The following is a 144,179-nucleotide window of genomic DNA, read 5'->3' on the forward strand; positions in this document are numbered from 1 at the left end:
GTCCCTCGACTTGGTGGACGTCTGGCGTAATCTCCATCCCGACTCCAGCGCCTTCACCTTTGTGAGGTCTGGGGGAGGAGCGTCCAGGATCGACCGCCTCTACATTTCCCGGGCGTACGTCTCCTGCGTTCCGACGGCTTCCGTGCGGCCGGTGCCGTGCACGGACCACCACCTGGTGTGGGCGGAGCTCGTGCCGCCGCGCGCCGGGGGGCGGTCCGCGTACTGGCACTTTAACAACCTGCTGCTGGAGGACGCGCGGTTCCGGGATTCGTTCGGTCGGTTCTGGGCCGGCTGGAGAAGGAAGCAGGGGGGCTTCCCCTCCTTGAGGCTATGGTGGGATGTGGGCAAGGCTCACATCCGTCTCTTCTGTCAGGAGTACGCGAAGGGGTCGACCAAGAGGCGGGAGGCCAGGGTCGGGCAGTTGGAGAAGGAGGTGCTCGACCTGGAGTCCCGTCTCGGTCAAGTCGCCGAGGACCCGGCCCTGCGGCTGGCGTACGAAGAGAAGAGGGGCGCGCTGAAGGACCTGCAGCTCGTCGGGTCCCGAGGCGCGTACGTGAGGTCGCGGATCCAGTTCCTGCGGGACCTGGACCGCGGCTCCCCCTTCTTCTACTCGCTGGAAAAAAGACGGGGGGTCCGTAAGCAGCTTTTGGAGCTGCTGGCCGACGACGGATCTCCGGTCTCGGATCCGGAGGGAATCCGCGCGGAGACCCGCGCCTATTACGGGGCTCTGTTCTCTCCGGATCCGTCCAGCGAGGACGCGCGCGGAGTTTTGTGGGAGGACCTGCCGAAGGTCGGCCTGGAGGGCGCCGAAAAATTGGACGCTCCTCTGAGTTTGGAGGAGCTGTCCGGCGCCCTCCGCCAGCTCTCTAGGGGGAAGTCCCCGGGGCTGGACGGGCTGACCGTGGAGTTCCACAGGGCGTTCTGGGGCGTCCTGGGGGGCGACTACGTGCGGGTCCTGGGGGAATGTTTGGCGACCGGGGAGATGCCCCTCTCGTGGCGCAGGGCGGTGATCGTCCTGCTGCCTAAGAGGGGTGATCTCCGCCTCCTTAAGAACTGGCGCCCGGTCTCCCTCCTCAGCACGGATTATAAAATCTTTGCCAGGGCCATGTCTGTTCGCCTTGGCACCGTGCTGGCCCGCATGATCCATCCCGACCAGTCCTACACGGTCCCGGGCCGGACCATTCACGATAATATCCATCTGGTCCGGGACCTGGTCCACCATTCCCAGAGGGCTGGTCTGTCGGTCGCCTTCCTTTCCCTGGATCAGGAGAAGGCGTTCGACAGGGTGGATCACGAGTATCTTTTCGGGACTCTGCGCGCTTTCGGGTTCGGGACGCATTTCGTCGCCCGGATCCGACTTCTGTACGCTGCCGCGGAGTGTCTGATTAAAGTTAACGGGTCCTTGACGGCGCCCCTTCGCTTCGGGAGGGGGGTGCGTCAGGGATGCCCCATGTCCGGCCAGTTATACGCCATTTGCGTGGAGCCTTTCCTGCGCCTCTTGCGGAAGAGGTTGGCGGGATTGGCTCTGCAAGGGCCGGGCGTGGAGGTGGTCCTCTCGGCTTACGCCGATGACGTGCTCCTCGTGGTCACGGATCCCGTTGACTTGCGGAGGATGCGGGAATGCCAGCAGATTTACTCGGACGCATCCTCCGCCAGGATCAACTGGGGGAAATGTTCCGGACTCCTGGTGGGTCAGTGGCAGGTGGACTCTCTGCCGGAGGAGTTCAGGCCCTTCGCCTGGAGTACTACGCACCTCCTCTACTTGGGAGTCTACCTCAGCCCGGCCGAGGACGCCTGGCCGGCGAACTGGCACGAGCTGGAGGCCAAAGTCACCGCTCGCTTAGGACGCTGGACAGGATTGCTCCGAGTGTTGTCCTACAGGGGTCGGGCGTTGGTCATAAACCAACTGGTGGCCGCCATGTTGTGGTACCGGTTGGTTACTCTGACCCCCCCCCCTGCGTTTGTCGCCAGGATACAGAAGAAGCTCGTCGACTTCTTCTGGAACAACAGGATGCACTGGGTCGCTGCCGCGGTTCTGAGTCTCCCGCTTAGGGAGGGCGGTCAGGCGTTGGTGTGCCTCCGCACCCAGATTGCGACTTTCCGTCTTCGGACGCTGCAGAGATACCTGTACGTCGAGAATCCTCCAAGATGGTGTGCGCTGGCGACGTATTTTTTCCGCCAGCTGCACGGCCTCAATTACGACACGCAGCTCCTGTTTTTGGAGGGGAGCGGCAGGCGTGAGAGCCTGCGGGAGCTGCCTGTCTTTTACCAGGAACTACTATGGGTTTGGAATCACGTCGCCTCCAGGCGGAGCTCTCCCCCGTCAGGAGCGGCGGCTGTCCTCCGGGAGCCGCTGTTCAGGAATCCGCACCTCCACGTCCGCGAGTTCGGGTGGCTGGCGGAACGGAGGGCTGTGCCTGCCAGGGTGACTAGAGTCGGGGACCTACTCGATGGCGGAGGAGCGGGCTGGATGGCGCCAGAGGAGCTGGCGAGGCGCATGTCGTGGGACGACGTCCGGCTCGCGGTCAATGCCATCGGGGCGGTGAAAGCGATGCTGCCCCCCGGCGCCACGAGGTGCGTCGAGGCGGCTCGGGCACGTGGGGAGATCCCGTCCGAGCTTACTCCCGTTCGGATGGAATTCCTTATCGGCGCCTTCCCCGAGACTCCCCTCGGAGATCGGCGCCTCACAACTTGAGCCGTCTCGAGGAAATACCCTCCGTGCTTTTTCATTCTGCGCGGAGGGGTTTCCTGTACGGGCTGCTCTTGCACACCTTCCACTTTGCCATCTTCGCCTGCCGTCCGGACACGCCGTGGCGTGCCGTTTTACCTCCGGACGGAGGCGGAGGTCCCCAATGGGGGGCTCTCTATGCGGGAGTCCTCCCTTGTTCTATCGGGGATTTGGCCTGGAGGGTGTTGCACAGAGCAGTTCCGTGCAATAGATTTTTAAATAGGTTTACGGACTCCCAGACCGCCTGTTTGTTTTGCGGTCTGGAGGTGTCCGTCTTTCACGTCTACACGGGGTGTGAGAGGTTGCAGCCCCTCTTCCATTTTTTGAGGGGGCTGCTCCTCAAATTTTGGTTGCACTTCAGTCCCACGCTCCTGATCTACGGTCACCCCGTGCGGAGGGGGGCGGGCGGGTCGGAGGACCTCCTCGTGGGCCTGCTCCTGGGCCTGGCCAAGAAAGCCATCAATTGGTCCTGGCAGCGGGCGGGCGAGGGGGTCGTCCGACCGGATTGCCTCCCCCTCTTCCGTGGCCATGTTCGCGCCCGGGTGGCCCTAGAGATGGAGCACGCGGTGTCCGCCGGCACGCTCGAGCTCTTTCGTGACCGGTGGGCGCCGCGGGGACTGGAGTGCATTGTTAATCGGGACAACCAAATTTTAATTTGATTGGTGGAGGGTTATTTAAAAGGGTAATTGGGTTGTTGTCACCTTATTTGTGAAATTGTTTCTTTTTTTGGGTCCAATGAAAAGAGAGGGGTAACCACTCATGACCGGTGGGCGCTGCGGGGACTGGAGTGCATTGTTAATCGGGACAACCAAATTTTAATTTGATTGGTGGAGGGTTATTTAAAAGGGTAATTGGGTTTTTGTCACCTTATTTGTGAAATTGTTTCTTTTTTTTGGGTCGAATTAAAAGAGAGGGGTAACCACTCATGAAGGTGCCACCTCGGGGTTACGAGGAGAACTAACCGGCACCCTGACACCAGCTCAGTCTGCTCCTTGCAATCAGAGGAGCAGGTTGTGTGGCTGAGCTGCTCCTGCGGGGAGAGAGTGTGTGTCCCACACCAACCCATCGACAGAGGTGCCTGGAGAGGAAGGAGTGGAGGACAGAGGAGGAGGCCTTTTCCAGCACTGCCTCCCAATTCGGCCTCCAGCCCAGGAGAGGGAGAGAGGGAGAGAGGATACAAACAGCTCCACTTGGAAGGAGGGGAGGAGCTGCAACTCCAACATCTGCAGGTGGGTGTCCCTGTGTATTCCCCCTAAAGACTTTTGCATTCTAGGCGGGGGGAGGAAAAGAAGACGGTTCGAAAGCCTGGCCTGGGTTGGCTGGAGCCTGCCCAGGTGAAGCTGCTTCCCTCATCAAAAAGACCTGGTGTGGGCTGAACCTGGGCTGTCTCCAGTCTGCCCAGGCGAAGACATCTTCTCCCCCTGCCCGAAGACCACCAGAAAAGACTTTGCTTTGACCATCGGGGGAGTACACCCTGCCGACACCCACCCACCGCCTATCATCGTCGAGTGGGGACCCTGCCTTTGCGGCCCCCCCCCTCCTTCCCACCCCCCTCTCTCTCTCTCTTTGTCCTCTCTCTGCCTCTCCGATAGGCACCTCCCTTATTAATTTCCCAATTGAGCAGAGGGAAGAAAGGGCCCCCTCCCAATTCATACCATCAAGGGGAGAGGTGGCCCAGTACATTTACGCTCCCTCTGCTCAGGAAAGACCTTGTTACACCGAGGCCATTTTTTACACCTTCGGGCCTGTGACTTTTGGGGTGTGTGTAGCTCTTTTTTAAAATCCACCCCACGATGGCATCTACATCTGCGGCGGCGACGGGGCCGGCGAGAACTTATGCGGCAGTGGCGGCCAAAGCTGCGGCCGCTGCCGCTTCCGCTGCTGCCCCGTCGCCGTTCCGATTGCTGACTGAAAAACTTGGGGTGAAGAGCTACACCCACCCCAACATGACTATTGAGGCGTGCGTAAAGGCTATGGCCGGGGTTGTCGGCCCTCCGGCCATAGTCGCCGCCTCAAAAATGTATGGGAAGGCTGTCTTTTTCCTGGAGTCCGAGCGGGCGGTGGCCCTGGCCATCGCTCAGGGGCTCACCGTGGGCGGGACTTTCCTGCCGGTGGACCCGCTGGAGGCCACCGCGCAGAGGGTGGTTTTGTCAAACGTCCCGCCCTATATCACCTGTGAGCTCCTCCTCCCCCACCTACGCCAACTCGGGGAGGTGAGGTCAGGGATTTCCCCGATCCCGCTCGGGCTCCGGGAGAGCAGCCTTCGCCATGTCTTCTCCTTCCGGCGCCAGGCCTTTATCCAGCTGGCGCGGGAGGGGGAGACGGACGGGGCTTTCACGGTCCTCCACGGGGGGACCTCGTACCGCGTCTTCTGGACGACGGACGGCGTGCGGTGCCACGCCTGTAGGGAGGTGGGGCACGTGCGCAAAAACTGCCCCGCCTCCAAGGCCGCCAAGTCATCTGCCGTGGCCAAGGCTGGCGCCGCCGCCGCTCCTCTCTCCGGGTCTAGCCGCGCCCCCGCTCGATCCAACGCTACCGGGGCGCGGTCGTCGTCGGAGGTCGATGCCATCCTGGCCTCCGGCGGGGGGGAGGAGGGAGGTCCCGTCCGAAAGAAGGCGCGGGACAAGACGCGAAACCGTGGGGTGGGTCCCCCCGCGGAGGGCGTCCCCCACAACATGGAGCCCCTGACGCCGGAGAGCGTCGCCGCGCTAATCGCGGAGTGCGGAGGGGGGGGGGGCCCTCGTGGCCGAGCCTGTGGCCGCAACCGCCGAGGCGGTAATGCCAGAACCTGCGGCCGGGCTCGGGCCCGGGGGACCCAAAGAACTCGCTCCTCCTGAAGGAGCAGGGGAGGCCCCTGAAGAAATGGAGGCCTCCCTTTACCCCTCCGCGCTAAAAAGAAGGCGCGACCCCCTGGATGAGGAGGAGGACCGGGAGGAGGAAGGTCCCTCCGGTCAGGGGGAGTCGTCGCCCGCCGCGGGCGCTGCGCCCCACCCCACCGCTAACACCATTACGGGCGAACGGCAGGGGTCGCCTGTCCCTGAGGAGGCTGAGGCAGAAGCGTCTGCCCAGCTCGTGCCTCCCGGGGATGGGGACGAGACCCTGCCCGTGGGGGGGGTCGCGGAACAACCCGCGGCGGGTATTCATCCAGTACTGGTGGCATTGCCCCTCGACGGGTCGGGCGGCCAGGGGACCGGGTCGGGCGGGTCGTCTGAGGACGAGCCCGCCCAGAGCGACCCGGATTTTTCCCAGGTGCTGCTCGACCTCGTCGAGGTGTGTCAAAAATTCACCCCGTCTGCTGGGTCGGAGGCCGGTGGCGTCGCTGAGCGGGGCCCTCGGTCTGTGTCTCCGGCGCCGGGCGGCTTGGAGGAGGTCCGGTTTTTGTATTCTCCGGTCTCTCCGGCCTCTCCGGTCGTTCCGGCGCCTGGGGCGGAGGGGGTCTCCGAACCGCCGCCGCCTGCTGGCCCGGCCCCCCTAGAGGAGCCCGGGGGGGAATCCTCCGCTACCGATCCTGGGGGTGGGATCCGGGCGGAGGCGGGGCCGGCTGTCGCGGCCGGGCCGCCCGATGCGCATTGCGTGGTGGACGGTTCGGCCGCCGGTGGCGACCCCCCGGAGGAGGACGGGGACTCGGTGGTGGGGGCGGAGGAGGACTTAGAGTCCGTCGCCGACGAGGCGATGGATGACCTCGCGCCCCTCGCCGGGACCCCCCTCGTTCTTATTCCCATCAGGGAGCTCCGGGAATTTGTGGCCACGAGCCAGGGTCGCCGCAGGACCCAGCAGGCCCTCGACAGATGGTCGGGGCTGGCGCTGCTCGTCGGGTCGGCCCGCGTCGCCTACAAGACCATGGGTGCGGACGCGGGCGTGAGCCCGTCCGAGCTGTGTCGGTTCCGGGCATTCCTCACCGGGCTGCTAAGGGAGTGGCGGTCGGCTAGCGGCCGCCCTCCCTTCCCCCGTTAGGTTTAAGTAGGGGTTGGTTGTGCTTCTGAAATGAAGATAACCATAGCCAGCCTCAACGTCAACGGCAGCAGGGAGGCTAGCCGCAGATTTAATAACTTTTCGGTCCTTCGGGACGGGAAGTATGCGGTGTGCTTCCTGCAAGAAACCCACACCGTTCCGGGAGACGAGGCCACGTGGCTCCTGGAGTGGCAAGGAGGGGTCAACATGAGTCACCTCCAATGTTTCCAGTGGGGTGGCTATCTTGTTGGCCCCGCATTTTCAGCCGGAGATCTTGGGGGTCAAGGAGCTCGTGCCGGGCCGCTTGCTCCAGGTCACTGTTCGCCTGGGGGGCGTGCCGTTCCATCTAGTGAACGTGTACGCCCCCGGGGCCGGTGCGCAGCAAGCGCGCTTCTTTGAAGAAGTGTCCACTCTTTTGGGCTCCATCGACGCGGGCGACTGCGTCGTCCTCGGGGGGGATTTTAATTGTACCCTCGAGGCGAGGGACCGCACGGGTACCCAGCCGAGCCCGGCGTCGGTGGGGAAGTTGAGGGACCTGGTCGGGTCCCTCGACTTGGTGGACGTCTGGCGTAATCTCCATCCCGACTCCAGCGCCTTCACCTTTGTGAGGTCTGGGGGAGGAGCGTCCAGGATCGACCGCCTCTACATTTCCCGGGCGTACGTCTCCTGCGTTCCGACGGCTTCCGTGCGGCCGGTGCCGTGCACGGACCACCACCTGGTGTGGGCGGAGCTCGTGCCGCCGCGCGCCGGGGGGCGGTCCGCGTACTGGCACTTTAACAACCTGCTGCTGGAGGACGCGCGGTTCCGGGATTCGTTCGGTCGGTTCTGGGCCGGCTGGAGAAGGAAGCAGGGGGGCTTCCCCTCCTTGAGGCTATGGTGGGATGTGGGCAAGGCTCACATCCGTCTCTTCTGTCAGGAGTACGCGAAGGGGTCGACCAAGAGGCGGGAGGCCAGGGTCGGGCAGTTGGAGAAGGAGGTGCTCGACCTGGAGTCCCGTCTCGGTCAAGTCGCCGAGGACCCGGCCCTGCGGCTGGCGTACGAAGAGAAGAGGGGCGCGCTGAAGGACCTGCAGCTCGTCGGGTCCCGAGGCGCGTACGTGAGGTCGCGGATCCAGTTCCTGCGGGACCTGGACCGCGGCTCCCCCTTCTTCTACTCGCTGGAAAAAAGACGGGGGGTCCGTAAGCAGCTTTTGGAGCTGCTGGCCGACGACGGATCTCCGGTCTCGGATCCGGAGGGAATCCGCGCGGAGACCCGCGCCTATTACGGGGCTCTGTTCTCTCCGGATCCGTCCAGCGAGGACGCGCGCGGAGTTTTGTGGGAGGACCTGCCGAAGGTCGGCCTGGAGGGCGCCGAAAAATTGGACGCTCCTCTGAGTTTGGAGGAGCTGTCCGGCGCCCTCCGCCAGCTCTCTAGGGGGAAGTCCCCGGGGCTGGACGGGCTGACCGTGGAGTTCCACAGGGCGTTCTGGGGCGTCCTGGGGGGCGACTACGTGCGGGTCCTGGGGGAATGTTTGGCGACCGGGGAGATGCCCCTCTCGTGGCGCAGGGCGGTGATCGTCCTGCTGCCTAAGAGGGGTGATCTCCGCCTCCTTAAGAACTGGCGCCCGGTCTCCCTCCTCAGCACGGATTATAAAATCTTTGCCAGGGCCATGTCTGTTCGCCTTGGCACCGTGCTGGCCCGCATGATCCATCCCGACCAGTCCTACACGGTCCCGGGCCGGACCATTCACGATAATATCCATCTGGTCCGGGACCTGGTCCACCATTCCCAGAGGGCTGGTCTGTCGGTCGCCTTCCTTTCCCTGGATCAGGAGAAGGCGTTCGACAGGGTGGATCACGAGTATCTTTTCGGGACTCTGCGCGCTTTCGGGTTCGGGACGCATTTCGTCGCCCGGATCCGACTTCTGTACGCTGCCGCGGAGTGTCTGATTAAAGTTAACGGGTCCTTGACGGCGCCCCTTCGCTTCGGGAGGGGGGTGCGTCAGGGATGCCCCATGTCCGGCCAGTTATATGCCATTTGCGTGGAGCCTTTCCTGCGCCTCTTGCGGAAGAGGTTGACGGGATTGGCTCTGCAAGGGCCGGGCGTGGAGGTGGTCCTCTCGGCTTACGCCGATGACGTGCTCCTCATGGTCACGGATCCCGTTGACTTGCGGAGGATGCGGGAATGCCAGCAGATTTACTCGGACGCATCCTCCGCCAGGATCAACTGGGGGAAATGTTCTGGACTCCTGGTGGGTCAGTGGCAGGTGGACTCTCTGCCGGAGGAGTTCAGGCCCTTCGCCTGGAGTACTACGCACCTCCTCTACTTGGGAGTCTACCTCAGCCCGGCCGAGGACGCCTGGCCGGCGAACTGGCACGAGCTGGAGGCCAAAGTCACCGCTCGCTTAGGACGCTGGACAGGATTGCTCCGAGTGTTGTCCTACAGGGGTCGGGCGTTGGTCATAAACCAACTGGTGGCCGCCATGTTGTGGTACCGGTTGGTTACTCTGACCCCCCCCCCTGCGTTTGTCGCCAGGATACAGAAGAAGCTCGTCGACTTCTTCTGGAACAACAGGATGCACTGGGTCGCTGCCGCGGTTCTGAGTCTCCCGCTTAGGGAGGGCGGTCAGGCGTTGGTGTGCCTCCGCACCCAGGTTGCGACTTTCCGTCTTCGGACGCTGCAGAGATACCTGTACGTCGAGAATCCTCCAAGATGGTGTGCGCTGGCGACGTATTTTTTCCGCCAGCTGCACGGCCTCAATTACGACACGCAGCTCCTGTTTTTGGAGGGGAGCGGCAGGCGTGAGAGCCTGTGGGAGCTGCCTGTCTTTTACCAGGAACTACTATGGGTTTGGAATCACGTCGCCTCCAGGCGGAGCTCTCCCCCGTCAGGAGCGGCGGCTGTCCTCCGGGAGCCGCTGTTCAGGAATCCGCACCTCCACGTCCGCGAGTTCGGGTGGCTGGCGGAACGCAGGGCTGTGCCTGGCAGGGTGACTAGAGTCGGGGACCTACTCGATGGCGGAGGAGCGGGCTGGATGGCGCCAGAGGAGCTGGCGCGGCGCATGTCGTGGGACGACGTCCGGCTCGCGGTCAATGCCATCGGGGCGGTGAAAGCGATGCTGCCCCCCGGCGCCACGAGGTGCGTCGAGGCGGCTCGGGCACGTGGGGAGATCCCGTCCGAGCTTACTCCCGTTCGGATGGAATTCCTTATCAGCGCCTTGCCCCGAGACTCCCCTCGGGGATCGGCGCCTCACAACTTGAGCCGTCTCGAGGAAATACCCTCCGTGCTTTTTCATTCTGCGCGGAGGGGTTTCCTGTACGGGCTGCTCTTGCACACCTTCCACTTTGCCATCTTCGCCTGCCGTCCGGACATGCCGTGGCGTGCCGTTTTACCTCCGGACGGAGGCGGAGGTCCCCAATGGGGGGCTCTCTATGCGGGAGTCCTCCCTTGTTCTATCGGGGATTTGGCCTGGAGGGTGTTGCACAGAGCAGTTCCGTGCAATAGATTTTTAAATAGGTTTACGGACTCCCAGACCGCCTGTTTGTTTTGCGGTCTGGAGGAGTCCGTCTTTCACGTTTACACGGGGTGTGAGAGGTTGCAGCCCCTCTTCCATTTTTTGAGGGGGCTGCTCCTCAAATTTTGGTTGCACTTCAGTCCCACACTCCTGATCTACGGTCACCCCGTGCGGAGGGGAGCGGGCGGGTCGGAGGACCTCCTCGTGGGCCTGCTCCTGGGCCTGGCCAAGAAAGCCATTAATTGGTCCTGGCAGCGGGCGAGCGAGGGGGTCGTCCGACCGGATTGCCTCCCCGTCTTCCGTGGCCATGTTCGCGCCCGGGTGGCCCTAGAGATGGAGCACGCAGTGTCCGCCGGCACGCTTGAGCTTTTTCGTGACCGGTGGGCGCCGCGGGGACTGGAGTGCATAGTTAATCTGGACAACCAAATTTTAATTTGATTGGTGGAGGGCTATTTAAAAAGGGTTATTGGGTTTTGTTAGTTAATTTGTGAACTTGTTTTTTTTTTTTGGTCCAATGAAAAGAGAGGGGTAACCACTCATGAAGGTGCCACCTCGGGGTTACTAGGAGAACTAACCGGCACCCTCACAATATAAACCCTGAGTGGTGCTCTGTACAGTAAGTTGCAGTTTGAACCCTCATTCAGTAAACACCTATTGATCGTTCCCTGCAGTCTTTGTCTGATTATTGAAGGACACCACATTAAGATACCCGGATCTAACATTGGTGACGAGAAGATTCGAACCTACCTGCATCTCTGCATCACCTCCCAGGGATTCGCTCCTGGAGAACAGTGGAAGGAGGTCGAGTCCAGAAGCACGGGCATCGCAGGGGAGGCTGTCGAGAGCCAGGCTTGGCCTTCCAGCCACGGTGGTACAGCGAAACGGGCTGGCAACAGGTACGGCGCAGACTCTTCCTGGACAGCGGCGGCTAGAGCCGACCGAGCGGCACAGAAGGGGCCGAGCAGCATCGACGGGGAAGAGAGAGAGGGCAGAGCGCATGGGGCGCAGCCGGTGTTCAAGGGCCGAGTGGCGTCGGCGAGAGAGAGCAGAGCGCAGCCGGTGTTTGGGACCGAGTGGCGTCAACGGGGGAGAGAGGCAAGAGAGAGCAGAGCGCAGCCGGTGTTCAGGGGCCGAGCAGCGTCAACGGGGGAGAGAGGCGCGCAGGAAAACGCGAGTCTCTGCCATTGCCACGAGGACCGCAGAGAACGGCATTGGCAGCAGCGCAGGAGCAGCGCGCGAGGCCCACAGGGCATTGCCATTTGCCAGGAGGACCGCCGAGAGCGGCGTTGGCAGCAGCGCGGGAGACGCCATTGTAAGCCACTGCGGGGAAGAAAGGAAAGCGCGGGAGACGCCATTTTAAGTCAGTCTAACCACACCCAAAAATGCCGAAGAGTGGCAGTATCACAGCGTTCGACAATGAAGTCGAAGATTGGACGACATATGTCGAACACATAGAAGTACACTGCAAGGCGAATGAAGTGCCAGATGACAAGAAAGCGCTGGTATTGTTGAATTCAATGGGTGCAAAAATGTATGGCTTACTACAAAACCTAGTAACCCCAGAGAAGCCAGTAGGAAAGGGTTTTGAAAACATAGTGTCAATCCTACAGGACCACTTAAACCCCACACCGCTGCTGATAGCAGAAAGATTTAAGTTTCACAAAAGGAACCAGCGTAAAGATGAAAGTAATGCTGAGTATTTAACGGAACTGCGCAAGCTATCGAAACACTGCCAGTTTGGAACGGGACTAGCAGATACTTTAAGGGACAAGTTGTGTGTGGGCTTCAAAGTGAAGGAACCCAGAAGCGGCTTCTATCAGAAAAGGATCTTACGCTGGACAAGGCTTTCAGCATGGCAGTATCACATGAAGCAGCCGCACGGGGCGCTGCAGAGATACAATGGAGACCGCAAGAATATGGCACAAATGAAATGTCATACGGAACAGTGAAGTGCTATCGCTGCGGCAGAACAACACACGACCATAATGATTGCTGGTTCAAGGACAAAGTGTGCAGACAGTGTGGAAAAGTAGGACACATAGCAAGAGTCTGCAGGTCAGGAAAGAAAACCAGCAGCAAGAAATCTCCACAGGAGAAGTACAAGAAGGCACATAAGGTGACGGAGAGTAGTTCAGACGAACAGAAGAGTGATACAGACTCCGGAAGCAAGGAGCTGGGTTGTCTGAAACTACATAATGTGATCAAAATGGAGGATCACCAAACTATCTGGGTCACGCTCAAGATAGCAGGAGTCCAAGTGAAAATGGAATTGGACACAGGATCAGCCCTAACAGTCATAAACCGAAGGGACTACAAGCGGCTATTCTCACATATACCCTTGAGAGATACAAAGATTGTCTTGAAGACGTACACGTGGCAAAAAGTCTACCCCAAAGGAAAAATAAGGGTGAACGTTATATATAACGGCAAGGAAACACCAAAAATGGACCTATATGTATTGCCAGATGGAGGACCACCACTACTAGGACGTGAATGGATCCGGACGATACAGCTAGATTGGCATTCCATACAAGCACTGACTGTAGATGCCAAAAAGGATGACGACGTCACACCTGGATGACTGTCAAAAATGCTAACTGATGCACAAGAAGTGTTCCAGTAGGGACTCGGAACACTAAAAGGCATAACAGCGACGATCAAAATAGAGGAAAATGCAAGCCCAAAGTTTTTTAAGGCCAGACCGGTACCTTATGCCATCCGCCCAGCCGTCGAAGCAGAGCTGGAAGGTTTGGAACGTTCAGGAGTACTGTCCAAAGTGGACTGGAGCGAGTGGGCTACACCCATCGTTCCTGTAATGAAGAGGTCGTTGAGTAATACGCCTGGGGAACCAAAGAAGGTTTGCATCTGTGGGGACTTTAAGGTGACAGTGAACCCAGTCCTTCACACTGTACAATATCCGCTTCCGCGGATTGAAGATATTTTCGCATCGCTATCTGGAGGGAAACGCTTCACTAAAATTGATCTGGCCCAGGCGTACCTGCAAATGGAGGTAGAAGAAGCCTTGAAACAGTACCTCACGATCAACACTCATAAAGGTCTCTACCAATACAACCGGCTGGTGTTCGGGGTAGCATCAGCTCCGGCTATTTGGCAAAGGGCAATGGAACAAGTCCTGCAAGGGATTCCAGGGACCCAGTGTTATTTGGACGACATCCTGGTCACGGGCAAAAATGACAGTGATCACCTCGCCAATCTGGAGCAGGTGCTCACTAGATTGAAGGAATATGGGCTCCGAGCTAATCGCCACAAATGCGAGTTTTTCCAGGAGCAGATCTCGTATTGTGGCCACGTTATTGATAAAGAGGGGTTACATAAGTCCCCTGAAAAGATTGAGGCAGTAGTCAAGGCTCCAGCACCGGAAAATGTGTCAAACTGAGGTCGTTCCTCGGGCTGGTGAACTACTACCATAAGTTCTTGCCGAATTTGTCTACCGTACTACACCCACTGAACACCCTACTGCACACGGGGGTACCATGGAAGTGGAGTGACGAATGTAAGCGAGCTTTCCAGAAGAGCAAAGCATTGATCACATCGAAAGAGGTGTTGGCTCATTTCAACCCAGCATTACCAATTCGGTTGGTGTGTGGTGCATCACGCTATGGCATTGGAGCGGTGCTGTCGCACAAATTCCCGGACAGCTCGGAGAGGCCAGTAGCCTTTGCATCTTGGTCACTGACTTCAGCCGAGCGTAACTACGCCCAGATTGACAGGGAGGCCCTCAGCCTAGTGTGGGGAGTGAAAAAGTTCAATCACTATCTGCACGGGCAGAAGTTCACCTTGCTGACTGACCACCAACCACTTGTCTCCATCTTTAATCCAAAGAAGGGCGTTCCGGTGATGACTGCGCAACGGCTACAAAGATGGTCCCTTTTTCTAGGGGCGCACCAATATGATATCGAGTATAAGGGTACGAAACAGCATGGAAACGCTGATGGGCTATCACACCTGCCACTGCCTACTGCGGAGGAAGCACCAGCAGTGGATCCTGTCGAAATATTTCATTCGACTATAATTGAATGCTTGCCAGTAACTAACGCTGGTATAGAGAAGGAGACCCGAAATGACCCGACACTGTCTCGGGTATCTGATTTGACGGTGAAGGGATGGCCAGCACATGGCGACTCACTGTTGCCAGCATTCTCATCCAGAAGAGAACAGCTGTCAGTATGCCAGGGGACCTTGACGTGTGGATCCCGAGTGGTAATTCCACCCAAGTTAAGGGAGAGAGTGCTCAATGAGCTTCACGAAGGTCATCTGGGAGGGGTGAAAATGAAAAGCCTTGCTAGGGCTTATGTGTGGTGGCCGGGGATCGATCAGCAAATCGAGGACCTGACAAAGAGCTGCTCAGGATGCCAGAAGGTCCAAAATGCACCACCACATGCCCCTCTACACCCATGGGAGTGGCCCTCATCTCCATGGCAACGGGTGCATATTGATTTTGCTGGTCCATTCATGGACTCAATGTTTTTAATAGCCGTGGATGCGCACTCGAAATGGCCTGAGGTGATCAAAATGTCCTCCACCACCACGGAGAAAACTATTGCAGTCCTACGGACCATTTTTGCCAGGAACGGCTTGCCAGAGCAGATTTGCTCTGATAACGGGCCACAGTTTGTGTCCGAAGAGTTTCGAAGATTTATGAAAAGGAATGGGGTAAGGCATTACACATCCGCCCCGTATCATCCAGCCACAAATGGATTGGCTGAGAGGTTCGTACAAACCTTTAAAAAAAGCAGTAAAGGCCATGTGCGATGACGACATTCCACTGCAGCATAAGAACATAACATAAGAACATAAGAAATAGGAGCAGGAGTAGGCCAATCGGCCCCTCGAGCCTGCTCCGCCATTCAATAAGATCATGGCTGATCTGATCCTAACCGCCAATCCACTATCACAGAACCATCTCCTGAATCTAACAGAATTAGACACACGAAATAGGAGCAGGATCAGGCTACACGGCCCCTGGGCCCGCTCCGCTACTCACAGGGCCATGACCGATCCGAACCTAGACTCATGTCCAAATTCCTGCCCGCTCCCCGTAACCCTTAATTCCCTTTACTTCTAGGAAACTGTCTATTTCTGTTTTAAATTTATGTAATGATGTAGCTTCTACAGCTTTTTGGGGCAGCATATTCCATGGACCTACCACCCTCTGAGTGAAGTAGTTCCTCCTCATCTCAGTTTTGAAAGAGCAGCCCCTTATTCCAAGACTATGCCCCCTAGTTCTAGTTTCACCCATCATCGGGAACATCTTCCCTGCATCCACCCGATCCAACCCCTTCACAATCTTATATGTTTCAATAAGATCGCCTCTCATTCTTCTGAACTCCAATGAGTAGAGTCCCAATCTACTCAACCTCTCCTCATATGTCCATCCCCTCATCCCCGGGATTAACCGAGTGAACCTTCTTTGTACTGACTCGAGAGCAAGTATGTCCTTTCTTAAGTATGGACACCAAAACTGTACGCAGTATTCCAGGTGCGGTCTCACCAATACCTTGTACAACTGAAGCAATGGGCCAGAAATTCGCGGCCAGAAGCGTGAGTACGGTCGGGGTACTCACGCATCTGGCCGTTGGAAATGCCGGCGTTCAGCAGGAACAGCGCATGCGGGGAACGCCGGCATTTCCAGACCTGAGGTCTATTCACAGCGCGTGCGACTGCACAGGCAGCGCTTGCGCAGTGAACTTTGTGGATTTCAATGATGGATTCAGTGAGGGCAAGTCCTTAGAAGTTACACTTGAAAAAAGCAAGTGTAAAGTTGTTCATTGGCTGCGGAGGAAGATATATTTTATCGTGGAGCTTCTGAAATGCAATATTTTTGTTTGGGAAAGGGAGGGAAGTTATTTTAAGAAATTTTAAGTAAGTTTTAAAGTTAAAAAAATTTTTTTTTAAAGGGTTTTCAGAACGGTAGGTAGAAGGAGCAATTGTGGCTGTGTGAATGGAATGTGAGAATGAGTTATGTATGTATGTCCACATATATTCCTTTACGCATATGTATGTATGTTTTATATTCCTTTACTAATGTGTATGAATGTATGTTTTTAATTATGATTTTCCAATAAGTTACTTTCTCTGAAAGTCATAATTAAATAATACATTCATACACATAAGTAAAGGAATATATACATAAGACGCAAAGGAATATATACAGACATACATACTTTCAGAAGCTCCACGATAATAAATATCTTCCTCCGCAGCCTCTGGAGCAACTGTACCCATGCTTTTTTCATGTGTAAGTTGTAATGACTTGACCTCACTGAAAGCATTAATGAAAGCGGCGAATTATACTGCGCACGCGTTCTGCCTCTGAACCCCTTCGTTCAGAGGACAGGAAATGCCGGTTTTCCCCACATGCACTGTGCATGCTGAAAACCGGCATTTCATCCGGCCAGATGCGTAAGTACCCCGACCGTACTCGTGCATTTGGAAGGGAATTACTGGGCCAACATTTTACATGTCAATAAAATGAAAAATTTAACAATTGCACGACTTGCCCCCTCGCATCTGCGACTGAGGGTCCAAGGAGGTGCATTGCGCAAGAGGTCATCATCGTACGTATCCTCACACTGTTCCCTTTGGGGAACTGTATGAAGTGGTGGAAGGATTTATGGCTGTGATTAACGCTCATTCCGTGACCGTAACCATCTTTGAACCAGCCATTAGGGTGGTTAGTCCTATGGCGGGAGGGTTTTACGGGCTCCCACAACCCATCTGAGGGGGGGGGGCCACCAACACCCACGGACGCAAGTATCCCGCTGGATGTCCACCCAGAATTTAAAGTTGGAGCTCCGACTCCACTTGCCGGGACTGTCTGGAGTGGGGTTCAAAACCCTACTCCTTCTGGCCCAGCGGCGGGGATGCTTACTGCTACGCAAAAGGCCCACTCCGCACAAAAGGTGACACCCATACGTTTCCTGCGCCTTTTCCCTCCCCGTGACTGGAGCCCTATGCTGCCATTTCACGTTGCTAATCGGATTGGGCCTTTGTCATAGCGGTAGGATCCCCGCCGCTGGGCCAGATCAGGGTAGGGTTTCGAACCCCGCTCCAGACAGTCCCGGCAAGTGGAGTCGGAGCTCCGGCTCTAAATTCTGGGTTGACATCCAGTGGGATATTTGCGTCCGTGGGTGTGGGTGGCCCCCCCTCCTTGTATAGCTTGTGGGAGCCCGTAAAACCCTCCCGCCATAGGACTAACCGCCCTAATGGCTGGTTCAAAGATGGTTACGGTCACGGAATGAGCGTTAATCATGGCCATAAATCCTTCCACCACTTCATACAGTTCCCCAAAGGGAACAGTGTGAAGACACGTGTGACGACGACATTGCTAAATAAATAAATGGAATTAAAAAAATTCTTTTTGGGCTTTTAAAAGTCTTTAAATTGCTTTAATTCTCTTTAAAACTACTTCAGATTACTCAAAATAATGTAAACATTTTAAAAAGTTTATAAAAGTTACCAAAATCTTCAAAAAACTTCCAAAAACCTATTTAAACTGCTGCTTTGCATGTAAAAATGCTTAGCAGCTTGACAGAAACATTGGGGGTGTGTCCAGTGAAACTGAGACCTCAAGGGGCGTGTCTCACTTACACTGCACGCTCCTGGCTTCGCGCTGGCTGCACTCCTGGGCGGCGTGACATCATACGCTGCCCGGGATTCTTCTTTTTCAAACACCAAGTCCAGGCGTCCCTGGAGCTGATCGGCAGTAGCGCGGGGTAAGTGCATATACGGGGCTTGCATGCGCGGCAAGCCCCGTTCACCAATTTCTGGCCCATTACCTCCCTATTTTTATATTCTATCCCCCTAGCAATGAAAGCCAACATTCCATTAGCCTTCTTAATCACTTGCTGCACCTGCATACTAACCTTTTGAGTTTCGTGCACCAGGACCCCCAGATCCCTTTGTACTTCAGTACTTTCCAGTTTCTTGCCATTAAGATAATAACTTGCTCTACGATTTTTCCTGCCAAAGTGCATAACCTCACACTTTCCAGTATTGTATTCCATCTGCCAAATCTCTGCCCACTTACTTAGCCTGTCTATGTCCCCTTGAAGGTTTTTTTTATGTCCTCCTCACTCACTACTTTCCCCCCCATCTTAGTATCATCTGCAAACTTTGATATGTTACACTTGGTCCCCTCCTCCAAATCGTTAATATAGATTGTAAAGAGTTGGGGACCCAGCACTGACCCCTGCGGAACACCACTAGTTACTGATTGCCAGTCTGAGAATGAACCATTTATCCCAACTCTCTGCCTTCTGCTAGATAGCCAATCCTCTATCCATGCCAGAATATTACCCCCAATCCCGTGATTTTTTATCTTAAGCAATAATCTTTTGTGTGGTACCTTGTCAAATGCCTTTTGGAAGTCTAAATACACTACGTCCACTGGTTCCCCTTTATCCACCCTATACGTTACTTCCTCAAAGAACTCCAGCAAATTTGTCAAACATGACTTCCCCTTCATAAAACCATGCTCCGGCCATGATGTTCTTTAACCGAAGGTTGAGATCTCGTCTGGATTTGCTCAGACCAAAAATATGAAGAGATGTTGAGAATAAGCAATTCCAGCACATCAATGAGAAGCCGACAAGGAGCTTCCGTGTAGGGCAACCAGTCTTGGCTCGCGACTACCGAACAGAGAAATGGCAACCAGGAACGATATGCACACAGCAGGGGCCACTAATGTACACAGTGGATGTTGGGGAGAACATTGTGAGACGCCATGCTGACCAGATCCTAGAGTCACAGGAACGAGTCAACCCCATGTCTCGGCCATACGTATCTGGGGAGGAACCCGACGTACAGGTCGCATCTACCTCAGAAACAATAGCATTGGAAGCTGATGAATCAACTGACGACAGGGTGTTAGAATCGCCTCCGCACCAAGAGCGAGACACTCGGGAAAGGCCTTATCCAGAAAGAATCAGGAAGCCTCCCCAAAGACTGAATTTATAAATAGACTATTTCCAGTTAATGTTGCATGTTAAAAGTGTTAATTGTAATTAGTTTGATATTCAATTGTTAAATGAGTGTTATGGTACTGTTAATCTAAAAGGGGAGGAATTGTAATGTATGTACCTTTAAGGCGGAGAACTACTTTTTACAGTTCCTGTATCCTGTAGTACCGGCAGTGACCACACCTGTATATAAACCCTGAGTGGTGCTCTGTTCAGTCAGTTACAGTTTGAACCCTCATTCAGTAAACACCTGTTGATCGTTCCCTGCAGTCTTTGTCTCATTATTGAAGGACACATTAAGATACCCGGATCTAACAGAACCGTCTTCTTCTTCAAACGCCACGATGGCTATCTGGGCGCTCAATTCTTCAACCACCCACCGTGTCTTTCCCCGGGATCCCCAATTATACTTCTCAATCGAAGCCTTATCTCCCGCCTAATCAAGGTTGGTCTTTGTTTAACTTTTGGCGGGCTTATAGCACAGCGGGGTAGTTATTATATTTAAACTGCTTTCGGGGTGGCTGGTGATGGCCATCTCTGGTCTGGAATGACCTGGTAATGTTTTAATGTTTTCTTGATGTCTTTAACGGGTCCTTGATGCGTTCTGTATGAATATGGAACTGTTCCCCTTTGTCTGGGTAAACATTTAGATGGCCTTTATCTACAGGCCGATCTGACTGGATCTGCATCCAATCTTTATGTATGTGTTAAAGTCTGGTTTCGTTTTCTCAGAGACGGCTTCCAGAACTTACTGTGGGTTGAATCCACAAAGGCTGTCTGGGGACTGCAGGAACCATTTTAAAGTGTCCCAATAAGTCGGTCACGGGATCTGGCAGCCATTTTATGTGTCCCTTTTCTGGGCTTCTTTTAAAACAGTCTTTTAAAAATCACGGCCTCTTCTGCCAGAGGACCCTTATAATACAATATTAATTTTGCGAATTCTACAGGGAGGGTGCCGGGAAGGCAGAAATGCATGCATACAGCATGATTAGCTTGAAAGTGAGAAATTTTGGTGGGCTGAGGGGGAAGTGGGACGAAGGATTTGGAATGAACATACTGTTTGTTATAAATCTCATCATTCATCAAGAAATTACTCGTGAAATAACGCTGGACGGCCAGCTGGTGGCGCCATCCAAGGAGTATAAAGGCGTCGGCCCCAGCTTTCCAGGGACATTTTGTAAGACAAGGAACTAGTGAAGTACAACTAGACCTCCATGTTCTGAAACAAATTGATTAAAGCCTTGCTTTATGCTCAAACCAAGTGCGTAGTGAGTTTTATTACATCACCGTTGTTGTCCTCAAGGGGGTCAACGTTGCCGGTGGCCACGGTGCCCACGACCTGGTGCCCAATGATCTGCAGCACTCGAGTCTCCAGCTGGCTCAGCTCTTCAATGTTGACTTGGCCCCCACCTGTCTGGTCCTGCTCCCGTCGGTTGTGAGTGAACTTAGCCTGCAAGAGCAAGGGAAGTGTGTTAGTGAGTGTGGTGTGAGATGTGGGTGTGAGTGTTGATAGGTAGAGATTGTTGGTGGGTGAGTGCTGGGGGTGTGGTGCATTGAGCAGTGTGTGAAGATTGTGGTACAGATGGTGGTAGCATTTGTTGAAGCTTTCACTCACCCTGACCACACGTGTGAGGTCGTTAAACTTCTTGCTGCACTGGGTGTGGGTCCTGGGGACCACAGTGCTGCCCGTGACGTGGTCTACCATCTCCCTCCACATAGTACGGCAGACTTGTGGCGAGGGCCTCCTGCCAGTTGGTGGGTACAGGACCGCCCGCCTTCTTTCCACCGTGAAAACCTATGCCCTCCAGAGCATCATCCAAGAACCTAGGGGCCCTCTTCCTCCGTCTCCAGTCTGCCATGGTTCCTACGGATGTCTTTTAACTAGTGTTTGGTTTGCTATTTGGGCAGCTGCACACCCAACAATCCTGAGAATAAGGTGCTGCAGCATCAATGAACCTCCCCTTTAAGTGGTGGGAAAAGCCTGTGGCAATCATGACTAGCAATTAGACTGCCCCCGATATTGGTCCAGCTTTTCACTGTACTGTTTTTGGTGTGAACAATAAACAAATAACTGTAAATTAACAAAAAAAAATTAAAGGAAACTTAACAACTTAAATTAAAATTTGGTTGCCGGGGGTGATGATGCACTCCAGTACCTCCGGTGTCCACCAGTCATGGAAGGCCTCGAGTGGACACCACGTGCTCCATCTCCAGGCCCACCTGGGCGCGAACATGGCCGCGGAAGAGAGGCAGGCAGTTGGGCCGAACGACCCCCTGGACCTATTAATGGCCACTTTGGCCAGGCCTAGGAGCAGTCCTACGAGGAGGTCCCCCGACCTGCCCGCTCCCCTCCGCACCGGGTGACCAAAGATCAGGCGCATGGGACTGAAGTGCAGCCAAAAATCGAGGAGCAGCCCCTTCAAATAATGGAAGAGGGCTGCAACCTCTCACACTCTGTATATACATGGAACACGGACTCCCAGCTTTTCAGTGTACTCTTCTGGTTTTGGGTGGTTAAACAAATAATCTGTAACTAATAAAACTTTAAATAAATTTTAACAACTTAAATTAAAATTTGATTGGCCGGGGTGATGTTGCACTCCAGTCCCCGTGGCGCCCACCGGTCGCGGAAGGCCTCAAGTGTGCCGGCGGACACCGCGTGCTCCATCTCCAGGGCCACCTGGGCGTGAAAATGGCCTCGGAAGTGTAAGCGGTTTTGATGCTAGCCCAATTGCTAGACGGACGGTTCAGATCGCCCCCGCCTTACGAAACTTCTACACCCGGGAATTATTATTCAGAGTGTAAATGGAATAAGTCACGGACAGGAATGCTTCGGTGAAAAATCATGCTTATATTTATTTGGTCTAACATACACTGGCTAAAACATGCATTCTAAATGAAATCACTGTCTCTGTGGAGAATAAAATCCAGGTTACAAACATACATACAGTACGATAGCAAAATACTGCAGATGTTGGAAATCCGAAATAACAACAGAAAATGCTGGAAAAACTCAGCAAGTCAGGCAACATCCGTGGAGAGAAATTTGAGTTGACGTTTCGGGTTTGACCCTTCTTCAAAACTGGAGAGAAAAGGAATACATACAGTACACAACTGGGGCCTATAACATGCAGTAATTTCCTTGTTGCTATGGTGGACTCTAACTCCACCCCTACCAACGAATTACCCAGTCACATAAACCCCTTCGCCTGGCTGAGCCAAATGAAGCTTCCACCCCGGAATAGCCCAAAAAAACTTCACTTCTGAGAAAAACCCTGAGCCCTTACAGCTCACGGGTTACCGGCTTGGGACACTCGAGACCATGCTTACCACCACACACAGTCGGTCTCGATCGCTCCGCTCAGCTGTGGGAAGTCACTGCCCGGAGGCCGTTCCCTGTGAGGGGTATGCGGTTCTCAGTCTCAGGGGCTTCTTCCACTGGTACTTCCTCTTGTTAGGTCGATCTTCGTGGAGCGAGAGCGAGAGAGAGAGAATGGTGGACAAGGATCTATCTTTATAGGAGTCTTGCTACCCCATCTTTCCCGTAAATCTTTAAAATCCTTTTGTTTCTAAGCACTCCGGTGCTTAGTCAGCGATGGGCCATCATCAGACCCATGAGTATTCCGTGATTGGACTAATGGCCCTAAGTCTGGGACATCTCTCGGTCTTTGTGTTGGGAAAAACTGGCTCCTCTTTGGCTGGCTAGACTAGTGGGTTCATTGTTCTGCTTCTCTTCTGAGATGGAGGTGAGAAGTACTTTTGCATATTAGAGTGGCTTTCTAATAGGTTAAAGTTTAACGGGTGCCTCAGGGTCCTCAGCCCCTTCGTCAATGGCCCCCCCCTTCCTTTTTCCAGGACTGTCGGGCGAACCCATACATTCCGGATGACTGACAGTTCTTTTGTCACAGCCAACTGCCATGCGTTCTCTGGAGTTTTAACAAACCAGTTTTTCACGTATCTGCACAGGGTGATCCCATCACAAGGAAAATACCCTCAGAAAAATCCCATAAAGTCCACAAAATATTCTCGACTGAGTCCATTCTTCAAACAGAGACTTCGCGATCTCTTCAGAAGAGAGGCAGGCAATCGGGCCAAACGACCCCCTCGACCACCCGCTGCCTGGACCTATTAATGGCCACTTTGGCCAGGCCCAGGAGCAGTCCTACGAGGAGGTCCTCCGATCTGCTCGCTCTCCTCTGCACCGGGTGACCAAAGATCAGGAGCGTGGGACTGAAGTGCAGCCAAAAATCGAGGAGCAGCCCCTTCAAATAATGAAAAAGGAGCTGCAACCTCTCACACTCTGTATATACATGGAACACGGACTCCCAGCTTTTCAGTGTACTCTTTTAATTGGGTGCTTAAACAAATTGTCTGTAAATTAATAAAACTTTAAAGAAAACTTAACAAATTAAATTAAAATTTGGTTCCCGGTGGTGATAATGCACTCCAGTCCCCGCGGCGCCCACCAGTCGCGAAATGCCTCAAGCGTGCTGGCGGACACCGCGTGCTCCATCTCCAGGGCCACCCGGGCGCGAACATGGCCGCGGAAGAGAGGCAGGCAATCGGGCCGAACGACCCCCTCGACCGCCCGCTGCCTGGACCAATTGATGGCTTTTTTAGCCAGGCCCAGGAGCAGTCCCACGAGGAGGTCCTCAGATCTGCCCACTCCCCTCCGCACCGGGTGACCAAAGATCAGGAGCGTGGGACTGAAGTGCAGCCAAAAATCGAGGAGCAGCCCCTTCAAGTAGTGAAAGAGGGGCTGCAACCTCTCACACTCTGTATATACATGGAACACGGACTCCCAGCTTTTCAGTGTACTCTTTTGAATTGGGTACGTTAACAAATTTGACTGTAAATTAAACAAACTTCAAATGAAACTTAAACAAATCAAATTAAAATTGTGTTGTACGGGTTGATGATGCATTCCAGTCCCCGCGGCGCCCACCAGTCGCGGAAATACTCAAGCGTGCCGGTGGACACCGCATGCTCCATCTCCAGGGCCACCCGGGCGCGAACATGGCCGCGGAAGAGAGGCAGGCAATCTGGCTGAACGACCCCCTCGACCGCCCGCTGCCTGGACCAATTGATGGCTTTTTTAGCCAGGCCCAGGAGCAGACCCACGAGGAGGTCCTCCGATCTGCCCGCTCCCCTCCGCACCGGGTGACCGTAGATCAGGAGCGTGGGACTGAAGTGCAACCAAAAATCAAGGAGCAGCCCCTTCAAGTAGTGAAAGAGGGGCTGCAACCTCTCACACTCTGTATATACATGGAACACGGACTCCCAGCTTTTCAGTGTAACGTCAATGAGCTTGAGTTTTTAGACTAGAATCGTGACTGCAATCATGTTAATGAGGAGTCAGCATGAATTTTGCGTGCATCCTAGACGATTTTCAGGTGGCGCAGCTTAACCTTTTTTAGGCTAAACATTGCCCATTTCTTGGCTATAATGAATTTCTAGCCCCAAGTGTTTAGCCGTGATGGTCTGGTCATCATTAGTGTGGGGGAGACTTGATGGACCAGCTTGTATTTTGCTGCTTGTCATTCAGTATGTTCATATGACCTCAGTCTCTGAGATTCTCTGAAATTTTGGAGATTTGGAGTAACTTGGCAGCATTCCATTTGTGAGTGAAGTTTCAATGGAATTCTCAGTGGCCCGTGAAAAGGAGTTTGGAGTAAACCATCCAACTCGTCTCTCTCCCTACCATGGACCTGCTATAGATCCTTATTCAGACCATTTTCGCATCCCCTCCTTGTTTGCACCAAGCACAAATTCCTTTACTTCCTGTTGAACTGGAATCACTGAGGGGGTGCAGAACATTTTGAGGGGGGAACATTTTGAGCCAGAAGTCATGGTCCATGTGGGAACGTGGACTTGGGCATACTGGGCAAAATTTCAAAGTTTGCAGATGATACGAAACTCGGAAATATAGTAACCAACGAAGAGACGTCAGGAGGACAGGCCGACTGGTTAAATGGGCAGACACATGGCAGATTATATTTAACGCAGAGAAGTGTGAAGTGATACATTTTGGTAGGAAGAATGAGGAGAGGTGATATGAACTAAATAGTACAATTTTAAAGGGGGTGCAGGAACAGAGAGACCTGGGGTGTCTGTACACGAATTTTTGAAGGTGGCAGGCCAAGTTGAGAAGGCTGTTAAAAAGGCATACGGGATCCTTGGCTTTATTAATAGAGGAATAGTGTAGAAAAGCAAGGAAGTTATGCTAAACCTTTATAAAACACTGGTTAGGCCTCAGCTGGAGTATTGTGTTCAATTCTAGGCACCGCACTTTAGGAAGGATATCTAGAATTTGGAGCGGGTGCAGAAGAGATTTACAGGAAACTCTCATTTAAACGGCGCCTAAATGTCCGGAATTCTCTATTAACCGGCAAAATTCATACTCCGAAAACAACACCTCAATAACCGGAAATGTTGTCAAGTCCAAGTCCGAGTCTCCCGCGGTGGCCAAGTTAGTCAGTGGCGGTAGTTCTCCAAACTGCCACTACTCGGCTTCTTGGCGCTGTCGGAAGTCATTAAAGAGTTATGGATTACCCTCAACTGGCAGTACTGTACTTAATCAAGCATCACGGTGGCATAGTGGTTAGCACAGTTGCCTCACAGCGCCAGGGACCCGGGTTCAAATCCGGCCTTGGGTGGCTGTCTGTGTGGAGTTTGCACATTCTCCCCGTGTTTGCGTGGGTTTCCTCCGGGTGCTCCGGTTTCCTCCCACAGTCCAAAGATGTGCGGGTTAGGTTGATTGGCCATGATAAAAAAAATTGGCCCTTAGTGTTAGGGGGGATTAAATACGTGGGGTTACGGGGATAGGGCTTGGGTGGGATGGCTGTCAGTGTAGGGACCGGGTGCTAGGGTTTGGATGATCAGCCATGATCTCGTTGAATGGCGGAGCAGGCTCGAAGGGCCGAATGGCCTACTCCTGCTCCTAGTTTCTATGTTTCTATCTTCCACCATCCATTTAACACAACATTCTGTAGGTGAGTACCCAATTACTGTATACTGCACATTTCTTGATTTTTTTATTTTTGTTTGTTAAAAATAGCCTTGGTAGATAACCCTCTCCGTCATCCGGAATTTTTAATCAACCGGCACCATCCCGGTCCCGTCTGTGCCAGATACCAAAGGGTTTCCTGTACTAGAATGGTACCAGGGATGAGGGACTTCAGTTATGTGGAGAGACAGGAGAAGCTGGGGTTGTTCTCCTTAGAGCAGAGGAGGTTAAAAGGAGATTTGATAGAGGTGTTAAAATCATGAGTGGTTTTGAGAGAATAAATAAGGAGAAACAGATTCCAGTGGCAGAAGGGTCCGTGACCGGAGGACACAGATTTAAGGTGATTGACAAAGGAACCAGAGGTGACATGAGGAAATATTTTTTTACTCTGCGAGTTGTGATCTGCAATGCAAGGACGTTATGCTAAACTTGCCTGAGAAGGTGGTGGAAGCAGATTCAATAATAACATTCAAAAGGGAATTGGATAAATACTCGAAGGGATAACATTTACAGGGCTCTGGGGAAAGAGCAGGGGAGTGGGATTAATTGGATAGCTCTACCAAAGAGCTGGCGCAGGCAGGATGGGCCGAATGGCCTCCTTCTGTGCTGTATCATTTCTATGATTCTATATCCCTGCCCTCTCTGTGGGGAATGTCTCCAGCTCCATTGCCAGCGCTGACTAGTCGGAAGAATCAGATCATTGTAAGCATTGTACTGTACTGTGCGATGCTCTAAATTTGAGACTGTGGCGTACCGATCACTGAAAGGACACAATCCGCTTTTCGGTCCGTAGACTATAAATCAGGCGTCATGCCTTTAAGAAGGATCACACCTTTAAGAAACTCGATCTGCAACATAGTTAAGCCCAGAGGAGCAGTCGAAGCTGTGGACTGATGAAAGGCAGTCGGACTTGGTGTAGGCTCTGACGCCATTTTGTGTTCAACATGCAGCCTCAACAATTAAACCTTTTCTGTTGAACCTCTCCGAGTTCAGTATTTTTTGCTAGGAGTACGTAGACTCCTACATTGGTGACCCCGACGCTCAGGACGACTCCTAACCGTAACCATGGCTGACACAAACGCAGTTTCTGTGAAGCTGCCGGAGTTCTGGGAGAACCTAGCCACCGCCTGGTTCCTTCAAGCCGAATCGCAATTCCGACTCCGCAGCATCACCGCCGACGCAACGATGTACGACTACCTCCTCGCCTCCCTGGGCAGCTCCACAATCACGAAAGTCTGGACATCACTACAAAACCCTCCGGAGGGAGGCAAGTACGCACATCTCAAGGCCGCACTCCTTAAAAAATTCACAGCCTCCCAATTTTTGCGCAACTACCACCTCCTCGACCTCCCGGGCCTTGGTGACTCCACGCCGTCAGACTTGCTCTCACACATGCTTGCTCTGACCGACGAGAAACCGCCCGGCTCCCTCTTCCGCACGCTCTTTATCCGCCAACTACCTCCCAGCATCCGCCCGGCGATCGTGGCGTCCAGCCTCACGGACCTTGAGGCCCTGGCCGACGAAGCCGATAATCTCCTGTCCGCCAGCTCCAACCACGCCGTCACCCCCGACCTGGCCTCCGCAGCATCGGCGCGCGCTCCACCCTCTATCGCGCGGCCACACAGCTCGGCCACGAGGCCCCCACGTCCCCCAAGCCCTCCGACCCAGGGCTACTGCTACTTCCATACCCGGTTCGGCGCACGGGCACACCGCTGCAGCCATCCCTGCACGTTTCCAACCACCCCCACACCGGCCTACACGATGGCCATGGGGCAAGCAGGCGCGCTGCTGTATGTTACAGACAGCGCCTCTGGACGCCGTTTACTATGCGACACGGGCGCGCAGCGCAGCATCATCCCCGCGCCCGCCCTCGAGATCCAGCAAGGCGGCCGCGGGCCTGCGCTGGCTGCCGCCAACGGCACCGACATCCGGACGTACGGCACCCGCACCGTCACCATCGACCTCGCAGGCCGCCGCTACCACTGGGAGTTTATCACCGCCAAGGTGCTCTCCCCACTCCTCGGTGCAGATTTCCTGTGCGCTCATGGCCTGTTGGTCGACATGCCTCGGCGCCGCCTCGTGGACATGAACACCATGTCACCTATCCCGGGTGCCATGGCCCCCCCCCCAACCCACCGAAGTGGCGTGGCAGTGCCGCGCCCGCTCAACGGACGACTACTCAGCACTCCTGGCTGAGTTCCCAGACCTCACCAACCCGACCTTCTCCGCGAAAGTTGCTAAGCACGGGGTAGAACACTTCATCCCCACCACAGGCCCACCGGTGTATGCCCATGCCCGCAGGCTGGACCCGGCCAAGCTGGAGATCGCGCGGGCCGAGTTCGCCACAATGGAACAGCTCGGCATCATCCAGCGCTCCAACAGCCCCTGGGCCTCCCCACTCCACATCGTCACCAAACCCGACGGGGGATGGCGCCCCTGCGGGGACTACCGGCGCCTAAACGACGCCACCACGCCGGATCGGTACCCCATACCGCACATTCAAGACTTCTCGGCTAGACTGGCCGGCCGCTCAGTCTTCTCCAAAGTCGACCTGGTGCGCGGTTACCATCAGGTGCCAGTCCACCCCACGGACGTTCCCAAGACGGCCATAATCACCCCTTTTGGGCTATTCGAGTTCCTCCGAATGCCCTTCGGCCTCAAAAACGCGGCCCAGGCCTTCCAGCGGCTCATGGACTCGGTCCTCCGGGACCTGAAGTTCCTCTTTGTCTACCTGGATGACATCCTGGTAGCTAGTTCCTCCAAGCAGGAACACATCGAGCACCTCCGCACCCTGTTCCAGCGGCTCAGTGAGCACGGGCTCATCATCAGCCCAGCCAAGTGCCAATTCGGCCTCAACAGGATCGAATTACTCGGCCACCACATCACGCAGGACGGAGCCATTCCCCTGCCCGCCAAGGTGCAAGCCGTCCAGCAGTTCCCCCGGCCTACCACCATCAAAGGCCTCCAGGAGTTCTTGGGGATGATCAACTTTTACAACCGCTTCATTCCCGGAGCGGCCTCCCTCATGCAGCCCCTATACGAAGCCCTCCGGGCTAAGAAAGACAGAATGGCGATCGAGTGGTCGGCGGATATGTCGACCGCTTTCGACTCGACCAAAAAGGCGCTCGCCGACGCCACCATGCTCGCTCACCCACAGCCCAACGCCAGGGTGGCCCTCACCACGGACGCCTCCGACCATGCGGTCGGCGCCGTGTACAAACAGTGGGTCGACGGGGCCTGGCAACCGCTGGCCTTTTTCAGCCGCCAACTGCGCCCCCCGGAGGCCAAATACAGCGCCTTTGACCGCGAGCTCCTCGCACTGTACCTGGCAGTCCGCCATTTTAGATTTCTTCTGGAGGGCCGCCCCTTCACCGTGTTTGTCGACCACAAACCCCTGACATTCGCGATGGCGAAATCTGCGGACCCGTGGTCAGCCAGGCAACAACGCCAGCTCGCCGCGGTGTCCAAATTCACCATGGACATCCGGCACGTCTCCGGTCAAGACAACGTGGTGGCCGACTGCCTATCCCGCCCCGCCGTCCACCTGGCAGTGGACTATGCTCAACTGGCAGCGGAGCAATGCACTGACCCCGATATGCTCTCCGCGCCCACAACCCTCCCAGGGCTGCGACTGACCAACGTCGCCTGCGGCCCGTCCGCCGTCGCAGTCAAATGCGACACCTCCTTGGCGCAACCCCGCCCCGTAGTCCCGGCGTCCTGGCGAAAACGGGTGTTCGACATCGTCCACGGCCTCTCACACCCCGGCACACGCGTGTCCATTAGACTGGTGGCCAACCGATTTGTCTGGCGCGGCCTGCGCAAAGATGTGCGCGTCTGGTCCAGATCCTGCATAGCTTGCCAGCGTGCCAAAATCCACCAGCATGTCAAAGCCCCACTCGAGGAGTTCACCGTGCCAGAAAGAAGGTTTGACCACGTCCACATCGACCTCGTCGGCCCCCTGCCGCCATCACAAGGTCACACGCACCTGCTGACAATCGTGGACCATACCACCCGCTGGCCCGAGGCCATTCCACTGACGTCCACCACCACCGCCGAATTCGCGAGGGCGTTCATCGGTACCTGGGTCGCTCGGTTCGGTGTCCCCTCCGACATGACGTCGGATAGAGGCCTGCAGTTCACCTCTGATCTGTGGGCCGCCATCGCCCGAAACCTCGGGGTGGCCGTTCACCGCACCACGGCTTACCACCCCCAAGCCAACGGACTGTGCGAGCGATTCCACAGGTCCATGAAGGCGTCCCTCCGCGCCAGCCTCGAGGACGAGGCTTGGATCGACCGCCTCCCGTGGGTGCTACTTGGCCTACGCTCCGCGGTCAAGGAAGACCTGCAAGCCTCGGCGGCGGAACTCGTGTACGGCCAGCCGCTGTGCGTACCCGGAGAGTTCCTGCCCACCGCCACGACCCCCTGGTCGGCTGACCAGCAATGCCGCGCTTTCGCCAACCGAGCACAACAGTTCGTTCCGGTACCCACCGGCCGGCACGGCGAACCAGCAACCTGCGTACCACCTAGCCTGCACATGGCCAAATTTGTTTTCGTGCGCCATGACGCCCACCGAGGACCTCTACGGCCCCTACAAGGTACTCCAGACGGGGAACAAGTTCTTCCTCCTCGAAGTGGGCGGCAGAACTGACAAGGTGTCGGTCGACCGGCTCAAGCTGGCGCACCTAGAGCCCGACGAACCCGTTCAAGTGGGCCAACCCCCACCGCGGGGCAGACCGCCTAAGAGCCCGACGCGTCCGACCGCCCCGCTCCCGACACCAACCGCCAAGAGCCGTTCCGGCCGTGCCATCAAGCCGCCACGCCGGTTCGTATACTCCCTACTAGCGGATTCTGGGGAGAGCTGTGTGGCGTACCGATCACAGAAAGGACACATTCTGCTTTTCGGTCCATAGACTATAAATCAGGCGTCATGCCTTTAAGAAGGATCACACCTTTAAGAAACTCGATCTGCAACATAGTTAAGCCCAGAGCGGGGGAGGAGCAGTCGAAGCTGTGGACTGATGAAAGGCAGTCAGACTTGGTGTAGGCTCTGACGCCATTTTGTGTTCAACATGCAGCCTCAACAATTAAACCTTTTCTGTTGAACCTCTCCGAGTTCAGTATTTTTTGCTAGGAGTACATAGACTCCTACAAGACTCTCTATTTTGGAAAAGGGGGTGCCACCTTGAGCAGTAAGTACACAGTTGTCTGTCGGGTTAATGCACTTGTGCAGCTGATATACTGTACACAGTAACATGTAGCTGTTTCTGGCTTGTATATTATTAGAATGACATTAGGTGGATCACATGACATTCAGAGAGGGAGAACCAAGGCTGGTATTTGGGAGAAGGTTCAACTCAGCTCTGTAGAAAATGACTGACTCAGCTTCTAGCTATTAAAAACACTTTCTGCGATCTCCTTTGGTGCACAGCTCACCAGAAGGTGAAAAGAGTGAAGCTTTGAATGTGGACTGACAAGGGTTTCTAACTGACCCACTTGGGAATATCAGCTTATTCTGGAACAACACAACAACTCTTTTTATCTCTGGATCAGCTATAACTGTAAGTGAATCTTACAATTCAAGGTGATTTTAAAACAACTTGTGAGTCTGTATGAATGATTTGATCAGACCTAAAATAGGTTCAATTAAACAAAACACTTGTTGAATACATATTGTTAGAAATTGTTTCGCTGCTTTCTAAAAAAAAATGTTCTCTCCACAGTTTGTGGAAAAATTGTGAACTATTTTGTTTTATAGAGATCAGAGTGATTAAGTTATTTGAAAGAAAAGATGTCCAGTATCATACTTTGATATTGCAATTGGGCACCTTTTCCCCAGTGACGCAGAACACATTTATGTTGCATATATCACACAGAGGAAATCGGATAAAGAAAGAGCTTGCATTTATATAGCACCTTTCACGACCTCAGGATATCCCAAAGCGATTTTCAGTCAATTAAGTAATTATGAAGTCTAGTCACTGTTGCAATGTAGGGAAAATTGGCAACCAAATTGTGCACAGCAAGATCTCACAGACAGCAATGAAATAAACAACCAGATAATCTCTTTTAGTGGTGTTAATTGAGGGCTAAATATTAGGCAGGACACCGGGAGATCTCCCCTACTCTTCTTTGAATAGTGTGATGGGATCTTTTACGTCCACCTGAGAGGGCAGATGAGGCCTCAGTTTAACATCTCCTCATCCTCATTCTGGAATTCGAGTTTAGTTCAGTTGGTATCATTCTTGCCTCGAATATAGAAGTTTGAGGGTTCAAGCCTCATTCAGAACTTCAGCATATAACCTACGTTGATGCTCCATTGCAGGATTAAAGGAGTTCTGCATAGTTGGACATGCTGTCCATCAGATGTTAAACTTAGGTCCCATTCAGATCCCGTGGCATTATTCAAGGAAGAGCCAGGAGGTGTTAATAGTGTTCTGGGCAATCTTCCTCCCACAACCAACACCACTGAAACAGATTAAATGGTCATTCTGTTTGTGGGATCTTGATGTATGCAAAATGGTTGCCCTTGATTGCCTACATGCAACTGTTGCCACACTGCAAGTTAACTCATCGCGTGAATGATGTGCTATTTATATGCAAATCCTTATTCTTTTATAATTGAGAACAGCTGGTACTACAAAAAAAGCTCTCTAATAACATGATCTAGCGTAACTACAATCTGTGCACCTATTTAGTTCCCATTTAAACTTCAGTGAAGCCATGTTATTTTGAATTAACTGGGCTACTGGTGCCACAGATGTGACCTTTTTGGGCTAGTATTTGCACTTGAGTGTTCATTGTGGAAAAACTTGGGTTAAAGATTGGCTGATTGATGCAAATAGGGTAATTTTTAGTGCCTTTATTGACTGATAATACAGACTTGGTAGCTGATTCTCTGCCTATCCCAAGCCAATTTGCTGGATGCCACTTTCACCTCAAATGGCCAATAGGATCCAGGAGCTGTGAAGCAACTTTAAAATGTTTGTTTTTGAGAAAAAGAGATGTAGAATAGCGTGAGTTTGGTTCAGTTGGTAGCATTCTTGTTATGCACCTCCATATAATTCACCGGGTGTAAAGCACTCTGAGACATTTCTGAGGGGCAATGGTGCTATATAACTGCACACCTATCTTTTAGAATAGGTATTAGAAAGAAAGAAGAACGTGCATTTATATAGTGCCTTTCATGACCTCAGGATGTCCCAAACGCTTTATAGCCAATGAAGTACTTTTTGAAAATGGGGTCACTGTTGTAATTGTGGGAAAATAATTAGGTAGTAAAATGTGACTAGAATAATTCACTATGGATACGAATACAAAAAATAAAAGTAGAAGAGAGAAGAAAATGCGAAGTGAGCAGGAGGAAAATGGTGAATTCTTTTCATAAATTTATATTTATTATTGAAATGCTTATCTTAATTACAGAGGTTATTGCTACAGTAAAAAATGTACTTCTGAAATTTGGAGAAATGTAATATTACTGTACTATTAGGCAATGTCCCCTGCACCGCCTCCTGCGCGGCATGGCTTCCCCCAATGCGCGCCCCATTCAAATTTTTGCGCATGCGGGCTATCTACAATATAAAAGCCGGTGAGCGGCCTGCGCGGGACCTTGCAGATGACTGCGCGGCCGCGCAGCTTAGTGGGAAGATTGCTATCAGGGTATGTTTCGTGTCACAGTGTGCGAGACAAAAACTTTAGAAAATGGCAAACTCGGGTGGCTTGGAATTTCTCTGGACCTGCTGGCAATCTAAGGGTCTGTGGCAAAATGTAACTTCTATCATTTCAGTTACTCAGCAGGGCAAGCAGTGTGAGCAGAATACATGACGTGGAGCTGAGGCATGCCATGTTTATGCCACTCTCCGTGATTAAATATAATTCATTTATGGGTTCTTCACTCTTGAGTTACCAGTGAAATATGCATCCCGTGTGGCTTCTCGCTGTGTGTGTGAAAGAGTTTGCGGGCTTTCACAAAATGTTTCAGATTTCTTGTTGGCATAGAGTTGTATTTTTGTAAGTTATTTATTATTTTCTTCTTTTCCCGGCCTACAGTCCCGATACCCCACCCAGCTGAGAAGGTGAGCGGATAACCTGCTCCCAGGTCTTTCTTCATGTTACTCTATTACTGAGCAGGAAAGTGGTGAGCAAAGAAGATCCAGGACCGGCAACACAGTGAAAAGCAACCTGAAGTGCTGCAGCTCTTTGGGTGTTGGCTTCCTGTAATTTTGGGTGGGTTGGCCTTGGGCCTTGCTGCATGCTCAATGCATTCAGTGGAGGGCAATGCATCCGGGAAGCACCTAGTGTGCGAGCAGCCTGTGCACTAACTGTGTAAGGCTCACCAAGGCTATCGACTCCCGTGTCCTCTCCATCAGCAAGACTGCCTACTTCCACCTAATATCGCCCGTGCCTCAGCTCACCTGCTGCTGAAACCCTCATCCATGTTTTAGTTACCTGCAGGCTTGACTACTCCAATGCTCTCCTGGCCGGACTCCTATCCTCCACCCTCCATAAACTTGAGTGCATCCAAAACTCGCACCAAGTCCCGTTCACCCACCACCCCTGTGCTCGCTGAACTACATTGACTCCTGGTCCACCAATGCCTCAATTTAAAAATTCTCATTCTCATGTTCAAATCCCTCCACGGCCTCGCCCCTCCGTATCTCTGTAACATACTCCAGCCCTACAACCCTCTGAGAACTCTGCGTTCCTCCAACTCTGACCTCTTGTGCATCCCCTCTATTCCTTCACCCCACCATTGCCGACCATGCATTCAGCCGTCTAAGCCCTGGAATTCCCTCCCTAAACCTCTGCGCCTCTCCACCTCTCTCTCCTCCTTAAAGCCTACTTCTTTGACCAAGCTTGTGGTCACCTGCCCCAATGTCTTCTTCTTTGGCTCGGTGTCAAATTTTGTTCGATTCTCGCTATAGAAATGCAAGTTGTTGTGTTGTTGACTTTTATTCTAATAGGGCTGAAGCACCATACCCTGACTTGAGAGCTGAAACATCAGTCCAGATGCTCAGTGCTTGTTAACAAAGGATACTGAAAGGGAGACCTGATTTTAAAATCAATGTTTTTCTGCTGGTTGGCCTTTTCTTGTAACAGGGCCACTCTTTTTTTGTGCCTGCATGTTCTTATCCTCCAGTAACCATTCTCATGCTGCCACCTGAGTTGAAGTATGACATAAAGTGAGAGTCTATGAATGTGTAACTTTGTTGGTTCATTATGAAGTTATAGGGAAAAATTCAGTCACGCCCCCTTTGGGGCGCTACTTTTAACGCCCCGAAAAAGTTAGCGCCCCCGCGCTGTAAATTGAGTGGTAGCGCCCTAAGCAGGGGGCGGGGCGCTACTGGAAGCGCTCCCCCTCCCTCCTGGGGCGCTACCATTCAATATCATGGTGCTACGTGCAACAGCACCATGTGCGGCGGCACATATTATAAACCTCCCTCCCCTGATTAAAAGGGAGGGGCCTAACGCAACGCGCACCGGGGCCCTGCCGGACCACCGGGGAGCGGGGTGCCGGGAAAAGAGCGATCGCAGCCGGTACTCTGCATGAGTAGGCGAAAGGGGACAGGTGCTGGCAGGCGGACCCCCAAAAAATGGCCGCCCGGCATCTGCCGTTTATTTAGTGCCGTCACGGACGCAAAAACGGCACCCTGACCCTGTCGTACATATTGTCCGGCGGCAGGTCAGAGGGCATGACCGAAGTTTGCGGCCGGGGTGCGAGCGGGGCGATGCACACGGCGATGACGTCATCGCCGCAGGACGCTACTGCCACTGCTAGCCTCCTGCTGAATTTCACGGGAGGTGTTAGTGGCGCCGGGCCCGGGCACTAGGTGCTTTGCGTCCCATTAGCGCCCCCTTCCCCGGGGCGCTAACGGGAGGCGCAAAACAACCCAATTTTTCCCCCTATAAGTCTCTCATAAGAACCTATAAGATGGAATAGACCAAGTTTCTGCATTCTTTGCTCAGAACTCAGTCCTATGATGCTAGGGATCAGTCCTGTAGCTCTGTTTTGGGTTGACTCCAGGATTGAATGTCTCCATTAGTACTCGGTGTCAGCCACTGCTCAGTTGGTAGCACTCATACCTCTGAGAAGGTTGTGGGTTTAAATCCCACTGCAGAGACTTGAGCACAATATCCAGGCCGACACTCCAGTGTAGTGCTGAGGGAGTGCTGCATTGTCGGAGGTGCCATCTTTCAGATGAGACGTTAAACCGAGGCTTTGTCTGCCCGAAGTGGACATAAAAGATCCTATGGCATTATTTTGAAGAAGAGCAGGGAAGTCCTGGCCAATATTTATCCCTCAACCAAAACAGCTCTCTGGTTATCTGGTCCTTCACATTGCTGTTTGTGGGAGCTTGCTGCACCCAAATTGGCTGCTGTGTTTCCTACATTACAACAGTGACTACACTTAAAAAGTAATTTATTGTCTATAAAGCACTTTGCGACATCCTGAGGTCGAGAAAGTTGCTACAGAAATGTTAGTCTTTCTTTCAAGGAGGACTCACTGTGCTATCTGTGAAGGAGCATTTCCTTGATCCAGAGAATAATGTTAAAAGTCACTTTCAATCCACAGGCAGTCTTTGCTGACATATTCAAAAGTGGATACCTAATTTTTTTTAAGCTGAGAAACTTAGTTAAAGTGTCAATGTCTGTGGTTCAGGACACCGCCAACAATGAGAAAAGCATAGAGAAGACAAGATAATCAGAACGTAGTGATTAGGTGATGTCAAGCCTAGGTTTTAAAAGCAGGGTGATTGTAAGAGGAAGGGAGGACTGAGGGAGGTAAGGAATTCCATAGATTTGAGTTTCTGGCAAAGAATGAATAGAGTGGGTGTCAATAAGTTGGAGTAGAAAACAGCTCTGGGCCTAGTCGGCCCGGCTTCAGACTGCACCAACTCAGCAAGGGCTGCAGCCGTGTGGGCTGACAGGCAACAGCAAGGGCACTGGCAGGGGTGGGAGCATGGGATGATGTCATCCTGAGAGAGGAAAGCAGGTCGTGCTCCACTGACCCACTGCCACTCTTCCGGGGTGGTGCCTCAGCAATCCTACTGATCTGTTGGAGAACAGATTGATGGACTGCTGTGATGCCCTGGAAGCCCCTTTGAACACTGGTATCCAGAGCCATGATGGCAGCGGTCTGAGCTTCCACTGCAGCACAAACAGCTTCCATCAGAGTTCTGAGTGAAAGTAGTGACATTGGCCGACAGATGCTGCCCGACGGAAACCCAGCGTAAGCTCGAGGAACAGCACCTCATCTTCCAATTAGGCACTTTACAGCCTTCCAGACTCAATATCGAGTTCAACAATTTCAGATCATAACCTCGGCCCCTATTACATTTTTACATATATTTTTTTATCCACACCTTTGTTTTGTGCCCTTCCCCCTTTTTTTCCTCTCCCACATGGCAGCTGTCTCTCATTCTGCCAACGCATTTCACACCTAATCTAGAGCCGTCTTTTGTCTCTTTACTAGTCCTATCACCATCTCGTCTCGCTTTGAATACCTCTTAATGTCTCTTCACTTCTCTTTTGTTCTTTCATCCCCATTTCCCAGCCCCCAAACTGGCCTTTTAATCGGTTTCATTTCCTGTGTTTTTTCAGTCCTGACGAAGGGTTTCGACCTGAAACGTTGACTCTATTTCTCTCTCCACGGATGTTGCCTGGCCTGCTGAGTTTTTCCAGCATTTTCTGTTGTTATTTCGGATTTTCAGCATCCGCAGTATTTTGCTATCATGAGATGCTGCATCATGGTGGGTTCCACAGGTGTGCTGATGGAGGTGACCACCCGTTCTATGGTGGAAAGAATGGACTCCAAACTTTCCGCAAAGCCCTGTGCCAAGTTGGTGCTGGGCTCAATGCTCCTTGACACTGAGCGCAGGCTTTCTAGTGCACCAAGCATTTGGTTATGTACACCCATCAACCTTCTTCTGTAGTCTGGCCCATCAAAGTCCTCATCTGTGTCCTCTGCAGCAGAACTAGTGTGTGACCTCGCCCTCCGGCGAGCTGGCACCTGCGCTATCCTTTCCTCCGCCCTGGCTCCTGTGCACTTGTGCCCGGTGTCTCAACACATGCAGATCCCTCCTCTATTTTAGCCTATAAAATATGCGCAGTATCAATCTCTGAGCTGGTGGCTGCCAGTGTAAGATCGAGTGACGGTGTCTCTTCATCGTCACTGTCTTCTTCCTCTTCCTCCACCGACTTGGGAAGGTTCCAGTTCTTGGGTATCTAAAATGAAAAAGGGTCAAGGGTTGGGTTCTGGTGAGGGAAGAGGAGAAAGTAAGAAGTGCGTGCTTACACCATCTGCAGCTTTTGAGTCTGAAGGGATTGTGGGGTGAGGGAGAAGTGGGATGAGAGGAGGAGGATTAGGTAAGCAGATACCCTCATCATCGATCCTTTCAGCCCCGCCAGTGGCTACAGCCTCAGCAATGCCCCTTCCCATGATGGCCAGCACTGCCTCCTCCATGGGGCTTAAAACATGCAGGCACTTGTCCACCTCCAGTTCTTTGCTGCTACTTGCTGTTATGCGCCACCTTCTCCTGCAAGAAAGAGTGAAGTGTGTCAGTGCGTGTCGTGCAATATGTGTGGGTGATATGGCTGTCATGGTTGAATAGCTGCCAATGTGTGCGAGCTGTGAGTTGTGGGTGTGAGGCTTGCAACAGTGTGTGAGGGTGAGGTAAAGCATATGAATGGTAGGGTTGAGTCCTGATGAATAAAGATTGTTGGGAGGTGAGTGATGGGGTGTAGTGAATTGAGCAGTGGATGAGGCTAGTGGTGCAGTTGGTAGGATATGGCATTTGAAGATTGAACTCACTGACAACTCGTGTGAGATCATTAAATTTCTTCCTGCACTGCATCCATGTTCTTGGAGCAACACTCCTGCCATTGACCTCTGCTGCTGCTGCTACTTTGGATACAGGATGTCCCTCCTTCTTTCCACCAAGACCTCCAGCGCAGTGTCTGAAAACTAGTGCTGCACGTTATCTCACATGTTCACCCATTACTCAAAGTATAATAGCGGACCCCCCCCCCCCCCCCAATGCCTGCAGCCAATGACCAGCGCGGGTATCGCTGGCTGCCCACTGCAACCATGTACAGCAGCAGGCAGCACGAGTTTACTGTGCCACCCGCAACACAATGAACGGGTGCGGGTTAATCGCGTACCCGCGTTGCCCACGCTTGTTTTCAGGGGTTAGCTCATTTCTCCCCCCATGATGTTTTGAAGTAAAGATCACTATTTCTTGTTGCAACTATCAGTGTGTTTGTAGTACTGATCAAAATTTTAGTTATCCTGATCACTTTTTTCTGGTACTAATCACTGTGCTTGTAGTATTGATCACTGTATTTTTGTAGTACCAATCACCCTGTTGTGTAGCACTGATCGCTATATATTTGTAAAAGTACTGATCACTATTTATTGTAGTACCGATTATTGCTTTTTGTAGTACTGGTAACTGTTTTTATTATACTGATTACTACCTTTTATAGTACTGATCACTGTTTTTGTAGCATCAATTATGTGGCACTGATCACTGTGTTTTTGCTAATTGCAGAGAGATGGGTGCTCTGGCTTTATTGATTCTCCCTTTATTGGTGGCTGGGATTGCTGGCATTGCTTACATTTACAAAAGAATAATGCGACTGATGTCCAAATCAGCTGTGCGGAACAAAGTGATCGTGATAACCGATGCTATATCAGGACTTGGGAAAGGTGAGAAATCCAGTATTCTTTGTGAATAGTTCCTGCATTTATTTGGACTTTTGCCATATAAAAAAGGTTACCATATAACAACTTGCATTTATATAGAGTAAAACATCCCAAGGTGCTTCACAATAGCGTTATCAGACAAAATTTGACACTGAGCCACATAAGCAGATATTAGGACACGTTACCAAAAGTGTGGTCAAAGAGGTAGGTTTTAAGGAGCATCTTAAAGGAGGAAAGAGAGAGAGAGAGAGCTGTAAAGGTTTAGGGAGGGAATTTCAGAGCTTGGGGCCTAGACAGCTGAAGGCACGGCTGCCAATGGTGGAGCGATTAAAATAGGGGATGCGCAAGAGGCCAGAATTGGAAGAGTGCAGAGATGTAGGTTGTAGGACTGGTCAGAGGCCACTTCATCTGTGGGTTCTCTTCTATGTATCTCTTTTTAAACATTTTCTTCCAATTTTCTTTCCTTAAAATGCTGACCCTTGCCAGTGTGGTACCAACCTTCTGGTGCTTTACCCAAGTGACCACTATTGCTTTGGAACCTCTGACAGGGAATCTCGGCGGGCTACTCGCTATGGATAGTAGCACAGTTAAGCTCAATTCTGCCATCAACCAACATTCACACTAGTGATCTTTCTAGTAGGGGTCATCAAACAATGATCAGGACCAAAATTCCTGGTGGATTTTTCACCGCCTTAGCTCGGGAGCACTGAAATAATTGCTCTCTCAGCTGGGAACAGCTAAAAATGTAGATTGGGAATCAAACCCAAGATCTGTTTTCCATATGACTACACTGGCAGGTGCCTTTACTTACAAGGCAATCGAGGCAGCTTTCTATTTATCTCTGGGCCTCCATTTAGTGTCTGCCTGTGGCAGTTTAGCTCAGTTGGTAGCACTCTCACCCCACACCAGGACTTGAGCACAAAATCTAGTCTGACGCTTTAGTGCAGTACTGAGGAAGTGCTGCATTGTCAGAGGTGCCGTCTTTCGGATGAAACGTTAAACCAAAGCTGTCTGTTCAAGGTGGACTTTAAAGATCCCATGGCAATATTCGGAGAAGAGCAGCAAGTTCTCCCAGTATTGTGGTCAACATTTATCCCTCAACCAACATCACCAAAAACAGATTATCTGGTCATTTATCTCATTTGCTGTTTGTGGAACTTGCTGTGTGCAAGTTGCCTGCAGTATTTGTGAACGAAACAAGTAATTCATTGGTCATGAAACTGAAGATATCAAAGACAATTTCTATCTTTCTTGCCCAGTCATGAGATTCAATACCAATTCCCTCCTTTTCTGTTAGCCAGTGAATAAAAGTAAGGAAAAGCTAATTAGAACATGAGAAATAGGAGCAGGAGTCGGCCCTTTGAGCCTGCTCTGCCATTCAATAAAATCATGGCTGATCTTCTACCTCAACTCCACTTTCCTGCACTAGCCCCATATCCACTGATTCCTTTAGTATCCAAAAATCTAGCGACCTCTGTCTTGAATATACTCAACGACTGAGCAGCCACAGCTCTCTGGGATAGAGAATTCCAAAGATTCACAACCCTCTGAGTGAAGAAATTTCTCCTCGTCTCAGTCCTAAATGGCCGACCCCTTATTCTGAGACTGTGACCCCTGGTTCTAGACTCCTCAGCCAGGGGAAACATCCTCCCTGCATCTACACGGTCAAGCCCTGTAAGAATTTTATATGTTTCAATGCGATCACCTCTCATTCTTCTAAACTCTAGAGAATATAGGCCTAGTCTACTCAACTAGAAATGGGCTTATCCCAGATCCTTGGTCTGTGCTATTGTTGGAGGCACTGTCATTGGCCTCTGCACCACTGGACGAGGGAGGGAAAAAGTCAGGCAGGGTTCCAGCTATGATGGTTGATATATTAGGGTTCTGTTAGAATCCACTCAGGAATGTGATCAAACAACAACCCTTTATTCCCAAGTACATCTCTCACACTTTCTGCCTCTCTCCACAGTCGAGTGTGTTCTTCCCATAGCCAATGCTCACTGATCAACACTGATTTTCTTCTATTCACCCAGCAAAACCCCCCACAACTGGCTTTCTTTTTTAACGTTACACATAACTTACTTATAATCTTATATCATAACCAGACAACCCTACTACAACAGCTGTCCAGCGAACATGAGCGGGCTTCGGGGGAAGGAGACGAAAAGGCTCGGCTGTAATACCTCAATCTGAAATGGCTTGCCAACACATACTGTTGTTTAGGCTTGCACACGAAGAATCGGGGTGATGTACTGGACTGGTGTGGCTGGAGCCTGCGGAACCTTACCCAACAAGAGTCCGCACTTTTGGGGGGTGGGGTGGCTGGGAGGGGAGAAATCTGAAGGGAAAAAATACAAAAAAGGTGAAAATGTTCATGCCACAGTTTCTTTCACATAATTTACCAAAACTTAAAGAAAAAAGGATTTTGATGGTCTTAACTTACTGAAACCCTTCATGTTGTCATTACTTATATTTTTTATCCACACCTTTGTTTTGTGCCCTTCCCCCTGTTTTTCTCTCCCACATGGCAGCTGTCTCATTCTGCCAGTGCATTTCACACCTAATCTAGAGCCGTCTTTTGTCTCTTTACTAGTCCTATCACCACCTCGTCTCATTTTGAATACCTCTTAATGTCTCTTCACTTCTCTTTTGTTCTTTCATCCCCATTTCCCAGCCCCCAAACTGGCCTTTTAATCTGTTTCATTTCCTGCGTTTTTTCAGTCCTGACGAAGGGTTTTGACCTGAAACGTTGACTCTATTTCTCTCTCCACGGATGTTGCCTGGCCTGCTGAGTTTTTCCAGCATTTTCTGTTGTTATTTCAGATGTTGTCGTGCCTACAGTTCTATTCTTTTTTGTAGCTTCCTCTAGGACTTGAGCACATGATCTGGGCAGCCAGTTCAGTGCAAGATTGAGGGGCAGGCCATTAAACTGTCTGCCTGTTTGGGTGGATGTAAAAGATACCAGGGCAATATCTAATACCAAGAAAGGACAAACTGGTCATCAGATCATTTGCTATTCGTGGGACCTTGCTGTGTGTAAATCGGCTGCTGTGTTTGCCTTGAAAACAACAGTGACTGCACAGTAACAGAACCCGTTGGATCTTACTTCCATTTAATTTAATAGTTTTAGAGGATGGGTGTTCTTGCATATAAGTTGATAAGTTACTCCTCAAAATAATAGGGTTCAAAAGCACTTATTGTTGATGTGCATAGAGTACAGGAAACTTTTTTTTATCCAGCACCGACGGGACCGACGTGGTGCCGGTTCATCAAAAATTCCGGATAACCGAAAGCTATAGTAAAAGATATGGAGCTGAGCTCCGTATAAAGCAACAGCTTCAGAACAATGGCCACAAGTTACAAGCGTCTCTGTAGCTTAGCAACAGCTGCAGCCACACCCTTGCACAGCAACAAATGGAGGAAGGCAAGTAATAAAAGTTACCTGAACCTACTCCTGAATTTTGCCGGTTAACCGAGATTTCCGGTTATTTAGGTGCCGGTAAATCGAAAGTTTCCTGTATTAAGCATACAGTGATAACTATTCTTCATAATAATTACACACACACTTATGGCGATACCTTGTGAGTTCACTGGAGATTTCACACGTTAAAGTTCTCGAGCTCGAGGGGACGAGTTCACAGCTAATCAGGTCTCATTGACTTCTGAGATCTCTCTCCTAACCCCCCTCCTTTTAAACCTTTTTTTTCAACTCGGCTACGTGAGAATCCACGTGCTTCATAGCATTACCTCATTCAATTACAAAAGCAAAATACTGCGGATGCTGGAAATCTGAACTAAAAACAGAAAATGCTGGAAATACTCAGCAGGTCAGGCAGCATCTGTGGAGAGAGAAACAGAGTTAACGTTTCAGGTCGATGACCCTTCGTCAGAACTGAAAGGTTAACTCTGTTTCTCTCTCCACAGATGCTGCCTGACCTGCTGAGTATTTCCAGCATTTTCTGTTTTTACCTCATCCAATTAGCTGTTCACCCTTACCAATAGGGTGTTTTAACAGGAATAACTCCCCAACTTTGTTCCAGCTTTCCCTTGACCAAACTGTCAATCAGATCATTTAACCGGAGAGAGTTACAGAGACATTAATGAACAAAGGCTCCCCCCTACAGGCGACGTTATCACTTGCCTTGCACAAATGTGACCTTGTTCTGGGAGGACAGCGGAGAGATCTATAGGACCAGAATTTTCATGCAGCCGTGCGTGCGGGATTGGAGGCAGGTCGGGAATAAAAGTCGCAAAAAATGGGAGCGCGTCGGATCCCGCCTCCTCATAGCTTTAACTCGGGTGCGTTTGCCAGCGTGGCACGGACCCGAACGGCAGAGGTGGGCAACCTAATTTAGCTCATTAATACCTTGCTGTCAGACCCTTAACAGCGTTTTTAACCAGACCTTTTGAATTTCACTGCGTGACCACGGGAATCACGCAGCTCGCGAACCACGTCTGTCAAGCTGAGGCGGAAGCTCAGTGGCCATTGATCGAGGTCATTAATGGAGAGCATGGAAAGCGCAATAAATACTCCCACATGACACCTCATTACTTGCCTAAGGGAAAGGTTCTTGTTGAGTGCATTTTGAGCATAGATTTCAGTGTCTAGATTTTGCAAGTCTTTTCTGCAAATTCGAAAGACACTATCTTCTCATTGATACTATCACACCATTGACAGATTGCTCCTCTGATCTCTACTTGACCTGCCATCTATTACATCAGCACGGGTGCCATTTATACTGTCCCACCTTGGTCCTCAGAATTGGACTAGGATGAGCCCCAACACCAGCAGCAACAACAACATTCTCCTCAATGACCTGATGCTGCACAGGGCAGATGGCACCAGCGCAGGGCTGCACCGCGCCGGAGACAATACCCCCAACACAGGGGATACAGGCAGAGGATGAGCTTCCTCAACATGACTGAGCAGCAATGTCAAAGGAGGCTCAGGCTATCGTGCCAGGTCGTCGCAGACATTTGCAGTTTGCTGGAGCAAGACCTGCAGCCCAGAGGACCGGGTGGATATGCCTTATCAGTGGCTGTCGAAGTCACCAGCGCCCTCAACTTCTTCGCCTCAGACTCCTTCCAGGGATCTACAGCAGACTTTTGCAGCATCTCGCAGTCGGCCACCCACAGATGCATCACACAGGTCACCAATGCCATTTTTGACAAGTCAGCCAATTTGATCAACTTTGCTACTGATGATGCCAGTGTTGCTGGGCAGCGCTTGACTTTGCCACTCTGCCTGGCTTCCCACGGGTGCAGGGCATCATCGACTGCACACATGTGGCCATTAGGCCACCCCATTATCACCCAGGAGTGTTTGTGAACCACAAGGTCTTCCACTCCCTCAATGTGCAGCTGGTCTGCAATCAGAGGAAGATCATCATGCATGTGTGTGCCAAATTCCCTGGCAGTTGTCATGACTCTCTCGTCTTGTGCCAGTCCACCCTCCCTCAGCTCTTCACACCACCAAACACACTTGCTGGCTGCTTGGAGACAAGGGCTATCCACTGAAGACGTGGCTCATGACACCCTTGAGGCCAAGTACTGAGGCCGAGGAGAGATATAATGAAAGCCACATGTCCACCAGATGTGTCATAGAGGAAACAATAGGCATGTTGAAAATGTGCTTCAGATGCCTTGACAGATCTAGAGGAGCCCTTCCTTATGCACCAGCCAGAGTCACCAGAATCATCGTGGTCTGCTGCGTGCTGCACAACATAGCACAGCAGCGAGGATTTGTGCTGCATGAGGAGCAAGGTGCAGAGTGCACAGCCTCTTCAAAGGAGGAGGAGGATGATGAGCATCAGCTGGAAGACAATGAGGAGGAGCAGCAGGAATCTGAGGTCCAGATGCCAGCAGCACCCGAGCACATTGCTGCCCAGGAGGCCAGTGGTGGCCTCATCATGGCCAGATTTACTTAACTTCCTGCATTACACCCATATGGCTGCCACATGCTGGGCCAGGTTCCCTCGACCCCCCCCACCCACCCCCCACAACACCATAAAGCATCCCTACAATGACCAAGCCATTTCTTTCACACTGACTCCCATTGCTGGAGGTAACGTTATGTCTCACCATTCGCTCCAACTCACAAAGTCACTTCCAAAGTAGCATAGAAAAATGGGCATGTCTGGAAAGTGGTGAAAATAAATAGTTTTATATGTGACATAACAGTAATGGAACCTTAACAATATCACTTCTTTAAACGCCCATGTGCTTACCCTTGTGCATCTACTTCTGTGTCATTTTTCATTTTTGCGTGCTTCTACGAGGTGCAACCCCTGTGGCTTCAGCAGAGGGAGAGGCAGCCTGCTAACTTCCCTGCTGCGACTGTGTCGCCACTTTGACAGATGTCCTCTAAATCTTGGAGCCTGTGATGGCCCCGCCAAAGTCTGCTCCTCCTGCGACTGTGCAGGGGAAGTCTCGGCCATCGCGATTCGAGGAGGCATCTGGGGCTCTGACTGAGGGAGAGGCAACGGGGGAGAAGTGTGAGAGGAGCCCCCACTTCCATGTCCCCTCTCACCATCATCCCTCGCATGGGCCATCTGCACTTCCCTGCTAGCAAGGATGAGAGAGAGCACTTTGCTGCACAGCAGTGGGGCCATGAGGACCCAAGTCTATGTTGACATCCCTCCTAGAGAGGAGGTCTATAAGCCTCTGCCATCTGTTCCCCATAGATAGCATATGCTCATGTGAGTGGCGCATTAGCTGCTCCATGCAGGTGGCCTTCCTTTTCATGGAAGAGCTTACAGTCGTCATCACCTGTGACATAGTGGTGCTCATGGAGATGGGCTCCGCCATTCTCTGCACATTTGCAGACATCACGGCCGCAAAAACTGTCAGATCCTCCTGCACTTCTTCCTGCACCTCCAGGATCGCCCTCTTTCTCAATGGCCCCCCAGGCAGAGCGTTTGCATGCAGCTGAGCAGAGCTGGGAGTGTTCTGTGCCCTCCGGCGAGGAGTCTCTACTGCTGTCCCCGTCTCCACCATCTCCTCTTGCTCACTTGTGACTTGTGAGACACCAGGTGACAACACTACTCTATCTCACGTAGGACCCACCGACGTGTGTGTATCTGCACTGGTGCTGGGTGTGCTTACGTCTTGTGATGGTGCCTGCTATATGCCATATGGCTGTATGAGATGTAATTCTGTCACCAGGTTGCCGAGAGGTCCCCCTCTCTCCGTCACCCACCGCCAGCTGCTCCGCAACTCCTGAAACCTCCAGGGCGACCTCCTCTGCTGCTGTCAGTGGTGAAGGATGGAGGGCCACCTCTGATTCTCTCCCTCTCCCTGTTATTGTGTGCTCGTTTCTCCTGCAAGGAGGGAAAGAAGAGAAGTTTGAGTGAGTGAATGGCATGAGTGTAAGGAATGTGTGGGTTACATCTTTAGAGGGTGACTATGAGGGAGTGTGGTGCCAGTGCCAAATGGCCTCATTGTGTGCTGTTAGTTGGTATGATTGCATTAGGATGAGGGTGAGTGTGAGGGATGGTTAGTCAGATGGGGATGTGAGTATGTAGAGAGAGAGGGGTGAATGTGCAAGGTTTGTTAGTGTGAGTAATGATGTGCAGGAGCAGGCTTGGGAAGGCAGAGTGATGGGGATGTGATGACAGGCACAGCAGGATGAAGTTGAGTGTGGTTTTGCACTCACCTTCCCTGATCTCATGAGATCATTGAAGCGCTTCCGGCACTGCACCCAGGTCCTCCTCAGCACATCCCTGCTGTTCACCTCCTCTGCAATTTGGAGCCAGGCTCTTTTAGTCTCCTGGGGAGGTCTCTTGCACCCATCAGCAGGGAAGGGGACCTTCCTGCGTGCTCTGACTCCCTCCACAAGAATATGTAGGGAGTCATCGGAAAACCTGGGTGCAGCCCTCTGTCTCTGTGAGGCCATCTCTGCAAGGCTGAGCAATAACCAGATGGTGATGTGTATTCCCTGCACACTCCTAGATGAATCTTCAAATGCAATGTGGCCAAGGCTGCTTTAAATATCCCTGCTGGAAATGAGTCATCGATGACATCATCAGACCTGCACCATTTAAGAGGGCCGGGAAACGCACAGGCCTGCCTTAATAGGCGCCATTAACGGAAAGCTGCTCTGAGGAGCGGGATGATAAGAACGCAGTTCCGACCTGCCACGCCGACCGCCCGCACCGGCCAGAGTGTCTATTGACACCACCGGAGTGTCAGCCAATGAGTTGGATACAGGGCGCAATTTACAGCCGGCAGGGCTTACAGCCAAACAATGCATTTTTCAGCAAACAGCAAAGCAACAAAGTCTATTTAAAAAGGTCCTCTACAAACTACAACAAACAGAACTCGTGCGTACAATCAATCCCAGCCACTTACAGCAGTGTGGTCTCCAGGCGTGACCAGGTCCCAATCATCTCCATTCTGGCCGAGAATAGTGGTGTCACTATATGCAGCCAACTTTTATTTGCCACAGACTAACTGAACATTACTGAAACACAACATTTGAAAAGCTAAAAGTTAATATAAAGACCTCAAGACAATTTGATTAACCTTTACAATGAGAGGAGAATCCAGTGGGTTCTGTAAGGATGTGCGAACCTCCCCACTAGACTTACCTTTCTGTACTCCACCCAGATAATGCTCAACAGCTAAGCAGTAAAACCTGGCCCATTGTGACCCGACCAGCGTAGCTGTACACGTATCAGAATGGCCTCAATGCCAGTGGTCTTGGTAGACTCAATGGTCTCGCAAAATGGTCATTTTGTTCTGCCACTCCATGTGTGTGATGGACCCTGGGTATTGGAGGTGGAAACTGTCAAGCTGCCGAATTTGACGGGAGTAACGTGCAGGGCTCAAGCCAAGCAGAAAGATGGTAATAAGAGCACTTTAAGCTTTGATTGAAGCTTGACCTCCTGTTAGCTGGAAACGCTTTATTTCAGTGCTCCAAATGCAGAACTGGCTCTTTGAATATAAGACAGTGCTTTATTATCTATATTAGTGCATCCTTTGATGACATACTACCCAGATAAGTGAATCAGTTGACATTTAACTAAGTACCACCAATGGTTTGGATGGCACATGACCCCTGTTTTCTTAAGGCCACATTTGTTTCCTACAGTGACAAACTGGTTGGCAATTAGCTGCAGATCCTCCTGATTATGTGCCTCTAGAGCACAGTCATCTGCAAACAAAAGCTCACGTGTCACCTCCTCTTGTGGTCCCTACTTCTGCAGTTGGAGGTTGTGTCTTCTAGTGATAGAAATTAACTACTCTAACAGTATATTAGTATCAACCTTGGCTCAGTGGTAGCGCTCTCACCTCTGAATTAGAAGGTTGTGGGTTCCATTCCCACTCCAGAGACTTGAGCACATAATCCAGGCTGCGCTCCACTGCAGTGCTGAGGGAGTGCTGCACTGTCAGAGGCGCCGTCTTTCTGGTCAGACGTTAAACCGATGCCCCGTCTGCCCTATCATCAGATGAACATAAAAGATTCGAAGAAGAGCAGGGGAGCGCTCCCAATGTCCTGGCCAATATTTATCCCTCAACCAACCCATAAAAACAGATTATCTGGCCATTATCACATTGCTGTTTGTGGGACCTTACTGTGTGCAAATTGGCTGCCGCGTTTCCTGCATTACAACAGTGACTATACTTCAAAAAGTAATTCATTGGCTGTAAAGCGCTTTGGGATATCCTGAGGTCATGAAAGTTGCTATATAAATGCAAGTTCTTTCTTTCATTCTTTTATATAGTGAATGTTCAGCATTGGCACTAAAAACCTTGGGGTAGATTGTTGCAGATTCTACTGCTAGTATGGATCACAAAATCATTAACTTAAATTATCAAAAACTCACGGGTACCACAAATTGGGCATTCTGACCTGCACGTCCAATTCTCCAACCAACTCTTGCATCAAGTGAGATTCAGCACTGGGTGCAGAGATTCGGAAAGTATAGCGAATTGGACAAGGCAATTCAGAGAACAAAATGACAGAGAAAATATTCTACACATGTTTTGTGTGTGTGTAATTTCATTCAAACCTTAAGCAAATTAATTAGCGATGATGTAAAATATGCAAAAAAAGAAACAAGAAACTAGTACAGTAAATGGTAAATTAGTGCTCGTTCTGAGATGTAGGCTCCCGGCAACTAAGAAATGGTTTAAGACTACCCCAAGTCATTTCACCTAGAACTATTACCATAAGGAGACAGAGGAGACTTTAATCCATTCAATCCAAGCTAGGTTCAAACCCAGGTCCAGAGGTGGGAGGCCAGTGTGTAACACAATTCACCACCCAGTCCCCCAGTAGGTTTTTGCAAATAAACACAGCAGTTTTTAAAAAAATGTACCTTGCCAGACTCTGAAGATTCACATCAGAGGAACAGCGTGCAAATTAGTGGGAATACTATAGCATTCAATGAACTTTATCTTGGGGATTGAACATTTTGACAGTGCCAAGGTTTGACCCAGTACTATACACCCAGAAAAAAAAATTGCTTCAACTCCACGTGTAGACACAGCGAAGGTCCATTTGATGAACGTCTGTTCCCTTATATACACCGTATACACAACAAAATGGGAAAATGCCCTTGGAAGTGATATCACTGACAGTTGATATCAGAGTCAGCTATACAGCCTTTCATCAGCATAAATGGTTTAAAGCTATATATAGGGGTGATCAAAATGCCTTTAGGACAGTTGTAAAGCCTATATTTAGGCAAGCAGTCCTCTCTTCCTGGTCTTGAATTAACCTGTGACATTCCGTGAATAAAGGATACAGAAGTCCTGTTTAACCAGCAGAGCAAATTTTACTGAAAACTCTGATGTATATGTGCATCTTTGTTTGTTTTCATGCGGTGGTGGTTTAGGGGGACGTGACTTATCTTTAGGGGTGTAGAACAAGGGGTAATAGATACAAGATTAAATGTAAAACACTTAGTACAGAGTAAGCCGATCTACCACAGGATTATGAGGTTGTGGAGATAGAGGAACAGATATGTAGGCAAATCTCAGAGAAATGTGCAAATAATAGGGTAATAATAATGGGGGATTTCAACTTCCCCAATATTAACTGGGATAATCAGAGTGTGAAAGGCACAGAGGGTGTAGAATTCGTAAAGTGCATCCAGGAGAGCTTTTTGAGCCAGCATGTAGAAGGTCCCACAAGAGAGGGGGCGGTACTGGACCTAATTCTAGGGAATGTGGCCGGCCAAGTGGAAGAAGTGCTAGTAGGTGAGCACTTTGGTGACAGTGACCATAATATGGTGAGATTTAAGGTGGTCATGGAAAAGGACAGGGATGGGCCGGAAATAAAGGTTCTAAATTGGGGGAAGGCCGATTTTAATAGGATAAGGCAGGATCTGGCCAAAATGGACTGGGATCAGCTACTGGTAGGAAAATCCGCATCGGAGCAATGGGAGGCTTTCAGAAGGGAGATTGAGATCATACAATGGCAACATGTTCCCGTAAAGGTCAAGGGTGGTTCCAAAAACCACAGGGAACCGTGGATGTCAGGGGATATACGAGAATGGATTAGAAAAAAAAGGAGGGCTTTTGGCAGATACAAAAGGCTAAAGACGGAGGAAGCCCTAGAGGAGTACAAAAAGTGCAGGGGGATACTTAAAAGAAATTAGGAGATCAAGGAGGGGCCATGAAATAACACTGGCGAGCAAAATAAAGGAAAATCCTAAGATGTTTTATAAGTATATTAAGGGTAAGAGGATAACTAGGGAAAAAATAGGGCCCATTAGGGACAAAAGTGGCAATCTGTGTGTGGAGCCGGAAGATGTAGGAGGGGTTCTAAATGAATTTTTTGCATCTGTTTTCACTATGGAGAGGGACGATGTAGACATAGAAATAGGGCGGGGGGACTGTGATATGCTCGAACACATTAACATTGAGAGGGAGGAGGTATTGGCGGTTTTAGCAGGCCTAAAAATGGATAAATCCCCAGGCCCGGACGAAATGTATCCCAGGCTGCTGTGTGAGGCAAAGGAAGAGATTGCGGGGGCTCTAACACACATATTCAGAACCTCTCTGGCCACAGGGGATGTGCCAGAGGACTGGAGAACCGCTAATGTAGTTCCATTATTCAAGAAGGGGAGTAGGGAAAAACCGGGGAACTACAGGCCAGTGAGCCTAACATCAGTGGTGGGAAAATTATTGGAAAAAATTCTGAGGGACAAAATCAGTCTCCACTTGGAGAGGCAAAGATTAATCAGGGATAGTCAACATGGCTTTGTCAAGGGAAGATCATGTCTGACTAATTTGATTGAATTTTTTGAGGGGGTGACTAGGTGTGTGGATGAGGGTAACGCAGTGGATGTGGTATACATGGATTTCAGTAAGGCCTTCGATAAAGTCCCGCACAGGAGACTGGTCAAGAAGGTAAGAGCCCATGGAATCCAGGGTGCCTTGGCACGTTGGATACAAAACTGGCTTAGTGGCAGAAGGCAGAGGGTGATGGTCAAAGGTTGTTTTTGTGACTGGAAGCCTGTGGCCAGTGGGGTACCACAGGGATCGGTGCTGGGTCCCTTGCTGTTTGTGGTCTATATTAATGACTTGGATATGAATGTAAAAGGTATGATCAGTAAGTTCGCGGATGATACAAAAATTGGTAGGGTGGTAAATAGCGAGGAGGGTAGTCTCAGTCTGCAGGACGATATCGATGGGTTGGTCAGATGGGCGGAACAGTGGCAAATGGAATTTAACCCGGAAAAGTGCGAGGTGATGCACTTTGGGGGGACTAACAAGGCAAGGGAATACACAATGAATGGTAAGACCCTAGGCAAGACGGAGGGTCAGAGGGATCTGGGTGTGCAAGTACACAGATCCCTGAAGGCGGCGGAACAGGTGGATGAGGTGGTAAAAAAGGCATATGGGATACTTGCCTTCATTAGCCGAGGCATAGAATATAAGAGCAAGGAGGTTATGATGGAGCTGTATAAAACACTGGTTAGGCCACAGCTGGAATACTGTGTGCAGTTCTGGTCGCCACACTACAGGAAGGATGTGATAGCTTTGGAGAGGGTGCAGAGGAGATTCACCAGGATGCTACCAGGGCTGGAACGCTTCAGCTATGAAGAGAGACTGGGCAGATTGGGTTTGTTTTCCTTGGAGCAGAGGAGGCTGAGGGGGGACATGATTGAGGTGTACAAAATTATGAGGGGCATAGATAGGATGGATACTAAGGAGCTTTTTCCCTTAGTAGAAGGGTCAATAACTAGGGGGCACAGATTCAAGGTAAAGGGCGGGAGGTTTAGAGGGGATTTGAGAAAGAACTTTTTCACCCAGACGGTGGTTGGAGTCTGGAACTCACTGCCCGGAAGGGTTGTGGAGGCTGGAACCCTCACAACATTCAAGACGCATTTGGATGAGCACTTGAAATGCCATAGCATACAAGGCTACGGACCAAATGCTGGAATATGGGGTTAGATTAGACAGGGCGTGATGGCCGGCGCGGACACGATGGGCCGAAGGGCCTCTATCCGTGCTGTATAACTCTATGACTCTATGACACAACTAGGGTCAATGGATGAAGCAGAGACCGTGTCAACATTCCAGAATAGGTTAGACAGGTGATTGAAGGAAAGGGGAATAAAGCTTTAGGGCACCGGGGATAATTCCCCTTCGAATACGTCCACCAGCAGACGGGGCCTCGGTTTAATGTCTCATCAGGAAGTTGGCACCTTTGACAGTCCAGCACTCCCTCAGTACTGCACTGGAGCGTCAGCCTAGATTGTGTACTCAAGTACACTTGGAGTACTGTGCACAGTTCTGGTTTCCACATTATAAAAAAGATATGGAGGCAATGGAGAAGGTGCAAAAATAGATTCACATGGATGATACCAGAACTGAGAGGTTATACCTATCAGGAAAGGCTGAGCAGGCTGGGGCTCCTTTCTCTAGAAAAGAGAAAGCTGAGGAGTGATCTGATAAAGGTCTTTAAGATTGTGAAAGGGTTTGATAGGTAGATGTAAAGAAGATGTTTCCACTGTGAGGGGCGGGGGAGGGCGGGGGGGGGGGGGGAGACCAAAGTAGGGGCCATCAATATAAGATAGTGATCAATAAATCCAATAGGGAATTCAGGAGAAACTTCTTTACCCAGAGAATGCTTAGAATGTGGAACACGCTACCACACGGAGTAAGAACATAAGAACATAAGAAATAGGAGCAGGAGTAGGCCAATCGGCCCCTCGAGCCTGCTCCACCATTCAATAAGATCATGGCTGATCTGATCCGAACCTCAAATCTGCTATCACTCTCCATCCCACCCGAACCCATGTGATCTCCCGGGAGAGGCGAAAAACCAGATAAAAAACCCAATGGCCAATTTGGGAGAAAAAATCTGGGAAATTCCTCTCTGACCCATCGAGGCGATCGAAACTCATCCAGGAGATCACTCTGTCCCTGTATTTTCTACAGTACTTACCTTCTGTAAGGGCGATCTCCACCCCAGCCAGGAACAGGAATAAAACCATCTCCTGAAATCTAACAGAATTAGAACACAAGAAGTAGGAGCAGAACCAGGCTACACGGCCCCTGGGCCCGCTCCGCTACCCACAGGGCCACGACCATTCCGAACCTAGACTCATGTCAAATTTCCTGCCCGCTCCCCGTAACCCCTTAATTCCCTTTACTTCTAGGAAACTATCTATTTCTGTTTTAAATTTATTTATTGATGTAGCTTCCACAGCTTTCTGGGGCAGCAAATTCCACAAACCTACCACCCTCTGAGTGAAGAAGTTTCTCCTCATCTCAGTTTTGAAGGAGCAGCCCCTTATTCTAAGATTATGCCCCCTAGTTCTAGTTTCACCCATCATTGGGAACATCCTCACCGCATCCACCCGATCAAGCCCCTTCACAATCTTATATGTTTCAATAAGATCGCCTCTCATTCTTCTGAACTCCAATGAGTAGAGTCCCAATCTACTCAACCTCTCCTCATATGACCACCCCCTCATCCCCGGGATTAACCGAGTGAACCTTCTTTGTACTGACTCGAGAGCAAGTATGTCTTTTCTTAAGTATGGACAGCAAAACTGTATGCAGTATTCCAGGTGCGGTCTCACCAATACCTTGTACAACTGCAGCAATACCTCCCTGTTTTTATATTCTATCCCCCTAGCAATAAAAGCCAACATTCCATTGGCCTTCTTGATCACTTGCTGCACCTGCATACTAACTTTTTGAGTTTCGTGCACCAGGACCCCCAGATCCCTATGTACTACAGTGCTTTCCAGTTTCTTGCCATTAAGATAATAACTTGCTCTATGATTTTTCCTGCCAAAGTGCATAACCTCACACTTTCCAGTATTGTATGCCATCTGCCAAATCTCTGCCCACTTACTTAGCCTGTCTATGTCACTTTGCAGGTTTTTTATGTCCTCCTCACTCACTACCTTCCCTCCCATTTTTGTATCATCTGCAAACTTTGATATGTTACACTCAGTCCCCTCCTCCAAATCGTTAATATAGATTGTAAAGAGTTGGGGACCCAGCACTGACCCCTGCGGAACACCACTAGTTACTGATTGCCAGTCTGAGAATGAACCATTTATCCCAACTCTCTGCTTTCTGTTGAGCCAATCCTCCACCCACGCCAGAATATTACCCCCAATCCCGTGATTTTTTATCTTGAGCAATAATCTTTTGTGTGGCACCTTGTCAAATGCCTTTTGGAAGTCTAAATACACTACGTCCATTGGTTCCCCTTTATCCACCCTGTATGTTACTTCCTCAATGAACTCAAGCAAATTTGTCAAACATGACTTCCCCTTCATGAAACCATGCTAAGTTTGTCCTGTTAAATTATGTTTATCCAAATGTCCCGTTACTGTCTCCTTAATAATGGACTCTAAAATTTTACCAACCACAGATGTTAGGCTAACAGGTCTATAGTTTCCAGCCTTCTGCCTACTACCCTTTTTAAATAAGGGTGTTACATTAGCAGTTTTCCAATCTGCCGGGACCTTTGCTGAGTCCAGGGAGTTTTGGAAAGTTATTACCAATGCATCCACAATCCCTACCGCCACTTCCCTCAAGACCCCAGGATGTAAGCCATCAGGTCCAGGGGATTTATCCGCCTTGAGTCCCATTATTTTACCAAGTACCACTTCCTTAGTGATTTTAATCGTATTTAGCTCCTTCCCCCCCCCCCCTAGAGCCCCCTGTTTGTCTAGTGTTGGGATATTCTTAGTATCCTCTACCGTAAAGACTGATACAAAATATTTGTTCAGCGTTTTTGCCATCTCCATGTTTCCCACCATTAATTTCCCGGTCTCATCCTCTAAGGGACCAACATTTACTTTAGCCACCCTTTTTCTTTTTATATAACTATGGAAACTTTTGCTATCTGTTTTTATATTTTTTGCTAATTTACTTTCATAATCTATCTTCCCTTTCTTAATCAATCTTTTAGTTATTTTTTGCTGTCTTTTAAAGACTTCCCAATCTTCTATCCTCCCACTAGATTTGGCTACCTTATATGCCCTTGTTTTTAGTCGGATACTATCCTTAATTACTTTACTTAGCCACGGATGGCTATCTTTTCTTTTACACCCTTTTTTCCTCAGTGGAATATATATTTTTTGGAAGTTGTAAAATAACTCCTTAAATGTACACCACTGATCATGTACCGTCTTACCCTTTAATCTATTTTCCCAGTCCACTCTAATCAATTCCGCTCTCATACCTTCATAGTCTCCTTTATTCAGGCTCAGCACGCTTGTTTGAGATCCAATCTTCTCACCCTCTAATTGAATATGGAATTCAACCATGTTATGGTCACTCATTCCAAGGGGATCCTTTACTAGGGCATTTTTAATTAATCCTGTCTCAATACACAGGACCAAATCTAAGGTTGCTTGCCCCCTGGTCGGTTTAGTTACATACTGCTCAAGAAACCCATCCCTAATACACTCAATGAACTCATCCTCAAGGCTGCCCTGCCCAATTTGATTTGTCTAGTTAATATGATAGTTAAAATCCCCCATAATTATAGCTGTTCTCTTATTACAAGCCTCAACTATTTCCTGATTAATACTCCGTCCAACAGAGTTGCAACTGTTCGGAGGCCTATAGACTACGCCCACTAGTGTTTTTTCCCCCTTATTGTTCCTTATCTCCACCCAAACTGTTTCACTATCCTGCTCCTTTGACCCAATATCATTTCTCTGTATTATAGTGATTCCTTCCTTTATTAACATAGCCACCCCACCTCCCCTTCCTTCCTGCCTGTCCTTCCTGATTGTTAAATAACCTGGTATGTTTAATTCCCAGTCATGGTCACCCTGCAGCCATGTTTCTGTAATGGCCACAAGATCATACCCATATGTAGTTATTTGTGCCGTTAACTCATCCATTTTGTTACGAATGCTATGTGCATGCAGATAAAGAACTTTCAAATATGTTTTGTGACACTTAGTTCCTGTTTTTTCCCTTTTTACTACTTTACCTTTTACTCCATACCTTCTGTCCCTTCCTGACACGTTCTGTTTTTTAATTCCCCCACTGCTACCTAAGTCTATGACCTTCTCCGTTGTCATTTTTATTATTTGCTCTCTAGAAACCTCCCCCCCCACTAATTAGTTTAAAGCCCTCTCTACAGCCCTAGTTATATGATTCGCCAGGACTCTAGTCCCAGCACTGGCCAAGTGAAGTCCGTCCCAACGGAACAGTTCCCTCCTGTCCCAGTACTGGTGCCAGTGTCCCAAGAAGCAAAACCCATTTTTCCCACACCAGTCTTTGAGCCACGCATTTAACTCTTTAATTTTATTTATCCTAGCCAAATTCGCTCGTGGCTCAGGTAATAATCCAGAGATTATTACCCTTGAGGTTCTGTTTTTTAATTTGACCCCTAGCTGCTCATACTCCTTTAACAGAACCTTCTTCCTTGTCCTATCTACGTCGTTTGTACCAACATGGACCACGACAACTGGATCCTCCGCCTCCCACGCCAAGTTTCTTTCCAGCCCAGAAGAGATGTCCTTAACCCTGGCACCGGGCAGGCAACACAGCCTTCGGGACTCCAGCTCTTGACTGCAGAGAACCCTATCTATCCCCCTAATGATACTATCCCCTACCACTACAACATTTCTTTTTACTCCCTCCACTTGAATGGCCCCCTGTTCCACGGTGCTGTGGCCAGGTTGCTCATCCTCCCTGCAGTCCCTGCTCCCGCCCTCACAAGGAGTAAGAACCTCGAACCTGCTTGACAAGAGCAAGGGCTGCGTCTCCTTCAACACTACCTCCTGGATCCCCGTACCTGCCTCACTCGTAGTCACACTGTCCTGTCCCTGACCACGGACTACATCTGCATTAATTAATTTCATAGGTGTGACTACCTCCTGAAACAGAGTCCAGGAACTTCTCCCCCTCCCTGATGTGTCGCAGTGTCTGAAGCTCGGTCTCAAGCTCTTTAACACGGAGCCTGAGTTCCTCTAGCAGCAAACACTTATCGCAAATGTAATCACTGTGAGCCTCAATGGGGTCCACCAGCTCCCACATTTCGCAACAGTAACACATCACCTGTTCACCCATATCTATGTAATTAATTAAATTTCTTATTATTAGTTATGAAGGCCCTCTGCCCCGATATAGATGATAATATTACACCACTATTTAATAGGACTTACCAACTTAAAGGTATAGAAGAGAAGGAAAAGGACCTACCAACCAGCTGATTACCAACCTCCCTTTTGAATGCTGTCTGTGGGGCCGTCCGGTTGAATTGTCTCGCTGCTCCGCTTCCGCAGTGCTGGATTAGCCTGAGAGTAGGAAGCAAAAGAGCAAAAACACCCCCTCACCTCCCACTTGCCCGAACTCTGCTTACACTCAATGCACCGCACTCAGAGCTGCCGCACTAAGCCCGCCCCTTTTTATACCCGGATTCTACTTCCGGTTTAAACTCCCCAACAGCTTAATTTACTCTAAAAAATTAAACATACATCAAATAATTAACTTTTTCACTCACTAAAATTCAGTAAATACACTTAAATGACTTTTTCTGCCACTTACCAAACTCTGATTACACTCAATGCACCGCACTCAGAGCTGCCGCACTAAGCCCGCCCCTTTTTATACCCGAGGTGTTGAGGTGAATAGCATAGATCCATTTAAGGGGAAGCTCGATAAGCACATAAGGGAGAAAGGAATCGAAGGATATGTTGATAGCGTTAGATGAAGAGCGATGGGAGTAGGCTTGTGTGGAGCAGAAACACCGGCATAGACCAGTTGGTCCACATGGCCTGTTTCTGTGCTGTAGACTCGATATAATTCTACGCAAGTCTCTGGAGTGGGACTTGAACCCACAAACTTCAGACTCAGAGGTGAAGGTGCTACCAACTGAGTCACAGGTGACACCACATGGGATTAGGACAACTGCTCATGTGGAGGAGAAACACCAGCATGGACTAGTTGGGCCAAATGGCCTATTTCCATGTTGTAATTTCTATGTAATTCAAGAGACTGGGTGGTTCCTACCTGTACTTCACCCCCAAGTGGCTATTCTTCATCCACCAATGGGCTATTCCACCATTGAGGGGCCAAACTATGCCCTAAAAAGAATATAGCCCAGTAACACAGCCCTAGAACAAAATATGGCCCCAAAAATACCTAAATGTATTACAGGAAACTTTGTGATATCCGGCACTGACGGGACTGGCGTGTTGCCAATCTATCAAAACTGCCGGACATACAAAGTTAATGTTGAAGCATACGGAGGTTTTCATCTCCGCATCTGACAACAAACACTGTTGCTTAGCAACAGCTTCTAAAGAGTCGGCTGCAGCTGCAAGTGTCTGTAGCTGAAGCTGTTGCTATAGCTACAGACCTTGCAGTGGCTGACTGGGGGAAAAAAAAAAGAACGAGATCTAAAAAAACTTACAGAAAACGGCTCCTGATTTTTTCCGTTAGATCGAGTATTCCGGACATACAACTTCCGGATAAACCAAAGTTTCCTGTAATGGTAACAAATAGAAATGGATCTTTACATTGGGCTAAAAAAACTTAAATAGAGTTTAAGTCTACTTCAATTTAACGCCGCCTTATGCTTAACAGAATGTTCCAGAGTATTTCACAGTGGAGGAGGTCGAGTGGTCTTGTGTGGCAATGACTGGGAAAAGTTAGAAGCCCTGCAAGAGGCCCTAATTGATGTTGCAGACCCTAGTCGGGTGAGTAATTTTGTTTTAGAAATATATGTCTTCCTTAAAGTTTCGGCACCTATTTTAAACAAATTTATTGAGATGAGATTTGAAAAGTAATACAATTTTCTCCTGTCACTTTTCTCCTTTCATTATCAAGACTTTTAAGTGTGGTGAATATGAACTACTGGTTATCCATTTGACGTTGTGATTGTGTAACTGGTTATTTTGTCAATCTATACAAATGTAATCAGGAGTGATGGCTTTGAGGCAAAAAAACTGTAGAAGACTGAAAAAAAAAAACTTGATTATACTTACATAGTCATGCAGTACAGTGAAAATGGACTTCCCAACCAGGAGCGCTGTGTCTAAACGCCAGGCTTGACTGATTTGGACTGTTCCTCGAAGGCACACTTAGTCAGTCTTGGCTAGGATATCTATAACAGTGACAGGAAAAAGAAGGCAGCCCTACATTGGCAGATGATCCAAAGGATATAATTTACACAGTATGAGGAACTATCCATAAGTTGGACTGTTTTAACTTCCCAACTTTAGACTAATTTTTAAAAATTTGGACACCGAGGTGAAGGGCTAAGGCCATCACACAGGACACCATCAAAGTTGAAAATAGCAGGAAGAAAATTGTGGTAAAACAAGAAGGGCTAGGTTATATGAAATATGCATTTTATAAAGCTAGAAGTTTTATGGGTAGAAAGTTAGGCCAACAGTGTTCATGCACAAATAATTAACATACTTGTACTACATTCCTGTGTGTATTATTTGTAAGCAGGTGCTAATCTGCATATGTTAGTACTTAAAAAAAAAATTCTCAGGATATGGCCGTCGCTAGCAGGCCAGCATTTATTGCCCATCCCTACTGCCCTCGAGAAGGTGGTGGAGAGCATTCTTCTAGTACCGCTGCAGTCCATGTGGTGAAGGTGCTCCCACAACAATGTTGGGTAGGGAGCTCCAGGATTTTGACCCAGAGACCATGGAGGAACGGCGATATATGTCTAGGTCAGGATGGTGTGTGACTAGGAGGGCTATTTGGAGGTGGTGATGTTCCCATGCACCTGCTGCCCTTGTCCCTCTAGGTGGTGGAGGTGTTGGGTTTGGGAGATTCCCTGATCGGTATTTCTACCTGTGTGAGAATAAGAATAGGCTGATAATTGGAGGAGAAAAATAAATTTAAAAAGGCAATAAAATATATTTATAAGAAATAAGAACAGGAGTGGAACATTTGGCCCTTTGAGCCTGCTCCGCCATTCAATAAGATTATGGCTGATCTTCTACCTCAACTCCACCTTCCTGCGTTATCCCCATATCCCTTGATTCCTATAATATCCAAAAATCTATCTATCTCTATCTTGAATATACTCAACGACTGAGCATCCATAGCCTTCTGGGGTAGAGAATTCCAAAGATTCACAACTCTTTGAGTGAAGAAACTTAAGAACATAAGAAATAGGAGCAGGAGTAGGCCATACGGCCCCTCGGGCCTGCTCCGCCATTCAATAGGATCATGGCTGATCTGAATCTAGACTCACGTCCACTTCCCTGCCCTCTCCCCGTAACCCCTAATTCCCTTATCTGCTCGGAAAATGTCTATCTCCATTTTAAATTTATTTAATGTTGCAGCTTCCACAGCTCTCTGGGGTAGCAAATTCCATAGATTTACTACCCTCTGAGTGAAGAAGTTTCTCCTCATCTCAGTTTTGAAAGGGCAGCCCCTTATTCTAAGATTATGCCCCCTAGTTCTAGTCTCACCCATCAGTGGAAACATCCTCACCGCATCCACCCGATCAAGCCCCCTCACAATCTTATATGTTTCGATAAGATCGCCTCTCATTCTTCTGAACTCCAATGAGTAGAGTCCCAACCTTCTCCTCATCTCAGTCCTAAATGGCTGACCCTTTATTCTGAGACTGTGACCCCTAATTCAAGACTCCACAGCCAGGAGAAACATCCTCCCTGCATCTACCCTACCAAGCCCTGTAAGAATTTTGTATGTTTCAATGAGGTCACCTCTCATTCTTCTAAATTCGAGAGAATATAGGCCGAGTCTACTCAATCTACTATGGGGGCAGCACGGTGGCATAGTGGTTAGCACTGTTGCCTCACAGCGCCAGGGACCCGGGTTCAAATCCGGCCTCGGGTGACTGTGTGTGTGTGGAGTTTGCACATTCTCCCCGTGTTTGCGTGGGTTTCCTCCGGGTGCTCCGGTTTCCTCCCACAGTCCAAAGATGTGCGGGTTAGGTTGATTGGCCATGATAAAAATTGGCCCTTAGTGTTAGGGGGGATTAAATACGTGGGGTTACGGGGTTATGGGGATAGGGCTTGGGTGGGATGGCTGTCGGTGTAGGGACCGGGTGCTAGGGTTTGGATGATCCCATGATCTCGTTGAATGGCGGAGCAGGCTCGAAGGGCCGAATGGCCTACTCCTGTTCCTATCTTCTATGTTTCTATGTAATCTCTCCGCATAGAACAATCCCTCCATCTCAGGAATTAGACTGGGGAACCTTCGTTGCACTCCCTCTAAGACAAGTATATCCTTCTTTAGGTAAAGGAGACCAAAACTGTACACAGCACTCCAAGTGTGGTCTCACCAAGGCCCAATATAATTGCAGTAAGACTTTTATACTCCAATCCTTTTGTAATAAAGACTAACATACCATTTGCTTTCCTACCAGATAGCAGCTGGCTGCAGTAATTTGTCCTTTGTGACAAGGCTCTAATATGGAATGCAAATCAACATATTTGTATTTTATGATATTTTTACATTCAATCCATTTTGACCAAAGAAAAGCTGTCACTGTTCTAGAATGTAACTGCGACACGCGAAGGATTAATTGGTGACTTATTTTTTGTAGACGTTCAGTCCAAAGCTAGTGCTTCTGGAGCCAAGTGAAACCGAGAGCGTCCCCGAGAAAGCTAAGGAAATCCTCGAATCCTATGGGTGTGTGGACATGCTAATTAACAACAGCAGTCTGAAAGTTAAAGGAGGTGCTCTCAATGTCTCTTGTGAAATGGACAAGAAGATAATGGATGCAAACTATTTCGGACCAATTTCGCTGACTAAAGGTAACCAATAGCCTAAGGCTCACTGCCAGTGGGATGACACGAGCAACATTTTCATACATGATGAAAAGAAATACTTAAAAGTTGGGGACTTGGTAGCACACTTAACTTTCATAAATAACTGGCACTGTTTTCAGGACAAAAATGACTCAAAATAGAAATGAGCTGCACCAATAAAGAGCAGGAACCATGAGCCATGCATGGAACATTGAGGTGGCTATTGAGAATCATTTGAACTAGATGGGGGGGATGGAGGACAGAGAGAAAACTGGATACCAAACAAGTCTGATCACAGTAGATGCTGGTCAACAGATGGGTATGAACACAGTCTTCTTCTTAGGCAGTCCCTCGGAACCGAGGATGACTTGCTTTCACATTAAAAATGAGTTCTCAGGCGACTGATGAGTCCAATGCGGGACCTACAGTCTCTGTCACAGGTGGGGCAGACGGTGGTTGAAGGGGCGGGCGGGTGGGGTGCTTGGGTTAACGTGCGCTCCTTGCGCTTGGCTTCCGCTTGCTCCCAGCGAAGAGACTCGAGGTGTTCGGCGCCTTCCCAGATGCTTCTCCTCCACTTTGTGCGGTCTTGGGCCAGGGATTCCCAGATGTCGATGGGGATGTTACACTTTTTCAAGGAGGCTTTGAGGGTGTCCTTGAAGCATTTTCTCTGCCCACCTGGGACTCTCTTGCCGCGCCGGAGCTCCGAGTAGAGCGCTTGTTTTGGGAGTCTCGTATCAGGCATGCAGACAATGTGACCCATCCATCGGAGCTGATTGAGCGTGGTCAAAGTTTCGATGCTGGGGATGTTGGCCTGAGCGAGAACACTGACGTTAGTGCGCCTATCCTGCCAACGGATTTGCAGGATTTTGCAGAGGCAGCGTGGGTGGTACCTCTCCAGTGCTTTGAGGTGCCTGCTGTACATGGTCCGTGGCCTAGAAATTCAGTATAGCCACTTTTGGGGTGGTAAAGTCGGGCGGCCGCTAAAGTTTGCGCCCGGCGCAAAGTCGCGCCCCCTTCGCCGATATTCAGTCGCATCGCCCCAAGAGGTTGCTGCTGCGCTAAAACAGGCGATGCACGACTATCTTTAGGCGCTAAGCCGGCGGTGCTGAGCGATACCCCCGAGGCCGGGCGCAGCGCAGGTGCGGCGAGTTCTTGATTGACGGCAGACATTCTGGCGCCGGTCATCTCTTAAAGGGGGAGGGTGGATTTGTTTGCCTGCCACGCCCTGCACACTGCAGCCCTCAACCTAGGCCTGACCACTTCAGCTTCACCTGCACAACGCCCAGGACTATGGAGAAGGCCAGGGAGAGAGCGCAGCGCTTCAGCGACGGAGACCTGAGGGTGCTGGTTGGCGGAGTGGAGCGCAGGCGCCATGTTTTGTTCCCAGAAGGTGGCAAGAGGCCGCTGCCCAGCGCCTACCGGAAAGCCTGGAGGGAGGTGTCCAACAGGGTGTCTTCCAACAGCGTGGTTGCCAGGACTCCTGTGCAATGCCGGAAGAAGTTCAACGACCTCACTCGGGTTGTCAGGGTGAGTACCCTTTCCAGTGTCCTCCTCATCCTTGCATGTGCACCTCACATTATGGGCAAAGGGACCTGAAAGCCCTAATGGCCAGCCCTCATCCAGCAGCTATGGGACTGGCATGAAAATCAATTGCACATGCAGCACTTTACACAATGTCCAAGCTATTCGACCATGGGTGGCAGTGCAGACAAGATCAGGGCTACACACTGTCCAAGCTATTCGACCATGGGAGGCAGTGCAGACAAGATCAGGGCTACACACTGTACTTAGAGGCCGTCCTTTCTCTTGCAGGCCAAGGTTGCGCACAACCGGCGCAACCGAACTGACACCGGCGGAGGCCGTCCTGACCTCAAAGAGCTCTCCGACCTCAACCAGCGTGTGGAGCGCATTATGGGAGGCCGGCTGATTGGCCCCGTCGCCAGTGGAGATGCCGACCCTGTTCTGGGCACCAATGGTAAGGGCATCACCTTTTGGACCTCTCTCGTTCCACTTGCGCATCAGATCAGCATCCTTTGCCACTGTCCGACCAATGCGGTGAATGGCACCACTCATGCCTCCCTCGCTGCCGCCCTGTCCTCACTCTAAAGCTACTCTTGTGCCTTCCTGCTTTCAGATGGTGAATCGCCAGGTGAGGAGGCGGGCCCTCAAGCTGCCACTGTCAACCCTTCGGAAGACGAGGAGGAGGAAGAGGAAGCCGGCCCATCAGTGCCACCCTCAGCCGCGCCAGCCCATGGCGATGTAGGGGACACGTCTTCCCTGGAGGGGAGCCGGGGGGAAGGGTCGGAGGAGAGTGAAGCTCCGGGGCCCAGCGGCCTGCAGCAACGCGGGAGGGGTGGGGAAGCTCGGCGGACTTCTCCCCAGAGGGTGAGTGCGGCCTCCAGTCCTGCGACGGTCAGCGCAGAGGAGGTGCGCCTCCTAGAGGAAATGGCCGTCCAGGCTGAGCGCAGGCACACTGAGCTCATGGCTGCAGTGGCAAGGATGCCTGACTCCATAGAGTCACTGGCAAGCAGTGTGCAGGAATTCGGGGCAGCACAGGCCAGGAGTCTGCAACAATTCAGTGCAGCACAGGCCAGGAGTCTGGAACTATTCAGTGCAGCACAGGCCAGGAGTCTGCAGGACATTGCGGCAGCACAGGCCAGGAGTCTGCAGGACTTCGCGGCAGCACAGTCGGCTTCTAGCCAAGTGCTCAGTCGTGCCGTCCATTCACTGGCTGGTGTCATGCGGACACAGACCAGGGCCACACGGGCACTAACTGCTGCCACCCTCGCTGGATCAGTCAGGCATCGCCAGGGCACTCGCCGCGCAGCAGCAGCCCAGCAGTCTGTCCTTCAGCTGTTTGCTGCGCATGCTGCAGTGCTGGCCCGTGCGAGTGCCAATGTGTCAGGCGACCAGCGAGCACCTGCGATCTGCCAGGTTGCCACCATTCCTGCAGCCGACACTGCCACTCCGCCATTGCAGCTGCCACGAGCTGCTGGACAGACTGCTGCCGCCCAGCCAGAGTTGGAGCAGTCAGCAGCCGGCCACTCCAAGGCCAGAGCTGGTGCAGGCCGACCCCCAAGGGCATCTGCCGTCTTGCCATCTGCCCCTCGGCAGCCTTCCCCCAGCCTTGCTGCAGCCACTGGGCTCCCATTGAGGAGCAGCAGGGCGGGCAGGGGCCAGACAAGGATGCGCAAGGCATCGCCCTCGCAGGGCAAAAAGTAGAGGCATGCACAAATGCCTGGTGCTTGTTGTAAGGACAACACTGGGGCAGTTGTTTTTGTGTAAGGCCGAGACTGGTGTCTTTATTTCTTTATGTAAGGCCGAGACTGGTGTCTTTCTTTCTTTTTGTAAGGCCGAGACTGGTAGTTTTGTGTTTTTGGAGGGGGCTTCTCCACATGAGCATGTAATGTGGGAAGGGCAGAGGTTTTCAATAAATTATTGTGGTTAAATTGCAGTGTGCATGGTTTTTTGGTTAAGTCCTGGTTGCCCTGCTCGGCTGAGGGCTTGTGGAGCGGCTACATTCATCTGCTGACATTGGCACAAGCCAGTCCCTGAGAGGGGGCCTAGAACCGACGTTCAATAAGCCGGCGATGGGCAGCCCTTGCACTTTGTGCCTCCCTCCTGTGCTGGTCCTCCTCCTCCTCCTCCTCCTCAGGTGGTCCTCCAATCTGTGGTGGCAGTGGCTGAGTCCTGCGGATAGCCAGGTTGTGCAGCATGCAGCAAACGACCACGAAATGGGAGACTCGCTCCGGCGAATACTGTAGGGCTCCACCGGAACGATCCAGAGAGCGGAACCGTTGCTTCAGGACGCCGATTGTTTGTTCGATGATGTTCCTGGTCGCTTGATGGCTCTCGTTGTATCTCTCTTCAGCAGGGGTGCTGGGCGCACGGAGCGGGGTCATCAGCCAGGTACGCAAAGGATAGCCTTTGTCCCCGATAAGCCATCCGCGTGGGTGAGGCTGGGCCTGGAACATGTCTGCCACAGAAGTCTGTCGCAGGATGAAGGCATCGTGGCTGCTGCCTGGAAAGCGGGCATTGACAGCTAGGATGAGCTGCCTGTGGTCACACACCAGCTGGACGTTCAGCGAATGGTAGCCCTTCCGGTTGCGGTAATCCTCGGCATTCTCCAGAGGTGCCCGCAAAGCCACATGCGTGCAGTCAATGGCGCCCTGCACCATGGGGAAGCCCGCGAATGCTGCAAAGCCCATTGCACGCTGTTGCTGCTTGGCAAGGGCCATGGAGAAGGAGATGAACTGACGTCTCCTTTTGAAAAGGGCATTGGTGACCTGGCGGATGCAGCAATGCACGGCGAACTGGGAGATGTTGGCAATGTCCCCAGTAGCGGATTGGAAGGAGCCGGTGGCATAGAAGTTGAGAGCCACCGTCACCTTCACTGCCACCGACAGACGTCCTGCTCCTCAGCTGTGGCTGCAGATCACCGCCAAGCAGCTGGCAGATCTCTGTGACCACGTCCCTTCTGAATCGCAGCCTCCGAACACACTGCTCCTCAGACATGTTGAGATAGGAGAACTGCTGGCGGTATACCCTGGGTGGGTAAGGCCTCCTTTGCCGATGCCTGTTGCCCCCTCTCCGTCTAGCCAGGGCTGCCACTCTCTCACGGCGTCTGTGAGCCCTTTGGATGTAATTGAGAAAGCCTGCGTTGACACCCATTGCAGCCCCCATAATATGCTGGCAAACAATGAGATGTCAATGAAGGCAAAGACTACCGGAAATCTGTGGCCTGAAGCCAGAAGTACCTGTCCGAGTGTTGGGCCAAAGCAGAAAGCTATCTACCTTGGTCTCTCTCCAAAGATCCGTTTCGCAAGAGGGAGTGCTGCGAAATGGCAGCCTTTTATATTGCAGGAGGAGTGCCCTTTAATTTGCGCCCCCCGCGCCCCGCATCGGCTGAGCACCGTTCCACTTAACAGTCGCTAGGGCCGCCAGGCGCACAATGGGGCGTTGCCACTGAAGTTCCGGTTGGGGGCGCACAAAGGGCGTTGCACGAGGAAATGACGTCATGATCTGCGCGCGCAGCTGAGCGCGCGCAAAGACTTTGCGCCGCCGCTAAATCTCTAGTGAAGTTGGGGCGAGGCGCAGTTCTCGCTGCGCCCGGGCGCTACCCGCCTAGCGCCCGACATCTACTCCTCCTAAGGCGCTAACGGCTGGCGCAACCAACTGAATTTCTAGGCCCATGTCTCTGAGGCATACAGCAGGGCGGGTGTCACTGCTGCTCTGTAGACCATGAGCTTAGTGCCGGGTTTGAGGTCCTGGTCTTCAAACACTCTCTTCCTCAGGCGACCGAAGGCTCTACTATTTTAACACAGTAATTCAGAGAGAAATATAGGAACCAGTTCCCGGAAACAGGCAGAATCTTGGGGCTACAAGAGGAGGTAAATCGATAATAAGTGTATTTACATGAATGCGAGAAGCATTAGAAATGAGGCGCCCAAACTGTAGGCCTTTGAGGCAGTAAGAAATTATGATGTCGTAGGGATATCAGAAACATGGTTAACCCTAGAAGATGGTAATCAATACAACATTCAAGGGTACAGTGTCTTCAAGAAAAACAGAATGTACAGGAAAGGAGATAATGTATTCTCTATGTCAGGGACACCTGGGAGGTTAAAGTTAACAAAAGCAAAATACTGCGGATGCTGGAAATCTGAATTTCACGCTAAAGAAGTTGATCCCATGGATATAGAAAACCATTGAGTGAATTAGTCTGGTTGACATTTATAACGTGAAAATGGCAAAATTAACAGCAGGGGTATGATACAGACCACCAGTTTAGAATAAGATGGTAGTTTATATCATGAGGAGATAAGTGTGGTAATTCCGTGAACCTGCAATCCCAGAGGGGAGCTGTGCTCTGTGGTAAACCACTTTTATCGTTACACTATAGTTATCACTGTTGTATTGTTATCACCGTTATCACTGTTGTATCACGATACGAGGTCGCCTCTTGTCGCGCTGTTATACCTGGGCTGACCACCTCCGACTCCGCCCATGGCTCCACCTACCTGCCCAGGTATAAAGGTAGTCGACTGGCTGGTATTCCTCCTTGTTGGACCCGATCACCCACGAGGGTGGGCTCTGTTATTTAGTCAATAAAAACCTTTAGTTACGTTCCTAACTCGTCGCTTTTTATTGGACGAATTGATAGGTATATCAATTTTATTGACTAAATTTTAAAGATGTCTACTAATGGCCAGCCAGAAGCCCTCCCAGAAGCACAGCCACACCAGCCGGCTTGGCTGCAAGCCCTCAAACCACCGTACCTGGATCTAAACCCACAGGCAGCAAACGCAGCCCTCAACTTCAAACACTGGCTGGACTGCTTCGAATCCTACCTGGAAGAATCCGGCGCCCCGCAGAGATCCAAACTAAGACTTCTGAATGCCCAAGCGAGCCCGAGAGTATACGCACTCATACAGGACACGACTACGTACGAGGCCGCTATCAACCTACTGAAACAGCAGTACCGCAGCCCGGTAAATTACATGTACACCAGGCACCTCCTAAGATCCCGCCCGCAACAGCCAGGAGAGTCTGTAGCTGAATTTTTACGGGCGCTAAGAGCACTCGGCAGGAACTGTGACTTTAAAGCGGTGACGGCTGTTGAAAATACGGAGGATAATATCCGCGATGCCTTTGTGAAAGGCCTACGGTCCGACTACTCACGGCAAAGACTGCTTGAAGCTAAAGACCTCGACCTGGACAAAGCTGAAGCCCTCGCTCTCTCCCTGGAGGTGGCCCATCAGGACCAGGAGGCGTTTTCCAGGTACTGCTCGCGACCCTGGGACTCGGGCCCGACCCCTACCGCAATACCCTTCGCAGCGCCGCCCCCGGGACCTACCTCAGCGTCGGCGTCCCGGACCCGACCGGGCCCGCCACCCCCGGTACCGGCTCCGACATCGGGCACCCGTGATCGGGCCGCCGGCTGCTTCTTTTGCGGCCAGGAGAAGCACCCGAGGTCGCGCTGCCCAGCCAGGAACTCTACCTGCACAACCTGCAGGAAGAAAGGCCACGTCTCTAAGGCCTGCAGGAGCGGATCTTCAGAGGCCAGCAGTGCCTCATGCGAACTGTGGGGGCGGCCATCTTCTTTCACGGCAACTGAGGCCAGTATCCCCACACGTGAGTCATGGGGGCGGCCATCTTTGATCAAGGCAACCGACCCCAATAGTGCCTCATGTGAGTTATGGGGGCAGCCATCTTCTCCGCCATTTTGTCCTACCTCGTGGGAGATGCCATTTTACCCACCACGCCCGACTGCCACCGGGCCCCCGGACCCGACGACCGCCTCGCCCGCAGATGACAACGACTCGCTTACCTACACGCTAGCCTCCGTCACTCTGGATCAAGCCCGCCCACACCACCTGTCCAAGTCGATGATGGACATCAAAGTAAACGGCCACGCCACGACCTGCCTGTTCGACAGCGGAAGCACGGAGAGCTTCATCCACCCAGACACGGTGAGCCACTACTCCCTCCCTGTCCTGCCAACGCGCAACCGAATCTCGATGGCATCGAGGTCCCACGCCACGGACATTAGCGGCTACTGTGCTGTGACCTTGTCGGTTAAGGGTACAGAGTATAAAAACTTTAAACTCCTCGTCCTCCCCCAGCTCTGCGCTGCCGTCCTACTAGGGCTGGACTTCCAATCCCACCTCCAAAGTGTAACCCTAGCATACGGTGGACCCTTCCCCCCACTCACAGTCGACAACCAGCGAAGGTTAAACCGCCCACCGCGTAACACCTGCAGCCTATCCACCCTCAAGGTGCCGCCACCTTCCCTGTTCGCTAACCTCACCCCCGACTGCAAACCCGTCGCTACCAAGAGCAGGCGGTACAGCGCTGGGGACAGAGCTTTCATTAGCTCTGAGGTGCAGCGTCTCCTGAAGGAGGGCATCATCGAGGGGAGCAACAGCCCCTGGCGTGCCCAGGTCGTGGTCGTTAAGACCGGCGATAAAAATCGCCTGGTCATCGACTACAGCCAGACCATAAACAGATACACCCAGCTGGACGCATACCCCCTTCCCCGCATATCTGACATGGTCAATCAGATTGCACAATACCGCGTATTCTCGACCATCGACCTTAAGTCGGCCTACCACCAACTCCCTATCCACCCCGAGGACCGCCAGTACACCGCCTTCGAGGCGAATGGGCGCCTATACCACTTCCTTAGGGTCCCCTTCGGTGTCACCAACGGGGTCTCGGTCTTCCAAAGGGAGATGGACCGGATGGTTGACCAGAACGGACTGCAGGCCACATTCCCCTACCTAGATAACGTCACCATCTGCGGCCGCGACCGGCAGGACCACGACGTGAATCTGGAGAAATTCCTCCGTACAGCCCAACGGCTGAACCTCACCTACAATAAGGAGAAATGTGTGTTTAACACCTCGCGCCTTGCCATCCTTGGCTGTGTAGTAGAGAACGGACTCATCGGCCCCGACCCCGAAAGAATGCGCCCCCTCATGGAGCTACCCCTCCCCCACTGCCCTAAGGCACTTAAGAGAACCCTGGGGCTCTTCGCCTACTATGCCCAATGGGTGCCCAATTATGCGGACAAAGCCAGACCCCTCATGAAGTCCACATCCTTCCCCCTTACGGAGGAAGCGTGCGCAGCCTTCTCCCTCATTAAGGGAGACATTGCCAAGGCCACTATGCACGCAGTGGATGAGTCCATCCCCTTCCAAGTCGAGAGCGATGCATCCGACTTCGCCCTAGCCGCCACCCTTAACCAGGAGGGGAGACCGGTGGCCTTCTTCTCAAGGACCCTACAGGGCCCTGAGATCCGACACTCGTCGGTCGAGAAGGAGGCCCAGGCGATTGTGGAGGCGGTACGACGCTGGAGGCACTACCTGGCAGGCAAACGATTTACCCTCCTTACCGACCAACGTTCGGTCGCTTTTATGTTTAATAACAAGCTGAGGGGCAAAATCAAGAATGACAAGATCTTGAGGTGGAGAATCGAGCTCTCCACCTACGATTATGATATCTTGTACCGGCCAGGTAAGCTGAACGAACCCCCCGATGCTCTGTCACGAATTACATGCGCCAGCGCGCAAAGTGATAGACTTCAGACCCTCCACAACGACCTCTGCCACCCTGGGGTCACCAGACTTTACCACTTCATTAAGGCCCGCAACCTGCCCTACTCCATCGAGGAGGTCAGGACCATAACCAGGAACTGCCAGACCTGCGCCGAGTGCAAACCGCACTTCTTTAGGCCGGACAGAGCAAGCCTGATCAAGGCCACCCGCCCCTTCGAGCGCCTGAGCATCGACTTTAAGGGGCCCCTCCCGTCCTCTGACCGTAATGTGTACTTCCTCAACATTGTTGATGAGTACTCCCGTTTCCCCTTTGCCTTCCCCTGCCCAGACATGACCAGTACCACGGTCATTAAATGCCTTGTTCGGGTTCCCAAACTATATACATAGTGACCGGGGCTCCTCTTTCATGAGCGAGGAACTCCGTCAGTTCCTACTAGCGAGAGGTATTGCAGCAAGTAGGACCACCAGCTACAACCCCCAAGGGAACGGCCAGGTGGAAAGAGAGAACGCGACGGTATGGAAGGCCGTCCTCTTAGCCTTAAAGTCTAAGGGCCTCCCAACCTCCCGCTGGCAGGAAGTCCTCCCGACAGCGCTGCACTCCATCCGGTCACTACTTTGCACTGCCGTTAACGCCACCCCCCATGAACGAATGTTTGTTTTCCCCAGGAAGTCGACTACGGGAACCACTCTACCAACCTGGCTGACCTCTCCGGGGCCCGTCTTGCTGCGAAAGCACGTGAGGGCCCATAAAACAGACCCCCTGGTCGAAAGGGTGAACCTCCTGCACGCCAACCCCCAGTACGCCTACGTGGCTTACCCAGACGGGCGGGAGGACACTGTCTCCTTACGAGACCTCGCACCCTCGGGCACTCCGGAGACACCACCTTTACCCCCCACCACCACCCCCCCAATTCCAGCCCAGGTAGACGGCATGCCGGAACCCCACGAGCCTTCGCCGACCACGCAGACACCAGCACTAACACCGGATAATGCAGCACCGCCGCTGCGACGATCGGAGAGGCTTACGAGGCCTCCGGACAGACTGACATACCAGAACTGGTAGTACACTTCACCCCGCCGGACTCAAATCTAAACAAGGGGTGAATGTGGTAAACCACTTTTATCGTTACACTATAGTTATCACTGTTGTATTGTTATCACCGTTATCACTGTTGTATCACGATACGAGGTCGCCTCTTGTCGCGCTGTTATACCTGGGCTGACCACCTCCGACTCCGCCCATGGCTCCACCTACCTGCCCAGGTATAAAGGTAGTCGACTGGCTGGTATTCCTCCTTGTTGGACCCGATCACCCACGAGGGTGGGCTCTGTTATTTAGTCAATAAAAACCTTTAGTTACGTTCCTAACTCGTCGCTTTTTATTGGACGAATTGATAGGTATATCATGCTCGCAGGGAGTAAATTCAAGGTAATTTAATTCAATGTTTAAAATTTTATCCATGCACATCACAGGAGATGCATGGGTTTGCAATAATTTCAATACAGATTTTTACAGTTAGACGAATAACATTTTCTTCCCCTTCACAGAACTTCTCCCCTCGATGATCTCCAGACACAATGGTCAGATTGTGTTAGTCAACAGCATCCAGGCAAAATTAGGACTTCCATTCCGTGCAGCCTGTAAGTTTTACACCGACTCCGATTGACATATCTATTATTAATATACTAAAGCAGGTACGTCAGTGCATGCCGATGTCACACTCTGGATATCACACTTCGTTACACGTGCGAAACAGTCTTAAAATGGTGGGTGCTTCCGACCTGTGTTTCTAACCTCCAGCCTGAAACACATTCCAATCTGCAAAGTTGCTGATCAAGCAACAATTAAATAACCTGAGTTTACTTAACAACAATTAGACTTAATAGCCTTGTCTTCAAATCCCTCCATGGTCTCGCCCCTCCCTATCTCTGTAATTTCCTCCAGCCCCACAACCCCACCCACCCCCCCCCCGCCTCCCCCCGAGATATCTGCGCTCCTCTAATTCTGGCCTCTTGAGCATCCCTGATTTTAAACGCTCAACCATTGGTGGCCGTGCCTTCAGCTGCCTGGGCCCTAAGCTCTGGAATTCCCTCCCTAAACCTCTCTAACTCTCTTTCCTCCTTTAAGACGCTCCTTAAAACCTACCTCTCGACCAAGCTTTTGGTCATCTGCCCTAATTTCTCCTTATGTGGCTCGATGTCAAATTTTGTTTTATACCACTCCTGTGAAGCACCTTGGGACGTTTTACTATGTTAAAGGTGCTATATAAATGCAAGTTGTTGTTGTTGAAGGGAAACAGACCCACCGTAGTAGAGTAATTCTTTGTGCATACGTGGTACCACACTCTTTCCCATATAAAGCAGCGTTTCGTCCAACTTACTGTGATAAACATCATGAATGAGCGTCTATTATTTTCTTAAATGTTATGGGATTTGCAGAGAGAATGGATACTAAAAGCACAGTGTAATTTGGAATTAATGGTTTTCCTGTTAAAATATACAATAAACCACAAACTTATATTCTTACTGTATATTTTCCCCCCCTATAGATGCTGCTTCTAAACATGCGATACAAGCCTTTTTCGATTGCCTGAGGGCTGAAGTTGCAGAATTCGGGATCACTGTGAGCACCGTGAGCCCAACGTTCATTCGCTCCTATCACCAAATGCCAGAGGCTGCGAATTGGGAGGCGTCCATTTGGAAATGTAAGAATCACCATATTGATTCACTAGATTTAAATGAGGCTCTAAAGACCTTGAACAAGAAAAAAAAAAAATCTGTCTGTCTGAGCATTTCTTGAATTGAAATGTATCCCGCGTCCCCAGGTGTGTCTGAGTCTTCGGATGGTTGCAACTCATTTATTTTTGGTGGGAATTTTGTCTTTGCAAAATGATTGCGATAACCTGAGTTTTTTAATTTGCTTCTGGAATTTCACTGAAGCCGAGGTCAATTTCCTGGGTTCATCTCTAAATTCAGCAAAACAAAAGTACTGTAGCATCTTGGTATTGATTTTCAAGCAAATCAGCATTTATGCCTCTGAACTGGCATCAAGACCTGGGACCTACATGAGATTCATTAACTGTTAGCTTTTACCCAGACCCAACATACACTGTATAAACAAATCCTTATTATTCTATTCCTAACATCCTGCTATAACTATTCCTGTTATATGCAAGTCTAACATTTTAATCTTTAAAAAACTGTGGCCTAGAAATTGAGTGGGCTTTGCGCCCATTTTGCGGCGCTAGAGGTCATTGCGCTGGACTTACAGCCGGTTCAGAAATTCCCTGGGGCCCTACCATCGGCGGTAGACCAGTTGCGCTGCGCCGGCACCGATGACGTCATCGGTGTGCGCAGCGTCCCGGTTGCCGTGGTGACGGGCCCCAGCGCCGAAATTGAGTTGCGGCCGCCTCGCCCGTGGCAGCCGCAACTAAGACTCTGGCAACCGAGTCTTACAGGAGTTTGCGCCGGCGCATTAAGGTCGCGCGGCGGCCGGCCGCTTTCCCGCCGGCCGCCTGCCCGCACCTCCCTCCCCGGACTCCTCCACCCCCCCCCCCCCCGCGGAACAGATGCTTCTGGGCTGCGAGCCCGGCACTTCCCCGAGGTGCCGGGCTCATTTTTGTGAAGATTTTACCGGCCAGCGGGCGGGTGCAGGCAGCTCCTCCTTAACTGAAGGAGGAGGCCTGCACTTCCCGAGCCTGCCGCACCGCATCGGGCGCCATAGCGCCGCAATGCGGCAGGTAGCGCCCATTTTCAGGCGCAAACACCCTTCAGTAGCGCCGGCAGCCGTTTGGGCGCGGCGCTACTGAATTTTTGGCGCGCGCAGGGGGACTTAGCGCCGGCGCTAACTTTCCGGCGCTAAAGCCCTGGCGCGGCGCCAACTGAATTTCTAGGCCTGTATATTCTTATCAGCTGCAAGTAGGATGATTTGCATCTTAATTTCATATGTAATTTGCAAACTCTCAGAACCAAATAATCTGATTCGCAGAACCCTGGAAATTCAAGGCATTCTTATTTGGGAAACTTAGTATTGTAATAGATAAAGAGTATACCTTACTTCTTGGCTGTTGCTGGCAATGCTAATGGACTAACCCTCCCAACCACAAAGGCTTGCATTTATTTAGCACCATATCATGCCAGTCAGAATCATCTCAAAGCACTTCAATTACAATGAATTACAGGAAACTCTTTTTTATCCGGCACTGACGGGACCGGCGTGGTGCCGGTTGATCAAAAAGTCCGGATTACAGAGAGGTATACTTACTAAGGTACGAGAGCCCCGTACACGGCCACAGATCCAGGCGTCCCTGTTGCATGGCAACAGGTGCAGGAACCCCGGTTACACGGCCACAGATCCAGGAACCCTGGTTACACAGCCACTAATATGAAGTAAAACTTACCTGAACCTACTCCTGAATTTTGCCGGTTAAGAGAGATTTCTGGTTATTTAGGTGCCGGTAAAAAGAGTTTTCTATATTTTGAAATGCCATAACTGTTGTTATGTAAGAAAATACTGCAGACTTTTGCATATAGTAACATCCAATGCATAGCAATATTATGAATAACCAGCTAATTGTTTCTTCGAGCTTATCAGTTGTTGACCAAGAATATTGGCCAGGGCACTGGGGAGAATCCCTTGCTCTTCTTTGGAATGGTGCCACATGATCTTAAATGTCCACCCAAACCAATAGAACAGACAAATGAGACCTTGGTTGAAGGACAATAATCCGAGAATAACTAGAGAAGAGGCAATGGATAAATCTGAGGAAATGGGGTTGGGACAGATGTTAATTGTGTTCTTTCTTTCATTGTTTTGTGGTATTTAGTCTTTTTCAGGAAGTTGGCCTATGGTGTTCACCCTGTGGAAGTAGCTGAGGAAGTGCTGTACACAGTGAACAGAGGCAGCAAGGAGGTGATGATTGGAAACCCTGTGCCCAAGGCATTTGTCTATTTAAGAACATTCTGCCCGGAGACCTTTTTCGCAATTGTTGCTGCTGGAATCTCAAACCAATCTACACCAGAGGAAGAACAGTAATTTTCTTTGCTTGTACCTTACTGTTTCTACAGCTTTCTTGCGCCATCTCTCCTGTCTCTTCCATGTCTTATGCTTAATGTTTCTTTCTGATCCACTTATCTCTCTTAATTTGCCTGCTTTTAGAATTGCTTCTTACATAACCATCACTCCACTTTCCCATTTTCCATTTCCGCTTTCTGTTCTGACGAGTTATATCATCTGTTTCACCTTTAGAGGCTTAGTGGGTTAAATTATGAGGACAGGTTGCATAAACTTGGCTTGTATTCCCTTGAGTATAGGAGACTGAGGGATGATCTGATAGAGGTGTTTAAAATGATAGAGATTTGATAGAGTAGATACAGATAAACTATTTCCTCCGGTGGGGGAATCAAGAACAAGGGGACATAATCTTAAAATTAGAGCTAGGGCGAAATCAGGAAGCACTCTTTCCACCCAGAGTAGTAGGAATCTGGAACTCTCTTCCACCTAAAAGGCTGTGGATGCTGGGACAAGTGGAGCTTTCAAGACTGAAATCGATAGATTTATGTTAGGTAAGGGTATCAAGGGATATGGCGCAAAGGCGGTTAAATGGAGTTGAGATGCAGATCAGCAGAGTAGGCTCGAGGGGCTGAATAGCCTACTATGTTCCACCGTTGCTTTCTTTTCGGCCCATTTTATCTCACTTTTACTCTCTATGACATCAGTAAGAGTCAAACTGCATCCAATCAACTCTACTGGATCATACATTGCGACAATTAATCAGCCTTATACCACAGCACCTCAAAGCACCTGGGAGAGCAGCACTGATGTTGCATCTTTGGAGGTAGGCTGGACAATCCGGCCAGGTCAGAGAGGATCAACTGAATTACAGGAAAAGAAAGCAACACAAGGAAAGTGTGCACACTAATAGGACTAAATTGTTGAAGCAAAGAATATATATCGATCAGTTTCCTAACTTGTGTTGCTTATTAACGTTGTAGGAATTTTGTAACTTCTGCCTCATTTAGATAGAGAGAAACTATTTACTCTAATTGGGGGGGGGTTCTTGAACAAGGGGGCATAACCTTTAAATTAGAGCTATGCCGTTCAGTGATGATGTCAGGAACCACTTCTTCACACAAAGGGTAGTGGAAATCTTGAACGCTCTCCCCAAAAAGCTGTTGAAGCCAGATTGATTGATAGATTTTTGTTAGGCAAGGGTATTAATAGATATGGAACCAAGGGGGGGGTAAATGGAGTTGTGGTACAAATCAGCCACGATCTAATTGAATGGCGGAAAAAGCTTGAGGGGCTGAATGAGCTACTCCTGTTCCTATCTTACTATTTTCCTTCCATTTGTGGTTGAAATCATTTGTTTGTGCGACAACCTTAGCTTCTTAACATGTTCCTGTAGATGATTCAGTTTTCAGCAACAACAAAAAACAAAGCTTTAAGTAGATTAAATGGTTTGTCACGAGGGATGTATTGGTGTAAATTTGATTTTTTTTAAAAATGATGCAAACCAGCTCCTGGGATGTGGGGATTGTCTTGGAGGAGAGATTGAGTAGACTAGGCCTATATTCTCTCGAGTGCAGAAGAATGAGAGGCGATCTCATTGAAACATACAAAACACTTACAGGGCTTGACAGGGTAGATGCTGGGAGGATGTTTCCCCGAGCTGGGGAGTCTAGAACCAGGGGGTCACAGTCTTAGAATAAGGGGTCGGCCATTTAGGACTGAGATGAGGAGGAATTTCTTCATTCAGAGGGTGGTGAATCTTTGGAATTCTCTACCCCAGAGGGCTGCGGAGGCTCAGTCGTTGAGTATATTCAAGACAGAGATCGATAGATTTTTGGATATTAAGGGAATCAAGGGATATGGGGATAGTTCAGGAAAGTGGAGATGAGGTAGAAGATCAGCCATGATCATGTTGAATGGCGGAGCAGGCGCGAAGGGCCAAATGGCCGACTCCTGCTCCTATTTCTTATGCTCCACGCACAAAGGCCCCTAATTGAAATCAGTGTGCTATTATTTCAATTTATTTTATAAATAACAAAAATTTTAATTTTGAATAAAAGGCAGGAAAGTGGGGTTAGAGTAGATGACTTAGAATCATAGAAATGACAGCACAGAAGGAGGTGCTATGAATATCTATCTGTATAATTAATCTTTCTATCTGGTACACGTCTGAGATCTCCGTAAGGTACAAAGCTCGCTGACCAGCTATGGCTTTCATTTCATATTCACTGAAAAAGCAAACCAATCAAAAAGAAAAACACTTCAACTCTCACAAGCGTACACAATGCACCACCTCAGTTTAGATATTCACTGCATCATGGTGCTGTTTCATGATGCATCTCTGTTTATACTCAAAGATGACATTTTAATGACTATCTTCACATTTGTAAAAAAAAAATAACTTGAAGCAAATATCGCTGTGACACCATACCCACATAATGATTTAGTACTTCCCCCATCATAAACAAAAATAATTTTTTGCACCCCCCAACCCCCCTCCTGATGAGGCGGACTCTTACTAACATATGGTTCCACATGGTACCAGCAGTCCTCCGTTAGTGAGCTTAGCTGGTTAGTGTTAGCAGGTGGTTCGACTTTGAAAGGTGCCACAGCCAAGTCTGCTCCTATTCTCACTGACGTGACACACACATGGCACGCTCCAACATATATAAAACAGCCAAACGCAGGAACCCTGACTGGATTTTCTGCTCCTATGCCTCAGGTGCATTGAGGTACAATTGCGGTACTCCCACTGTCATCCCTACTGAGATTAGCCAACTCAGTATTGATTGGAGGTTGAACCTTAACCTTCCTGATCTGTGTAGCTTAATTCCACACCATGTGGTGCTTTCCCCCACCAAGTACTTCAGGGAGCCCCATCCTTATTTTTTTTTAAATGTAGGAACATGAGAAACATGGGGCTCGATTTTAACGCAGCCGACAGGCTGGCTTTTAGGCGTGCGGGGGGTTAAAATCGCAAAACCTGTGGGTCGGGCCCCCCCCGCCGCCGGCCTGGTTCCCGCCTCCACACCATTTTAACCTAGGTGTCTGATTGACCCGAATCAGTCCCGCCTGCAACAGGCGGGACTGGTCTTTAGGGCCCTTAAACAGCACTCATTGGCCTTTATAATCCCATTTTAACAGGCCCTTGCCTCTCCAACCCTTTTCCCACATAAAACGCGCCTGGTGGGGATCACGCCTGTGAAACCTGGCGTGAACACTATTGGCTTGCTGACTATCAGCTGCAGGTCCAACATTAAAGAGGATATTTCATCAGTCATCATTTGCAGGTGGCAGGGCTTTGTTGTCTCAGGACTGGGGCAACTTTTACCAGGCCTAACCACACCTGTGGAAGGTTGGAGCCTCACACACTTCTCCAGTGTGACCTCCTGCGAGACCCCTCTCGCCACCCTCACTCAGCACTTCCTCAACTGAGGCACCTACCAGAAGCATGGGAGGCCTTTTTTTCCTTCCCCTCTTGGCGTTAGAGGACCTCCAGCCCCATTCGCGAAATGACACACGCCATCAGAATTTTTATGAAAAACAAACAACTGATGGCATTTTTACAAAATACACAGCATTTCACCCAAGTGACTACCGTTGTGACTATTTGTGCTTTATTTTCCTCTTACACGTGCTCCTACGTAGTGGTTCCCCTGTGGCTTCAGCAGATGTGGAGGCCCCTTGGTCACTTTCCTGCTGCTCCTGTCTCGACACCTTTGGCGGGCGTCCTCTGGGATGGCGAGCCTGTGAGGGCTCACCAGCAGTCTGCTGCTCCTGCGGCTGTGCAGGGGTTGAGACCCCTATCTCCGTTGGGTATGGATTCCGGCGGGACTCTGACTGAGGGCTCTGTAGTGGCATGGAAGTGTGAGCGCTTGGAGAGGAGCCCCCACTTCCTTGAGGTCTGCCACCAACCTCCCTCTCATGGGTCAGGTCCCCCTCAGTGCCTGCAAGTGCCTTGAGAGCAGCTTGCTGCACATCAGGGGGGCCATGGGGACCCGTATCTACAATGGCAGTCCTACTCAGAAGGACTTCCATGAAGGTCTGGTTTCTCAATAGATGCCCATCGCTCCTCAAGAGATGTCATTCTATTCTGAACACTCACCATGTTTTCCATACCCTGGCGACTAACCTCCTCCATGGCCGTAGCCCTCCTCTCCTCTACCGTAGCCATCCTCTCCTCTACGGTAGCCAGCCTTACCACGGAAGCAGCAATCATTTCCACGTAGGTAGCCATCCTTTCCGTGTTGATGCGTTCATGCGCCAATGACTTCACAAAGGCTCTGCTCATGTTCGCTATGGACTCCTCCATTCGCTCCACACTCGCAGCGACCCTAGAGACAAAACCTGCCAGAGACTCCTGCGTCTGTGCATGGAGTTCCATCACCTCTGATCTTACGGATGGACCCAGAGGCAGAGGGTCGACATGCAGCTGAGCCGAGCTGGCAGAGTCCTGCGCCCTCCGACGAGGACTCTCCACTACTGTCCCTGTCTCCACAATCTGCTGATGCTCACTTGTGAGCTGTGATACACCAGGTGATAACTCTACTCTATGTCCCGAAGATCCCACTGAGGTGTGAGTGTCTGCGCTGGTGCTGGGTGCGCTTATTTCTGCTGACGCTGCGCCCTCAGAGGTTGCAGATTCCTCTGAGGAGTCTGGCTGCTCAGGCTCTTCCTCCTGCACACTGAGGACGGGGGCTCTCGATGGTCCTGTGGGGGAGTCAAGGAAAAAGTTAGAGATGTGATACCAAGGTTACATGCACATTGCATTTTGCAGATGATCATAAGTCCATATGATGTAGCTTCAGAATCATTATCAGCGACTCATGCAATGCCAATGAGAGAGATGGAAAACTATTCTGTCACCAGCTTGCGGGGATGCTCCTGTCTGTCCTTCCCCAACGTCCACATCTCGGTCAGCCCTGGCAATCTCCAGGATGCCTTCCTCCCAGGGGGTGAGCTGGGCTAATGAGGGCAGCCCTCCTCCTGTCCTGGCTCGCTCTCTCCTGTTGTGAGCTCTCTTTTCCTGCAATGAGGGAGACAAGTGGCGGTTGAGTGAGAATGAAGGAGTGAGTGCAGAGATTGCATAGCATAGATACTTAGAAGGACACAAAGATGGAGTGAGGTTGCAATACCAAGGGCCCTCCCTGTGTGTTGTCAGTTGTGTTCAAAGCATCAGAGTGAGAGGGAGTGTGAGGACTGCATGGTGGCATAGTTCTGTGAATGTGAGCATAGAGAGAGAGGGAATGGGTAAGGGTGCATGGATGTGAGTGTCTAGTGGGATGTGCAGGAAGAGATTGCTAAAGCTGAGTGCTGGTGAGGAAAGGCAATGGGGATCAGATTGAGGGTGATGGAAACATCATACAGTACTTACTTTTCCAATGCGAAGGTGGTCATGGAATCTTTTCCTGCACTGCAACCACGTTCTTCGTGTGAGCCCCAAGCAGTTGACTTGACCTGCCACCTGTAGCCACACAGCCTTGGTCTGACTGGGAGGCCTCTTCCTCCCTGAAGAAGGGAACAGGACCTCCCTGTGGGCCCTAGCACCATCCAGTAATGTCTGCAGTGAAGCCTCATCAAATTTGGGGGCAGATCTGGCCCTCCCGCTGGCCGTTGCTCCTGCAGGCTCCTGTGCCATCTTAATGGTGAAGTTTGGGAGCCTGCAGAGGAAGCAAGGCTTGCTGTGGACCTTAAAAGCAGCAGCAATGATGACTTCATATTCTGCGACTTTCTGACTGGAAATACTCAATTGCCAAGGCTTCCCACACGCTGGAAATCAATTGGCCAATTGAGTTAAAATTGCATCGATCTCATAGACCCATTTAGAATCGTGTGGGAATCACTAAATTCGGGGAACCCGACAATTCCCCGCACCTGAGATAAAATCGACCCCATGAACTCAGTTAATCCTGGGTTGATGAAATTACTATCGCCGATATTAGAGAACAGACACTGTGCATCATACGACGTCCCTGTCCGCTAATTTATTGGAAGGATTGAGCCACTTATAATAAATGGGTTAATGCTTGCATTTATAAAGCTGACAGAGAAATGGAGGGAAAACACTTTCATCTACTTTCAACACTTTCATCTACTGGTTCTGCTAACTGTGATTTCCAGTCTGTAATATAGACTGAACAGGTTTATATGCAATATTGTTTAATTCAAGAAAAAAATATACAAATTGCTTGTGAACTCTTCAATGGTACAACCTTAATGTGCAATCTCTTATTGCTTTGTGGGGGGTTACCACTAATAAAGCAATATATTTCAATCTCTCCTCTGCGTCCTGTTCATGATGACCTTCTCTATAAATTATGTGGCAGAGAGCATCTTATCAATTCTTATTAAGAATGTAATAATTCCTGAAATGACAACTGGGCTTCTTATACTGCAAGTACTGGCTTGACACTAATACCGGCCTTAGAGCGGTGTGAGCAGCCTGTTATACTACAAGCTCTGCATAGCTCTTTGGTCAGGCAAAGCAGAGCTCTGAGCATGAAGCTCGGAGTTTGTATGCATTTGTACCAAGCTCTGCTCACTGCCGTAGCGATGCCAGTTAACTCTTTAATGCCCAGAGACAAATTGACATGTGTCATAGACTCACTTACTTTGCTTAACTTCAAACCCTTCCTCGTGAATAACAAAAAAAAAAGATAAGCCATGCTGCTTTGCCTGGGTTAATGGAGTCACCAATGCTTTCTTTGGTCAGTCTGGTATTGAAGCAGACCGAGGTTTACAGTAAGCTTGGCCGGCACGAACCTTATAATAAACGGCCTAGGCCTTTCTTGTCATCTCATTAATCAACAAGAAATAAAAGCTTTAAAAAAAAAAGAACTATGTGTTACAGCAGCAAATTTCCTATCGTGTCTTAAGCTGTCTCTGAGGTGCAGTTTTCAGACCAGGCTGTTCTTTGTTTCGTTACTAGCTAATGATACAGCGATACAAATCAGGTAGACACCCCTCATTACGTCACTTGTACGTGACACTAGGATGAAAATGGCATCTGGCTCTTCTACTAATTCTCCCTTCCAAAAAAAACTCCAGTTTGCTGCCTTTCCTGAAGATGCTGCCCCTTTAATATCCTTAAATAACTCTCGGCGCCCATAAAATTAGATTATTCCATTTGTATCATCAATTTAAATTTAAATGTATCACTCGTTCATGACTCAGGAAAGATATTTTATAAAACACGAGTAAAAGCTTAGTTGACTCACTTTTAACTGAGGGAAATTTAAAGCTCTCATAACACACCAGTTTGGGGGGTTGACGCGCCATCAATTACTCAAAAGACTGAGGTTGAGCGAGTAACAATCAGGCTTTTATTAACTAAAGAATGAAGGTCTTGTCTCGAGTGGTCGACCCGTCCAGAATACTAAGGGACTGGGAGGTAGTCACTTATATACCTGGAATAGTGGGAGGAGTCAGCCGAGGCATGTCCAGACCTGTACCTAGTGGAATACACATACAGACACAGACAGGTATAACAGTGGTTTACCACAGGGGTAATGCTAAAGTAGACTGGAGAAGCCAATCTAGCTAAAATCTACACGTTGGGCCAGAAATTCGGGTCCCCACGGGTGAGTACGAGCTGGGTACTCACGCGTAGACCCAACGAAAGTGCCGGTTTCGTGCATGCACTGTGCATGCGCGGGAAACCGGAACTTCCGTTCCCTTAAAGGGGTTCACAGGTCGAACGGTGCGCCGGAGAGGCAGCGCGTACGCCTGGAACTTCCATTTTTTTTTTGCAGGTTTCTCCGGGAGGATAAGTCTCCAGGAGCTACGCTTGTAAAAAGCAGTCGCAAGGCCTGCTTTTAACAAGGTAAGTGGTGAATTAAGTTAAATTAAAACATTTTTTCCACAGGTTTATTATTTTTATAAATACTTTAAAGGTAAGTTTATTTTTAGCCCCGTTAGAAACTGTAATTAATTTTTTCAAAAAATAACTATTTTAAACAATAATTTAAATTTATGTAATTTATAGTTATTTTAAAAATGTGTTTTAAAAAAAAAAATTATTTGAAGTTTTAGTGAAGTTTTGGGGCTGAATTGTATTCATAGATTTGACAGCTCTTCCTGTCAAATCTATGAATACAGATTCCCTGCTACCATTGGCTCTCCATGGCCCACGTGATCCCAGGGGACGCTTCGAACTAACTGCGCCCCTGGGATACGCAAGCACTGCGCGCCGGCAGTTGGAGGAGGCCCAGGATCGGAATCCCACACGGGCCCACAGCACAACGGCCAGCGCGCTAGGTAAGTGCAGGTCGGAGGCTTGCACCCGCGGGAAGCCTTCGACCCGAATTTCTGGGCTTTAAATAATAGGCGCACCAACGTCAGTGTTCTCGCTCAGTCCAGCATCGAAGCTTTGACCACGCTCAATCAGTTGCGATGGACGGGTCACATCGTCCGCATGCCCGATACGAGACTCCCAAAACAAGCGCTCTACTCAGAGCTCCGACACGGCAAGAGAGCCCCAGGTGGGTAGAGGAAGCGATTCAAGGACACCCTTCAAAGCCTCATTGAAAAAGTGCAACATCCCCACCGACACCTGGGAATCCCTGGCCCAAGACCGCACAAAGTGGAGGAGAAGCATCCAGGAAGGCGCCGAACACCTCGAGTCTCTTCACCGGGAGTAAGTGGAAGCCAAGTGCAAACAGCGGAAGGAGCGCACGTCAACCCAAGCACCGCACCCCACCCGCCCGCCCGCCACTTCAACCACCGTCTGCCCCACCTGTGACAGAGACTGTAGGTCCCGCATTGGACTCATCAGTCACCTGAGAACTCATTTTTAATGTGGAAGCAAGTCACCCTCGGTTCCGAGGGACTGCCTAAGAAGATGAAATAATACAACAGGCTCATTAGTTGCAGTAGCACAGCTCCTCCACTGAGTGGTACCAGATCACAACTAAATAAGATACACTTTTGCTCTCCAGTGGCAGAGAATCAGCACCGCAGGCACTTGACCACTTTGCATGTGTGGGATTTAAAAAAAAATACACCACTTTTATTTATTTTCTGTTTTTATAAGTAGAATGGTGTTTTCACTTTGCTACCAGCAGCTGCAATATGTTGACCTAGCAGTCAGTACACGTGGGTTCTCTGACGTGTATGGCATTGATCTCCTCCACAGAACAACTGTAGGGTGAGATCTGCAGGCACCTTCAGGACTGACCCTCTACATTAGTTACGATTGTTTTTTTAGGGATGGAGGAAGGTGCTGAATTTTTCAAGAGTTGGTCATTTTTTGAATGGGTCAATTTCCCGCTCGTTGCCCCCCCCCCCAACCCAGCATCAAACACGTGTGGGACGCAGGGGAAAGATCCCTCTGCTTTGCTCCAGCAGCTTTTAGGCACAACAGAAGGAATGAGAATGTTCATGAGGAGATAAAGAAGCTAATGGAACCATATAAAAGATCTGGAAAGGAGACAAAGGAGCTGAAATGAAGAGAGGCACTATTAAAGTCAACGGAATCAAACAAACAGAGGAAAAGTGAGCCTTTAGAATAGGACAAACAGGCATCAAGTTTAAACTTTTCCCAAAATTTCTAGTGTTACTGACGACCCAATTGTGCATCTAACAACAATCCTATTGTATCCTGGAATAGGAAGGGCCCTGCAGATCGTGTGTGACCACTAGCAATAAAAATGTTGCTTCTGCCCGTACATGTTGCCTTTGCCCTTACTGCAGACTGTAACTCCCTGCACTGCTCCGGATTAAGGATGTCCTCTATCCGACATTTCACCGCACTCCAATGCCGCCATTCTGTTATTTGAGTGTAGGTCAGGCCTCTGTTCATTACCTATCCACAGGGCTCGCCTCTCATAAAACTTCAGCAACAATCTCACTGAGTCTGCAGTTATGAAAAAAAACCTTCAGAAAGAACGTCAAAAGAATCATTTGGAAAGGTTGTGCAAAAGATTGGCACCTGCCCTTAAGCTTTCTGGAGAATTCCTAAACTACCTTATTCTCAATGTGACATTTGTAAAAGAGTTTGGTGCGGGTATGACAGAAATCTTAATAGGGTCTGCCACCTTGAAATACTGCTTCCACAAGCTCCCAGTCTATCTGTGCTGTGTCAGCTGTTTGCACTGTGGCTTGAAGCTATGATCTAATGATAGATTCTTGCCTTTCTGCAGATGAAGATCAGCCCGTGCGAAAGCTTCTCCAAAATATTTTCTACAAATTGAGCTATTAGAAAGCTTCTTCCATATTAGAATTCTGTAACAATAGCCAAAAGAGGAAAGAAGTGGCAAAATGACACCCGTAAAAAAATGTGCAATGAAAATCAGTGTAGCCTGACGGGTAAGGTACTCTAAGTACCCTGGCCTGGAATTGCCTGTGTATTTGCGCCCACAGACGCATGCAATCAGGACGCAAAGCAAATACGCGGCCAGAAGACCAGGGACAAACGGGCAAGTAATTTACCCACATCATTATAATATGCCCGCATTTCATAGAATTATAGTCATAGAATGGTTACAGCACAGGAGGCCATTCGGCCTGTTGAGACCGTTCCTCGAATTTTTATGATCGTCTACCCATCCCTCCGCCCGAATGCATCTCCACTCATAATAATGGTCTCGCCACCACCCACCCCCCAACACCCCCGAGTTACAGAGCCTTATACGCGAGTATCCAGTAATTGCACTTATGCAGAGGGTCTCTTCAAATTGCTAACAGATTTTCAGGCGCACAGGGACCGGTAGTTACCTGAAGCAGGTGCAAACCAGCTGCTCCAGGAAGCAATGAAGCCATTCTCGTGCTGTTAATGCAGACAGCCATTTTCCAGTCCTTTTTTGAGAAATAATAAATGGCTCTTTTGCTGGCACTACCCCTGCTGGCTATTGTAATGGAGGAGGAGGAGGAATGGGAGGAAGAGACAGGAGGCCCAGCAAGTGAAGCATCACCAGCAGAGACAGCACCCCACACACAAGAATTGACATTCACGTGTATGCTCAGGGATGGGATCCGAGTGGAAGGATGAATCCTCGGTGATGAGTAGGGTTGCAAAGGGGTGGAAAGTTTCCGGTAAATTTCCGGAAATTTTCCACGGGAAGTTTAGCTTGGGAATTTTGCCCAAAAAAGCACATGCTAGCATAATATTGTTTTTTTTGTATTTCTTTCTTTTTTCCCCCACAGGTCCTCTCTTAAAATTACTAACAGAGATGGAATCTTAATTATTAAGGAATTTCTTAATCAATATATGTTTATCTTCTTACTTGGCTTGTTTTAATAATTACAAGTTTTGTGTGTGACTGTGAACAAATGTGTCCTGATTGGTTGGATGAGTGGATGAGCGATTAGCTCCCTCTATTTGTAATATTTGCATATCGAATTGTGATTGGCCTGCAGGCATCTGTAAGACTGCTATAGTTTTTTTAAGATCCAGGTTAGGGGTCCTGAGGGAAGTCATTTTGTTTTCTGCTGATGTTGTGATGATGCAGTAAGTAAATCAGACTTTCACAGAATCACAGAAACCCCACAGTGCAGATAGAGGCCAATTTGGCCCATCGAGCCTGCACCGACACATATCCCACCCGATCCCCGTAACCCCTACACCAACACATATCCCACCCTATCCCTGTAACCCCACGTATTTAATCCCCCTAACACTAAGGGTCAATTTATCATAGCCAATCAACCTAACCCGCACATCTTTGGACTGTGGGGGGAAACCGGAGCACCCGGAGAAAACCCACGCAAACACGGGGAGAATGTGCAAACTCCACACAGACAGTCGCCCGAGGCCGGATTCGAACCCGGGTCTCTGGCGCTGTGAGGCAACAGTGCTAACCAAATAACTTTATACCAAATAAACCAGTTACTTGTTGAACTCTGTTGTCCTTCAATTTAAAATATACAAAATAATACACTATTGGTGATGTAGCGTCATGTGTGTACAGGTCATGCTTCCATCACATGGAGCATCAGCAAAAATGTACTCACCCTGTTGCAATCGTGCTGATCGACCGCAGTTCGACACAGAGATGAATGCCCTTTATTTCTCTGCATAGAACAATGCCACGTTTACCGTCGGATGTGTGGAAGCATTTTACCCCAGGCATTAAAGATGGAAAGACTGTGTACATGTGCAAACACTGTAGAAAGCCAGATGTAAAGAATGCCACAAAGACGCAGCAGCATTTATCCAAATGCAACAACTTCACTCATATTACGTCTATTGGGTGCGCAGCTCATGGGCTTAACTTGCTCCTCAAGGACATCATGGGTTTGAGAACCATGGAAGCACTGTACAAGAGAGCCAAGCAAGTTGTTAAGTACGTCAGGGGAAAACAGGTAGTTGCAGCAACCTACAACTCCAAGCAAATGACAAAGAACAAGAACACCACACTGAAGCTGCCCAACAACACTAGATGGGGTGGTGTTGTCATAATGTACAACAGCCTTCTGGAGGGTAAGGAGTCGCTGCAAGAAATGGCAATATCCCAGTCTGGGGATATGGAAACCACCATCAAGAAAATACTGCTGGATGATGTGTTTTGGGAGAGAGTGGTTAGCAGCCTTAAACTACTCTCACTAGTAGCATCTGCAATTGCTCAGATTGAAGGAGATGACGCTGTCTTGTCAGATGTTCTCAGGCTTTTTACTGATTTAAAAGAACAAATCAGCATTGCCCTACCCACATCCCTGCTGCTCAAAGCAGAGAAGGCAATTGTTCAATTCATACAGACGCGTCAAGAATTTTGTGTCAAGCCGATTCATGCTGCAGCATACATGCTGGACCCAAAGCATGTTGGGAGACCAATACTTTCTGGAGAACAGATCAACAGCGCTTACAGTGTGATTTCTACCCTCTCACACCATCTCAATCTGGATGTGGGCAAAGTTCTGGGAAGTCTGGCAAAGTTCTCTACCAAGCAAGGTCTTTGGAATGGGGATGGGATATGGGAATCATGCAAGCATATCAGTGCACATACCTGGTGGAAGGGACTTTGTGCATCTGAGGCCCTGTCACCTATTGCATCGGTGATACTCCAAATCCCACCTTCATCAGCGGCCTCTGAACGAAACTGGTCACTTTTTGGGAATACGCATACAAAGGTGCGCAACAGGCTGACTAACAAGAGAGTGGAGAAACTGGTGGCTATCCGGGCGAACCTACAACTTATTGAGCCAGATACAGAAGTGTCCACCACACAGCTAGACACTGACACAGAGGAGGAAATGGACACGTCAGAGCCAGAGTCAGAGAATCAGGAGGAGCAATGAGGAGTAGAAGACTCAGAAGACTCATGAGTAGAAGACTCAAAGGGACAAAATAAGGACAAATTACAGGCTAAATAAGCTGACGCTCTTTTTATTTTATTTTAGATGGGTCTTTTTTGTGGGGGTTCAATAAAGTTCAAAATTATAACCTAAATAACGTTTTGAAAGCCTGTTTTTATTTGTATGGAACAGTATGTCTATTTTGACGACAAAGATAATATAAGGGTCAGAGACAAAAACCATCAGTGTGCAAAAAAACTCAAAATTCCCATAAATTCCCCAAATTCCCATAAATTCCTGAAAGTTCCCATGGAAAGTTTCCTCTTTTAAAAATTCCCAGAACTTTGCAACCCTAGTGATGAGGCTTACCTCTTGCTGCCGTGGCTGATGACAACTTTTGGGGTCCCACAAACCGAAGCAGAGGAGAGATACAATCAAGTACACGTGTCCACCGGGTAGGTGAACAAAGAGGACCAGTGAGCTGCTGAAGAGCCGCTTCAGGTGCTTAGATAGGTCTGGGGTTGTCCTCCAAATCCTGGACTGCGGGGGATGGAGCCAAGGGACGTGGAGCGTCCGCAGGAGGCATCTCTTCGAGAGCATGGGTGGTCAGAGGTGCCTGTGGCACAGGCATTTACCTACTGAGCTCCTAACGCAGAGGGGACAACTGAAAGAGGCAGACACAGCTCTCTTAAACTTAAGACTGCTTTATTACAAAATATGTTTCATATGATTAGTGAACTTTAAGTGCAAATTTTTACAACTACAAATGCTGACTCAATAAGGTAAACTGTAGTTAATTTCACCAAATTCTGATAGGAACTCCAAAAACTAGACCCTAAGAAACGCACTTTAATTACTAACAGTGTTTTATGGCTATGCTTTTTGGAAAGTTGAACAACTATTCACAACGAAAAAACCTTTAATGAACATTAATCAACGTAAGGAACCTGAGCTAAACTAAACTTTAGCGAATATTACAACTGTGGCAAACCATGACAAATTTAAATAAATATTTAACCCCTTTGAATCAATTTTTTTTTTACTTAGCAGCTGTAACAGTTCAAAAACAAGGTAGTAATAGGACAAGCGGAACATGACTGTGATGGTCACAATTTTCCAGCCAGGCAACTTCCATCCTTCCTGACAAGTGTGGAGAAAGTGAAATTCCCCCTACTCTCTCTCAAGGCTTACCTTGCACCCTCCAGCCTCACTTTGAAGGAAAGTCTTCCCTCCTCCCTACCATCTCGAAGTTTCATTGGTTATGTTCCAGCGTGTTCAAACCACGCCGGCCATTTACACTGATTTACTCTCATTTTATGTTCGGGCATAATGAGTTTCAGTGCAACTTGGCATTAGCAGATTGGGCACGGGGAATGGGCGTAACCTTGGGTGGAAATTCTGGGTTGCGACTCCGTAGGATAGTCCAGGCCCCTGAAGGGTAATATTATTAGATGACAACAAAGAATTGGAGAGGCATAAATAGAAGGATAAAGCAAACCAAAAAGAATGTGGGACAGCAGAAGGATGGAGAGCGGGAAACAGCAAAAACTGATAGTGGGAAATAAGCAAAGACTCAGTTAGGGGAAGAGAGAGACATTGTTTAATTTTGTTTGCGAGCATTGTCGCAGGAGATCATTAATATATCTAATAAAGTAAGGGAGCTTCCTTTTCAATCAATCTGATTGGTACTTTGAATGATATTGTTTCATCTGATTGCTCAGTGGGAATCATGTGACCCATCCACTGAATTAAGTGTCCACTCTTCCAGTAATGCGATTGGTCTATGTGAACAATGTGTCCCATGTCTCCAATTAAATAGCATTGTTGCGATTATTTGGTTCTCTCTCTTCTGACAATGTCAACTTAACCATATCATGTACGTACGAGATTACTAAGGCTTGGCTCAGTTGGTAGCACTCTCGCCTCTGAGTCAGAGAGATCATGGGTTCAAGCCCCACACCAGAGATTTGAGCTCAAAACCCAGGCTGACATTCCAGTGCAGTACTGAGGGAGTGCTGCACTGTTGGAGGTGCCGTCTTTCGGATGAGATGTTAAACCGAGGCCCCGTCTGCCCTCACAAGTGGACTTAAAAGATCCCACAGCTCTATTATAAGAGCAGGGTAGTTCTCCCAGGTTTCCTGGCCAATATTTATCCCTCAACCAACATCATTAGAACAGATTATCTGGTCATTATCTCATTACTGTTTGTGGGACCTTGCTGCGCACAAATTGGCTGCTGCGTTTCCCTGCATTACAACAGTGACTACACTTCAAAAGTACTTCATTGGCTGTGAAGCACTTTGGGACATCCTGAGGTCATGAAAGGAGCTATATAAATGCAAGTTCATTCGTTCATACCAAAAAAGCTAATTATTCATTCATGATTTTGTGTAAAAACAGTTGCATCTGCTGGGGATTATTACAAAGACAGCCACGATTTAGCTCCCTGCATCACTAAATACCTTCAGAAAAATATTATATTGATGGAAGGTGCACAAATTTATTTTTGTATTCTAAAAATGTCCCGTGTCAAATTTTGTTTGATAACGTTCCTGTGAAGCGCCTTGGGACGTTTTACTACGTTAAAGGTGCTATATAAATACAAGTTGTTGTTGTGGCTATATACATTATCTGTTCATGTGAAGATTTTGAGATTTCCAGGAGCCACATAAGAATAGGCGTTGGCCATTCAGCCCTTCGAGCCTGTTCTGCGACGTGAAACATAAATACAATATTAAAGCAGTATAACAAAGAAGCCAAATAGTAAATTATTAAACATAGAGTGACAAAATCAATCTCATATTAAAAATATTCCCTTCGCAGCACAACACTGGAATAGTATATAGCAAACAAATTACACAGATATTATGGATTTGCACTAATTATTCATTAACTTGATACTGTATTTGTTATAGTCAATATAAACAAACAGTTAGTTGCAATTTGCGAAAACTACATTACCCCAGGCTGAAATGTTTATTTTCCTCATTTATGTTTAATGGGCTATTATCCAAATGGATTTGTGTTAAAAAAGGAGGTACTGCACTAATTAATATTTTAAATGGTACTTACATTGTGCGGTCCTTTGTGGAATAATTCCAGTTTTGTGTTTACTCCCTAATGCATTCAGTGTGACGTATGCAGAATTGAGCGGTGCCCATTGCTCGAGCTTTATGCTGTTAATTTGTTTTAGCATTAAACTAATTTGTGGATAAATCACAGGCTTTGCCTGTTTTATGTTTGATGGGGGGCTGCGCGTGTTCTGCCACAGGGATTCCTTAATAACTGCAATGCTTTTTTCTTATGTGAAGTCCTGGAGAAATTGTTTCTGGGAGCACATTATCTGGTTCTACTGATCCCTGCTCATCCGAGTTGCCAACTCAGTTGTTGGCAGAGCGGAGTCTAACTGCCCACGCACAATGTGCTGCAGTCCTGCTCTGCCAACATTGAATGTAAGTTGGCACCCTTTATATTTTCTTAGGGGCAGCACCAGCATTCCCTCCCATAAGCAGACCCCACATCCCGAACAAAAACCTAACTCTTTGCCTAAGGATTTTAAATGCTTACCCTCTAGTAGTGTCCGCTGTGGCTCAGTTGGCTAGCACAGGTATTGAATGTTGCCATAATATGTCTTTGATTTTCTTTAAAATGATTTACACTTCTGGGCTGATCAAGGATGAAAAGCTGCAATCTTGGGTCAGCCATGGCTCAGTAAGTAGCACGCTAACCTCTGCGTCCCACTCCAGGGGCTTGGGCACTAAATCTAGGCTGACAGTCCAGTGCGGCGCTGAGGGAGTGCTACACCGTCGGAAGTGCCGTCGTTCGGATGAGGCGTTAAACCGAGGCCCCCGTCTGCTCTCGCAAGTGGACGTAAAAGATCCCACGGCACTATTTCGAAGAGGAGCAGGGGAGTTATCCCCGGTGTCCTGGCCAATATTTATCCCTCAACCAACATAACAAAAAAACAGGTTATCTGGTCATTATCACATTGCTGTTTGTGGGAGCTTGCTGTGCGTAAATTAGCTGCCGTGTTTCCCACATTACAACAGTGACTCCACTTCAAAAAGTACTTCATTGGCTGTAAAGCGCTTTGAGACGTCTGGTGGTCGTGAAAGACGCTATATAAGTGCAAGTCTTTCTTTCTTTCTTTGTTCTACCATCCCTATCCATCTCAAATAACCTATCCAATTGGACTGTATCCAACCCTTCATCAATTTAAATACCTCGTGTTCCCTGTAAGTCTCTGTTTCCCTAAAGTAAATAGCCCTAACCATGGAGCCTTTCCTCCTAAATAAGAGCCCTAAGGCTAGGTATTATTCTGCACCTTTTACAACGTTTTCACATCTTATGCCATGTGCGGAGATCAAAACTAGTCACAATACCCCAATTGTGGATGTACCAAAGCCTTGTAGTCTAAGTATAATGCTCTTTGATTTATACTTGATAGTCCTAGCTATACAACCTAACACCCTATTTGCCTTATAGCCTCACAGTGTGTGTGCACATTTAATGGGGTATCAGTCTCTTTCTTGCTTCGCTACCTTTAACAGGTACCCCTGCATGGTATATGTTATAAATCTCATCATCATGAAGAAACGACTCATGAAATAACACTGGATGGCCAGCTGGTGGCGCCGTCCAAGGAGTATAAATACTCGGGCGTGGGCCCAGCTTGCCCAGGGACATTTTGTAAGACAGGAACTAGTGAAGTACAACTAGACCTCCATGTTCTGAAACAAGTTGATTAAAGCCTTGCTTTATACTCAAACCAAGTGCGTAGTGAGTTTTATTACATCAGTATATGGCAAGGTTGAGATTCAGCTTGGGGATGAATTGGAAGCTGAAGTTGTAAGCAGTCTGGTCCAACCTGTGGGAGAACTTGGCACTGGATTAGAGTTAGGTTTAAAATTGGATTGGGTCAGGTTAGGTTTAGGATTGAGGTTAAAGTTAGGTTTAAAGTACCTTCATTTGAAGGAGGATTAGGATTAGGCTGGATTAGGTTTAGCATGACTTTATTTGGAAGAGGGTTAAGGTTACGTTTGGTTTATGGTTGGGTTTTGGATGGAGAAAGCAGGCGCCGCCTGGACGGATGCTAGGTTACGGTTGGAGTTAGTTTAGGGAGACTTTATTTGAAGGAGGGTTGAGATTGGGGTTAGTTAAGGGTGACTGTATTTGGAGGAGAAGGTGGTTTCGGGATAGGTTTGGGTCGGGATTAGTTTTTGGGTGGAGGAAGGAGGCGGTGTGCCCAGACTGAGATTAGCATAGGGTAAAGTTGGGTTTAAGGTGACTGTGGTAAACCACTGTTTGTATTCCTGTTTGTCCTGTTTGTATTCCACTGTGTACATGCCTGGACATGCCTCGGCTGACTCCTCCCACAGGTCCTAGTATAAAGGTGACTGCTCCCCAGCCCTTAGTATCATGGACCGGTCGACCACGCGAGGCAGACCTCCATTCTGTTGTTAATAAAAGCCTTTGGTTACTCTTCTAACTCTCAGTCTTTTATGAGTAATTGATAGCGCATCAATTTTATTAACAACATTTTATAATGGAGAAGATCCTCACACCAGCATGCCTGGACTTAGATCATCGGGAGGCGGACTCATCCACCAAGTTTACTCACTGGCTTAAGTGTTTCGAAAAATTCCTGACCGCCTCCGAAGCAATCAAATCGGACGAGGACAAACTGGATGTCCTGACCTCCAAAGTGAACCACCGAGTGTACTCGGTCATCCAAGACGCGACCTCGTACGCGGACGCTATCAAGCTCCTCAAGGACCAGTACACGCGCCCAGTGAACGAAGTGTACGCCAGGCACCTCCTGGGGAGTCGTAAACAACAACCTGGGGAATCGACCGTGGAATACCTTCAGGCACTGTCTGTGCTTGGCCGGGCCTGTGGTTGTAAGGATGTAAAGGCCGCCGTGTACACAGAGGAACTTATCCGGGACGCTTTTGTAGCGGGCCACAGATCCAATTACACCCGACAGCGACTGTTGGAGCAGAGTAACCTCGACCTCAACAAGGCCTCTGAACTCGCACTATCGTTGGATGCAGCCTACCAGGGCATGGATGCCTACTCCTCTGCACCGTGGACGCCGCGGGGAATGACAGCCTGGGACACGGTAGGACCGCCTCATAGCGCCGTGCCACCCCAGCCACACCCCAACAACGGCCCAACTACCGCAGCAGTGTCCCAAGGCCAGACAGCAGTGCCCCAAGGCCAGAAATGCTACTTCTGTGGCCAGGCAAAACACCCCAGAGCGTGCTGCCCGGCGAAAAACGCGATCTGCTCGGGCTGCGGGAAGAAGGGACACTACGCTAGCGTCTGCAGGGCCAAAGCCACCCCGAACCCCAGCAGCGCCGCGTGTGGGCCATGCGGGCCGCCATCTTGGACCTCCCCGGCCATGTGCGAATCACCGGTACAGCAGCCATTTTGGACGCCTCCAGCCACATGGGGATCATGGACGCCGCCATCTTGGACGACAGCCGGGACGCAGCAGGCCCCCGACACCGCCTCATCTGATACCCGCAGCGACACACCGACCCCTACGCTGGCATCCGTTACACTGGACCAAGCGAGACCGCACCAACTGGCCAGTTCCACAATGGACATTAAGGTAAATGGTCACGATACAATCTGCCTTTGTGACTCTGGGAGCACGGAGAGCTTCATCCACCCCGACACGGTGCGGCGTTGCTCTCTCCCAGTCCTGCCTGTGCAACAGCGGATTTCTATGGCCTCCGAGTCCCAGTCGGCGGACATCGGCGGCTACTGCGTGGTGACACTCGTAGTAGACGGGACCGTGTACGATCATTTTAAACTTCTGGTCCTGCCTGACCTCTGCGCTGCCGTCCTGCTGGGGTTAGATTTTCAGTGCCACCTTAAAAGTGTTACGATGGCGTACGGTGGACCCCTACCCCCACTCACAGTCCGCAGCCAGCAGCTTCCAAACTGCCCGCCGCGCACCAGGTGCAACCTCTCCACACTCAGAGTCACCCCCCCCCCAACTGTTTGCTAACCTCACCCCCGACTGTAAGCCCATCGCCACAAAGAGCAGGCGATACAGTGCCGGGGACAGGGTTTTCATTAAAACCGAAGTGGAGCGGCTCCTGAAAGAAGGGATTATTGAGGGCAGCACCAGCCCCTGGCGAGCCCAGGTTGTGGTCGTTAAGACCGGCGAGAAGCAGCGCCTGGTCATCGACTACAGCCAGACAATAAATCGCTACACCCTGCTGGACGCCTACCCACTCCCCCGTATAGCTGATATGGTCAACCAGATCGCGCAGTACCGCGTCTTCTCGACCATTGACCTGAAATCAGCGTACCACCAGCTCCCCATCCGCCCTGAGGACCGCCAGTACACTGCCTTTGAGGCAAACGGCCGCCTCTATCACTTCCTTAGGGTTCCCTTTGGCGTCACCAACGGGGTCTCCGTCTTCCAAAGGGAGATGGACCGGATGGTAGATCAAAATGCGTTGCAGGCCACTTTCCCATATCTGGACAATGTGACCATCTGCGGCCGTGACTTGCAGGACCATGACGCAAACCTCGAAAAATTCCTCCGCACCGCCCAACTCCTAAACCTGACATATAACAAGGAGAAGTGCATATTCCGCACAAACCGCCTCGCCATCCTTGGCTGTGTTGTGGAACACGGAGTCATCGGCCCCGACCGGATGCGTCCCCTTATGGAACTTCCACTGCCCCACTGCCTCAAGGCCCTGAAGAGGTGCCTAGGGTTTTTCTCCTATTACGCCCAGTGGGTCCCCTACTATGCGGACAAGGCCCGTCCGCTGATCAAGTCCACCTCTTTTCCCTTGACGGCAGAGGCCCGCTTAGCCTTCCACCGTATCAAGGAGGACATTGCCAAAGCCACCATGCACGCAGTGGACGAATCCATCCCCTTCCAGGTGGAAAGCGACGCGTCTGACTTTGCCCTGGCCGCTACCCTCAATCAGGCGGGGAGACCCGTGGCCTTCTTTTCACGAACCCTTCAAGGCCCGGAGACCAGACACTCCGCTGTTGAGAAGGAGGCCCAGGCGATTGTGGAGGCTGTGCGTCATTGGAGGCACTACCTGGCCGGAAAACGATTTACCCTGCTCACTGACCAGCGTTCAGTTGCTTTTATGTTTAACAACAAGCAGAGGGGCAAAATCAAAAATGACAAGATCTTGAGGTGGAGAATCGAACTTTCCACCTACAACTACGAGATCTTGTACCGGCCCGGGAAGCTAAATGAACCCCCGGATGCGCTATCGCGTGGCACCTGCGCCAGCGCGCAGATCGATAGACTGCGGGCCCTCCACAATGACCTCTGCCACCCGGGGGTCACCAGGTTCTTCCACTTCATCAAGGCCCGCAACCTGCCTTACTCTATTGAGGAGGTCAGGACCATGACCAGGAACTGCCAAGTCTGCGCTGAGTGCAAACCGCACTTTTATAGACCAGACAGGGCCCACCTGATAAAAGCCACTCGCCCCTTCGAGCGCCTGAGCGTCGATTTTAAAGGGCCTCTCCCCTCCTCCGACCGCAATGTGTACTTCCTCAATATTATTGATGAGTACTCCCGTTTCCCGTTCGCCTTCCCCTGCCCGGACATGACCAGTGCCACGGTCATTAAATGTCTGAACAACCTCTTCACCCTGTTCGGCTTCCCCAGCTATATCCATAGCGACCGGGGCTCATCGTTTATGAGCGACGAACTCCGTCAGTACCTGCTAACTAGGGGTATTGCCACAAGCAGGACCACCAGTTACAACCCCCGGGGGAACGGACAGGTGGAAAGAGAAAATGCGACAGTTTGGAAGGCCGTCCTGCTAGCCTTAAAGTCTAGGGGCCTTCCAACCTCCCGCTGGCAGGATGTGCTCCCTGATGCGCTCCACTCTATTCGGTCACTGCTCTGCACTGCCACTAACGCCACCCCTCATGAGAAAATGTTTGTCTTCCCAAGGAAGTCCACATCGGGGACATCGCTACCGCCATGGCTGACGTCCCCAGGGCCGGTCCTACTGAGAAGACACGTGAGGACCCATAAAACGGACCCCCTGGTCGAGAGGGTCGACCTCCTCCACGCCAACCCCCAGTATGCTTACATCGCATACCCGGACGGGCGGGAGGACACAGTCTCCATAAGAGACCTTGCACCCTCGGGGGCCGCAGTAACCCACTACCCACTACCACCCTCCCCCACGATCCGATATCCAGCCCCAGCAGACGGCAGGCCTGGGCCCCGCGACCCGCTCGACATCTACGAGGACGACACGCCTGTGCCACAGCCTACGCTGGACTCGACGCCGGAAACTTCACTACCCCTGCCGTCGCCATGCAGATCACAGCGGCAGACAAGACCTCCGGAGAGACTCCAATACACTAACTTTTAATACACTTCACCCCGCCGGACTCAATTTTAAACAAGGGGTGAATGTGGTAAACCACTGTTTGTATTCCTGTTTGTCCTGTTTGTATTCCACTGTGTACATGCCTGGACATGCCTCGGCTGACTCCTCCCACAGGTCCTAGTATAAAGGTGACTGCTCCCCAGCCCTTAGTATCATGGACCGGTCGACCACGCGAGGCAGACCTCCATTCTGTTGTTAATAAAAGCCTTTGGTTACTCTTCTAACTCTCAGTCTTTTATGAGTAATTGATAGCGCATCAGTGACTTTATTTGCAGGAGGATGATTAAGGTTTGGGTTTCGAATGGACGATGAAGGTTCTGTGCCCATACGGATGTTATTGTAGGTTTGGTTTAAGGATGACCTTATTTGGAGGAGGAGGGTTAAGGTTTGGGTTGGAGTTGGATTTCAGGGGGTGGAGGAGGGAGGCTCTGTAGCAAAACCGATGTTAGGGTGGGAAGGGGGTGGAGTTAAGGTTGGATTTAACAGTTAGAGTTAGTCTAGGGTGACTTTATTTGTAGAAAGAGGAGGGGGTTGTTTAAAGTTAGGTTTTGGTTGGGGTTTGGGTGGAGGAGAGAGGCTTTGTGCCGGACCGATGTTAGGGTAGGGTGGGAGTTAAGGAGTTAGTTTAGGGTGACTTCGTTTGTAGGAGGAGGAGGTTAGGTTGGGTTGGGTTTGGGTCAGGATTATGTTAGGGTGTGTGTTGTGGTTGGTTGGGTTAGGTTTTGGGTTGGGGTTAAGGTAAGAAAGACTTGCAGTTATATAGTGCCTTTTACAACCTCATGATGTCCAAAAGCGGTTTTGAAGTGTAGTCACTGTTGTAATGTAGGAAACACAGCAGCCAATTTGTGCACAGCAAGCTCCCACAAACAGCACTGTGCTAATGACCAGATAATCTGTTTTAGTGATGACGGTTGAGGGATAAATATTGACCAGAACACCAGGGGAAAACTCCCCTGCTCTTCTTCAAAATAATGCCATGGGATCTATTATGTCAGACGGCAGACAGAGCCTTGATTTAACGTCTCAACCAAAAGACAACACATTCAACAGTGCAGCACTCCCTCAGTATAGCACTGGGAGTGTCAGCCTGGATTTTGTGTTCAAGTCTCTGGAGTGGGACTTGAACCCACAACCTTCTGACCCCAAGGCAAAAATGCTACTAACTGAGCCAGATATTGGGTTGGGGGTTAGGGGATAAGTTAGGTTTGGTTTGGGGTTAGATTTGGGTTAGGGTTGAGGAGGATTCGGATTAGGTTTAGGTTAGGATTGGGTTGCGGTTAGGCTAGAGTTGGGTTGGGTTAGGGTTAGGCAAGAGTTGGATTTGGATTCAGTAGGATTGGGGTTGGGGTTAGGTTGGGTTGGGGTGGGGTTAGGTTGGGGTTTGGGTTGGGGTTCGGTTTGAGTTGAGTTGGGGTTGAGATGAGGTTAAAGTTGGGTTGGGGTTAGGTTATGGTTTGGGTTTGGGGTTAAAAGAATCATAGAATGATACAGCACAGGAGGCCATTCAGCCCATCATGCCCATTAATCTGCTATTTTCCCATAGCCCTGAATTATTTTTCCCCTTCAAGTAGGGTTGCAAAGGGGTGGAAAGTTTCCGGTAAATTTCCGGAAATTTTCCACAGGAAGTTTAGCTTGGGAATTTTGCCCAAAAAAGCACATGCTAGCATAATATTGTTTTTTTTGTATTTCTTTCTTTTTTTTCCCCCCCCCACAGGTCCTCTCTTAAAATTACTAACAGAGATGGAATCTTAATTATTAAGGAATTTCTTAATCAATATATGTTTATCTTCTTACTTGGCTTGTTTTAATAATTACAAGTTTTGTGTGTGACTGTGAACAAATGTGTCCTGATTGGTTGGATGAGTGGATGAGCGATTAGCTCCCTCTATTTGTAATATTTGCATATTGAATTGTGATTGGCCTGTAGGCATCTGTAAGACTGCTATCGTTTTTTTAAGATCCAGGTTAGGGGTCCTGAGGGAAGTCATTTTGTTTTCTGCTGATGTTGTGATGATGCAGTAAGTAAATCAGACTTTATACCAAATAAACCAGTTACTTGTTGAACTCTGTTGTCCTTCAATTTAAAATATACAAAATAATACACTATTGGTGATGTAGCGTCATGTGTGTACAGGTCATGCTTCCATCACATGGAGCATCAGCAAAAATGTACTCACCCTGTTGCAATCGTGCTGATCGACCGCAGTTCGACAGAGATGAATGCCCTTTATTTCTCTGCATAGAACAATGCCACGTTTACCGTCGGATGTGTGGAAGCATTTTACCCCAGGCATTAAAGATGGAAAGACTGTGTACATGTGCAAACACTGTAGAAAGCCATATGTAAAGAATGCCACAAAGATGCAGCAGCATTTATCCAAATGCAACAACTTCACTCAAAGCTCACAGCAGTCAGCCCAGAGTTCCTCTGCTTCCATTCAAGAAGATGATGGTTCTCATTCAGCATCAGGCTCCTTATCATCAGCAACTCCTGGCCCACTTGGAAGGTTCTTTGATACAATGGATAACCATAGCCAGAAGAATGCAGATGAGTGCCTTGCTCGAGCTGTATATGCAACAGGCTCACCCCTCATGCTCACAGCCAATGTGTACTGGAAGAGATTTTTCAATGTTATTCGCCCTGCATACTGTCCTCCCACCAGATATGCTTTGTCTACTTATTTGCTGGAGGCTGAGTATAACAGAGTCCAAGGAAAGCTCAAAGAAACGATAGCGATGGCAGATTGTGTTGCAGTTATCTCAGATGGGTGGTCAAATGTACGAGGGGAGGGCATCATAAACTACATCGTCTCCACTCCTCTCCCAGTGTTCTTCAAGAGCACAGACACGAAGGACAACAGACACACAAGCACATACATTGCTGATGAGCTGAAAGCGGTCATCAACGATCTTGGATCACAAAAGGTCTTTGCAGTAGTTACTGACAATGCTGCGAATATGAAGGCTGCTTGGGCTCAAGTGGAGGAGGCCTACCCTCATATTACGTCTATTGGGTGCGCAGCTCATGGGCTTAACCTGCTCCTCAAGGACATCATGGGTTTGAGAACCATGGAAGCACTGTACAAGAGAGCCAAGCAAGTTGTTAAGTATGTCAGGGGAAAACAGGTAGTTGCAGCAACCTACAACTCCAAGCAAATGACAAAGAACAAGAACACCACACTGAAGCTGCCCAACAACACTAGATGGGGTGGTGTTGTCATAATGTACAACAGCCTTCTGGAGGGTAAGGAGTCGCTGCAAGAAATGGCAATATCCCAGTCTGGGGATATGGAAACCACCATCAAGAAAATACTGCTGGATGATGTGTTTTGGGAGAGAGTGGTTAGCAGCCTTAAACTACTCTCACCAGTAGCATCTGCAATTGCTCAGATTGAAGGAGATGACGCTGTCTTGTCAGATGTTCTCAGGCTTTTTACTGATTTAAAAGAACAAATCAGCATTGCCCTTACCCACATCCCTGCTGCTCAAAGCAGAGGAGAAGGCAATTGTTCAATTCATACAGTCGCGTCAAGAATTTTGTGTCAAGCCGATTCATGCTGCAGCATACATGCTGGACCCAAAGCATGTTGGGAGACCAATACTTTCTGGAGAACAGATCAACAGCGCTTACAGTGTGATTTCTACGCTCTCACACCATCTCAATCTGGATGTGGGCCAAGTTCTGGGAAGTCTGGCAAAGTTCTCTACCAAGCAAGGTCTTTGGAATGGGGATGGGATATGGGAATCATGCAAGCATATCAGTGCACATACCTGGTGGAAGGGACTTTGTGCATCTGAGGCCCTGTCACCTATTGCATCGGTGATACTCCAAATCCCACCTTCATCAGCGGCCTCTGAACGAAACTGGTCACTTTTTGGGAATACGCATACAAAGGTGCGCAACAGGCTGACTAACAAGAGAGTGGAGAAACTGGTGGCTATCCGGGCGAACCTACAACTTATTGAGCCAGATACAGAAGTGTCCACCACACAGCTAGACACTGACACAGAGGAGGAAATGGACACGTCAGAGCCAGAGTCAGAGTCAGAGAATCAGGAGGAGCAATGAGGAGTAGAAGACTCAGAAGACTCATGAGTAGAAGACTCAAAGGGACAAAATAAGGACAAATTACAGGCTAAATAAGCTGACGCTCTTTTTATTTTATTTTAGATGGGTCTTTTTTGTGGGGGTTCAATAAAGTTCAAAATTATAACCTAAATAAAGTTTTGAAAGCCTGTTTTTATTTGTATGGAACAGTATGTCTATTTTGACGACAAAGATAATATAAGGGTCAGAGACAAAAACCATCAGTGTGCAAAAAAACTCTAAATTCCCATAAATTCCCCAAATTCCCATAAATTCCCGAAAATTCCCATGGAAAGTTTCCTCTTTTAAAAATTCCCAGAATTTTGCAACCCTACCTTCAAGTAATTACTCAATTCTCTCTTGAATGTACTATTGAATCTGCTTCCACAACCTTTCAGGCAGTGCATTCCAGATCACAACAACTCGCTGTGCAAAAAAATATTTCCTCATGTCGCCTCTGGTTCTTTTGCCAATCACCTTAAATCTGTGTCCTCTGGTTACCGACCCTTCTGCCATTCATGATTTTGAACACCTCTATCAAATCTCCTCTTAACCTTCTCTGTTCTAAGGAGAACGACCCCAGCTTCTCCAGTCTCTCCACATAACTGAAGTCCCTCTTCCCTGGGACCATTCTAGTAAATCCCTTATGCACCCTCTCCAAGGCTTTGACATCCTTCCTAAAAGTGTGGTGCCCAGAATTGGACACAATGCTCCACTTGAGGCCTAACCAGTAATTTATAAAGGTTTACCATAACTTCCTTGCTATTGTACTCTTACCTCTATTAATAAAGCCAAGAATCCTATGTGCTTTTTTAACAGCCTTCTCAAGTTGTCCTGTCACCTTCAAAGATTTGTGTACATGCACGGTTTTTCCATTGTAAAGCCAGCAAGCGGCCAGTGTGGGACCTCCAGACTGCGACGCAGCCACGCAGCTTAATGGGCACATTGCATACACCTTCCGGTCTCTTTTGCTGCACTCCTTTAAAATTGTACCATTTAGTTCATATTGCCTCTCATTATTCTTCCTACCAAAATTTATCACTTCACACCTCTCTGCATTAAATTTCATCTGCCATGTGTCTGCCCATTATAGCAGTCTGTCTATGTCCTCCTGAAGTCTGTTACTATCTGCCTCCTTGTTTACTACATTTCCGAGTTTTGTATCATCTGCAAGCTTTGAAATTATGCCCTGTGTGCCCAAGTCCAGGTCATTAATATAGATCAAAAACAGCAGTGGTCCTAATACCGACCCATGGGGAACACCACTGCATACTTCCCTCCAGTCTGAAAAATAACCGTTCACCACTACTCTCTGCTTTCTGTCCCTTAGCCAATTTCCTATCCATGCACCCACTGTCCCTTTAATCCCATGGGCTTTAATTTTCCTAACACGTCTATTATGTGGTACTTTGTCAAATATGTTATTTAGAAACCCATCAATACCTTGAAATTCATCCTTATGAGAACTGACAGCCAAAGAAAGGTTAAGACCGTCACTTATAACTGAGACTTATATAACTTATGTGTCAGCTGTGGCTCAGTTGGTAGCACTCTCGCCTCTGAGTCAGAAGGGTGTGTGTTCATGTCCCACTCCAGAGACTTGAGCACAAAAGTCTAGGCTGACACTCCCAGTGCAGTGCTGAGGGAGTGCTGCACTGTCAGAGGTGCTGTCTTTCTATGAGATGTTAAACCGAGACCCTGTGCTTTCAAAGGTGGACATAAAAGATCCCATGGCATTATTTTGAAAAAGAACAGGGGAGTTATCCCTGGTGTCCTGGCCAATATTTATCCTTCAATCAACATCACTAAAACAGATTATCACACTGCTGTTTTCACCTTCCTGTGCACAAATTGGCTGCCGCATTTCCTACACTACAACAGCGACTACACGTCACAGAGTACTTTATTGGCTGTAAAGCGCTTTGGGACTTTGTGAAGGTGCTATAGAAATGCAAGTCTTTCATTTTAGATGCATGTAATTGTGAGGATGAAAATAAGCACGTTATTAACATCAACCACTAGGGATGAATTTCTGGGTATTGACGGGTTGCTAAATAATAACATATTTGTTGTAGGAACAAAGTTAGGTTATGGTTTGGGTTGGGGTTGAGTTGAGTTGAGGTTGGAGTTGAGTTGAAGTTGAGGTTGGAGTTGAGTTGAAGTTGAGGTTGGAGTTTGGTCGAGGTTGGAGTTGAGTTGGGGCTGGGTTGAGTCGAGGTTGGGGTTGAGTCGAGGTTGGGGTTGAGGGTTGGGGTTGGGGTCGGGGTTGAGGTTGGGGTCGAGGTTGGGGTCGGGATTGAGCTTGGGGTCGAGGTGGGGTTGGGTTGAGTTTGGGTTGAGGTAGGGTTGAGTTTGAGTTGAGTTTGGGTTGAGTTTGAGGTGAGGTGAGTTTGGGTTGAGTTTGAGGTGAGGTGAGTTTGGGTTGAGTTTGAGGTGAAGTGAGTTTGGGTTGAGTGAGGTGAGGTGAGTTGGGGTTGAGATTGAGGTGAGATGAGTTTTAGTTGAGTTTGAGGTGAGATGAGTTTGAGGTGAGGTGAGTTTGGGTTGAGTTTGAGGTGAAGTGAGTTTGGGTTGAGTTTGAGGTGAGGTGAGTTTGGGTTGAGTTTGAGTTGAGGTGAGGTGAGTTTGGGTTGAGTTTGAGGCAAGATGAGTTTGGTTGAATTTGAGGTGAGGTGAGGTTGAGTTTGAGGTGAGTTGAGTTTGGGTTGAGTTTGAGGTGAGGTGAGTTTGGGTTGCATTTGAGGTGAGGTGAGTTTGGGTTGCGATTGAGGTGAGTTGGAGTTGAGATTGAGGTGAGTTGGAGTTGAGATTGAGGTGAGTTGAGTTTGAGGTGAGGTGAGTTTGGGTTGAGTTTGAGGTGAGGTGAGTTTGGGTTGAGTTTGAGGTGAGGTGAGTTTGGGTTGAGTTTGAGGTGAGTTGAGTTTGGGTTGAGTTTGAGGTGAGGTGAGTTTGGGTTGAGTTTGAGGTGAGGTGAGGTGAGTTTGGGTTGAGTTTGAGGTGAGGTGAGTTTGGGTTGAGTTTGAGGTGAGGTGAGTTTGGGTTGCATTTGAGGTGAGGTGAGTTTGGGTTGAGTTTGAGGTGAGGTGAGTTTGGGTTGAGTTTGAGGTGAGGTGAGTTTGGGTTGCATTTGAGGTGAGGTGAGTTTGGGTTGCGATTGAGGTGAGTTGGAGTTGAGATTGAGGTGAGTTGGAGTTGAGATTGAGGTGAGATGAGTTTGAGGTGAGTTGAGTTTGAGGTGAGGTGAGTTTGGGTTGAGTTTGAGGTGAGGTGAGTTTGGGTTGAGTGAGGTGAGGTGAGGTGAGTTTGGGTTGAGTTTGAGGTGAGGTGAGTTTGGGTTGAGTTTGAGGTGAGGTGAGTTTGGGTTGAGTTTGAGGTGAGGTGAGTTTGGGTTGAGTTTGAGGTGAGGTGAGTTTGGGTTGAGGTTGAGTTTGAGGTGAGGTGAGTTTGGGTTGAGTCTGAGGTGAGGTGTGTTTGGGTTGAGTTTGAGGTGAGGCAAGGTGAGTTTGGGTTGAGTTTGAGGTGAGTTTGGGTTGAGTTTAAGGTGAGGTGAGTTGAGTTTGAGGTGAGTTTGGGTTGAGTTTAAGGTGAGAGATGAGGTGAGTTTGGGTTGAGGGTGAGGTGAGAGGAGGTGAGTTTGGGTTGAGTTTAAGGTGAGATGAGATTGAGGTGAGATGAGTTTGAGCTGAGTTTGAGGTGAGATGAGTTTGAGCTGAGTTTGAGGTGAGATGAGTTTTGAGTTGAGTTTGAGGTGAGATGAGTTTGAGGTGAGATGAGTTTGGAGTTTGAATTGAGTTTGAGGTGAGATGAGTTTTGAGTTGAGTTTGAGGTGAGTTTGGGTTGAGTTTAAGGTGAGATGAGTTTGAGGCGAGGTGAGTTTGAGGCGAGGTGAGTTGAGGCGAGATGAGTTTGAGGCGAGATGAGTTTGAGTTGAGTTTGAGATGAGATGAGTTTGAGATGAGATGAGTTTGAGATGAGATGAGTTGAGTTTGAGGTGAGATGAGTTTGAGGTGAGGATGAGTTTGAGGTGAGGATGAGTTTGAGATGAGGATGAGTTTGAGGTGAGGATGAGATGAGTTTGAGGTTAGATGAGATGAGTTGAGATGAGTTTGAGGTTAGATGAGATGAGATGAGTTGAGTTTGAGGTGAGATGAGTTTGAGGTGAGATGAGTTGAGTTTGAGGTGAGATGAGTTTGAGGTGAGGATGAGATGAGTTTGAGATGAGATGAGTTGAGTTTGAGGTGAGATGAGTTTGAGGTGAGGATGAGGTGAGTTGAGATGAGTTTGAGATGAGATGAGTTGAGTTTGAGGTGAGTTGAGTTTGAGGTCAGTTGAGTTTGAGTTGAGGTGAGATGAGTTTGAGGTGAGTTGAGATGAGTTTGGGAGGCTGTGAGCCGGACCGCAGTTTCTGGCCGCTGGGACAGGGGGCGCCAGCGCGCTGGTCGCGGGGCAGCAGGTTGCAGACGGCCATGTCACGGCGGTTTGTCGCTAACCTGTCGGCGCTGATGAATTCCGGAGCCAGAGGCTGGTCGGGCCGCGGCGGCAGTTCCGACCTGTATGTTCAACACGACCGGGCAAAACGCCAGTTCTCCATTAAGCTGGACGGTAAGTAGCTTGGGACGGAGCCCAGGCGGACTGGCCCGGCTTAGCCGAGAGGTCAGGGCCGGCGAGCAGGCTCAGCTCCTCCGTCAATGATTCCATCCTTTACCCGGGGCCGCCGGGCGGTGCCCGAGCCACTGTATACAACATATAAAAAGCCTCCACTGCGCAAACTCAGACCGGGCCTCCCAGCGGCTGATGTTAACAATGCGCATATCTCCACCCTCACAATCATGCATCTAAAAAGAGACTTGCATATTTCTACAGCACCTTTCACAATGTTCCAAAGCACTTTACAGCCAATGAAGTACTCACAATTACATGCTTCTGAGTTACAAGTGGTGATTTTAACTTTTCTACAAGTGAAGGTCTTAACTTTTCTTCGGCTGTCAGCTCTCCTGGGGATGAATTTCTAGGTATTGATGGATTTATAAATAACATACTTGTTGTACAAAGAACTTTCTCTCTCTGCAGGCCTATGCTACCCAATTTGTGAAGTTTAGGCAACAGCGTGGAACCAATCACAGCAGACCAGTGACTATCATACCGTGGCACCTTAATGTGTAAGAGATACGTCACTTGACCGAGTATAAGGACTAAACCATTTGTGGATTCGTCAGATGCTTCAGAAGATACGGTTGAATAAACTTGCATTAAAGGTTTTGCGGACACTGATTATGGAAGGGTTACCTTACCTTCCAGGAGGGCAGAAATGTTCTGGTGCCCTTTCCCCCTTACTCCAAGTCTAAATGCAAGAAAGCAAAGCTGGGGAGGGATCACCAGCTTGGCCACCGTTGAAAGAATGTGACAGGAGGTCAGGACAAGGTTCATAGAAACATAGAAGGTAGGAGCAGGAGTAGTCCATTCGGCCCCTTGAGCCTGTTCTGCCATTTAATGAGATCATGGCTGATCATCCAAATTCAGTACCCTGTCCCTGCCTTCTCCCCATATCCCTTGATCCCTTTAGCCTTAAGAAATATATCTAACTCCTACTTGAATATATTTAATAAGTTGGCCTCAACTGCCTTCTGTGGTAGAGAATTCCACAGGTTCACCACTCTCTGGGTGAAGAAATTCCTCCTCATCTCAGTCCCAAATGGCTTACCCCTTATCCTTAGACTGTGACCCCTGGTTCTGAACATCCTTCCTGCATCTAGTCTGTCTAGTCCTGTCAGAATTTTATAAGTTTCAATGAGATCCCCTCTCATTCTTCTAAACTCCAATGAATAAAACCCTCTCTTCATACGTTATTCCTGCCATCCCAGGTATCAGTCTGGTGAATCTTCGCTGCACTCCCTCCACGGCAAGAACATCCTTCCTCAGATAAGGTGACCAAAACTGCACACAATACTCAAGGTGTGGTCTCACCAAGGCCCTGTACAACTGCAGCAAGACATCCATGCTCCTGTACGCGAATCCTCTCGCTATGAAGGCCAACATACCATTTGCCTTCTTAACTGCCTGCTGCACTTGCATGCTTACCTTCAGCGACTGGTGCAGAAGGACACCCAGGTCTCGTTGCACTTCCCCTTTTCCCAATCTATTGCCGTTCAGATAATCTGTCTTTCTGTTTTTGCCACCAAAGTGGATAACCTCGCATTTATCCACATTATACTGCATCTGCCATGCATCTGCCCAATCGCCCAACCTGCCCAAATCATACTGGAGTTTTTCTGCATCCTCCTCACAGCATCTGCAAACTTGGAGATATTACATCTAGTTCCTTCGTCTAGACCATTAATATATATTGTGAATAGCTGGGGTCCTAGCACCGATCCCTGCAGTACCCCACTAGTCACTGCCTGCCACTCGGAAAAAGACCCGTTTATTCCAACTCTTTGCTTCCTGTCTGCCAACCAGTTCTCTATCCAAGTCTGTACCTTACCCCCAATCCCATGTGCTTTAACTTTGCACGCCAATCTCTTATGCTTATCAATAGCCTTCTGAAAGTCCAAATACACCACATCCACTGGTTCTCCCTTATCTATTCTACCAGTTACATCCTCAAAAAATTCCAGTAGATTAGTCAAGCACGATTTACCTTTTGTAAATCCATGTTGACTTTGTCCGATCCTGTCACTGTTTTCCAAGTTCTCTGCTATTACATCTTTTATAATGGACTCTAGCATTTTCCCCACTACCGATGTCAGGCTTACCGGTCTATAATTTCCTGTTTTCTCTCTACCACCTTTTTTGAATAGTGGGGTTACATTAGCTACCCTCCAATCCATGGGAACTATTCCAGAGTCTATAGAATTTTGTCAAGAAATGCTGCCAAGCGCAGAAGACTGGATTGCGAACCACAGTCATCGAAAGTACTGATGTAGAAGAAGCTATTGAAGAGTGACAGTTAATGATATGGGTTGTCTGCCAGTGAGTACAGTGTCTTCCCTCCCATACTATGTTTTCCCATGCACCTCACAGGATGGCTTAGAGGGTTAAATTTATGAGGACAGGTTGCATAAACATAAGACATTTTTTCCGGTGTGCTGCAGTTACCAGCACACACAGCTGAAGCATGGCAGCCCCAGACTAATACTTTACTGGTTTGGCAATATAACTTGGTATTCAAGCCCTAGATGTGGTATAGAACAAGGCCACAAGGCTGGTCCAGAGGAAGGAGATAGAAGGAAAGGAAATACTCAGATTATTTAACCTTGAAAGGATGTGAATGAGAGTGGTCCATATAAAGATGTGCAAGATACTAAATCAGAGGTTAATCAGAGGGCACCATTTCAAGTTAAATCAAGACTGTGTGACAATGGGACATAAGAACAAACTGGTAAACGGCATGTTCAGAGCTGAGGTCAGGAAGTACATCTCCCCCTGGAATAACCTTACTGTTAAGGTTGTGAAGTCAATAAGCCTATAATCATTCAAGAGGCAGTTAGATGCTGTGAGGGGGTACCATGAGTTTCTATGGCTGACCGAACTTTGTGATTTTTTTTGTGAACTCCAAAAGTTAGTGAAACACTAGCACAAGAACACTCACCGATCGTGGAAAAGGCAGAACCGCCACGGCTGAAGATATCTTTTGGGAGGCCAATGAAGGGTTGGGAGCCAAACAGAGGGAGCGGCGTGTATGGAGATCAGTGGGACTGCTTTCAAGCTGAGGGTAATGGAGAACCAGTGCCTTATACAGAATGTAATGGGCATGATACCTGTGGTATAAACAAGAGGCTGGTTACCTCTATCTTCAATGTCCATAATGTGCCAGACCCATAGTGCCAACCAAGAGGCTGCTGTGGAAATCTCAATGACCCAAGGACTACGAGGTATGCTGCATAATGCGCTGACTGCTGCTATGTCTGACATAGGATCTAACATTCAAGGAGACCTACTATCAAGGATCGATAGTCTTGCAGAAAAATATATAGTAAATTATGAGGGAGTTTTTTTTTTTAGCTTTGTAGATCCATATTGTTCTGTACTTGGACAGTTTTATGGCAGCCATGAGGAGGTTCACACTACCAGGGACCAAAGTAGAACACTACAGAGGCAAGAGGTTGATTGTCCGTGATGTCATGCTGCTCTGGCTGCATTTCTTGTGGTGCCCCAGAAAGCACTTCTCCCCCTGATATCCCATCATCAGGGAGTGCCAATGATCCCCTCTACCATCCACTCTTAATGCCCAAAGTTGGACAAACCACTTTCCACCAACTGTATCGCCAGCAGAAGAGAAATATACGGGGCACATACCCACACAGTTATTTCATTGAGGTGCCACACCACCAAGTATACACAGTAGGCACATTCAGGAAAAAAAATGCAATAAATATTTTTAAATCACAATCTTTCCTTTTGTCTCTTTTACATATTCTTTAGACTAGTTTCAGAGCCATAGGCAGTTTAGTTGTTCAGAATCATATCCAGCAATCTTTACATACAAGCTTGGGTAATATTTCCTTTGGATGTCACGTTGACGTGATTTGTCTGAACGCGCGCTTCATCTGTGCCGGATTGCCGCATGCAGCAGGCGGGAACTCCTGATCTCGCAAAACCATTGTGAGGCCAGGAATTCACACCGCACAGTCTGGAACGGAGCTCCAGTTCCCTGGAGAGGCGTCTTCAGGTAGAGGTGAGAGGAGAATGTTTGGCAGCTGAAGAGGGCAAGTGGGCACTAAGTCTGAACCTCTGACTCTTCGCATAGAGCGTAGAAAGGTTGCAGGTTTGTTTGTCAGGGAGGAGGCCCCCAAGTCCTCTACTACCATTTGACATAGTTCGGTAATTGCATCACTGAAATGGCCTTTCACCTTTGGAATCGGAGCTAAATCTAGCCCAGACTGCTGAAACGAAGGTCTCCTTCATCTGGCGGCTCTAATGAGCTTACGTCAAGTAAGTTGGATATGAGCCCTATTGCATAAACATGCACTAAGTGGTGTAATAAAATGAGGCAGTCTAACTTAGAGAGGCCACGTGGATAGATGGCTGGTGTAGGAAGCAGAAAAATGTACTGGTGCAGTAGAGATGATTTGAGGTTGGAGTTAAGGGCAGAAGAAGACGTAGTGGGATAGTAGAGGCCTGGAAATCCGGCGGAAATCAGCTTAAGGCACTGCTCCATTTTCAGGTCGAGCTTGAGGTGGACATCTGAAGCTCCTCTCTGATGTAGGTGGGAGTTTCATTAACCATGTGTAAAAAGAGGTGGGGGAAAGGCGAGGCACCATATTTTAGTACTCTGTGGCCTCCCTCCCGCACTTACACCTGCACCTCAACATCTGCAGAGAGGAAGCAAACTTCACTTTGGCAGATGCTGTTGATGGAGGCTCCTCTTCCCAATGACAGCTGCACCGGAAAACCCTTGTGGCTTGAGAATGAGATGTGAATGCCCGCCTAAACCTTGTGCCGGAAGGCTTTTCAGAAGCATCCCAATCGCAGCGTGTTACACATTCGATGGTATTGCATGTGAGAGCAATTGGGGGGCCAGCGTTTTCTGTTTGGCTGCATCTGCCAAGATGCCACCACGGACCCTGGCAAACCTTTCTGGGAGTGATTGATGCAACCTGCCTCTGGATAAGCAGCAGGGAAGATACTGAGCTCCACCATCTGCTGCAAGGACGCCAGCGGCCACCACAGAGCATGGACATTGCACGTGTGCAGGGATAGTAATGGTCGACTGGCCTGAAACTCGACTGTGGAATGGTGTTGCAGAACGGTACAGAGGAAAACTCTCCTTGCACACACCACCTTGACTTCAGCAGCCATCAAAGTTGGGCTTGCCTACAGGCTCAGCAGTACCTGCAGGTCTTTTTCCCTTCATTCTGGCCTGTCACATCTTAATCTCATGCTCCTTCAGCTTTGGAAAAGATTGCTGATAGATTAAGATGCCTTTTAATGCTCTCCAAAAGATTTCTAAATTTTTGTGTCCCCCCACTTCCCTCCTTGTGACACCCCCTTTAATTGACCCCATCCCTTTAAATTTGGCTTTTCACCTCCTACCAATGGTGTTATCCTAGTTGCACCTGAAATTGTGAATTATTACGCACATAAGGTAAGACATGAAGGTTGAGTGCCATTAGCACTTGGGATTCAGGTGGGTCTGAAAGCAGTGCAAATTAGGATGCTTTTCACTTGAAGATGAAAATTGCCCCCAATATCTCCGAATGGCCTGAGTAAAGCTACAACTCTGGGTCTGCCAGTAGAGGCCCTCAGTGCACCGTGTAAAAAAAGTGTACCCCTTTATGGCAGAACATTGGTACTGCAGCATAGGTTCACTTAAAAAAGGAAGACTTGCATTTATATAGCGCTTTTCACAACCTCAGAGCATCCCAAAGTGCTTTACAGCTAATATAGTACTTTTGAAGTGTAGTCACTGTTGTTATGCAAGAATGTCCATACTTCATTTGTGGGTGTACCGTGGAGCTCCATGGGCCACATATAAAACTGATGTGCAGAAATATGCATTAATTTGCATATACCGTAAGCTGGCGCTAACAGGAATGCTGACACACTGCTTAAAATTTGTGCTCAGAATATTTTTGAGTCAGTGCAAAAAAAAAATGGGGGAGATGTGAAACGGGCTGCCAACTCGCTATCACCCGATTTACACTATCGCACAAAGTCAAGATTTCTTCAACGATACCTTCAACTATCTCCTTTAACCTCCTTCTTCCGCTTGCACCCGATGCCCAACTGTGAAGGCCCTTTGGGAGGTTCCGGTGCTTTAAAGGCACTATATAAATGCAAGTTGTTACGGAATGTTCAGAGGTATCTTCAGCATAGAAACACTTGTGGATATTCAACTCTAGTGTGATGACACCAAGATTTTAGACTTAAGTAACTTTCTACTTTTCCCACACAATTCAATGTTAATAATGCGAGATTACAGCCAGTAGATTATTACAACAACAGCAGAAACATTTTGAAATATTGTTGATTCCCATTATGTAATATGGAGTTAATACATATTTCTTATTGGTGGTGACCAATAGTTTTTTGTTTCTAATTTTATAAATGTATCTTGCTTCACAATGTCAAACACTGAGAATCTACCTGTATAGGAACATAACGTAACCTCACTCGAAAACTAGCGATACTGAAACCTTTTCATAGAATCATAGAATCTTACAGCACAGAAGGAGGCCATTCGGCCCGTTGTGCCGGTGCTGGCTCTTTGAAAGAGCAGTTGAGCTCAGTCCCACATCCCCGCTTTTTGTCCGTAACCCTGTCAGTTCCTCATCCTGAAGTACCTGTCCAACTCCCTTTTAAAATTATTCATGTAATCAGCTTCCACCTTTCAGGTAGAGCATCCAGGTCCCGACAACTCTTATAAATAACAAGTAGTTGTTGTTGAGTGAAAAAAATTCTCATCTCCCCTCTAGATCTTTTACCAGTGATTTTAAACCTATGACCTCTGGTTATTGACCCACTCGCCAGAGGGAATAGTTTTTCTCTCTCTACGCTTATCAAAACATCGCATTGTCTTGAAAACCTCTATTAGGTTGCCTCAACTGGAGTACAGGTACACTATCCCTTATCCGAAAGCCTTGGGACCAGCTGAGTTTCGGTTTTCGGAATTTTTCGGATTTCAGAAGGTATTATTATAAGACTGGGAAATTTGTATTTAATATAAATTTTTAAAGTTCAGGCTACCTCTTGCGACTGTTCCGTGTCTCATTCCCCTTCCTGCTTCTCTGGAAAGCCGGATATCGGCTGACTCCTACTAAGCTGGCCCGCAAATCAGGTTGGGGGTCGGGTCGGGTCAGGTGGGGGGGGAGAAAATATCGGACGGGCCGCGGTTCGGGTCAGGTTGGGGCGGGGGGGAGAAAAGAATATCAGACGGGCTGCGGTTCGGGTCGGGGGTCGGGTCGGGGGGGAGAAAAGAATATCGGACGGGCCGCGGTTCGGGTTGGGTCGAGTCGGGGAGGGGGGGAGAAAAGAATATCGGACGGGCCGCTGCAGCTATCGGACGGGCCGCTGTATTGTTGGGTTCACTCTCCCGGTACCTCCTTCACACTGCCCGGCTCGGCCTGCAATCTCCTACCCAGGAGGGAACTCTGTGACACTCTGCCCTGCTCAGCGTAAGTCGTGCGCCACTCTGGTCATGTCGTGCGCACGACTTACGCTGAACGAAAAAACTTGCGGCTTTTAGAGGTTTTCGGTTTTCGGAAGTTCGGATAAAGGATAGTCTACCTGTATTGTGGACAGTTCTGGACACCCACATTTCAGGAAAGATGACCTTCTCTGTTCCAAGTCGAATAGTCCTAACTTTTCCAACTTATCCTCATAATTGAAGTCCCTCAGCCTTGGTAACATCCCGGTAAATCTCCTCTGTACTCTTTCTAAGGCCTTTACATCTTTCCTGAAGTGTGGGTCCCAGAATTGTCCACAATACTCCAGCTGAGGCCTAACCAGTGATTTATAAATATCTAGTGTGATCTTTTTGCTTTGATATTCTGTTCCTCTATTTATATTTGTCAACATTATTTCAATATCTTACCTCCCCATTCAACCAAGAACATCTAGGTGTTTAATTCTTTTTGCTAGTGCACTGGTTAATGTCTTTGCATAATTTCCTTTTTGCACTATTCGAATATAGTCATTTAACCAATTTAAAATAAGTAGGTTAATGGCTGTGATAAAAGTGAGCAAAAAGGAATTTTTGCACAAAGACATTAACTAGTAGGGAAAGATGAAAGAAAAAACCTGCACTTATATAATGCCTTATCATATTCTCTGGATATCCCAAAATGTTTCACACCTATTTCCACTGGCAGGAGGATGGGTAACCAGAGGACACAGATTTAAGGTAATTAGCAAACTCCAGGGGGGAGATGAGAATTTTTTTTACTTCCAATGATCTTTATGATCTGGAATCCACTGCCTGAAAATGTTTTGGAAGTATATTCAGTAGTAACTTTGAAAAGGGAATTGGATCTCTACTTAAAAAGGGAAAAAATGCAGGGCTATCATAGAATCATAGAATAGTACAGAACAGAAGGAGTCCATTTGGCTCATTGAGTCTGTGCCACCTCTTTCGAGGAGCAATCCAGTTAGTCCCACTCCCTCACTCTTTCCCCATATCCCTGCAATTTTTTCTCCTTCAAGTATTTATCCAATTGCCTTTTGAAAGCTAATATGAAAAACAGCCATTCATCACAGCCCTCTGTTTTCTATCCCTTAGCCAATTTTGTCTCCATGTCCCCTTTTATCCCATGGGCTTCAATTTTGCCTACAAGCATATTATGCAGTACTTTATCAAACGCCTTTTGAAATTCCATATACATAACATCAACTGCACTGCCCTCATCCACCCTCTCTTACCTCATCAAAAAACTCAATCACGTTAGTCAAACACGATTTGCCTTTAACAAATCTGTGCTGGTTCTACTTTATTAGTCCATATACTTGTCCAAGTGGAGGTTAATTTTCTCCCGGATTATTGTTTCAAAAAGCTTCCCCACCACCGATGTTAAACTGACTGGCCTGTAATTGCCAGCTTTATCCCCTTTTTTTAAACAAAGGTGTAACATTTGCAATCCTCCAGTTCTCTGGCACCACCCCTGTATCTAAGGAGGACTGGAAGATTGAGGCCAGCACCTCCACGATTTCTACCCTTACTTCCCTCAGCAACCTAGGATGCATCTCATCCGGACCGGGCGACTTATCCACTTTAAGTACTGCCAGCCTTTCCAGTACCTCCTCTTTATCTATTATTGTCTGATTCAGTATCCCACCAACCTTCTCATTTACCGTAGTTTTGGCAAAGTCCTCTTCCTTGGTAAACACCGATGCAAAGTACTCAACTGGTACCTCAGCCATGCCTTCTGCCTCTACCAATAAACCTCCATTTTGGTCCCTAATCGGCTCCGCTTCTCCTCTGACAACCTTTTAATTGTTACTATTCCTTGTAGAAGACCTTTGGATTCCCTTTTATGATAGCCACCAATCTATTCTTATACTGTCTCTTTGCCCCTCTTATTTCCTTTTTCACTTCTCCTCTGTACTTTTTATATTCAGCCGGATTCTCCCTTGTGTTATCAAACTGACATCTGTCCTATGCCCCCTTTTCTGCTTCATCCTGCTCTCTAACTCCTTTTTCATCTGAGGAGCTCTGGCTTTGGTTGCCCTCCCTTTCCTCCTTGTGGGAATGTACCGAGACTGTACCCAACCATCTCCTCTTTAAAGGCCAGCCATTGCTTCATTACATTTCTGCCTGCCAGTCTTTGACTCCAATTTACCTAGACCAGATCCTCAATTTGCTGAAATTAGCCCTCCTCCAGTTAAGTATTTTTATTCTATAGGGAAAGAGTGGGGAGTGGCACTAATTGGTAGCTCTTTCAGAGGCATGATGGGCCAAATGGCCCCCTTCTGTGCTCTGTGATTCTATGATAGTATAACCAATGAAGGTACTGCATATTGATTAAAAAATCTGTTGTAAAATTATGCTTCACAATATTACAACCACTGTACACAATAGGACTGTCTAGTGATTGTCATTAAGATTGAGACCATCTGATCAGCTGGCTCTGTCGCTTCCCCTAGCTCACCTGGCCAAACTTCATCTAAGGTTCCCCCTGCCCTAGCCCTGAATTTGCATCTTTCTCTAGTTTCTCTCCTATCTCCCCTCATGCCCTCTCCCAGCTCATCTTGTCCATGAGACCCACCTCCTGCTCCCTCGACCCTATTCTCACTAAACTGCTGACCACCCAACGTCCCTTCCTGGATCCCATGTTAGCTGATATTGTTAACGGTTCTCTCTCCTCAGGTACTGTCCCGCTCTCCTTTAAATCTGTCGTCATCACCCCTCTCCTCAAAAAAACAACGCTTGACTCCTTAGTCCTTGCAAACTACTGCCCCATCTCCAACCTCCCTTTCCTCTCCAAAGTCCTTGAACGTGCTGACGCCTCCCAAATCAGTGCACATCTTTCACGAACTCCATGCTTGAATCCCTCCAATCAGGTTTCCACCCCTGCCACAATCCCGAAACGGCTTTTATCAAAGTCACAAATTATATCCTATGTGACTGTGACAATGGTAAACTATCCCTCCTTGTCCTTCTTGACCTGTATGCAGTCTTGGACACCATTGACCACTCCATCCTCCTCCAACGTTTCTCCGCCATCGTCCAGCTGGGTGGGACTGCACTCACCTGGTTCCATTCTTATCTATCCAGTCATAGCCAGAGAATTGCCTGCAATGGACTCTCTTCCCACTCCCACAACGTTACCTCTGGTGTCCCCCAAGGACCTATCCTTGGCCCCCTCCTATTTCTCATCTACATGCTGCCCCTTGGTGACATCATTCGAAAACACAGCATCAGTTTCCACATGTACACTGACGACACCCAGCTCTACCTCACCACCACCTCCCTCGATCCCTCCACTGTCTCTTAATTGAGGAAGAGTTCATAGAGTGTATTAGGGACGGGTTCCTTGAGCAGTATGTAACTGAACCAACCAGGGGGCAGGCAATCTTAGATCTGGTCCTGTGTAATGAGACAGGATTAATAAAAAATGTCCTAGTAAAGGATCCCCTTGGAATGCGTGACCATAATATGGTTGAATTCCAAATTCAGTTTGAGGGTGAGAAAGTTGGATCTCAAACCAGCGTACTAAGCTTAAATAAAGGAGACTATGAAGGTATGAGAGTAGAATTGACTAAAGTGGACTGGGAAAACAGATTAAAGTGTAAGACGGTACAAGAGCAGTGGTCTACATTCAAGGAGATATTTCACATCTTTCAAGATAAATATATTCCACTGAGGAAAAAGGGGAGTAAAAGAAAAGACAGCCATCCATGGCTTAGTAAAGTAATAAAGGATAGTATTCGACTGAAAACAAGGGCATATAAATTAGCCAAATCTAGTGGGAGGATGGAAGATTGGGAAGCATTTAAAAGCCAGCAAACAATAACTAAAAGATTAATTAAGAAAGGGAAGATAGATTATGAAAGTAAACTAGCAAAAAATATAAAAACAGATAGCAAGAGTTTCTACAGCTATATAAAAAGAAAAAGGGTGGCTAAAGTGAACGTTGGTCCCTTAGAGGATGGGACCGGGAAACTAGTGGTGGGGAACATGGAGATGGCAAAGACGCTGAACAAATATTTTGTATCAGTCTTTACAGTAGAGGACACTAAAAATATCCCAACACTGGACAAACAGGGGGCAATGGGGGGGGGGGAGGAGCTAAACACGATTAAAATCACTAAGGAGATGGTACTCAGTAAAATAATGGGGCTTAAGGCGGATAAATCCCCCGGACCTGATGGCCTACATCCTAGGGTCTTGAGAGAAGTGGCGGTAGGGATTGTGAATGCATTGGTGATTATTTTCCAGAACTCCCTGGACTCAGGAAAGGTCCCGGCAGATTGGAAAACTGCTAATGTAACACCCTTATTTAAGAAGGGAAGTAGACAAAAAGCTGGAAACTATAGACCAGTTAGCCTAACATCTGTGGTTGGCAAAATGTTGGAGTCCATTATTAAGGAAACAGTAACAGAGCATTTGGATAAACATAATTTAATAGGACAGAGTCAGCATGGTTTTATGAAGGGGAAGTCATGTTTGACAAATTTGCTCGAATTCTTTGAGGATGTAACATACAGGGTGGATAAAGGGGAACCAGTGGATGTAGTGTATTTGGACTTCCAAAAGGCATTTGACAAGGTTCCACACAAAAGATTACTGATCAAGATAAAAAATCACGGGATTGGGGGTAATATACTGGCATGGGTGGAAGATTGGCTATCTAACAGAAAACAAAGAGTTGGGATAAATGGTTCGTTCTCGGGCTGGCAATCAGTAACTAGTGGTGTTCCGCAGGGGTCAGTGCTGGGACCCCAACTTTTTACAATCTATGTTAACGATTTGGAGGAAGGGACCGAGTGCAACATATCCAAGTTTGCCGATGATACAAAGATGGGAGGGAAAGCAGTGAGTGAGGAGGACATAAAAAACCTGCAAAAGGACATAGACAGGCTAAGTGAGTGGGCAGAAATTTGGCAGATGCAATATAATGTTTGAAAGTGTGAGGTTATGCACTTTGGCAGAAAAAAATCAAAGAGCAAGTTATTATCTAAATGGAGAGAAACTGCAAAGTGCTACAGTACAAAGGGACCTGGGGGTCCTGGTGCATGAAACACAAAAAGTTAGTATGCAGGTGCAGCAGGTGATCAGGAAGGCCAATGGAATCTTGGCTTTTATTGCAAGGGGGATGGAGTATAAAAACAGGGAAGACTTGCTGCAGTTATACAGGGTATTGGTGAGGCCACACCTGGAATACTGCGTGCAGTTTTGGTTTCCATATTTAAGAAAAGATATACTTGCTCTCGAGGCGGTTCAAAGAAGGTTCACTCGGTTGATTCCAGAGATGAGGGGGTTGACGTATGAGGAAAGGTTGAGTAGGTTGGGACTCTACTCATTGGAGTTCAGAAGAATGAGAGGTGATCTTATCGAAACATATAAGATTGTGAGGGGGCTTGATCGGGTGGATGCGGTGAGGATGTTTCCACTGATGGGTGAGACTAGAACTAGGGGGCATAATCTTAGAATAAGGGGCTGCCCTTTCAAAACTGAGATGAGGGGAAACTTCTTCACTCAGAGGGTAGTAAATCTATGGAATTTGCTGCCTCAGAGAGCTGTGGAAGCTGCAACATTAAATAAATTTAAAATGGAGATAGACATTTTCCTAGCAGATAAGGGAATTAGGGGTTACAGGGAGAGGGCAGGGAAGTGGACGTGAGTCTAGATTCAGATCAGCCATGATCCTATTGAATGGCGGAGCAGGCCCGAGGGGCCGTATGGCCTACTCCTGCTCCTATTTCTTACGTTCTTATGTTCTTAATTGTCAGACTGCTCCAGTACTGGATGAGCAGAAATTTCCTCCAACTAAATTTTGGGAAGACCAAAGCCATTGTCTTCAGTCCCAGCCACAAACTCCATTCCCTGGTCACCAAGTCCATCCCTCTCCCTGGTAACTGTCTGCGGCTGAACCAGACTGTTCGCAACCTTAGTGTCATATTTGACCCCGAGATGAGTTTCTGACCATATATCCGCGCCATCACTAAGACCACCTATTTCCACCTCTGTAACATTGTCTGACTCCTCCCCGTCTCAGCTCATCTGCTGAAATCCTCATCCATGTCTTTGTTACCTCTAGACTTGACTATTCCAATGCACTCCTGGCTGGCCTCCCATGATCTACCCTCTGTAAACTTGAGGCCATCGAAAACTCTGTTGCCCATGTCCTAACTCACACCAAGTCCCGTTCACCCATCACCCCTGTGCTCGCTGACCTACATTGGCTCCCAGTTAAGCAATGCCTTAATTTTAAAATTCTCATTCTTGTTTTCAAACCCCTCCATGACCTCCCTATCTCTGTAATCTTCTCCAACCCTACAACCCTGAGACCTCTGCGCTCCTCCAGTTCTGGTCTCTTGAGCATCCCCGTTATTAATCGCTCCACCATCGGTGGCCGTGCCTTCAGCTGCCAAGGCCCTAAGCTTTGGAATTCTCTTCCTAACCCTCTCCGCCTCTCTACCTCTCTTTCCTCCTTTAAGACGCTCCTTAAAACCTACCTCTTTGACCAAGTCATCTACCCTAATATCTCCTTATATGGCTGATTTTGATTTATAACACTCCTGTGAAGCGCCTTGTTAAAGGCGCTATATAAATGCACATTGTTGTTGATTCTGAGTGTCTAGCACAGAGAAAAGACATTTAAGGGTTGAAGTTCTTCTCTAAAATTAGCAATGGAAGGAATTTCAGATGCCCTGTTGCCATCAAGTGGGTTCGGATACGGCTCTCCAGCAGTGTGTTAACTGCTTTGGATTTGGTTTGCTGCTGCACAATTGCAACTGGTGCAGAATGAACTGTAAAGAGTTCCCAGGTGGGTCCAAAGGAATTTCATTTTTAATCATCTTTTTAATAATGTTAACAGAAAGGCCACCATTCTGACAGCTGCTTATTAATACGAAAAGTAAATGTATGGCCAGAAGTCTTGTTTTCTCTGGCCATAGAGTGATACAGAGCTGGCTGTAGAACTCAGGTCTGCCAGCCCTGTATCACTTTAAGCAGATACCAGTTAAGCTTGTGCTCTAACAGTGTCTGAGACAGTTGTGCCATTAGATCCTGAATAGTGTTTTATACACAGTTGTCACAGCCCTGAAAGCCACTATCAACGAAGTAATGGCAGTTGTGTATTGACAGATTCGTCAGAAGAAGCTGTTTTGCGGTACAGTTACATCGGAAATAAAACGGTTGATCTAAACAGCACAACAGTGCCAAGTGTGTACAGGGGACGAGGAGTTGGCGTGCGGCTAGCACAGGTATTGAATATTGCCATAATATGTCTTGATTTTCTTTAAAATATGCAATGATTTACACTTCTGGGCTGATCAAGGATGAAAAGCTGCAATCTTGGGTCAGCCATAGCTCAGTAGTAGCACGCTAACCTCTGAGTCAGAATGTCATGCATTCAAGTCCCACTCCAGGGACTTGAACACTAAGGGCTCGATTTTCATCGTGCCGTGGAGTCGGGATTGGAGGCGTGCGGGGGGTTAAAATCCCAAAATCGGGGGTCCTGACCCCATCCCGCCCCCATGCCAGTTTCAAAGGAGGTGGGTACCCACCCTGCACTGGGACCCGCCTACCCGAGGCGGGAAGGGATTAGTGCCAATTAACTGCCTGTTTTAGCCTAATCCCTATTTTTAAGCTTGAACTGTGGGATTCCCGACGGCTCTAAACCACGCCAAGTTGGAGGAGTCGGGCTGTCGGGTTGAAGGGCTTGGAGGGGTCGAGATGTCGGTGTTCAGGTGAGTGATGTGTGCATGAGTGCAAAGGTAAGTGTGTTTGGTGTGTCTAAAGTGATTAAAGAAGTGTAAATTACCTTTTCTTACCTTTTCAGCCTTCCTTCCTTTAGGTCCCGGGAGTCCCTCATCTCACCGGCACAGAAAGCAGAATGGCTGCAAACTGTCAAAAGTGACAGCCTTCAGCTTACGGCGCAGGAGAGATTTCTAACTGAGTCTGTGGAGAAGGACTCATGTTAGAAGTCAGACTGTCAGTGTTTGACAGCTTCAAACAGCTGTGAAACACTGATATTTCATCTGTCAAAACGTCTTGGCAGATGAAATTTCAGTCTGTGACGTCACCTGTTGCTGGGTGGCCCTTAATTGGGCTGCTGAGCCCGCTGGGCGGGCTCAACAAGGTCAATCAAGTTAAAATTGCGTGGATTGGCCGCATCTCGATGGAGGTGGGACTACAACCCCGAAAGTTGTAGTCCCGCCTCCAACCCGACTCCTGAATGAAAATCCAGCCCTAAATCTAGGTTGACAGTCCAGTGCAGTACTAAGTCAGTGTTGCACTGTCGGAGGTTCGGATGAGACGTTAAACCGAGGTCCCGTCTGCCCTTTCAGGTGGATATAAAAGATTCCATGGCACTATTTTGAAGAAGAGCAGGGGAGTTCTCCCTGATGTCCTGGCCAATATTTATTCTTCAACCAACATCACTAAAACAGATTATTTGGTCGTTATCACATATCTCTTTGTGGGCCCTTGCAGTTCACAAGTTGGCTGCCCCATTTCCTACATTACAACAGCGACTATACTAAAAAAGTAGCTAATTGGCTGTAAAACACTTTGAGACGTCCTGAGGTTGTGAAAGGCGCTATAGAAATGCAATTCTTTCTTTCCTCCTCCCACGGAGAAGATTTTCACAGGATCTTTTACATCCACCTGAGAGGGCAGACGGGGCCTCGGTTTAACGTCTCATCCGAAAGGCGGCATCTCCGACAGTGCAGCACTCCTTTAGCACTGCACCGGAGTGTCAGCCTAGATTTTGTGCTCAAGCCTTTGGAGTGTGACTTGAACCCACAACCGTCTTGACTCTGAGGTGAGAGAGCCACCACTGAGCCACATAGAGGATACGATACAGGTCTTTAAGATGCTGGAAGGTAATGAATGATATTGACCGATGTTATTTAAGTTTTGTGAAACTGCACTTTGTCTACAGGCTGCCTTGAATTTTGTGGTAGAGGAGGACCTCAAGGCACACATCAGCTGCTGGTTTATAAAGAAATACGTGACGGAGAATCCAAGGCCTCAGTACAGGGAACGGATAGTGAACTGACAGCACAGATCATCGGCCCCCTTCACGTTGGTTTGGAACAAATGTCTCCAACTTAGCATTATACAGAAAAAAAAAGAAAAATCACCCTTTTATCGTTTAAATGATTTTGATCACACATTAAATGGATTATCATTTTCAGACAGGAATGTAGATGTGTCCACTAATGACACTGTAGTTGATGCGTATAGCAGAGATGCATGTAAGAGGAAGCTGGATAAACACGTAAGGAAGAAAAGAATAGAAGGGTATGGATGGGGTTAGATGAAGAGGGGTGGGAGGAAGCTCGTGTGGAGCATAAACACAGGCATAGACCTGTTGGGCCGAATGGCCTGTTTCTGTGCTGTTCATTCTATGCAATTTTATGTAAAGTAAAAACAGCACCCGCAGAGAATTTAAAACTTCAGGGTTACTAAAAATAGGGCACTAAGGGAAGCAAACACTGGGGGCAATAAGAATAGGACATAGGAGAGAATTAAACCCCTTAATGTATTTCAAGTCCAAAATGTTTTCCTTCTGTGTTACCCTTTTCCACTGGCCTTTCTTTGGCTGAAATGTATTTTACATCTTTACCAATTCAAAGGTTTAATATATTTTTAAACAAGTTGCACTTTCGTTATACGTTGTATGGTACGTGTCTCCTTGAATGATCTAATTTAAATACTACAGTTACAAATGTTATATACACAATGAATATCTTTTGATCTCGTTTTTATTTACCTGCAACAAGTGCTTACATTTATATAGTGCCTTTAACATAACAAAATGCTCCAACATGTTCTATAGTTTGGAGGGGAGTTGGCTTGAGCAGAAGGAGGAGGGAGGTGGCTGAAGGCACTGTGAGGCAGGTGGGTTTTGACGTAATAAAACTCACTACACACTTGGCTTGAGCATAAAGCAAGGCTTTAATCAACTTGTTTCAGAACATGGAGGTCTAGTTGTATTTCACTAGCTCCTTGTCTTACAAAATGTCCCTGGCAAGCTGGGGCCCACGCCCGAGTATTTATACTCCTTGGACGGCGCCACCAGCTGGCCGTCCAGCGTTATTTCATGAGTAGTTTCTTGATGATGAGATTTATAACAGGTTTTATGGAGGTTTCTGAAGGTGTGGGAAGCAATTTAGAGAGGGACCTCCAGAGTGAGGGCAGGACAACTGAAAGCTCTGCCACCGATGATTGAATAGAAGCAGGGGAACAAGCAGTAGACCAGAACAATCGAGTTGCCCATCCTTTCCTTCCTTCCTTCCCTCCCTCCTTTTCTTTCTTTAATTTGATAAGCTTTGTTCAGCTGTGGAAAACGTTGTTTGAGTTCCTGTATCTCAGTCTCAGAGGTACATCTCAGGCAACATACTGCCAATTGACAAATACTTGAACACTCTGTGGTATAGAGATGAAACCTCACAGATGAACTTTTGTTATGGACACTGGTCCAGTTAGAGAGTTTTGCTGTTCGATCTTTTTTGTTAATTTTGTTTATCTGAGGTGTAGGTTAAATGTTCTGCAATCAAATGAAACCTGCTGCATTGATTTCATGTTACTACTTAACCTTTGTTTTTAATAAACCAGATTTGTAGTTTATAATCTAAAGTCACACAGTCTGATAGAGCAATTCTTCTTCTGATATCCTATAAGAGAACATGAGTGGGCTTATGTCAATTCAAAGAGCTAATTACAGGGAAAGAGCCACCGACCAACCCCAAACAATACCATGGGTGTAAGTGGGGGTGGGACTCCGTCTGTCAGGGGTTCTCATGTCTCCAACCTGTGAAGGGACCCTGTTGAGAGCAGGTGTATTTTGCCGACAAACAGCAGAAGTGGGGCACATCGGCAAGGGTTCCCACTTGACCCCTGGGCAATGTTACATTACCAGAAATTGTAAATATAAAATGATACTCTGGTTTGTAGGGAGCAAGGGCTCAGTTACGAGTGTGGTCTTTGGTGCTGAGCATGAGAGAAGTATCTGAGTATAAAGTCTAAAGACATTACACTCCTCTCCCTTATAAAAGACCATCAGCCTGCTTCCCATGAGCCGTGCTGTGGGAGATCAGTAGGTCTACAATAAGAAGTTTTGTGACTGAAACATCTGTGCTGAAAGTCTGTCCCAATTTTTCTTTGAACACCCCTCAATTTTCTTCCTTATAGATTAGGTATGTGTGTCCCCCTTTCTAATGGGTTATTTTCTACTTTTGTTATTCACCAATCATATTGCATAAATAAAATCTTTTTCCCTCCAAACGCCACACTTCCTGCCGGTCACGTGGCTTTCGACCAGGACTGTGAGTTTAAGAGGGTGCAGAAGTTTACATCAATGTTGGCACCAGCTAATCAGTCGAGTGCAGCTTCCAAGGATTAAAGCTGAAGAGCAGCAGGATTCTGTGTGATCTCTTAAAACCCACACTCCGAGTCTGCAGCAGCACCACACTGTGCCCCATTGCAGAATCCAACAATGCTCCCCTGGCCTCCAAACACAAAAAAGCTAATATATCAGCTTCTACCTGCCCCACCTTCCTTCTACCTTTGGGTCTGCCTTGCTCATTACTTGCCCCAGTCTTGGGTCCCACCTTGCTTCAGGCTCAAGGCCCCGATTCCCACTTAGGCCCACTGCTCCCTTCCATTTAGACTTGGCCTAAATATTCCAGCTTGGCTCCCACTCTCCCATGAAGCCTTTTCTGAGTGATCTGGCTGTGCTGCCCCCTCCCATACTCACATATGCTAGTGAGGGTCCTAGTCCTGTTTTAGGAGTCCTCTGAGAGAAGTTGAGCTGACGTGAATGGAGCAGGTACAGGGGCCTTGTTCACTCAGGTTTTCCTGGTGTGGATTCGGCCCAGGAGCCGGGCGGCACCAAAAAGGTAAGTTTTAATCTTATTAAAAAAAATTCAGGAGTGCTCCTCCCGCACCACAGCACTTCTGCCGGCCGCGAGCAGCTCCCCTCCCACTGTCATACCCCGCCCCCCCCCTTACCTGAGTTAGACAGATGACCGGAAATTGTTCCTACACAAGTGCGAGCTGCTTGTGGGGGTGCGACAGGCGGCGGCAGCAGCCCACCCAGATGTGGCCCGAGGCCCAATTTCGGGCCTCCTGGTTTGGGCATGTGCTGAGCTTACATCGCCACCTTCACGCCTGAAACTGGGTAGCGACAAATTTCCACCTCGAGTTACTGGAAAACAGAGCTACAGTTTTTATTTTTGCTTCCCACAACAGGAGATCAACTCGTATTAAATGATAACAGAATAGAATCAGAATTTGACAGCATAGAGGGAGGCCATTCAGCCCATCGTGCCTGTGCCAGCTCTCTGAAACAACTGTACCCTATGTAGTTGTCTTATTTTCTTCATTTCATAGAATAATAGAATCATACAGCACAGAAGGAGTCCATTCAGCCCATCGCGCCTGTGCCGGCTCTTTGAAAGAGCTGCCCAGTTAGTCCCACTCCCCGGCTCCTTCCCCATAGCCCTACAATTCTTTCCCCTTCAAGTATATATCCAATTCCCTTTTGAAAGTTACTATTGAATCTGTTTCCACCATCCTTTCAGGCCGTGCATTCCAGATCATCATAACTCGCTGCGTAAAAAAAAATTCTCATCTCCCCCTGGTTCTTTTGGCAATGACCTTGAATCTGTGACCTCTGGTTACTGACCCTCCTGTCAGTGGAAACAGTTTCTCCCTATTTTATCAAAACCTCTCATTTATCTTGTCTTTTAACTTTTTTGATGTTGATTCCCTGACCCATATATAATTTTTAAAAAAACCTTCCCCTACTGCCCCCTGCTAGGTTTTTTTTTTAAAGTATACACTTCCCCTGACCACACATCACTGCCCACACCTCCCAAATAAGAGCTCCCAGGTACAGGAAACTCTTTTTTATCCGGCACCGACGGGACTGGCGTGGTGCCGGTTTATCAAAAAGTCCGGATTACAGAGAGGTATAGTTAAACGGTACGAGAGCTCCGTACACAGAAACAAATCCAGGTTTCCCTGTTGCTTAGCAACAGGTGCAGGAACTCCTGCCACAGACCAAGCGTCCCTGTTGCTTAGCAACAAGTGTAGGAACCCCGGTTACACAGCCACAGATCCAGGAACGGCCACTAATATGAAGTAAAACTTACCGGAACCTACTCCTGAATTTTGCCGGTTAACAGAGATTTCCGGTTATTTAGGTGCCAGTAAATTGAGAGTTTCCTGTAAATATAACTGCTTGTTTGAGGTGTACACTGAATTGGTTGAAGTACTGCTAAAGTGTAGCCATGGGGGAAATGTAAAGCAAATACTGACTTCAGTTTCCTGGCTATAAGTACTAAAATACAGCCCGTCATGTTGCTTGCGATTTGGTAATGGTTTCCACTTGAGCCATTCTAACACGTCTGGTTATATTTGTAACCCAAAGGACAATATTTTTGGATTGCTGCTCTCAAAACCAATCAATATCTATATGCTCCATTGTGGTCTAGTAATCAGCATAAAATGTTATTGACATGTACGTGTCAAATGTATTTAGCTGAGGTTCGAAATTCTCTTAAGCCTGCATATGATAATATAAATTACACGTTCCTGATGGATAATGCCAGTCAGGATTACTTTGTGCTGTTTAACATGTCACTTCTGCAGCAGATTCCTGTCAATTATTGTGACTCTTGTCACTTACAATTAGAATCCTGTGTTTTTCTTTGCATCCAAGGCAAGCAACAGCCTGTTTCAGTTAAAACTTACATATATTGAGTTAACATGTGAGTTACTGTAGCTGTGGTGCATTTGTGTAAAAGCTCCCAACTCCCTCTGCATAAAGCCTCCCAGAAAGCCACGCCGGGGCATTCCTCGCTGTTACGCAAATTAGTATTGTTTCCGAGTGTAAAGTGACTGGTTTTAGTCCACTTAAAAAAGACAATTAATTAAAGGCATTTTCAGCATTATTGCTCACTTTTTAACATCCCCACGACTGAGCTTATATCATACGAACAATGATGGACAGGAAAAGACCCTCTTCTTAATTCAGCCTGGCTCCACACAACTGCGATACCTTGTGCATCACAATACAGACAGTCCCCACCCCACCCGAAAGTCATGTGATCTCCTGGAAGAGGCGAAAAACCATCTAAGAGCCCTGGCCAATTTGAGGGGGGGGGGGGAAGAAAATCTGAAAAATTCCTCTCCAACTCCCTTGGGCGATCAAAACTAATCCAGGAGCCCTGGGCCTGATTAATGTTACAAGGTACCTACCTCTTCACAGGAAATCACAGGAACCCCACAGTGCAGATAGAGGCCATTTCGGCCCATCGAGCCTGCACCGACACATATCCCACCCCATCCCCGTAACCCCACGTATTTAATCCCCCTAACACTAAGGGTCAATTTATCATAGCCAATCAACCTAACCCGCACATCTTTGGACTGTGGGAGGAAACCGGAGCACCCGGAGGAAACCCACGCAAACACGGGGAGAATGTGCAAACTCCACACAGACCGTCGCCCGAGGCCGGATTTGAACCCGGGTCCCTGGCGCTGTGAGGCAACAGTGCTAACCACTATGCCACCGTACGAGGTGATCTCCGCCCCAGCCACAAACAGGTCCAGCTCTCGTTTGAAGGAGTTCAGCGAATCGGCGTCTACAGCACGGGCCTACAGCTTGTTCCACATGTCCACTATTCTCTGGGAAAAGAACCACCTCCTGACATTCAACCTAGTTCTGGCCTTACATTACTTGGGATTGTGACCCCTGGTCCTCCCTAACCTATTTTGTTGAAACAAACTGTCTACACAAACACAATCTATTCCCTTCATCATCTTATAAATGTTTACCAAATTATCCTTGAGTCTATGCTTCCTTAAAGTGTAGAGTCTCAGCTCTTTGATAATTGAGATGCTTCAAACTGAGAATTAATCTAGTGGCCATCCTCTGCACCCTTTCCAAAGACTCAATCTCACCCACCATGTGAGGAGAACAAAATTGGACACTTGCTTGATTAAAAATCTGTCATTTGAGCTGTGGCGAGCATGGGTGGCATGTATCAAACCAAGAGAGATGGGGAACTGGCCAGTGCAGTGGATGAGACACTGGCTTTTCACCTCTGGTTCAAATCCAACCCAGGCTAATGGGACGAAAATCTCCAGTTTGCTGGTTGTAAAAAATCCTATGTGAAATAAGTTTTGGCAATCTCAATGCCAGTGGGCATAGAGCTAAGGCACAAAGTCATCCTTAATTTGGCGCAAATTGGCAATCTCATCAGAGGTCACAGGAAATGGAAAAAGATGATACACTGGTGAGTGGTGGATGCTTTTCTGAGGTTGTAGCTGTGACATATTGGAGCAAAGTACAAGAAGCTATACTAAAGTGGGGCTGTTTGCACAGTGTTCAGCTCCATTCGCAATTCCTCAGACAGTGAAATAGACCATGCCCGCATGCAGCAAGACCTGGACAACATCCAGTCTTGGGCTGATAAGTGGCAAGTGACATTTGTGCCAGGCAATGACCATCTCCAACAAGAGAGAGTCTAATTACCTCCCCTTGACATTCAATGGCATTACCATCACCAAAGCCCCCACCATCAACATCCTGGAGAGTCACCATTAACTATAAACTCAACTGAACCAGCCACATAAGTGCTCAACAACTAGAGCAGGTCAGAGGCTGGGTATTCTGTGGCGAGTGATTCCCCTCCTGACTCCCCAAAGTGTCTCCACCGCCTACAAGACACAAGTCAGGAGTGTGATGCAATACTCTCCACTTGCCTGGATGAATGCAGTTGCTGCAACAACACTTAGGAAGCTCGACACCATACAGGACAAAGCATTCCATTTGATTTTCACCCCATCCACCAGCTTAAGTAGCCACTTCCTCCACCACCGGCGCACCGTGGCTGAATTGTGTAATATCTACAGGATGCACTGCAGCAACTCGCCAAGGCTTCTTTGACAGCACCTCCCAAACCTGCGACCTCGACCACCTAGAAGCTCATGGCCAGCAGATCACAGAATCACAGAAACCCCACAGTGCAGATAGAGGCCATTTCGGCCCATCGAGCCTGCACCGACACATATCCCACCCGATCCCCGTAACCCGTATGTTGGCCTTTATTACAAGATGATTTGAGTATAAGAGTAAAGGCGTCTTACTGCAATTACAATTACATAGGGTCCTGGTGAGACCACACCTGGTGTATTGTATACAGTTTTTGCATAGAAACACTATCACCTCCAGGTTCCCCTCCAAGACATCTGCCATCCTGACTTGGACATATATCACTGTCCTTTCATCGTCGCTGGGCCAAAATGCTGGAATTCCCTACCTAGCAGCACTGGGAGTACCTTCTCCGTATATTTGGTGGGGTGAAGGGACTGGATTTTGACTGGGTAAACAGGTTACTTCCTGGAGATGGAGAGTTTAAGGAGTGAGCTGAAGGTGTATAAAATAATGAAGGTAGATAGGAATGACTCTTCTCTGTAATGGGAAATCCAGAACGTGGAGCACCATAACCTTAAAATAAAAACTAAGTCAGTTAAAAGCAGATTGAGAAATTTCTTCACACCAAAGAATGAGAGAACGTGGAATGCACTGTCCTAAAAGGCCGTAGATGCAAAGTCAATTGAGGTGTTTAAAAGGGAGATAAATATTTATTTGGGAAGTAAGGGTATTAAATGGAGAAAAGTCAGGGAATTTGGATAAAATGAAGGAGCCACGATGGCAAATAGAAATTGTGGCGCCTATTTGAAGGGATGAATAGCCTATTCCATTTCCTAATTAAAATTGGGGTGCTCTACTTGAATTTTGTGCTCCATTCCCATTTGAATTCTCCTCACAAATGGGTCCCAATTCCTGACTGTGCCCCTTGGACAGCAGTGTGTTATGCAGAGTAATGAGCCTGCCCTGAACAAAGCAAAGGGAGTAATTTCAGACTAGGGGGAGCAATTAGAGCCTATGTTTAACTGAGGGGTTATTACAGCTAAGCCCAATCCTATTCTCGCCTGATGTCAACTCATGCTTGCTTTTCAGCAAGACTCTGGATAGCAATAAGGAGCAGGGACCCTGCTGATTTTGTCACTCCCTAACCCAAGGGCACTGAAGCTGAAACAGATCAGGGATTGAATTTAAAAGCTTCCTCATCTTCATGGCTCAGTTTACACATTGTGCAGCGGGCTTACCAACTAAGCCACTTAGCAACTCTTCAAACATAATTCTGATTCAAGCACAGAATTCTAATGTGCTCTACAATATCCAATTGACTCCCATTGTATGGAATTACCAATCCAAACATGGTATTTAAATACAAAACCCAATTTGATTAAAAAACATCCTCCAATTCTCTATTGTTTTAGGCTGACTACAGTTAATTGATTGCCACACTTCATATGAGCGCCAGTACATTTCAGAAATCAAATCATTTTGGTATCAAATATTTGTTAAGTGTTTTCTATTTCTGTGAATTGCCAAATCAAAAGATTAAGGGGGAGAAATTGGGTGTAGCCCCGCTCGGGGCGCTAGAATTGGCGATGTGCAAATTTTATCGCCAGGCGCAACTTATCGCCAACTCCAGCGATATTGGGTTGCTGCGCCCCTGAGGGTGATTGCGGCGTTAAATCAGGCGCTAACCTGCCGGCGCTACTCAATATCTGGGCGGACGGGCGCAGCGCAGGTGCTGTCAATAATCGATGACCACGAGACATGCAGGCGCCGGCCAGCTCTTAAAGGGGCGGGTCATTTAGGTTCAGCAGCCAGACTCATCGCCCTGTAGGCCTCAATTTCGGCGCTGTGCAAACTGAGGCGTTGCAAACTTTGACAAAATGGAGAGGGTGAGGCAGAGAGCGGAGCGCTTTTCCCAAAGGTCATTGGATGCTTTGGTTGACGCAGTGGAGCGCCGGCGAGCAGTGCTGTACCCTGACAATGGCAGGAGGCCTCATCAGAACGAGTACTGCAGAGCTTGGAGGGACGTTTGTCAAAGAGTCAACTCCAGCAGCGTGGCGCCCAGGATTCCTGTGCAATGCAGGAAGAAGTTCAACGATCTCACTCGGGTCGTTAGGGTGAGTGGCTTGTTGGCAATCTTCTTCATCCCTCCATCTGCACCTGACTTTATGGTCAGAGGGTGCGCGATGCCCCAATGGCCATCTGTCAGCCAGGACCCATGGCCCTTTCTGGGAACGCACACGCACATTCAATTCAGGGCATACTGTAAGGGCTGAACCACCATGGGGGGGCATGAGATGACAACTCAGGGCAGCATGTTTCAGAACTTCCCGTCCTTTCTCCTGCAGGGCAAGCTGGCCAGGAACCGGAGGGAACAGAATCGTACTGGCAGGGGCCCTCCTCAGCTGCAGGAACTGACGGACCTGGAGGAAAGAGTCCACCAGATTGCTGGAGGCCGGATGATAGGTCCTGTCACCACTGGAGCTGCCGACACCATTGTGCACAGCGATGGTAAGGTCATCACCTTTTTGAACTCTCTCCTTCCACTTGTTCCCCCCACCAGCATGCTTTTTCAGCCTGGACCCATGTCAGAGCATTGCAGCACTCTTGCATCCCTTGCTACCACTCTGGCCTTTTGCTAAATCCACTCTTCAACCTCCCTGCTTTCAGATGCTGCATCACCAGCTCGGGAGCCGGGCCATCTAGCTGCCAGGGACACGGACTCCGGAGGCGACGACCAGGAGGAAGCTGGACCATCTGTCCCACCCTCAGGCGAGCCAGCCCATCTGCAGACTGGGGATAGTGCTTCCCTGGAAGGGAGCAGGGGGGATGGATCTGAGGAGGAACCAGTTGCAGGAACCAGCGGCCTCCAGCAGCGCAAGGGGGGAGGGAAGTTCGGAAGCCATCTCCCCGGAGGGCACGTCAGGCCACGATGACTGCTGCACAGAGCGCAGAAGAGATGCGTTCCCTCGCCGAAATGAGCGCCCAGGCTCGACTCAGGCACACTGAGCTGATGGCTGCAGTTGGAAGGATGCCTGAAGCCGTCGAGACACTGGCAAGGAGTGTGCAAGAGTTTGGGGCAGCACAGGAAAGGATTGTGCAGGACTTCGGGGCAGCACAGGAAAGGAGTGCCCAGGGCGTCACAACATCATTGGAAAGGACAGTCCAGGGCTTCGGGGCAGCCCTGGAAAAGACTGCCCAGGGCGTCGCCACATCATTGGAAAGGACTGTCCAGGGCGTCGCGACATCACTGGAAAGGACTGTCCAGGGCTTCACCGATGCACTGGCACCTGCCACGCAGTCCCTCGCTGGCCTCATGCAGAGGCAGATTGAGGCCACACAAGCACTGACTGCTGCCACCCTCCATGGTTCAGGCAGGATTACCCGGGGCCCTTGCAGCACCACATCAGGCCAGCAATCTGTGGACCAGCCGATGGGTCCGCATGCTGCGGTGCTGCCCCATCAGAGTGCCAGTGAGTCTGCCGACCACGGAGCTGGTGTCCGCTCTCAGGATGTCAGCATTCCTGATGCCAACGCTGGCACGTCTACACTGCAGCTGCCATCGCCTGCAGGACAGACTGCTTCCACCCATGCCCAATTGGAGCAGTCAGCATCCGGCCCCTCCAAGCCCAGAGTCCGTCCAGGCCGTCCCTCAGGGGCATCAGCGCATTCGGACAGTCAGCAGGCGTCCCCCAGCCTTCATGCAGCCACTGGGGTCCCATTACGGAGGAGCTGCAGGGAGGGAAGGGGCCGTTCTCGCAAGAGAAGTAGATCTCCATCAAAGGGGAAAGAGTAGAAGGAGCTGCAGAAACGTCCTATTTCTAGAAATCAAGGCCGTGGATGATGGTCTGAATGTTAGTCATGTTTTGGATAGTCTCCCGGGTGTGCGAGTCACTTATGTGTTAGTTTGTTAGTTAAGTTTTCAGTTGCCATTGCTTTGTCATGTTGGAAGGAAGCAAAGTTTTCAAAATAAACAAAGAATTTTAATGTCATTGGCCATGTCTGCTATTTACAATCATTGTGTCCTTCATAGGCTTTGGGTTATCTGAATGGTTCCATTTGTGGTCTTCCAATGGCACCAAGCAGTCCGTGAGAGGGGCCTAGAACTGACTCCTTATCAGCCTCAGACGGACGGCCCTTCCACTTTCTCGGACCCTCCCGTCTTGGTCCTCCTCCTCCTCCTCCTCCTGCTCCTCCTCTGCTGGTCCTTCAATGTCTGCTGGCATTGGCTGGGTGCACAGGGTGGCGAGGTTATGGAGCATGCAGCAGACAACGACGAAGTGGGAGACTCTCTCTGGTGACTACTGCAAGGCTCCTCCCGAATGGTCCAAACAGCGGAACCGCTGCTTGAGCACGCCGATTGTGTGCTCCACAATGTTCCTCGTCGCCTGATGGCTGACGTTGTAGTGCTCTTCTGCAGGGGTGCTGGGCATACGGAACGGGGTCATCAGCCATGGGCACAGTGGATAGCCCTTGTCGCCAAGAAGCCAGCGTTCTGGGTGAGCTGGGGCCTCGAAAAGGTCAGCAACTGAAGTCTGGCGCAGGATGAAAGCGTCGTGGCTGCTGCCTGGGAACTGTGCATTGACCGCCAGGATCAGCTGTCGGTGGTCACAGACCAGCTGCACATTCAAGGAGTGGAACCCCTTGCGGTTGCGGAACTCCTCAGGATTCTGTACAGGCGCCTGCAAAGCCACGTGCGTGCAGTCAATGGCGCCCTGCACCATGGGGAAGTCCGCTATTGCCGCGAAGCCCTCTGCGCGCTCCAGCTGCTTCTCCAGTGTCACATTGAAGGAGATGTACTGACGCCGCCTTTTAAACAGGGCATCTGTAACCTGCTGGATGCAGCTATGCACCGCAAACTGGGATATGTTGACAATGTCCCCAGTTGCTGACTGGAAGGAGCCGGTCGCATAGAAATTCAATGCCACTGTTATCTTCACAGCCACCGACAGAGAGGTCCTGCACCTTATCTGCGGCTGCAGATCTTCCTGAAGCAGGTGGCACAGCTCAGTCACCACCTCCTTTCGGAATCGCAGCCTCCTAACACACTGCTCCTCCGACATGTTGCGGTAAGAGAACTGCTGCCTGAATACCCTGGCAGCGTAAGGTCTGGTGTGGCAACGTCTGTTGGCCCTCCTCTGTCTGGCCATTCCTGGCCCTCTCTCCCTCCTTCCCTGTGCCCTTTCAAGATGGTCGAGCAGCAGGACATTCCCCTCCAAAGCAGCCCCCATAATAATAGGTCAGCAGAAATTAAAAAGGGTGTAAGCGCTCACCAGCAGCAGGGTGATGGTATGAAGGCTGAAAGTCCTCTGGCAGCACTGGGTCAGTAGTGAAATGGCTCAGAGTTCAACTGTTCCAATCTGTGTAAATCACAAATAAGTTGTGCTCCCAAAATGGCTGCCGCTTTTATACCAGTGCAGTGCCCTTTAAATAGCGCCCCCCTAAGCCCGAGAGCCACTGGGGAACGTTCCTGGAAGCTGTCCTTATTAGCGCCGGGCGGAACAGAGGGGGGCGCCACTGAATTTCCGGTCTGGGGCGCCAAGAAGGCGTTGCACACTGAAATGACGTCATGATCTGCCTGCGCCCGGGTGCGGGCGCTAAGACTTAGCGCCGGCGCTAAAATACCACTCAATATGGCGAGAGGCGCTGGGTTCACTGCGCCCGCCCAAAATTTGGGTAACGCCCCAATTCTCGGCCTCTTTAGGCGCTAATCGCTGGCGCTAGCAACCGAATTTCTCCCCCTAAATGTTTTTTTCTCAAAACTTGAGATAACAAAAGCACAAAATGTATTGTCAAACCAAAGAAAGAAAAACTTGTATTTCTATAGCGCCTTTCACGACCTCGGGACGCCTTAAAGCACTTTACAGCCAACGAAGTACTTTTGAAGTGTAGTCACTGTTGTAATGTCGGAAGCGTGGCAGCCAATTTGCATACAGCAAGGTCCCACAAACAGCAATGTGATAATGACCAGATCGTCTGTTTTAGTGATGTTGGTTGAAGGGTAAATATTGACCAGGAGAACTTCCCTGCTCTTCTTTGAAATAGCATCATGGGATATTTTATATCCACCTGAGAGAGCAGATGAGGCCTCAGTTTAACAGCTCATCTGAAAGACAGCACCTCCAACAATACAGCGCTCTCTCAGTACTGCAGTGCAGTGTTAAGTCTCTGGACTGGGACTGTGAACCCACGACCTTCTGACTCAGAGGCGAGAATGCTATGAACTGAGCCATGGATGATACTACTGATCTGAAACCAGTTACATAGTTAATCGGATTTCAGATGTGTATATACTGATATTAATCTCTTTGTTTATCTAGTCTGTATAATTCTTACAACAAGGTAATGCGTAATCTAAATCTAATTTAATAGTATTTCATTTGGTTCTGCTTGATACTCATAGAATATCAATTTACCTGAGACAGTGATTAACATCTTATTCTGCTTTGTTTCTTCAATATAAATTGGACTGATTATTATCACGGAAGTGGCCTATTAGAATGCACAATGAGAATTTCCTTCTGAGGGTTTATTATGTCTTTTATATTATTATTTTTATATTTATAGCATTTGTACAATACGCCTGGCAATGAAAGCACAATACAGTAGCAAAGATGTCTGTAATTGAAGGTTAGATGTTGTCAATGAGAACATGTTTGAAGGAATTTTCAAAACACTATTTTGCAAAAGGAAAGATTGGATTATTCAGTGTTTAGAAATACATAATTTTGGTGATTAGTTATGTATATAGTATCAGCATCAAGTACTGTGAGGTTAATTATATCATAGTGAATGCTAGTACAGTGCCCTCTTCATTGTCCCAATGGAGATAGAGCGTTACTGTTAATGCTGAGTCATTCTTTTCATGTTCGAGTTAATATGGTGCTTATGAGTCCCTGGCATTACTTTTACGCAATTATTATAAAAATGCATGCTTGTATTTATGTAATGCCTTTCACATCCTTAGGACATCCCAAAGCACTTCACAGCTAATGATGTACTTTTCAAGTGTAGTCATTGTAGGGAAACGCTGCAGCCAATTTGTGCATAGCAAGATCCCACAAACAGCAATGGGATAAATGAATAGATAATGGGGGAGAAATTGGGTATAGCCCCGCTCGGGGCGCTAGAATTGGCGATGCGCAAATTTTATCGCCAGGCGTAACTTATCGCCACCTCGAGTGATATTGGGTTGCTGCGCCCCTGAAGGCATTGATTCAGGTGCTGCACGGGAGTCTTAAGGCGCTAACCCGGTGGCGCTACTCAATATGGCGGTGTCCGGGCGCAGTGCAGGTGCTGTCAATAATCGATTACCCCGAGACATGCTGGCGCCGGCCAGCTCTTAAAGGGGCGGGTCAATTAGGATCAGCAGACACACTCTGCGCCTTGTAGGCCTCAAAATCGGCGCTGTGCTTTCTGTGGCGTTACAAACTTTGAGGATATGCAGAGGGTGAGGCAGAGAGCGGAGCACTTTACCGATTGGGCATTGGATGCTTTGGTTGGCGAAGTGGAGCGCCGGCGAGCTGTGCTGTACCCCGACAATGGCAGGAGGCCTCATCAGAGCGAGTACCGTAGGGCTTGGAGGGAAGTTTGTCAAAGAGTCACCTCAAGCAGCGTGGTGGCCAGGACTCCTGTGCAATGTAGGAAGAAGTTCAACGACCTCACTCGGGTCGTTAGGGTGAGTGTCTTTTTCGCCATCTTCTTCATCCCTCCATCTGCACCTGACATTATGGCCAGAGGGTGCGCGAAGCCCCAATGGCCATCTGTCAGCCAACACCCATGGACCTTTCTGGAAACACACACGCACATTCTGCTCAATGCATAATGGAAGGGCTATTCTACCATGGGGGGCATGTGATGTCAGCTCAATGCATAATGGAAGGGCTATTCTACCATGGGGGGCATGTGATGTCAGCTCAGGCCAGCATGTTTCATCACTTCCCATCCTTTCTCCTGCAGGCCAAGCTGGCCAGGAACCGGAGGGAGCAGCATCGTACCGGTGGAGGCCCTCCTCAGCTGCTGACACTGACGGCCCTGGAGGAACGAGTCCACCAGATTGTTGGAGGCCGGATGACTGGTCCTGTCACCACTGGAGCTGCCGACCCCATTGTGCACAGCGATGGTAAGGTCATTACCTTTTTGAACTCTCTCCTTCCACTTGTTCCCCCCACCAGCATGCTTTTTCACTCTGGACCCATGTCAGAGCATTGAAGCACTCATGCATCCCTTGCTGCCACCCTGTCCTTTTACTAAATCCACTCTTCAACCTCCCTGCTTTCAGATGCTGCATCACCAGCTCGGGAGCTGGGCCCTCAAGCTGCCACTGCCACTGACTCCGGAGGCGACGAGCAGGAGGAAGCCGGACCATCCCTGCCACCCTCAGGCGAGCCAGCCCCTCTGCAGACTGGGGAGACTACTTCCCTGGAGGGGAGCGGGGGGGGGGAATGCTCTGAGGAGGAAGCAGTTCCAGGAACCAGCGGGTTGCAGCAACGCAAGGGGGGTAGGGAAGCTCGGGGGCTGTCTTCCCGGAGGGCGAGTCAGGCCGTGAGTACTGCTGCACAGAGCGCAGAAGAGGTGCGTTCCCTCGCAGAAATGAGCGCCCAGGCTCGGCTCAGGCACACTGAGCTCATGGCTGCAGTGGCAAGGATGCCTGACTCCATCAAGACACTGGCAAGGAGTGTCCAAGACTTCGGGGCAGCACAGCCAAGGAGTGCGCAGGACTTTGGGGCAGCACTGCAAAGGACTGTCAAGGACTTCGGGGCAGCACTGGAAAGGACTGTCCAGGGCATCGGGTCATCACTGGAAAGGACTGTCCAGGGCTTCACTGAAGCACTTGCACCTGCCACGCAAGTGCTGAGTGCTGCCACGCAGTCACTCGCTGGTCTCATGCAGACGCATATTGACGCCATGCGACCAATGACAGCTGCCACCCTCGATGGATCAGGCGGTATTACCCGGGGCCCATGCAGCACCACCGCAGGGCATCAATCTGTGGACCAGCCGATTGGTGCGCATGCTGCGGTGCTGTCCCGTCAGACTGCCAGTGTGTCGGTCGACCAGGGAGCTGCTGTCCGCTCTCAGGATGTCAGCATTCCTGATGCCACCGCTGGCACGTCTCCACTGCAGCTGCCACCACCTGCAGGACAGACTGCTTCCACCCATGCACAGTTGGAGCAGTCAGCATCCGGGCCCTCCAAGGCCAGAGGTCGTCCAGGACGTCCCTCAGGGGCATCTGCGCTTTCGGACAGCCAGCAGGCCTCCCCCAGCCTTGATGCAGCCACTGGGCTCCCATTACGGAGGAGCTGCAGGGAGGGAAGGGGCCGAACTCGCAAGAGAAGTAGATCACCATCAAGGGGGAAAGAGTAGAAGGTGCTGCTGAGACGTCTTATTTGTAGAAATCAAGGCCGTGGATGCTGGTCTGAATGTTAGTTCTGTTATGGATAGTCACACGGGTGTGCGAGGCACCTGTTCTGAATGTTAGTTAGTGTGTTACTTTTGCTTTCTGTAGCCATTGCTTTGTCATGTTGGAAAGAAGCACATTTTGCCAAATAAGCAACTTTTTTTTATTTACATTGCCCATGTCTGCTATTTACATTCATACTGCCCTTCATAGGCTTTGGGTTGTGATGAAATATATGCCTTCATCAGCCTATGTGTTTTACCTGTGTGTTTCACCTGCTTGTATTGTGTGAACCGCCCCCTTTTGTTCCTATTGTGTGTATTGGCTACGCCCCTGTCTTTTGCCATATAAAGGTCTCAGGAGCTGTATGAGTCATTCCTACCAGACGCCCGATGTGGGAAGACCTGTAATGCTGCTATGTTCTTAGTGATTAAAAGCCTTAGTTGAATCCTTTAAATTCCTTGTCTTTGAGTTATTGAAGGCACATCAATTTTAATCACTAAAACACCAGGATGGATCGACTCCTGAAACCAGAGCGCTTGGATCTGGACCCCCATGCCTCAGACGCAGCCACACAGTTCGGACACTGGTTCCAATGCTTCGAATTTTTCATTGCAAACTCATCCACTGCCATAGCCGCAGCCGAAACCGCTACCGGAGACATGAAACTGGGAATCCTGCGAAACTGGGTGAGCCATCGGGTCTCCCCCCTCATCCAAGATGCCACCAGCTACGAGGAGGCCTGCACCATCCTGAAGGCCCACTACGCGCGGCCAATAAACGTGGTGTACGCCAGGCATCTTCTGACTACTCGCATGCAGCGGCATGGTGAGTCACTAGAGGACTTTATACTAAACCTAAAAGTACTGGGCAGAGACTGTAACTGTAAGGCCGTGTCTGCCATCGTGTACACGGAGGAGCTGATCCGAGACTCCCTTATTGCGGGCCTCAGTTCAAATTATATTCGGCAGAAACTGTTTGAAAAGGAGGGTCTGGACTTAAAACAGGCTATAGATATAGCGCGATTGCTGGATATAGCCCAGAGGCACTCTGAATCCTGTTCCCCAGGCCACGCAGCCCACTCCGCCTCGTGCGCGCCATGGGGGCCGCCATCTTGGAAGCCATCTTCACCTCCCAGGTCTCAGGCCAGCCCAGCACCATCGGAGCCCCAGCCTCCACCCAGGAGCCCCACTACTGCTGCAATGCATCGGGGCCCGAAATGCTACTTCTGCGGCCAGGACAAACACTCCAGGCATCTGTGCCCAGCGAAGGGCACCACCTGTTTTAAATGCGGGAAGAAAGGACATTTCAGCAAAGTCTGCAGAGGGAACCCCGCCTCCAACTCCACCACCGCCGCGTGCGCGCCGTGGGAGCGGCCATCTTGGAAGCCATCTTGTCCACCCTCATGGAGTCCACCATCTTGCCCCGACTACACGGACCTCCAGGACCCACTGGTGGCCTCGATCACAGTGGATCAGTCCAGGCCGCATCCGTTGTCTAAATCAATGATGGACATAGAGGTAAACGGGAACAAGGTTAAATGTTTGATTGACTGCGGGAGCACCGAAAGCTTTATTCATCCTAGCCTGGTAAAACGACTTTCACTAATGATAGTCCCCACACAGGGCAAAATCGCCATGGCCGATAAGACTCATACCTCGAAAATTACAGGTTTCTGCGTGGTTATGTTGTCGGTAAAAGGCAATGATTACAGAGATTTTAAACTATTGATAATGCCAGATCTCTGTGTGAGCGTGATCTTGGGTCTGGACTTCCAGTGCCACCACCAAAGTATCATGCTTACCTACGGTGGGTCCCAGCCGCCCCTCACAGTGTGCGGTCTGGCTACCCTGAAGGTCAAGCCGCCCTCTCTGTTCGCCAACCTCGCACCCAACTGTCGACCCATAGCGACCAAGAGTAGGCAGTACAGCTGGGAGGACAGACGGTTCATTGCGTTGGAAGTAGAAAGACTCAAGCGGGAAGGTATCATCGAATGCAGTACCAGCCTGTGGCGCGCCCAGGTAGTAGTAGTTAAGGGTAACGAAAAGAAGCGGATGGTGATAGATTATAGCCAGACGGTTAATCTATACACCCAGCTAGACGCCTACCCTCTGCCCCGCATAGCGGATATGGTTAACCAAATCGCGCAATACCGGGTGTTTTCCACCATCGACCTAAAATCGGCATACCACCAGCTCCCCATTAGGCCGGAGGACCGTCCATACACCGCCTTCGAGGCGAACGGACGTCTCTACCACTTCCTCAGAGTCCCCTTTGGGGTAACGAACGGGGTCTCGGTCTTCCAGCGGAAGATGGACCGCATGGTCGATGAGAACCAGTTAACAGCCACCTACCCATACCTAGACAACGTCACCATCTGCGGCCACGACCAGCAAGACCACGACTCGAACCTCGCGAGATAACCTGCCCTATTCCATCGAGGAGGTCTGGTCTATGACCAGGGACTGCCGCACTTGTGCGGAATGCAAGCCCCGTTTTTTCAGGCCCAACCAAGCCCACCTGATCAAAGCTACACGGCCATTCGAGCGCCTGAGCTTAGATTTCAAGGGACCACTCCCCTCCACCGACCGCAATGTGTACTTTCTCAACATTGTGGACGAGTACTCCCGCTTCCCATTCGCCTACCCCTGCCCAGATATGACCAGTGCCACGGTCATCAAGTGCCTCGGCAACCTGTTTTGCACGTTCGGCATGCCCAACTACATCCACACTGACAGGGGGGGCGTCGTTCATGAGCGATGAACTGCGCCAATACCTGCTGTCAAAGGGGATAGCCACGAGTCGGACCACTAGTTATAACCCCCGGGGTAATGGGCAAGTGGAGAGGGAGAACGCGACAGTGTGGAAGGCGGTCACCTTAGCACTAAGGTC

At 49.1% G+C, this 144,179-nt stretch overlaps 2 protein-coding genes across 7 annotated transcripts; both read left to right on the forward strand.

Moving 5' to 3' along the window:
- The first annotated feature begins 31,180 nt into the window (after positions 1-31,180).
- Positions 31,181-83,401, forward strand: dhrs7cb (dehydrogenase/reductase (SDR family) member 7Cb). 6 transcript variants are annotated; one of them, XM_085963353.1, is made up of 9 exons: positions 31,181-31,348; positions 31,443-31,717; positions 34,209-34,234; positions 39,710-39,867; positions 59,896-60,008; positions 62,849-63,059; positions 73,661-73,753; positions 74,662-74,817; positions 76,939-83,401. In XM_085963353.1, exons 4-9 carry the CDS (start codon positions 39,714-39,716, stop codon positions 77,145-77,147), a joined length of 936 nt encoding a protein of 311 aa, XP_085819479.1. In that variant the 5' UTR covers positions 31,181-31,348; positions 31,443-31,717; positions 34,209-34,234; positions 39,710-39,713; the 3' UTR covers positions 77,148-83,401. The 6 variants fall into 6 exon arrangements, with proteins under 6 accessions (XP_085819479.1, XP_085819482.1, XP_085819483.1 ...); XM_085963356.1 differs by lacking the exon at positions 34,209-34,234 and having other exon boundaries at positions 31,443-31,740; XM_085963351.1 differs by lacking the exon at positions 34,209-34,234 and having other exon boundaries at positions 31,182-31,348.
- A 24,866-nt stretch (positions 83,402-108,267) lies between these two features.
- LOC147102656 (protein NATD1-like) lies at positions 108,268-126,586 on the forward strand. Its single transcript, XM_085963358.1, has 3 exons — positions 108,268-108,440; positions 123,082-123,200; positions 124,883-126,586. Exons 1-3 carry the CDS (start codon positions 108,305-108,307, stop codon positions 124,997-124,999), a joined length of 372 nt encoding a protein of 123 aa, XP_085819484.1. The 5' UTR covers positions 108,268-108,304; the 3' UTR covers positions 125,000-126,586.
- The last annotated feature ends 17,593 nt before the right edge of the window (positions 126,587-144,179 follow it).

The sequence above is a fragment of the Somniosus microcephalus genome, chromosome 21 (genome assembly GCF_052327205.1).
Source record: "Somniosus microcephalus isolate GS21.2 chromosome 21, FLI_Smic_1.0, whole genome shotgun sequence".
In the NCBI taxonomy this organism is placed as follows: domain Eukaryota; kingdom Metazoa; phylum Chordata; class Chondrichthyes; order Squaliformes; family Somniosidae; genus Somniosus; species Somniosus microcephalus.

What these genes read in the sequence shown, in the direction of transcription:
- dhrs7cb (XM_085963356.1), top strand. Translation starts at nt 39,714, where the DNA reads ATGGGTGCTCTGGCTTTATTGATTCTCCCTTTATTGGTGGCTGGGATT. An exon ending in ACCAATTTCGCTGACTAAAG is followed by an intron (nt 63,060 to 73,660) that starts GTAACCAATAGC and finishes TCCCCTTCACAG; the next exon opens with AACTTCTCCCCTCGATGATC. An exon ending in ACTTCCATTCCGTGCAGCCT is followed by an intron (nt 73,754 to 74,661) that starts GTAAGTTTTACA and finishes CCCCCCCTATAG; the next exon opens with ATGCTGCTTCTAAACATGCG.
- LOC147102656 (XM_085963358.1), top strand. Translation starts at nt 108,305, where the DNA reads ATGTCACGGCGGTTTGTCGCTAACCTGTCGGCGCTGATGAATTCCGGA. An exon ending in GTTCTCCATTAAGCTGGACG is followed by an intron (nt 108,441 to 123,081) that starts GTAAGTAGCTTG and finishes GTGTATTGACAG; the next exon opens with ATTCGTCAGAAGAAGCTGTT. An exon ending in TTGGCGTGCGGCTAGCACAG is followed by an intron (nt 123,201 to 124,882) that starts GTATTGAATATT and finishes CTTTGTCTACAG; the next exon opens with GCTGCCTTGAATTTTGTGGT.